Raw genomic sequence first — 144,179 nt, forward strand, 5'->3', positions numbered from 1 at the left:
TGTCTCTGGTTTAGCAGTTAAGAAAAGTCCTCAAGACTAAAAATATAGGAGAAAAAACTTCTGATCTGAGATAGAACAAAGTGTAATACCCCAACATAGAAAACACACAAATGGTGATATTCCTATTTGTAAGAAAAAATCCCTCTACCCAAAAATATATAATGTTTTATGATATTCGGTAATATATTATTCCAGATTCTGCAACAAAAAGGGCTTTCTTTACATTCCCAACCTACATTAGAGGAGATCTGACATTAACCCACTTCTGTATTTATCTAGGACAGGCCTGGATTGAAACTCCCAGATGTCATTTCACAAGTTCCACTCCATTTTATTCCTTATTTCCTTTAAAAAATATAAAATTAGCCGTCTGTACTTATTTCTTAGCACAACTTTTTATTTCCGCAGTTGAGTGGATTTACAGATCTCACACGGTGGAGAAATGTGCAGAATATCTGAACGTTCAGCAGTTAGTATCCTGTAAGTCGATGCAGTGTCTCCAGAATCTAGGTTGTGAGTGACAGATATCATAAATCAATCATTTTAACGTTGGGCTGTTTTCGCTGCTCTAACAAAATGATCCCTACCTCCAGAGCTTTTAGTTCTTGACAGCAGGACAGCTGATTTCCTCTTCTGAAAGATGTCTACCGATAAGTACTAAGATGTCATCATGGGGTTTAAAACGTGTGTAGGTGTGTAGTAATGAGATGACTTCTCCATAGCATTAGAACCCACACCCTAAATCATGATACTCCAGCTGGATCTGGGACAGTTGGGAGCTACCGTGATCCAAATCCAACCATATGAATTCTTGATGGAAAATGAAACGTTTTGTCGTCACCAGTATGTTCCATAGAGATATGGAATTTGTTCTGATGTTTCTGGCAGTGATGTATTCGAGAGCGGCAGCCCTTTGCTGCAGAACTGGGGGACAGATTGCCTTCTTGCCCAGTCAGGCTCCCTGCTGAGCAGCTGCTCGATCTCTGATCTCCCCCATAACCGACCCATTTACATTATGGAGCCCATGTACCGGACCAGCACAGGACTCCATAGGCTCTGTTCAAAGGCACCACCTCACTCAGGTTAGAGGATGGAGAACCTGGAAAGGTCGGCTGAAGGTGCTGCCCTGGGTCAGGCCTAGGATAAACCTGGGGGGGTTTCATGTACTTCACCAGCATATTGAACATTTGTTTTTTAATGCCATTGGCAAATGACCGCATTCTGCAACTCAACAGCACACCATGGCTGGAAACCTAACCTGATCCAGACATGACTATCTCTACTGTGCATGGCTTGTGTGGGAGTTCCGGGTGGCAAAGACGGGCTGTGTTCCCAGAGCCAAGCTTGTACATTTTCTCACCTTTTACATTTTCTGTCCTTATCCGCCATGCCTTCAAGGCAGAAGACCTTGATCTTTCACTGCTCTCTCCTCCACTGGCTTAATCAATAATAAAAGCTTACTCATAGGAAAGCCCAACATAAACACAGATGGTGATAAGTGTGCGGTGAGCTAGGAAAATCCAGATACTTCAAGACATCTTGCTAGAAGTTCAATCTAATACCAATAAATTGATACAATATAATTTTGTTTCCAGTTTAGGTTATGATGTTTTTACACAATTATTGTGGGTTTACGCACTTTCATTCATAAACACAATGTTCTGCTTTGCTGTTGTATCTAAACATTATTCTGACTTTTAGGACTGTAGAACACAGTGCTAGCCTCATACCCACCAAACATTCTAGGCTCTTAGAATGGAGGGGTATTAGTGGAAGAAAGGGGGTAGAGAAGGATTTTGGTCCCTGCTACCAGGCCCAGACTGGCCATCTGGCACATCAGGAAAATGCCAGGTGGGCCTCTGTCCGAAATCCCTCCATACGCACCCGATCAGCTGTCCAAGTGCATGGGTTCTCTCACAACCAGTCGTAGACATTTAAGTCATTAAACAGCCACTGGCCTTAAAGTGCCAGGGCCACCTTGTTATCCCAGCCCTGTCTGACACTACAAAAGGACTACCACTTCCATCTGTCTAGGAAGAATCTGCCCCGTGCTCCCCCTGCGGGATGTCTGGTGCGAAGTATGGCCCACACTGTCCATTTCTAGATGACTCCATGACAGGGTTAGCATGCGATCACTTTCTGTTATCTCTGTGCGACACGGAACAGAAATGTAATCAGATCTAAGCTGCGCTTCCGTACAAGATGATTGAACAGCTGCCGGAGGCCTCTGGTGGCCGAAAGGGCTTCTTAGAAGATGAAGGCGAGAGACATTCAAGAGTGACACGGATTCCTCATTAAATTATATCACTGGAATGTATTTCTTTAAAACTAGTCACATTTTATTGCTGGTGTTAATGATAGACCCCTAATAAATGTTTTTCCTTAAGACCCCTAACAATCTAGAGCAGCCTCCTCCACACAAACTGTATACAAAATAACGTGCGATTTATAAACATATGAAAACAGATCAGTTTCAGCGAAACGTGGAAACACTTGTTCTGGATGCTCTTAATAGCAATATTAAAAATCACAATATTAAATTAGATAAATTAATGTGCTTATTAAAATGCGATAATATTACAGGTCACTCTGCTTTAATACAGGATATACACTGAATATATTCCAGAATTTTTATTACACTCTATGGAACATATTCCAGAATATTTATTACAATCTATAGAATATACTCCAAAATATTTATTTCACTCTATATAATATACTTTAGAATATTTATTACACTTCATGGAATATATTCCAGAATATTTATTACAATCTATAGAACATACTCCAGAATATTTATTACACGTCATGGAATATATTCCAGAACATTTATTGCATTCTATGGAATATAATGCAGTATATTTATTATACTCTATAGAATATATTCCGGAATATGGATTTTTCTGGACCCCCTGTATAGAAATATTTCAAATCACCATATTCAGCTGTGAAAGGGGGATCATGGAGCATTCTGCTGGGACTGGGGTGAATATTTTAAGACTCAGGGGCACTGAGCATAGGAATAAACATATTTAAAAATATTTATTTAGGGGTAATTAATTTCCTTATTGAAATGGGGTAATAAAACGACTCTTTAATGCAGAATATATACGGATTTTAGTCCAGAATATGCATCACTCTATAGAATGTGGATTACATTGTTATTTTATTCCAAAATAATCCGGTACTATGCATTTAATGGTATGCTCTTTAACCCTCTGAGTGACCGGGGGGGGTGTCCATGGTGAGTATAATGATAATAATCTCTTATCGTTTCGGTTTCCGCTGCTACATTTTCTAGCAGTCGGACGTGTGGGGTCGCCCTAACAGCACGGTCCCCGGCTCTCCGGCCCAATAACCCACCTTCTGCAGCGATACCCACAGCGGAATGCTGCAACGGGCATGGTGGTCACTGGAATCCCTTCCACTATCGTGATATCAGTCCCGATCGCGACACTCGAGTTACAAGCAAATACCGTGCCTGCGCTAAACCTCCTCCCGCAAGTCAACAGCATCAGTAACCAAGACAACTGGTGCCCGGAATGTAATTGGACCATTTGGATGAAGGGGTGGGCCTTCTATTGAGGCGGGTACAGGGGCAGACTCGTTCTCCCCAATCGCTTTACGGGCGGAGCGCGGCTGCGCCGTGACGTTTTGGGGCGGAGCTCTCCGTGCTGGCTCCGTGTGCTCGGGAGAGGGCAGTGGGCTCCAGCGCCGCATCATGGACACGGGCTAAGCACGGGCTCGGCGGGGGGATCCAGTCCGCCCTGGGAGTGGGGGGCACCTGAAGCCGCGGACACTCATGACGCTGTGGATTCTATGAGCTGCCGGAAACTTGAGCCGACAGGTAAGTGTGTTTTACCCGGGCTGGGATCGGCGCTTACGCGGAGTTTACCTCACGGGGCACTGGCGCCTCTGCAGCTGCTGGGAACGGGGACTTCAGCCTCCCCCTCGCCTGCCTTAGGCGAAATCATGTAACCCTTGGCTCTCTGACTGCTGCGGACTTACTCCCATAACCCTCAGCCAAACTCCCGGTCTTCTAAGCAAATGCAGTAATCTGCCGTGTCCTTCCAGAATGTGTTCCTTAGCATCATGGGAGTTGTTGTCCCCTGTCTTAGTGGCAGAGGGTTACATGTCCCTGGCTGGCATTGGGACCTCTCCCCTGGCCAGCTTCACACAGGTGACAGGTGATATATTCTTATATATACAGGGTATGGGGTGAATGTATGGCATGGAATGCATGGGCACTGGGTACAGGACCCCGCCGCTCTTAACATGTTCCTACTTTGCCAACTTTTTGTGCCATCTTCTGTTAATTTCTATGGAGACGTCCCGGGCTGCTTAAAAAATCCAGCTGCCATCTGCGAATCCTGCTCTGATCCCGAGCCTCTCTGGACCTGTCCAGCCGTACCGGTGAAGGCGGCCGTCACGCTCAGCCGTGGATGTGCACAATGGGTGTGTGTTTGTGCTCGGGCGCAGGTAGCCGCTTGCCCGCTCCGGCACATCCTAGTCCCTGCGATGAAGGTCACAACTGGCTGCTGTACAATGTGCTTCACTACATATGCTGATTTCCCTTTGGCTGCGAATCCAGATCTCATCTGACGGCTTCTTGCTGCTGAAGATGATGATTGCTTCTGAGAGTCCCCGTCGGCCGTGTCCGTTATATGCTCCCAAACTATGTCCGTGGGCTAGCTGGGTTTTCCACGGTTGGCGAGCGCACAGACGCGTGTGCAAGAAACGAGCGCAGCGCTCCTCACCGCGATGCAGAGGGGAACGTGGCCGTTTCCAGCAGGTGTGCGTCTCAAGGAATTCCAAACATGCCTCGGGAAATATATCCTTCCCGACGGATCCGCCTGCAGACGCTGCGCCCGCGCCATCGCAGCCACGCAGGATCGCATTATTCCTGGCAGTGAGCGGCAGCATCCCGTACGCTGCGTTTTACTCACCGCCTGCCAGCTTAATGGCAACACTTCAAACTAATATCGGCAAATGCACATTAACGACTCTGTAGCTTGTGAAGGTCACGGTCTCCTCTAGCAGCTAAAGAGTTAACAGGTCAGGAAGGCTGCCGTTACCCCAGACACCTCTCCTGTTATTGTTCAATTGATGCTGATTCATTCTTTACAGAGAGATCGTTTGCCAACTTCGCGCGTCGATATTATTGTACGATCCGTGTGTGTGTGCGGGGCTGCGTGTGTGTGTGGGGCTGCGTGTGTGTGTGCGGCGCTGCGTGTGTGTGTGCGGCGCTGCGTGTGTGTGTGCGGCGCTGCGCGTGTGTGTGCGGCGCTGCGCGTGTGTGTGCGGCGCTGCGCGTGTGTGTCTGCGGGGCTGCGGCGCTGCGCGTGTGTGTCTGCGGGGCTGCGGCGCAGTGTGTGTGTCTGCGGGGCTGTGTGTGTGTGTGTCTGCGGCGCTGTGTGTGTGTGTGTGTGTCTGCGGCGCTGTGTGTGTGTGTCTGCGGCGCTGTGTGTGTGTGTGTGTGTGTGGCTGCGGCGCTGTGTGTGTGTGTGTGTGTGTGTCTGCGGCGCTGTGTGTGTGTGTGTGTGTGTGTGTCTGCGGCGCTGTGTGTGTGTCTGCGGCGCTGTGTGTGTGTGTGTGTGTGTGTCTGCGGCGCTGTGTGTGTGTGTGTGTGTGTGGCTGCGGCGCTGTGTGTGTGTGTGTGTCTGCGGGGCTGCGGCGCTGTGTGTGTGTGTGTGTGTGTGGCTGCGGCGCTGTGTGTGTGTGTGTGTCTGCGGGGCTGCGGCGCTGTGTGTGTGTGTGTGTGTGTCTGCGGCGCTGTGTGTGTCTGCGGGGCTGCGGAGCTTTAATGCACCTGTGGATATTTCCTTTGGGCTTTATGGCAGCAGTATATCCCTGTAAAGGCCGGCCAGTATCTGTTGATTTGGCTGTTTGTGGGGAAGCCGCGTCAGGGTGGTATCTGGGCTGTAGACAGTCGCGCACGGTGTGGTGTAACGCTCTGCGGGGAGTAGCGGTGTGGGCGCACAGGCGGAGGACTGTCTGGCGCGGGTAAATGGCCGGCCGCGATGATTAGCATCTGAAACGACACGGTGGCCCAGCAGGACACGGCGACTCCTGCGTCTCCCGGACTTAGCACTTCTGTAGCCGAGGGCAGGTCTGGCCGCTCTCTGCATAATGCTTTGAAAAGGGCAGAAACCAGCCAGATAGAACTTGCGCATTTCTTTTGTTGAATTCGCGGGAATTGCAGACAGAGAGAGAAAAAAAGAAAACATCGGTCACAAAGAATGGGGGAAAAAAGGTGGTTTTAGTGAATGAGGAGGATACGTGCGAGGGATTGGGACTCTGAGGGTTTTTATTGTGCCGGTGAGAGAAGCCGCATTCCCTCTCTAGAAAGGATCGATGGAGACCGTTGGACAAAGTTATTTTGTGCCAGGAGGATCGGGGTTAAAGCCGCTTGCTAGACCTTGGCGTGAAACCCTTTAATAAACTGTTTTATTCTTACTTTATGTGGACCGAATTAATGATATTAAGTTTTTAATGCTAATTGTGGCTGAAATAAGCACATTATACCAAAATATGTTTGCGCGTTTGTTAGGCAGAACTGTTTAATATCTGTACAGAAAAGGCATAGTTAATTTGGTGGGACTGCAGTCCTAGTGGTTTCACATCTATTAATGTATATTTTTTTTAAGCAGTCGCTATCTTTTGTCAGCATTTTATTTGAAAGTGTTGAACATAACGTTTCCATGGTTTACTGTGAGGGTGTTGATAAGTGGAACAGCCCCCCAGCAGGAGTGGTAGAGGCTTATACAGTGAGTTTAACCATGCATGGGACAGGCACATGGCTGTCGTGAATCGTGAAGACGAGCGCTGTTAAGCTGAAAGCCGGAATTCTGCCACATGTTACAGCCATGGGGCGGCCGGCTACAGCTCCCCATCTATCCTGCACTACAAGTGCCACCACTCTCAGCCATTACACTGAAGTCACTGAGCCAATGGCTGGCTGAGCGTTACATGATATACTGATAATTGTCTTTTTCACTGTTATCTTGGTCATTGATTAAGAAGCAGGAGAGCGCGCGTTCCGACATCATAAAGAAGGATGCTGCGGCTTGAAGGCCGCTCGGTTCCGTATGTCCTCTCATGCGCGGTTGGGTGCTGTGAAGCGAGCTGCATGGTATCCGTGCCGCGGGGAAAGACGGCGAAACTCGGCGGGATGCTGCGTGTCGTATGTTTCCGTAAGCCGTGTGTTTCTGTAAGCCGTACTCTGCGCATGTAGCCGAGTTGACCTCTTCTGCCTCTGAGGGAAGCAGCTGGATTGCGCTCCGGGGAGAGCGAAGCCAAGTGGCTGTTGGCTCGGCCGTCGTCTGCCTTCTGATGGTTTATAGTGATTGAATCGTGTAGCCGCCGGCTTACAATGGGCACTCAACACGGCGAGGGGGGCTCGGTCCAATAACCTGTAGAATAATCCTTTTCAGAGGCGGCGTGTGGACCTGCACATTGATTGTCTCTGTGGCATTCGCTTAATTTCTACAGATATTGAGTAGCGGACACATAGACAGTAACGGAGCGATTACATGAACAGGGCGTCACGCGTCGTTAAGAGGGCTCCCAAGTAGGGCATCGTATAGCTTGTGGCCCGTGGCAGAGGGCAGTAGCCCAAACTGTCTGCTGCCACTTCCTGTGGCGGCATCTCCAAATATGCCCATTGTGTCCCAAAAAACCCCCAGAATGTTAAAATCAAGTAACTGTCACAGTTGGGCGCCATTTATGTTGGACTTCATACAGTTAATGTAGCCAGAAATATCAGCAGAATCTGCATCCTCACACTTTTTTTTTTGTCTTTTTGCTTGAATTGCAAGAATATATGTTGTGGTTCATCGCGTAGCAAAGAGCGAAGCGAATGTGATGCGATATAGGGGTTCTGGCCTGAATCTTCTAGTTAAGCTGATTTTGAATATAATTAGTAATATTTATTGTTATTTATTAGTATTTGAGAAGAAAAACATTCAGGCTCTGTAAATATAAATATCACTGATGTATGTGATTGGTGTTTATAGTAATTGTATGGCTGCTGATGACGGATACGTTTGTTTCTCGTTGGGTGTGCGGTTATGTGGCACGTTGTTTCACTTTGTTACTCGGTCCCTTGGTGATTTCATCGGCTATTACCTCGTTCGGGCTCGTTGGTGATGTCATCATACACTGTTTACTAAATAAATCCCGATGGCGAGTTGGGTGTCTCGGTATTGGCACCGGGCAGGCTTTCCAATTAATATAAAGGGGAACATAGATTTTATTTATCCTGTGATGAAACATTTTTTTTTTTCTTTTTTCTTACTTGGGGCGCTTTAGCAATAAGCAATAAACAATAATAGCCGTGCTGGGGAGGAATAACAGGCTGCGGGATGTCGTTTGCCTCTGTAAGCTTCTTCTCTGCACGCCGTGTAGGTTTGCAGAACGTCTAATGGTTATTTAAATAACAGGTGTAAGCGAGAGATGGTCGGTGAAGACTACATAAGAGTAAAAGTGTGCCCTGTAAGGGTTAAAATACAGTCTAGAAAGTCTTTACTAAAAGTGTGCTTTCTTTCAGCCTCTGGAACTCTACCTTCCGTACGCTTTTGCCCCGGTGACTGCTGTTTGCCCTCATTAATGACCTGATGAATAATCCGTGTACCCCCGAGCAGTCACTTTCACGCCTGACGTTCGGCGGCTGTTGACACGGACGGCGCTGTACATTTATCACGCGTTTCACGAATTATCCCCCCGGGCGATTTCTCGCTTAGCGCGCGCTGCATGGTTAGAGCCCGCCGACGGCTTATGGCGCTCGCTGGAAGCTTGCGCCGTTGCATTTGCTCGGATGACGGCGTCCCCGAGGAGCGTATCTCCCGGTAACGTTCATTTACTCGCTGACTGCTTTTCGGCTCACATTTTTATTTTTTTGTCGGCGCGGGCAGCTGGCTGTGAAATAAGATCTGATCCCTGCCACACGGCAAAAAAACCGAGCTAGTGTCTCAGGTTTTTCCCAAACTACGTGTGATAGTGTGTGTGTTTATGTGTAATGGTTGGCGTGTACGTTCCTGCATACGTATTTCTTTGTGTCTTTGTTCGGTGAGATTGGAACATGCTGGAATTGCCAGTCGATGTTAACGTTAGAGGCGGTGAAATTGGCCGTCACCCGTTCTCGACAACCCGGTCAACCGCGCTTCTTAAAGTCTTAATGCTGGCGCCTCTGGTTTTTTGTAGATGGACGTCTGAATTCTTCCTCCCAAGAACCTCTTGTTGGTCTCTCGATTCCGGGTGCATTGTGAACCTTTAACCGGGGGATGACAAAATTGGTTTAGAAATTAGAAGCCGGCCCCGACACATTCAGTCAACAGACCGTGACGTCAACAGCCTGCGCGATAAAACGCTCCAGGCAACGGATCTCCCACAGCTTTTCCCATTCTAATGTAACGGTACATCTTAGTACCAAGCGCTGAGTACATTGTTGGCGCTGTATAAATAAGAGAATTCATGAACTCGCTGCCAAGCTGAAAATTTCAACCGCCTTATCTGTTGTTTGTTTTGCGTTAACGGCGCTGTGTTTTATATTTATTTGTGTTACCCGCGTGTTAACGGGTGGCCCCCGGCAGAAGTGTTTCGCTGGTCCCGTGCAGCGCGTTGATTCGCTGCGTGGCCGTGTGCGTCTCTACATGCCGCAGTAGCGTGTTACTAAGTACCGGTGTCTACGGTATACGCGGGTACCGGCGTCCTTCGCCCGTGACGGGAGCTTTTATCATTGTAAATCTGTTATCTGGCTCTTAAAGTGTGAACCACATTGGATCCCGTTATACAGCGCTACGGAATAGGACGGTGCTTTATAAAATAATTGATTTCCGAATTCTCTCCGTGTCCTATCTGCTCTTCAAATTCTAACATGTGTCTTTAATTTTTTCTCGTGGGTTGGCTCAATCGATGTTTTATTCTGAGCGTGTAATTTATAGGCTGAGTTTAGAAAGTGGTGATTGCCATCTTCCCAGAAGTAACCAAAATACCGCAAAATGACCCCAGCTTTCTTTTGGGATATAAATGCGCGTTCGTGACTTGAGCCGCGGGCTGTGGCTTCTCTCTCTCTCTGTTATAATGCCGTCCGTGGAGCGGGGGATGTGTAATAAAACGTATTCCTCGGTCTCATTTTACGCTCGCTCGCTGCATCCTGTTGCTATGGATATTTGGGAAACGGGTTATTCTGTAGCCTTTCAAGCCATAAGTTGGCTGGAGAAAAGATGCGGCGACCCTTTACTTTCCAGCCTCCGTCGGTATCGCTGGGGGGAAGCAATAACCTGAACGAGCTACCCGACAACGCGTGATTTTATTAAATAAAGTTGTTGTTTTAAAGGGGTACCCCGGGGGTCTCGGGGAGCACGTGTGTATCTTTCAGCGTCTCTCCTATACGTTAAACGCGCTGGAAGGCATCATAACCTTGAAGCCATACTGCAAAGTTCTCAAGGGCACTAAATAACTTTAATTGAAAAGAGCAGGATATTTGGCAAAAATAAGCAGAAACACAGCGCTGTGTGCAAGTAAACACAAAATGCCCCAAGCCGTCGGCTCGAGCCAAGCGCCTGCGACCAGCCTGCTTTAATATTTTGGCGAGTTACCCGGGCCCTTCCCGGGGGAGACGGAGATGATTAGTTTAATCTGCGGAGGCAAATATTTCACGGCGGGATCTGTTTGTGGAGCTGCAGCTTGCCTGCGGCTCGTATTCCTTCCGTGTCTTGCGTTTGATACCCGAAGGATCTCGGCAGGTGAATAAAGCGAGAGGAGTCCTCAGGCCGCCGGGGCCGTTTGTGAAATATGTAAATGGCCGCTCTTTGAGTACTTTGAAGGCTGCAGCTCGGGCGGGAATTCTTCCTCGTAATCTCGCAGCAACCTTGGCATGGGAATTAATCCGAGTGATTGTGAAAGCGGCGCGGCGGCAGATAAACGTCTGGGAAACGGCAGCTGTTTTGTGCAAATATTCCACTCTTCACGGTCGCTCCCGCGAAGCCCCCCAGGACCCACCTTCAGCTATTGGTTTAGTCGTTTCAGCAATGTTTGAATGAACTTCTGGTTCTTCTTAAATAATGTAAAGAATAATTATTATTGTAAAACGTTCGGGAATCTCCCCTGGTAACCCGGAATCCTCGATAACAAATAGTATAAGGATGTTTCATTCATGAACATTAAATTCTTCTTCTTATTGTTTAACATGGCGCCATCGTATTCCACAGTGCTGTACAATGGGATAAAAAGACAAGAAGCCTGCTGATCTGTCGCATCTCTACATTGTGCCGGTCCAAGTACCAGCAAGTGTAAATATGTCACGAAGAAGCTGCAGCTCCAGAGCTGAAGTACAACACCCCCTCCTGGTACCAATAAGTGTCAGAAAATCACCCCCATTGAAATCTGGGGTAGCGATCTGTGCGCATGCTGTCATCAGATCCCCCGAAATGCTCTCCCATGCGGGAGCCGAGGCAGAGGAGATGTTTGGCTGGACGGAGATGTTTCTTTAATTATCCTTTGGGATGTAATTTTATACAAATATTGTGTGTTTTCTTTTTGTATTTTTACTTTTCTTACAGCGTGGATGTTTTAGATGTCAGGAAAGATTAATTCCTCCGCTGCTGCGAACCTCCGACACCATTTATCAGAGGGATATAAAATTCCTAGGCAGATGAATTATCAATCATTAGCGTAGCTTCATAGAGAGTCTCGGACGTCTGCATCATGCATACAATATCAATCCACACCTTATTTACCCTGAATAAGGAATGAGAGATGATGGTGGTGTTATGGAGAGGTTGGGAGAATTCACCGGCATTATGAAGTCTGCTGAATGTATACAGACTATATGATGTTCCCTTAAGGTTTTCATGCGCAGCCAACTCCTATATTCTCCCTCTTTTTATTCTATTAAAAACAGTTTTTTGCAGATAGGATAGAGCGTTAGCGTTGCCCTCTTTTAAGTGGTAATACGCAAAGAGTTTGCACAGGAGAACAGTTCTAATATGGAAGGAAAATTAGTAGTGATGTCACCAGGTGTGATGGGTTTAGGCTAAGGGTGTATGGTGTAAAGGGGATGGTATACATTTAAATATGTAGGGCTAAAGTCTTCAAATGTTATAAAAACTGCTACCCAAAGGGAACATGGTGACGGTGCCCATCTAAATCAGATTAATTTGTTTGATGGATCAGAAATGTCCTTGCATGTGTGATGGGTCGTTGTTATAAATGCTTGCAGGCTTAGATAACAGGAGATAAGCGAAGGTCAGACTGGGTGGGACGGCAGCCTTTATCTGTAGTCTGATTCCATCAATGGTCAAGGGAGTAGCCACCTTGGGGCTATATAGATTTGCATATAGTGCTGCCACTCCTATGGAATGTGTAACTGTCATTAAAAGGAGGTGGCCGGCCACTGATAAGGTCGGATTGGACTCCCTTTAGCTGCCGTTTAACCATTTTAAGTGCACAGATTCTTTTTGCTGTCGCCCTAATATGCTGGCACGTGGGTTGCGTGTTACACATTTTTCGTGCACTAATTCATACCTGATCAGCCTTATACCAGCTAGTCCCAGCCTTACCCATTAGTTGCCTCTTTAACGAAACATTAATGACCAGGAAAGCATGTTTTCTTAACCCTCCTAATCTGTAGTTTGTTTAAGAAACACTCCTGGTAAACTCAAACTCACCCCCGACTGCCTCCTGATGTCATATGTTTGGTGAATGCTTGCATGTATTCCCAGCGCCCTGTGGGGGTAGATGGGGACTCGAGTAGAAGACTCCAGTAGAGTGTCAAATCTATGCTCCCCATGCGCATCTCTTCCATTGCACACGTCTGCTTGCAGAATGCTGTACTGGGAAGAATTGTTCCAGTTCTATCATAGCGCAGCTGCGTCTTGGTTCCTCTGTAATCTCTGCAAATTGCAGTATATTTAATGCAATAGTCTGCAGTCATGTCCTGCCTTGATTATCTTTGGGTGTCACATTGATAAATGAAATGTTATGCATCAGTATAAATGCCCTTAGTTAAAAGCAGCTCCTAATTTTAAGAGTGTCGAGGAAGAATTGTGAATATCCATGCAGCAGATAATACCAAAGACACAGGGATCTGTCCGGCACACTGTGTATCCATAAGGACAGCGGACATACGTTCTTTACCACTCCGAATAGAGACGGACATCGGTGGCTTTTGTTGTACCATCTTTGACAATTTCAAGCTGCTACATGATAAAGCTCTGCAGAAGATGTGATAGATCGGGCATCCCTGATGGTTTATCGTTACTTAGGGATGACTCTCAAAAATATAAAGATAAACCATTTTATCTTTGCTTTCTAAGGGAGAGTCTCTAGATGTTTGTGACACTTTTTAATGGGCTAACCTATTCATAGAGTAAGATGGAGTCCCCTTAGCCGGTAAGGCTTCTGGAGTCTCTTATTCAGATTTAGTACTAATTGTAAAGAGCTAACTGGTCCAGACCCTTCCGGCATGCTGACCATTATTGGTTCTCGTAATATTTATTGGGCAGACACCAAGTATGGCTGATCCCAAAGCAATGGGAAACCATCTCTCCGTACATCAGGAAGGTCCATCTCTAGTGAGCTTCTGCAGCAGGAAGAGCTTAGTTGGCCCTGCGTAATGTATAGTTAGATTTAACATTAAATTATACATTATACAGGGTGAGGTCAACCCTCCTTGCTGGGGTCACTTACCATAGTTGGCCGTTCATAATAAGTAACGAAATGGAGCTAAAACACCGCAACTCTCTCTTCAGCGAATAAACCCCAGTGTCTGATTCCTGCTGGTATGCCAGACACGCCATATTTAATGTGTTCCTGGAGCTCTACACCTGGCTTTTTAAAGATAAACTTGATACAGTTTTCGGAAGTCCACAGTGCTTCAAAAGCCGCGTGATGTCACCGTTTGTCAGGAAGATATATTTTGTACAGTCTCTCCTTTTGATGTGGACCATTTGCTAGTGGTATGTGTTGACGTACAGCATGTGTTTCGTCCAAGTAAATTAGTCGACAAATACTCTACGCAGTCGCCGGCATTTTCCTTCCCGATTTGTAACTCGGTTGAGATTTTCATCTTTTTGCATTTTATGTCGAAATGAGACGCGTTGAGTACTGGATGATGGTTTTCTCCCCGTTTTGTGCGGTAGATCGTGTTTTGGCTGTTGCAATAGTCTAAGGGTTTACCAAAGGCCGGGATGGGTTAAACATGTCAAGAGCCACACACCAAAAACCATGGGGGTGGTTGCTGTACCTCTATACCCACATCAGAACTTTTAATAAAGAAACCCTCATGTTATCAGGAGCACATTGTGTATCAGCTTCTATGTGATACATCTTATGTGCTGTGTATATTATGCCGATTCCAAGCCTAAGACGAGATCCGATCATGGAGTCTTTACATCAGGAAGAACTAGACTAGATGGGCCACTCGCGTTATTGGACGGTCAGGCTCCTCATAGAGCCATGCAACAGGGAGCCCTTTAACAGGGACATCCCAGTTCTCCCCGGTCATCCTTTTAGCTCAGCAGAACTCTGCGCCAAGTCCCAAGAGTCCTCCGTAGGTTACTTTTGGCTGGCGCAGCCTTAAAAAGTAGAGTGCGGAATATGACATCCTAGCCCGATGCAGTAAGGAAGGGGGGGGGGAGCGACTGGTGGCACTGCCTGGGATTACACCGAACGTAAATATGACCCTGAGGTGGATAATGAGACATTCAGTCATCGCTGCCTCTTTCAACCAAACCGTTCTCGTGCCAGTCATCCAGAGGAGATCGGAACTAAGAACGAAATGCAACATTGTGTTAATAAGAAGCAGTAACGATATCTTTGAAATGCATGTCAGGCCATGTTGTCCGCATTCACAATGTATCCATGATTATCAGCACTCGCTACTTGTAGCGGATCATTGACGATCAGCAGTCCGCGCGGGGAGCCATTTATTTGGCTGTGGTCTCGCTCGGGAGTGACGGTTCCTTTCCATGGCGCGGTTTTCCTTTTAGACCATTTTCCTTTGAAACTTTTTGGCCGACGTTTGTTTTCTTAAGTATTTACTTTGCTTCCCATTTCTTCCCCGTGAAGCAAAATGTTTTTCTTTTGCATAATTAAACAAAGTGCGGGAACGACTTTGCGGCCTCTTCATGGTTTGGTTACTTTGTAACTTTCCAGAATTAAATATTTTTTCTGCCCTGTTATCTTTCACAGATATTAAAATCGTACATCCCCATGTTGTTTAAAGTAGCAGAAAGCGACCAGCCTGCTATAGGACTTGTAAAGATTTTATATACAAATATCCGGTTGGCTCGTTGACCTCTCTATAAAACCTATGCATGGCAGGAGGCAGCAGAAATGGGTTAAGATAATAAACACGAGTTAAGTTTGCTGCAATAAGGGAATACATTATATATATATATATATATATATATATATAACGGCTCTGTTTATGTCGGATGCGGGACATAAGCATGAACCCGTTGGGTGAACATAAGTGGTTATCGCCTGTCATCTTATAAATGGGAGCGGGTACGTCACGGGGGCTTTATTTATCACATTTCGTATTACTCCGTAGCAGCCACATTTTGTATGATGCCGCGCACGTTGGGGTTTCTACAGTTATCATGGTTGTTGTGTTTTCATATTGAAAGGGTAAATCTGAAATCCGTCTCCAGGCAGGGAACGCTCAGCCGTGGAAAGAGTGACAATTTCCTCCCGTGCTCCGGTTACTATCAGTAACGTGTTTAAACAGGAAGGCAGACGCACCCTTTAAACAAAGCTGCTTTTTTTTTTTTTTTTTCTCTCCCCTAAACTGTATCTCATCCAAATGAACCACAGCGGCTCGCATGCCATGGAGCTGCAGATCCGTGTTATGTTCCCTCCCCCCCCAATGTTAATGTGTCAAGGTGCCCAAATTTAATAAAACGACACAGTCGCAGTATTATTATTTTTATTCCCTGACAAGGCAATGAGCCCCGTAGACACCAGATGTGACCTTCAGCTTATCCGTTCGCATTGACAAAACCTTTAGTATACATAGATGCTGGAAGTCTCGAATTTGCCAAAGCAGTCCTGACAAGGGTTAGGGTACATTGTCCCACCTGGTTCCTGTTGGGGTACCAAAACTAGGTATCGTGCATGTGAAAAATAGGGGGTCCTTTTTGGAAAACACTTTGTAAATACTTCATGCCCTGTATGGTGTCCTGGGAAGGGAGCCTGAATATTGGTTCCTCAGACCTAATCTCCTGTTATCTCAGGGAATGCTGCTATCAAAAACAGCTTTATGAAAGTAGCCATAGTTATTAACCCCAAAACGACCTGTTTTTATTATTGAATTGAGACTTCCATATTAAATTGTGACCAGTTACATCCCCTATACTCTTGCTTTATGTAAAAATCTGCATGGATTTAAAGGATATTAAAACACCCATTTTCTAAAAAAAAGTTTAATAGATCTCTGCTCAGTAAATTCTCCAGATAATCTAGTTGTTTGTGATGTCACGCATAGCAGAGGGGAGCTATGGTTGTTTGTGATGTCACGCATAGCAGCGGAGACATATGTTGTTGGTGATGTCATGCTTAGCAACGGGGAGATATGGTTGTTGGTGATGTCACGCTAAGCAGCGGGGAGATTCACATCAGACGATAATGAATTTATAGAAATCTGCGCGCTTCTATTGATTTATGACACGTTATTACACAGAACCAGCTAAACCTTTCACAAGATCAAACATTAGCAGAGCTACAGCGAAAACAGTATTTTTAATTTAAATGGTTATTCCCCTAATGGACGCTCGTACAGACACTAACCCAATAAAGCTCTCAATAGACGTTGGGATTTTTCTAATGAAGCATTAAAGGTTGAGAGAATAAAATGATACGGCTTGATATTAAATGTTTCTGCTTTTTCTTGCCCTGGTTCGGTTTGTCCCTGACAGAATAGTCTGATGAAGAGCCAGACGCCGTGTCACTGAGAGCAAATCAAAGAGTCTTCGCTAATAACTAGTTGGAGAGAAATTGTTTATGTCAGCAGGCGAGACTAAGCAGCCGATCGAGCCAGGATTTCAAAGAACTTCGGGCGCTGGGATATTATAGTCTTATCCAGATTCTGCTCCGCACTCGTAATTTACATGCATTTGGAAATATGACCCAAGACATAGGCGTGACGGTTACCCTGCGAGCGAGAAACCAGCGAGGAACGTCTCCTCTGGGCAGAAGAAAGGTGCGGCGCACTTTATCCATACTCCTGTTTAAAGGGACAGTCTAATGCCCCATACACCCCACCAACAAAGAGTGCGTCTTAAGGAGACGGTCTAATGCCCCATACATCCCCACCAATAAAGAGTGCCTATTGAAGTACAAGTACTTATAAATACTGACTTACCTGATGAAGCTTGAGGGCGAATCATGGGGCGAGAAAGTGCCCCTCCAATAAATAGGAGCTCATTTGCAGGGGGTCCTCCTCAAACCCTGTGGAACTCCCCATGTACCTTGCTGACTGTTGGCGTGTGTGCACGGCCGTGACTGCGCAGGAGATCCATTTGGCCAAAGAGTAAGTAGCTGGAGGCAGGGAGGGGAGTAAATGCGTAGAGGGGATTCTCATGAGTGCCTATATGCATTCGCATGGAGAAAACGAAGGAAAATCATTTAAAGGGACCTCTCGCCTATTATATGTATTGAAGAAATGCACACGATGCTCGTAGAGCCCCTTTAAAATGTCTACAAAAGCATAGACATAGCAGTAATGTTGATCCTCGTGGTTTACTTATAAAAGATGTATATAAACTATATTATAAGATTGTATGTTATATCCATTTGATGTTTAATTTAAGGTCCCCCCCACCCCCAAAAAGCACAGCAAAAAAGGATTTGCGTGTAATTAAGGATATGGCCAGGTAATTTCTATTTTAAGCATGAAATCCGGCTGCTTAGCTGTATTTAAAATGGAATTATTGGAACGTTTAATCTATAGTCTATTTAATTAAGGGCTTTCGCTGGGCTTGTTGGGAGTTGAATGTATTTATATTTACAAGCTTTGGAAAAGTATCTGTATCCGAGTCTGTGCAGGGGGATAAAGCTCCTTCCCGTCATAGACAAAGGATATTAAAACACCCATTTTCTAAAAAAATGTTTAATAGATCTCTGCTCAGTAAGTTCTCCAGATAATCATTTTTTTTTTTTGGCGGAAGGCAAGCAAATTCTGTGTCCCTATAGATAAGACCAAATAAGATTTGAGGGTTTTTTTACGGCTGGAAAAACACGAAGAATTTTTCATATGTCCCATTAAATTCTGTATTTCAGTAGTAACTTTTAAAAGCAAAACTGATATTGGGGGGGGGCTACAAAGTAACGCATTGGGATAAAAAACACAAACAGTATGTTAAAGACGACTGAATACATCAATGGCCCATGCGTAGGCAACCAAAACGGCCGAGTACGATTTTTATGAATTTCCCAATATGTATGTAAATGTGTCATGTTTAAAGGTTTTTACTTCTAATGTGATAGACCTCTTGAATCGGTCCCGTGTTCTTAGTGTTCCAGAACATGCATGTTTAGGAATTATTAACCACAAATGCCAACAAAATGAGATAAAAGCTGGGCGCTGGAGAGCCGGAGGAATTTAGGAACAATAACAACATCGCTGGATTTCCTCTAGCGTGAATATGCCAGATAATCCCGGAAAAACCGCAAGCTAGCACTTCGTTTGTTCTGCTTTATAAACGTTAAGCCCGCTCTCTGCTGAGCTCGCTGTGTTTTGCTGGGGCTGCAAGTGCCATTCATTCTAAAATCATACGGGGTCCGGGACACGCTTTGGGCTTCACGAGGGCAGCGCCAAATAGCGGCTCAATTAATGCGCAGACTTCATGAACGTGGTCTAAAAAAAAATATTCCGGGGGACTCGGCCATGATGTGACGCCAAAAGCTGAACTATTTACACTCAATCCAATTATATTGGATCTTGGGATGTACAGTGTCTTATACCTACAGAAACACAAAATACTTTAATATTGTTACTATTGGATATTTTTTCATAGGTATAGATGATACGTTGCGTGTAAATGTTATTAAATTGCTTTTACAGTCCAAACTTCGCATTTGCTTAAATTCCCTTTTCTGGTATAGATTTAGGAATGGAAATAATAACCGTTGCTTATTGCGCATGGTAAACGCCAGCATAGAAGGCAGACATTGCTACCATCAACATTTCCCAACGTTTTATGGGATAGACTAATTTTTGGTTGCATGGAATAAAATGTCACTGCTTTCGGCAAATCTTCATTTATCTACAATATCAAAACTTACATAATAACAAGAAATGGCCCTGATGTTAAAAAGTATACGTTTCTCAGTGATATACGCGGGATCCTTGAAGAAATTTCAGGCAGGTTCTTCCAGACTACGATATTTTGCATTGGAATTAAAATTTCTCGCCGTCGGCTCATGACCTGCCAAAGGCTTTTGGAACAAGTTGTTAATTTATTAGGAACTCCGCAGGGATGGCAAAAAGCTCTGAATCAAGCCCAAAAATATTTTTTTTTTAAATGTTTGTGTTCATTCCTACAAAGGCTTCGGGGTGAAGAGTTTCTGGCGTGTGCCAAACATTTCTCAACTAAATGCAAATTTTATTACGATTTCTGTAATGCTGGTTTTATTTTTTTGTAGAGGTCATACACCGATGCAGGATAGATCCTGTATCGTAGCCATATTTTTTTATTCCTTCCTCCGATATTCTGTGTTTACTACAACCTTTATAGTTCTGGCCGGTAATTTAATTTATAGTTTTTTTGGGGTTTTTTTGTTTTGTTTTTTTTCTTCATCCAAGAAATCCTGTGTTTTACTTCTCTTAAGTTAAATTCTAATGTGATTATCCCACCCCCTAACATTAGCTGTTATATGTACTTAGCGTGTTATTAGGATGTAATATTAAGCCTTGACATCCTTATGTTGTGCCCATTTTTGCATTAGATTAAGTTTTGATTGGCTGTATTATTGTTTAATCGAATAGTCATGTTTAATATCCTATTCTGAATGTTCTATCACATGCGGAACAAGATCGAAAAGCAAATCAGAGTTTCCTTCTAACTATGTTAATATACATCTTAAGAGCGTCCTCTCAGGAAAAGGACTGTGGGGTGCTTTCCATGCCTAAAAAAATAATCTATGAATACATTTAAATAATAAATACCTGTTGAAGCGTCCATTTAACTCAGTCAAACACCTGCTTGGCTGCCATCTACTAAATAATTGAGATACATCCTAAAAGCACATCAGATACACGGATACGCTGCCAGGGCACAATACATTGCATTATTAATTATTCACGCAGAAATGGGAGCAGGAACGCCAATCCTCTTACACCTGTCTGTATAACCGGGGGGCTGGCTTGGGAAATTTAAACCTATTTGCCAATATGTTTCCCGGCATGCATCTGGTCTTCCCGTTTTATTGGTGACTCATTTAGTTGCTTTTAAAGATGTTATTGCAAGATTTAGAACTTGTACAGGAAGCATGGCATTCAGATCAGTGCCCATGGTGCCCAGCACCTAGGAGCAGGTAACTTGAGTACCTTTTACTTGCATCTTCCGAAACAGACATCTCTAAAGGTGGCACAATCCAAGGCAGAGAAAAGAAATCGGCTCAATTGTTTCGATCCTCCGTTTGATGGAGCGCTGAGGCCCATCGCTAAAATACAGGGTCTTTCGGAGTGTTCTTCTGCAAGGTTTCCAAAAATGCAACCTAATAAACCCCTTTTTGGAGGGACTGTCCCAACGTGGGATCCAAACCCCCTCTGTCCCTCCTACAACGCTCAGAATGGGTATGAAAGGATTCTCCAGCCCTAAAAGTCACCATAATGTGTATTTACAATATTTAGGGGTTAAATAATGTAAATACAATCTCATTACACTTCTAACCGCAGCCGCCAAAGCAGATGTCCCTCTTTGGCCGCTGTTATTGATGAGATGGATGAGTTTATTAATCTTATCAAAAAATTATTCCCAATTTTGCTATCTTATTGTTTGTGCCTTTATCGCTTATATGTTGATTGTTTATCATCTTCTAAGCCTGCGATGAAAATAAAATATATCTGAGAAAGTTCTCTCAAGTTCAAAAAGAAGCAATAAACCAGTTTGCAAATTAGCAGCTTTGATGAAAATTGCTTGGAAGAGAACTCTGATATTTCTGTTTTAATTGGATCTATTTGTGGATCAGAAAAAAAAGCTTCTCGTTAACATAATTTACCAATAATTTCAAATATACCATAAGATTTGTACAAACGCTGTTTGCAACGGTGCCCATTTACCTCTGGGCGAAAAGGAGGTAACAAAGATGATGTGACCTCCTAAAGTATTCATGCCTATACCTAAGAACCCCTGGGGATGCTTGGCCAAAGGCCTACCTCCCGATGGGATGGGGCTGGCCATGCTGAATGACTAGAGCTGGTCTTATCTTCCATAACCTGGAAATCAAAGCCTGTGTTGGACCTACTCCCTGAGTTTAGTGACTGCTCCCAGGCATGCACGACTTGCATTAGAATTCATTTATTTGCCTTATAATGTCCATACTATTAATCATTTTCACCTTTCATTAATCAATGTCATCTTAAAATCTTAAATGTTAACTTTCCTGGTGCCCTTGAGTGATTGTGTTGTCTGAGACCTGCCGTTCACTTCTGTAGAAGGCCTGCAAAAAAGTAAACCATAAAAAGGTCTCCAGTCCTTCAAAACCATTTCTAGCGGCATAGTTTTCTTTGTTATAATTCATTGAAGCAAAAAAATCGGATGTTGAGGTCGTGTCTTGGAGATCCTGTCGACTAATGTGGGTCTGTGTGGGGAAGACAGGGCAAGATGTAACATAAATATGTACATAGTGGTTTGTAGGCATGGAGTAACTCCCAGAAAGCACCATGGGATGATAAAGCAGGTTTTTGACCCAGGTCACCAGAGAAAGTTATGTCTGATTTCCTATTAGACAGCTTCTTCTGTATGGGCGAAGACCACTCACCATCGCCGATGCTTGAAGTAGGGCAGCTCATCGTTATTAGTGGTCAAACCCCTGTAAGGGGGGCTCCGTAGAGTAACACAGAAGCTCTTTTACTTCTTACCTTTTTACATGTGATGATAGGGCTGAATAACCACTATACTGCCATGTCGTTGGTCTCGTCTTATATTCAGGAGCTGTATGCCTATCCCATGCATGTTTATACCCCCTCACTGACTTTGTAAAGTGTATAAATGCATTTTCCCCCAGTGTTTGTCGTATAGATGGTTATCCATTAATTTCGACTTCCAGTAAACTCCTCTGCATCTATTCGTCATCCATTTAAATTACGCTTCTAATTTCTAATATCTCCAGTTTAGCAGCAGTGTCACATTTATTATTCCCCGGTGAATATTACCGACAAACGACTTCCTACCATCAGAGAACTTTCCTTCATCAGATTAAAATGTTTGTGACAAGCGTCCCTTAAGACACAGACTCTGAAAATATAGCATATTCTTTTTTACATACGTACTGATTTTATGTATGGAATGAAGAAAGATCAAGGATAACCTTTTAACATCATTCTGCCTGTAACGCTTTATTGAATTTCACCTTCAAGGTAGAAGATACATTTGGCACCAGTTTGAATAAAGACATGGGGGGGGGGGTTATGTTTGTGTGAACGGAGCAAAACCCATTAAGGGACATGATTTTTAACCTTCCCGATGTAACTAAAAGGTGTTCTGCAGCTGACTGTACGGATAACAAAGGCTCATTCATCCTTATGGTTCTGAAAAGAATGTTTGTAGACAGCCGAAGCGAGAATGATGTGTATTTAGTAAAAGGTGGGATTCTAGAGTGGTGACTCTTGATCTCATTTGAGAACTGATCAGGATTAATTAATCTAAAAAAAAATATTTTAACAATTAACTATGTTCCAGCAACAATTTTTGGCCCAATTTCAGATTTACAGACTTTTCTGGATGCGTATAATACTGCATGGATAAGCAAAATCCAGAACCATGCAAAAGCACGACCAGCTGCCCTGTGCGTACCCAAGTGGCTAGAACTACTAATTGTGCTATGCGGAGCCTGGGGGCCAAAAGGCCAATAACACGACCTCTAAAGTGTTCAGAGTCGATGGCCATGCACATTTTTGTATGAGCGACTGCGATTGCTGCCGTTCTGCAGGTTAATACCCAGGAGAGAACGGCATGAAGCTGCAACCCTGAAGGTTGACGGGGTAATTGGGGCATCTCTGGACGTTTTATTTTATGCCTCCTTATGCCATTAATTACAGCAGCGAGTCAGCACGTGTTTTTATTGCATTGAGTTTTTTTCTCATTCATAATCCTAAACATTGGCGTCCGATGTGTATGTATTTACACTGTTTAATGTGTTGTTGTGGTTGTTCTGGAGTTTATTAAAGTGCACTGAATGTGTATTTGCTGGTTACTGCTCCAGACACTTTGTTGGGTTACAAGTTGCCGGATTAGTTTGCCCTACTGGATACAGCATGTTGGCTGACGATCAGGTTCATTCATTTGTTATGCTGTATGGTTTATCCCCGTTCTCTTGGCTTGTCTCTGTTACGGTGTAAAATTCCTTATTTCATGGTTTCCTCGCATAGGAGTGTATTGTAAACGCGACTGATAAGTGGGGTCCTGGGTAAACAAACACAATTTGCTGTTAAAACAAGAATCACAAACGCTCCATCCGGGTATGGTGACGCAAAACGTGTATCGTATTGATGTGATTTTTAATAGGATCAGAATGTCGCTTCACCAGTTTAATGCGTATGATATCAGAGAGCTCCCTTTTTTGTGATGTCGGCCCTCCTCCCCTTCAAATGCATAGAAGTATCCTACTGAATTACCCCATATTGCCCCATCCCCCTGGCTATTTTTCATGGCGTTGATGTGTTCCGCATGCGAAATACTCGCCTCCAGTCAGCTTCAGCGCTGTTTTGGCAAACGCTCAGGGCGAGGGGCCGTTGCCCAGAAGTGCTCCTATCAGTTTCAAGCAGCCAATCAGTGGCAAGTATCTTGGGACTGCGGAGGAGGAGCCTGGCTACAGCGTATTTTCATTATAGGGCTGTTACTAGATGGCAAACTGTCCCTTTAAACGCTAAATTGTGATTGTGGCGGCCGTTAACATCCAAAAGCGATCTATATCCCCTCTATTGTGACATTTTACCTTCTGTACAATATGTTTTATGGAGATTTTGGGTGCAAAAACCCTCAGGGGCCACACCTGACTGGGGAAGAAGGATTTAATTGAAAACTCTGATATAAAGCTAATGTAACCTGCATATTGGCTGGGAGCTGGTATTAGGAGCCCGTGAATTTGGAGCATCCGCTGGTATAAATCACCCGTCGGCACTCGTCAGCCCCATAAACCTCAGCCTCCCGTTCCGAGGATTTCCTGATATTTCAGCGATGGGCCTCAGCGTTCCACGAAATGGAGAATCAAAGCAATTTCCGGCGGCAGCAGCGGATTGCTTTCATTATCGGTGATTTCAGTCGAATAAACACAATTATAGGTGGGATATATAAGAAGATTACATTGAAGTTGCTACCTTGTACGTTCCGTGTACACACATCTCCCAAAGGTCAGCCGTTCCTCATCTCTCCTTCCGATTACTGACTTCCTTCTAGAAATTGTCTTAACCAGTTACCTGCCAGATGGAACCCACAGCCCGAGATACGCAATGTGCCGATCGGCGTGATTACCGGCGGGAAAAATTATTGCTTTTTTACAGTAACCGGAGCTGGGACGTCAAAGTCTGACATCAACACTGAATCACGGTGTTTGCTGAACTATAGCCCTAAATGGTTACAGCAGTGTTCCTAAAGGGCCCCCAAGGGGGAATATATTTTGGATGTGTTCCCATTTGATCCAGAAAATGGATCTGATGGAGTGACGCGACCGCCTTAGAGGTGAGAAGATGGGGCTGCCTCATGGACCTCTCTTCTACAAGTTCCTGTATGAGAGAGGATGAGGTGCCTCCTCGTCTGTGTTTACATCATTATAAACCTTGTGGAGCTCGGTTCCTTAATTTTATAATGTAGATTTACTTTTATATTTCCCTGACCCTCTCCCTGCTGTCCTAAAATCTCTACCCCTTTCTGTACTTTTCCCTTTTTATGCCCCCCCTTCTTTCAAAACCTCTTTTATCCATACCCACCACCTCTCTACCTTCTCTCACCCCGTCTCTCCTGTGATTTCTTCTTCTGCCCTCCCTTGCTCTCTCTCTGAACCCCCGTGCTAGAAATTATTCTGCCTTTCTCTATTCCAAGGCTTTTTAAAATTCATTTTCTTTTACGTCCGCTCGTAACGTTTCTCGTTGCGTTTCCTTTTCTCTGTTTTGAAAGGTGCGGTGAATGCGTCTGATTGGCTCATTGTGAGGAAGGATTGGTTTCCTGCGAAAGATTTCGGAAAGTAATTTGCTTTAATGCTTCCGAGAGCCGCGCAGGCTGGGGAGGATTAATGCGAGTTCACCTGGCTCTAATGCGGATTGGAATTGTCTTATTCACAGCTGGCAGGTGTGTGACACGAGCAGGCGTCTGACTGCTGACGTTGCGCAAGATCCTTTTCCAAGTGAACGATGTAAATTAGCTACTAGATATGTATGTTGTTTTGCTGCTGGTTGATGAGTCTAGCATCCTAGGCAATGGCCTTAATATTCTTTCAGTACCCCCCCCCCTTTAGGGGAAGCTGTAGCTCCAGAGCTGCAGATCAGCATCTCCTCTATGATCTGCCGCTCACACCACGTGGGGTTCTCAGAAGTTGCGGCGGGAGCACTGGGTCTCACTAGCGTCCCGTCTATAGTGAGGCAAATGTTCAGCCGAACACGTATCCTGCATGGCAAATAGCTGGGGGTATTGGGGAAAGAGGCAGATGCGCGTATGGGGGGATTCTGCCAAAACCATCCATGCATCTGCAAAAGGGATGACAAGAAAATGTAACAGGATCACTAGGTTATATGTGTGTATTAATGCGCCTATCCTTGAGTGTCCTTTTAAATCAAGTGTCATTGGAGACAAATATATTCCATGACGGTATATTACGTGCACCCATTGGTTAAAAACGGTGCATATATATATATTATAATATAAAATCCGCTCAGAGGATATCTTGAAGAAGCGGCGGTACTTCCTTGGGATTTAACCAGAGCTTTTCATTAGGAGGAAGAAGAAAAAAAAAAGACGAGAAGAGGCAGGCAGTTATCTCCCGGTAATTATCTACAATTTCCATAGCGGTTCATCTGCAGCGTCTTCATTCTGCATTTTTTATCATTTGTAATTTTCTCTGTAATGTATTCCGGAGCCTTTTTTCCCTGAGCTTTTGACCTTGCAGTAATCATCAAGCCTTTTTTTTGTCAGGGAGGCTCTGCTGCGTTCATTTTACTTTTATCGGCTACTGAGAGAGGTTAAGACGACGCTTCATGTTTAATCAGAATGGAAGCAGCTATTCCGCCCCAGCTCCTGCGCAGACTGCCTCCCGAGGAAAGCCTCCGCGTGACGGCAAACCGATCACAATGAGTCGCCCCGCTTCAGCTCTATACGTCCGGCAGCGTCTTATACAGACACGTATATTGCATGTTTGCATGCAGGACGCTCTCCGTATACAAAGTACCAGAGGGAGATCACGTTAAAGGAGGTGAAATGTTTGAGCGACAGGACAGAATCTAAAACTAGAGGGTCAAAAACTTGGATGTAGTGTATGGAAGTTTTACTTGACAGAGTGGTAGATAAGTGGAACAACCTTCCATCAGAGATGGTAGCGGTTGCATGGGGATAGGCATCCTGAATCTAAGCCAAGACCAAGGACCGAATAGGACTCAAGCTTTTCTCATGGTTAAACGTTTGGGGCCCAATGGCTATTGTCTGCTGTCTCGTTCTGTTTCTGTGTTGACACGGTCATTAGGCCACATTATTGACAGACAAGGTGAATCACGCCATTAGCCACGCTCCGTGGCCCTCCGAATATGGACTCGCGAGGTTTATAGCCGTTTCCCTGTCTCCTGTTTAAAATACGAAGGGATCTGCTTTTGTTTATTGCCTCTGGAGGGGGGGGGGGGTGAGAAGGTTTGAGGCTGAACTTTCCATTGTAAATATTTGAATATATTTTCAAAGATTTGCATTCGAGCGTCTCGCTGCATCCTTTATCAGAAATGTCATTTGTGTGAATCCATAACAAATTCCCAAATAAGCGCGGAACGCGGGATAATGAATTTCTGACCTCTCCTGCCCCACAGCTGTGGATTTCATTTCCAGCCATCAAATATAAACTATTCTCTGTCCGCACCTTTCTTTTTAGAAGCGCACAAATAAGGGTGATTGGAAATGTTTATTCTTTCAGATTGCGGCACGCATGCATTTAGATTTGTGTTTCTGCAGATGCAACATCCGTTCACGCAGCGGCTTAATCGGTCTTTATCCTGAAATCCAACTGTAGCAGAAAGATACAAAAACATTTATTTCTCAATTCACTTTAAGGCTATTTTACAGAGACCGGGAGAAATAATATATTCATCTAAAAATAGCAATCATTAAAAAAAAAATAAGTGAAAACTGACACAACTTTTAACATTTCAATACGTACTGAGTTTTTTTTATTCTGCAGACCTGGTGGCGGGCATTGTTGTCAGTCATGTGATATTCCTTGTTACTTTCCCGGCTCAAACACCACACTGAGCTGTTTCTTTATGGCAATGCTAATGAAGTCCGCTCCATAGACTTCTATTAGTCAGAGTGTCCGTCTGGCTGATTAAGACAGTCAGTCTAACGTTTTGAAATGTAATGTCTGGAGACATCGGGGGTCTTATTTTTTAATTTATATAGCACTAGCAATAAACAGTGTTGCGTACAGTAAATACACTCAAAGGCAATAACAAGACTAGGATTAGGTGATTTAACGCTTAGGTAATCTTGGATTACATTTTATTTACGGAGTGCCGTTAGATTCTATAGCTCTGATACAAAAAGGGAGAATAACATTAAAATTGACAATAACATGAACAGACGGTAGGACCTACCAGGGCATCATGGTCAAAAACATCCCCGAAGCTTGTCAACCATGACACGGACGCTGAATGTTTCACCCTCTGTCGCTTTGGGTGATTTATCATAAAATCATAAAATGGATTATGCCGAAAGATGCGGAGCATGGAGACTGACATTGGGTCTGAGGCTCTTCACGTTATGGCCGAACGTGGACTCTTCCTCTCTGACATTGAATATAACACCTCATGTCTTGCCGAACATGTCCGCTCTTCTCTTCCAAAGATGACGTTTCTATTAATACTATTCTTTGCTCGTTCTGTATTTCTGTATTTGGGTTTGTAACGTGTTTAAGCTCTTCATGTATGTAAAGCTGCCTCACAGACTGGGGATTTTACTGAAAGACCATCTTTTTCATTGATCCAGCAGCAGTACACTGTGTTTTACCTGCAGTGCTGCTTATTGTACAGATAAATTGAGTTTTTTTTAATTTTTTTTCCCTTTTCATTCCCCACACACAGTTCTGTCTATTAGTAGATTAGGTTAGTAGGTTTGATGTCTAAATCAATCAGCATCCATGCTTCCGACGCTAAAGTGAAACACTTTTTTTTTAAAGATTTTAACTGAATAAAAAAAATGCAGGAAATTTAATATTCACCTCCGATACATCGAAAATATGGAAATGGGACGCCTGGCTTGGCCGTCACAATCTGCCTGCGTTCTGCCTCATTCTGTAAACGATGGAGCGCGTTTCCGCGATTGCGAGGCCGTCCATGCATGCTGGAGGACTCTCTCTTTCTAGAAATTGCTGAATTTCCCTTGAATGTGGGATTATTCTGTTTGCTTTAGGACTGTGAGTCTATTTAGCACAGTTTCCCGCATTTGCTTTTCGTATCTTTAACCCACATATTGACGGCAACTATAGGAGCATGTTTCTAAACTAACCTTTTCATGCTACAAAAACCGTACTACAGCCCTTGGGGTTCTCTTCCTTCTCCTCTCCCACCATACAAAACCCCCCGGGACCGGTCAACAACCTAACACTAGAGATAACTGAATGCCGAGGAATAATCATTCATATTCTGGAATGTGGTGGCTACTTTTATGGCGGGGTTGTAGAGTAGTATTGTGTTTTTATTTTAAATATATGATCCCAAAAGCTTTAAAGATGTTAATCATTTGGTAAGACTGGAGAAAACCGTGATGTCCATAGTTCACGAAAGCTTAATGCTGAGGCCCAACCTTTGGTGCCACCTTGGACCCTTCAAAGAACAGTTCTGCCCACTCGCTTTGGGTCCCTGCGGCATTTTGGTGGCTCTCCTTGATGGCGTGAATTTTTTTCACATTGTCTGCTCATCCCCAGGAATCTCTTCTCTCCGTTCCCTGCCGAGCCCTTGACTCACGTTGCTTCCTGGATCTCAGCGGCGTGTAACACCGTGACCTTTTGTCCTTGTACGCTGGGTGGTACAGCTTCATTCAGCCTGAATTAGTTTACAGTTTGGCAAAAGCATCAAAATTCTATCTCCGAGGAATTCCTTCACATCGGCTGCGCTGTTACTCCCAATAAGAGGGAGCTCCTGGTGTTTCTAACTTAGAATGTTTGACAGAACTGCTAGAATCTGCTAAGCCGAATACAAATTTCCGACACCGCACCAGGCCTTGAAGATGTGTATATCTTCCGTTACGTTGATTGCTGAGAGGCCGACACGTGGATTTGTTCAAACTTGCCCCGGTCAGGCCTCTCAGAACTGTTTGCAAAAGAAAGCGAAAATATACATAAGTTATATCACACAATAGGGGGGGGGGGTCATTGTGCCTCACCTCCCCCGATGGGATGCGTTCGGCCGGAGAAATCTCTGCGCACGTCATATACTCACAGTCCACGCGGCACTGGGTTGTGAGACCCCCATGTGAATGAACGGCAATCGCTACCATTGAACTTTAAGCTGCCTGGAATCGTCGGACCGCGGAGGAGGAGGAGGAGGAGGAGAGCTTTTGCTTCTAAGGATCCATATTAAAGTTCTCACAGAGTACGTTAATATGCATCCTTCAGTGGGGGCGTCGGGGACATTAAACTGCCCCTCTAATTGTTTAAACAAAGGAAGCGAACACTAATAGTTTTTACACTAAGGCACTCGTTTCCCTACACAATTAAATGCATGAGATGTAAACAGCCACATGAATAATCTGATACCTAGAATATACGTTAAAATACATTATAATTAGATTTAAAAATAATGTAACCTAATTAATAAATGGGTATAAAAAACATAAAATACATACATAAAGAATACATAGAGCAGGGTTAAAAGGGTTGTAAATACTGAACATTTTTTGAGAAAGTGGGTGGAGTTAATGTAAATATAAACCATTGTTTATTATGAGCTTTACTGTATGGTGGCTCTCTGTATTATGTGTTTTATGTCGTATGGAAATAACGATTGTCCGAGAAGAATAGGATTTGCATTGAAATCGGTAGCTCAGCGAATGCACGTGAGGAGCACGCCAAAGACTGGACACGGAAGAGAGGGGGGGGCCCGCTGACTTTAAACTGTCCCTTTAATCATATATTCTTTTGGGAAGGAACATGTGACATGAAAGCAGGCACTGATAGGCTGTTGAAGTAGTAACAGAAGAGACTACTTAAAAGCTTGCGTTTATGTAGTTAAACCTTTAAAGCAATAAATCGCCGGACATACTAAGGTTTATTTGCTTGACATCTTAGGGAGCGCCATTAATGGAAGAGCAACTGTTCTCATCCGCCATTAAGGGAAAAGTAACTTTTACCAAGCGGAGCTTTTCATTTCCTTATGTTATAGAAAGCTGTGTACATGGAGGGTCCATACTCTCTAAAAGAGCACGGTGTGTAATAAGCCAGTCACAGACGTGTACATGGCATGTAATATGGAGAGAATAGCCTCTACACTCCTCGTTTTGATTGCCAGGGCTAACGAGTAACAGGGAAAGTGTTTGGGCTTGCCCTTCTATAATGATGTGATCAGCTTGCTGGAAAAAGACATTAGTTGGTTCATTAAACTCTTTAACTCTTTGATTCCTGGGGGAGTGTGTGTTTTGCGCACTTTAAGGAAATCTGTTTTCTTGCCCTTGCTGTTCAGAGGTTAAATAATGGGTGGAAAACGGTTATTGCAAAATCCAAAGCCTTTCAGAAAGTGAATCACCGTCCCGGAGCATTGTTAGGAGTCTGTATATTTTCAGGATGTTCCAGGCAAAACCTGAAGGACACATGATCTGGTGTTCAGATTCTAGAATATTTCAGGCTAACACACCACCGAAGCAGATGCCGTGCACATGGAAGCACACATGAGATGTTTGCACGTGTTTGTCTTAGCTCCCTCTGCCAAAGTGCTCTACAGAAGATCGAAAAGGCATTTAATATATAAAGAAGTCCAGCTGCTTCGAGCTGTTAAAAGAGAAAGCGTAACATAAGCTTGAGTATGACTCAACAAGCGCTTCCTCATCCTGTACTCCATGCATATGATGGCCAAGTGTTCCCTCTAAGTGCCGCCTCCCAGCTCCTTTGCAGGAGATCTGTTTGGCTGGATGCCCTGCGAAGTGCTTTCCGGCCTCTGATTGGCTGCTTGATGCCAACAGCGGCACAGGGAGAGATTACGTGTAAACCATGTTGACCGGCATCTCAATTCCCAGTTCATAAGAGCCATGCGAGATCGTTCTTTCCCCTTAAATTATTCCTCTCCTGTATTTAAATTGTAATTTGTTGTTTGGCTCCGTTAGTCTTTGAGGGAGGATGAGATGAATGGAATGACTTCCCAATGAATAAAGCAGGGCACTTTAGTTTGGTGGTTGAAGGCAGGGCACTGGAGCAGCGAGCTGGGATATGAAGTCATATTACGGCACGCTGCCTCAAAACATCGCAAGGTGGCCATGTGGGGGCTGCATATGAGGTCTTTGGTGCAAATACCCAGACCTGGATGTATTTCAGAGCTCTGCGAGACGAACGCGGGAGATCCTCCGATCCCCGTAGCCATCCTATGATCTCTGATCTCCGTAACATCCTATGATCCCCCGCTTCCTGCGTGGCAGGTATGGACTTGGCTGATGTGTCAGCGTTTGCCAAGTAATTCATCTTCCTTGAGGTTAGAGTCTCTTTTGTAATTAACTTCCTTGGAACAATTATACTGATTACAAAAAAAGGCAAGCTATAGTTACTTTAAATAAATTGAGATATTGCAATAGATGTGAAGAAAACAGTCCCGGTTTAGATCTGCCTCCCTGCCAAAAAAAAAAGTCTTATTCCGCTTAATGAATCTGATAGATCACGGCCCCTCTGTGTCTGCTGTTAGATCGCGTCCTGTCGTGGAGATCTCGTCACCTATGTGATGTGACGGCACGCCGGTATCGTCTGGAATGAGGGAGTGGGGTGAGGTATTGGAAAGTTAGGAGCGTGTAAGAGAGGAGGAACGTAGGAGGATCATCCATGTTAGGTCTGCAGAAAGCAAACAGATTCATGGTTCGTTACACCTGCCGTTTAAAACCGTTAAACGCTTAGGATGGAAAAAATGATTGTGAAAATATTCTACGCTTGTTTTTGAAGTGCAGACCCAGGTTTATCTTTTTAAATATGTTCATTTAATGATTCTTCTTTGGCTTTCTGGCAACCGCAGCACGAAAGCTTAGGGATGTATTTTATTTTTTAGTATTTTTGCGGAGATCAGCGAAGCAGACAATGTTTATGACCGTAACTGTCTGAGAGAACCAGGGAACATTTCTGCTTCTACCAGTTGCCATAGTTCAGTGAATAGCCACAGATGGGGTGTCGGAGTGTTTGCTGGTTCTCTAGGTGGGTTTCACCATAAGTCAGTATATACAACGTACCCGCCAACGTTCCAGGTGTTCACAGTGGGGCAACTGGGTCGCGGGGTGTGGAAGATGGCTGAAGGACCATGGTGCTCCACGGAGTCCATAGTGAGATGGCCACATGAGAGCAACCTCACAGACCTCCACTGATATTTGGGTCCCTGGCCGGAGGATCTAACCAACCAGCCCCTGATCCCTACTGTCCTCTTGAGGATGCCCTCTTAGGATCCTGATCCTGTCTCTGTCAGCTAAACGCATTTCTTGCTCACCGTGGCACACATGGGCTCTACACTCCAGCACTAACTCACGTGATGATTCCACGGGGTCCAAGCTTTTTCCTGACAGTGATCGGCCAAAGCAGGCAGCAGAAGGGCCGTACGCTGTATGGGGGCACTTTGCTCTGTAAGCAGAAATGGAAAATACAAAGGAGAGCCACACATTTTATTCCAAACATCTCAACACCCTCCTGTGCCTGCAGCGAGGTGATTGATCTGATATGCCTCGTCCGCATGTTGGCTTCATTAGGCTAATGCTTTTCTTTATCAACACAAAATAATTAATGCATCGTTAATCTGTTGCCTTAGAAACCATCCCTGTTCACTCACTTTATAGTTTGCGCCTGTCTCTCATCTCCCTAGGACTGCCAGGTATTTATCTGTCCGAAACAGCGGTCGAAACCGCTGGGCAATAATCAATCAATGTCACATTCGCTGCCGTATTAATGGAAAGCGTCGGCAGCGGAGAGCTGATTTCCTTGTTTTGTTGGGAGGTTGGAAGATCTTGCAGTGCATGGTGATGACAGAATAAAGAGCCAGCTTTCTATTAAATGGAATCTACAACGTTCTTTAAAATAAAAAGAACCACTTTGCTTTATTTGTGAAAATCTATTGTGTACGTGTATATATGGCTGGCTGGACACATGAATAACACAATGGCTCATCCTTTCACATGAGGAATATTTAATCCCTAACTATATGATTAAGATAACGAAGTCACAGAATATAAACGGGCTTGTGTAAAATTCCATTAATTGCTCTCGTGTTGCTCAGGCCTACGGGGTAATCTCGCATGAAAGTCTCTGGAGCATTAAGAATGATGACCTATGCTATTAACCATAAATGTAGCCATCTGAGTCATTTTTGTGCATTTATAGTGAGATAAGTTGAGGGGAAAGTCCAGTTCGGTGTAAGCTTAAAGGAATTTTTTAATGCCTGAAATAAGTTGCAATAAAATAAGTATATAAATGAAACTTCTAGCGGTTAATGTAGGCTTTTGGGAAAAACTCGCCAATATAGTAAAATTTTTAATGTTCTGGTTATATCTCCCTTCTTATAGGCTCCCCCATCATATGTTCCCTTAATATAAAATGAAAACACAGTGAGCAACACCAAACGCACAGACATATGTGTGTGTATATATATATATGTATACACACACACACACACACACACACACTCTGACACTACAGTATACACACACTACTCTTACCTTGCAGAGATTTGTTGCCTCTCTAGCACCTTAGTGTCAATGTTATGCTCAATAAAATCAGTATGTATGTGTGTGTGTGTGTGTGTATATATATATATATATATATTTGTTTTTGTGGGGTTTTTTTTGTTTTTTTTTTACATTCCTACATGATGACAAACCCAATCTATTACTAATCTGTTTTCTTTATAAAAGTGTTGTGTGGGATGTGTGGTTTCCCCTTGTGGTAACCACTTATTCCTAATTTTAAACCCTGAGCTCATTGTGACTAAATACAACTTTTTTTTTTTTTTTTTTTTTTTTTATGTAACTAGCCTTTTCTGCTTAAGTATGGTGTTTATATATAGATATAACTTTTTTATATAGTTAAATAGCGTCAAGAATTTACATTAAAAGGGAATGGCAAAACTAGAATTGACAAAGACAAACCACTGCGTTAAGAAAGATGGCCTGGTTACAAAGCTTGCAATCTATCATATGGTTTGAGTTCTGAGTGCGTACTTTGTCTGTCCGTGTGTGTGTGTGTGTGTGTGTATATATATATACACACACACTATATGTAATAATTAATGTTTCTGTGCCTTAAAAACAGGCTTTTAATTTATCGCTATGATAGCTCATTTCTGCTGCAATTAACTTGGAGCGGTAGAAGTTTTCTTAGCACTCCAGCGCTCCGTGATCCTTGCTGCTCGTTAGGCTGTCAGCGGGGTTCGGTTCATTACGCTGTCCGTTTGGGGACGTTAAAGCTAGAGGCAGTGGCGCGGTGTCTCCTCATTAATTTCTTATGATGGATCCTTTCCTCCGGCATACACACGAGCCGTTCTATTTATTAGAATCCCGTTACCTGCTTCACGCCAAACCGCCAGCCTCACACATGGAGATCGGGAGCCGCTATTCACAAACGCTTAGGAAGTTCGCTCGTTCCTGGTTAATGAAAACAATATTAGATATGTGCATTAACACTTTGCAGTTTTGTTAGGGTTTAGACTTCCCATTTTTTTTTAAAATAAACTATTAAAGAAAACACTGTCAACCTTTTGTAGTTTTTCAGATTAATCTATCATGGGGGGGGAAAGTTAAATTTTAAAGTATGTTTCTTCCTCATTCATGAAAGATTAGTCGAGTTAGTTTCGGATACGTTTACGTCTTCTCATCTTACAAAGTGTTTACAATGCGGATGTGCAGAGACAGTATATCCATTGACCGTAGCACGGAGAACAGTCCTTCAATGGGGGATCTGTATAGGAAGGACCGTAATAACCTATTAGTACTAATTCCTCCCTACTACACATCGCTGACGGGGGGGGGGGGGGGGTAACTGATCACTGCATTCCAGATGCATAGATTAGTTATTATACATGTGCTCCATGTCTTTAAGGCACGCAACTCTCTCTAATGCGGTCTATGCAGACTGTGTTGACCTGGCACAGTGTAACCGACCCATTGATCAGCGCGACACCGGGGTCCTGATCTCCCAAGAGGGCAATCTGCCCCCCAGTATTGGCAGCAAGGGGACTGGTGATGGCCTGGGTTACGTTACTGTATGTGTATATATACAGTGTATGTATATTATGGTATGTTTTGTGTGTAGTGCCCAGCTTTGTGATGCCTTTTAGTCGGTCACCCTGCTTGTCAAACCCAGAGGTTCCTTCTTCAGATAGAGTAAAGAATTAGCCGAGGCTTTAAAGGTTTGTGTTCCTCAGCTACATGCGTTGGCTGCCGTGGGTCATAGTTGTCTTCTGTAGCCCTGTCTTTCCTTCAATTGCAAATGAGATAAAATATTTGTATTTATTGCTGAATTTAATGTTTTCAACCAACATGGAATAAAAATGGTTCAAAACCAAATCTCGGGTTTCTGATTGTATTATAAACGTATGCAGAGTCAGCATCTGGTCCTTCGCTTTTTAACCCAGTAAAATTTAGGGAGAAAACATGTTTTATGCATAAAATGTAATGGGGTTGTTTAGTGCTGAAGGTTGAGTATCTCGGCTTTGTTTTGTGACGTTGTCTCGTTTCCCATCGCAGGTGCGATGCCGGCTCCGGAGCAAACCCCTCTGATGGAGGACGGCCACCAGAAGGTCGCGCAGGAAGCTCCCCCCAATGCTGGCATGGAGCCCGAAACAACCGCCACCAATATTTTGGCATCCGTAAAGGAACAGGTAAGACTTAGACACTACTTTCAGTTCAGTCATTTTTCTGAAGCTTTCTTTTTTCATGTTTAACTGTAATCAGACACTTGGCTAAATCTGTTTTATGATGTCATACTTCCTACAGTTGTACCTTTCTGTTCTTCTGCTTTGCTTTTAGCTGCTCCTATAATATTAGATTACATTGTTGTGCAATAGAACCCCTGGATCCAATATTGCTTTACAAAGCAATTATTCGTTTAGTAAACACAGGGGTGTGGTTTTTTTTTGTGTGTTTTTTTATAATATGCTGGGTTTTTAACATTAAATGCAACAAATGTCTTTTCTAAAATTTTATTTTGAAACAACATTTCTCCGTCCGTAGCCTTTGGTGCATTCGTGGCGATTAAGATCTCTGGATCAGAGTATTTAATTTCTCCAAACTTTGTTTTAGCATCTGGCGTTTCCCACCCAGAGATTGGTGAATTTATTGCCGTATTTTTGTAGATAAATGGTGGGACAGAATACTCCATTGTACAACTAAATGGGAGCAACATGGCTTTATCACGATGTAGAAGAAGCCAACTTTTCTTGGACTGGTGAAAGGGATCATGGAAAAAACCCGAGAACACGAACAGTGAAAACGGCTGCTTGTTTTGCTTTTAATGCAGTGAAAGGACAAGCTTTGACGCTATTGTCGTAGGTGTCTTATACTAATTATATTTTAGAAGGACACCCCAGCCATTATATGCACCTTAATGCATGCGGAAACTGAGTGTCTTCTCCTGTTTACCAGTGTCCATGCGCGGTATCTTCCCGGACAGTAAACTGGAGACCCTCAACGCGCATTAAACCCCCCCCCGACTTCAGTCAGAGCACTTTGGTGGCTGCTGCAGCGCCTCTTCTCTACAGATTAAGGCGCAGGCTGTGTGGGGGGGGTAAGACTGTCTCTTTAAGACCTTACAGTAAGCAGATGCAAGGACTTTGGCAATCAATGGAAACAGTGATTTCATCTGCTTTGTATCCTGGCTGCGACGCTCCATTCTTGTACAATACCTGGCTTTGGTATGGGGACAAAAATGTTTTCTGGCAACGAGCTCATAAAACTATATAAAGCAGACAAAGAAACAACGAGAAATTATAACCTTTCCAAAGCAACAGCAACGTTTGTATCATCAAAAATAAACAAAAAGAAGCATCGAGTTTTATGTTTAAATGATTTGAGTTTGGGTTTCTGAATCTCTGTTTGATTTGATTGCCTCACGTCTGTTCCACGCACTCCATATAGCAAATCTGTTCATGTATTAGAAACATGCCATTGTATGCCTGCCACGGCAGTGACCATCTTGACATCCTGTTTGCGTGATTTCTATGATTATTCCTCCCCATTCGCTAACTAGACACACGTCTTTGGCGGACCAGCGTAAGGATTTCTGATCCGAGAAACGATATGCTAGCTTAGTCACTATTTGCCGTTGGCAATCTACTCATTGTAGACCAACAAGCACAAGCTATATCTACTGTAATAAACCAATTTGGCTGTGAAGCTGACACTTCCCCTTTATGTCCTCTTACTTTGTTTACCTTTACCACTTCTGCTGTAAGGATATTCTGCCAATCCACCACCCACTCAGTGATTCAGGTCTCAGACCTGCTTGTTCGGGCTGCGTCTGCTCTTCTTAGTGTTTCTCCTTCGTTTAGCCCCTTTATGATTTTGAATGTTTTTCTGTCCCGTCTCTTTTGTGCGGCAGAGACTTGGATGCGGTTTTTGTATTCCGCCTCCCCCGCCATGTTTAATATATGTGTATAATATACTCCTGCCAGCCCGCAGCAGCAGCTGCCCATGACCTAATATTATAATAAGCTTAATGCCGGGGAGACGGGGTAACTCCGCAGGCCTGTGTCACTGACACGCCATTGTGCATTGTTCACAAAGAATGATCTTTCCCTTCCCAATTTGTTTTTAACCAAGAGCATTAAGAAAACAAACTGCAGCTCCTGCCAAGTCGGCTCTCGTACTAAGACAGCCGAGGTCCGCGGCTATTCACGGCTTTCTCCCACACAATGTATTTAGTATAATTGCTATGAAAAGGCCGCCTGTTCTTACCGAGATGCTGTGCGCTAAATGAGGAGTTGGCTGACTTCTGGACGTTATTGTGGGAAAAGTGTCGCTATGTTAGATTGTGGGCTTGTATCTGCGCCGCAGGCCCGCGATGACACAAATTAGAAAAATATTCAGTTTTCCGCGTCTTAAGAATGAACGCAAATAGTCTGGCCGGGTACCCCTGAGCCGTTGGTAGTAGGAGCTGGTGCTGCGAGGCTAGACGTTGCCATAAGTGCTTCTCCGTGAACAGGTTGGGGTTTTCACTGTCCCGCAAATAAAGAAAGAAGAGACATTGTAAAGATGATCCCCTACCATGCATGTTTCGCCTTGGAACGCTTGAGTCTTTAGTGAGAAGACCCTTGACAGCTTTCAGACGTTGCTGCGTGTTCTGTTGAACCAAAGTCTTCCACCAAAACCCTTTTGGACGGGTGCACCTAAGCCGGGACAATACATGGTAACAGAGTTATAATTTACACGCTTGGCAGTCGGATTTCTTTGGCAGACACCCAAGGGGACCTTTAGTGATTTGACCTTTGGTTATGGAATCTCAGCCATCACATTGTTTGCTCAGCTGTCTGTGGTTCTAACACAAGGCTGGGTCATTCTCTCCAAGCAACAAGCAAATGGAGACACATCGATGACTGTCCTGGGGACTTGCTTGTAGAAAATGTATCTGTCATTCAATATCAATAAAACAAAGTTTCAGTTTTCAAGTATAGTTCGTGAAATACGCTTTCAACCTGTTATCGAAATGCTCGGTGGACTTCCGTTCTCGGTACGATCACATGGTGTAACCTCATGGGACTGATTCATTAGCCGATCATCGGGACCTGCAATAATCGTGTCGGACATGTTACTTCGTCATAGGTAACATGAACTAGAACATGTGAAATATGCATGTAGAAAACCGTAATTTGTAAAAAAAAAATAATAATAAATAAATAATAATAATAATAATAAAATAAAAATATTAATTCTTAATCAAATTAATCCAGTTTTCGTGTCTCTTGTATCTCTTTGGGGATAATCTTCATAGACAGAATCGCATGAATCCAGTTAGAATGTTGCCTTTGATTTCCCACTTGCCTACTAGTACCTGATTACATTAATTTTGTCCCTGTATATTGTTCTAGGACTAGGTAATTTCAGCATAGTAACCATTATTAGTCTTTTTTGCCCCAATCGCTCATGAGGAACTAAATAAAGAAGCTGAAAAAATTCTTATTTAAAAAATTAAGCATCTCCAGTGATGTGCGTTTTAAAAATGTGAAAATATTTCTTTATTGGAACACGCAGATTTTTATTTATTTTTTAGTATTTTTTTACTCTCTATTAAAGCGGCTTTCAATTTTCTTCAGCAAAGAAGGAAAGATGTAAGTGCCTAATAATTTGTATGTAAAAAGATTGACTCCTCCAGAATTATTTTATTAAATGTTTGCAACAGCAGAGGAGAGAAACCATATGTTATGCTACGGTCCTGTCATATCATGTAATCTCGAGCAGCAGTGTTTTTGTCAGAAATAATAAAATTTCTATCATTTTCCACCAGCGTTTCCTAGAGCGCTGATAATTATAGCAAGTAGAGTGAAGACTAAGACAGCTAAATGTTTTTTTTGTTCTTGCCTTCTCGCTCAAATACCCATAATGGCCTTTTTAATACTTATTTCAAAATCTGTGTGAGAAGAGTGCTGTGAAAGAGATTGTGAAAAACAGTTTTAATACAGGGGAAAACTTTATTCCGCCCCCATCTTATTTGCGTGGCTACGTGGGCCCTAAACACATCGGCAGAGCACATTTCTAACTTTTTGATGTTCTTTCTCGTGTCGCAGTCCAAATCTGGATTGTTCCTCCAAAATCTGTGGCATTTGTGGGATAGCCTTTGATTTTCTGACGCTTGTAATTTTGAATTATGGTCTGTCCAGGCTCCGGATTTCTTCCACGAGCCCCGTGTCCTGTACGGTTTAATCACAGACCGATGCCACATCCTTTGTGACTTGGCTTCAGATGGACCACGTCTGCGAGACTTATTTCACAACTGTGATTTTGCAACATTTCGCACGGGATATGGCTGCTCTCCAGCTGTTTTTTGAGCATTTGGCATTAATAATCATAGTAAAATATACGTAATGCCCAGCATTCCTCTGATAAACCGGATCTGCCCGTGTCCATAAAATGTTATCGGTAGGCATTAGGTTCCTTTGGCCACCCAGATACAACTTATGGTTCTATGGTGAATTCACAGCACCTATCCCGGATCCCATAACTTTTGTATCTTCCAAAAGACTATCCTCGCGCCCAAAGAACAGTTATGGACGATGCCCACGATCGTTATTTTTAACATTAGTTGCCCGCAGTAGTGGTCATTATAATTGATAAAGTGACCTCCGTAATTGCCCCTAGTTTGTAACTCATGTCCTTAGCACACAGGATCAGATTTTTTTTCCCGATACTTTATGCCATTTTACTTTAAAGTAATGTGCTGTTTCAAAAACAAAGGCCACCCATATGGATCCCACCTGTACCTTTTGATGTTGAAAAGCCCTGGGGAGAAAAAAAAAACTCGACACCTGGCTGACAGTCCCGGGGCACACAGATCAAAAACCCAACATTTTAGACGAACACGTGTGTGAGAGCGAGAGCCCTGGTTTAATAATCGCAAGGTGCCAAGGAGCAGATGGACGCTGGTGCTGCGGCGCTCAACCTGTTTGGTGTCCCAGTCAACCTTTTGTTTTGCATTTTAACATCGAGTTTCCACCAGCTTTACAAATGATTAACGTTATTGTTGCAAAGGTTGGTGTTAAAACACACTGTTTATGACAAAGGATGTCTGTCTGGAATACGTGCTGTTGGCTGCCACTCAGTTATGAGAGTTGGACGCCAGTTGGCTGGAGTGGCCCTATTTAACAATGTGTCTGAGTGTCACTCGGACCGGAGTTTGAGTGGAGCGATATTTCAGCCTCGTTTTGTAGGTACAGTGAACCGGTGAAATAAATGAAGCTGTGTGGAAATCACTTGAGTTAATTATGCATCAGAGCGGAACGATGTCGCGCAAACGCATCTTTTAGAAGCACGAGAGGGTATTCATCTTGTGACTTGGAGGTTTCCTGCAGCTCCTTAGGCCCTCAGATGCCTCTTAAACTACCAAGATTTGATTAAAAAAAGGCAAAGAAAAGAACAACGCGGAAAATGTGTAGCTTAAAAATGATTACATCATAATGCGGCTCTTGAGACCTCTATGAGATTTGACTCCGAGGCGGCTGAAGTGGTCCTCGGCTCTGTCACCGGGTTAACGGCTAATTGCCACATATTCCGCTCATCGCCTGCGCTTTGTAAAGCAATGTTTGGAGTAGCGCCTGGTATCAATATGTTTTAATTAAGCTATATTGATGACTTTAATCTTTTACCTGTCATGGATATACATGCAGACATGGATTAGGGATATGTTTCACTTGCGTTCGGCTCCCTTTTCTTCCCCCATACAGCAAGCTGCATATTCCTCTGCTGGAATAGATGAGTTATACCCCTGCCCCGGTTATGTGGAGCAGGTCGGCAGCACCAGAGGGCAATTTCATGAGCCCATAGATAAAAGAAACAGGTTTCAATCTTTATTTAAAAAAAAATCCTTTAACAGGACCCCTTATAGGACTTGCTTGTTTTTTTTTTTGTTTTTTTTAAATTCGTAATTAAATGCATTCTTCTTCACTTTTCATTAAATTGTTATAAATGTTTATAGCTTTTAATAAATATGCAGCAACATTTAAAGTTATGAAGTTCTGAGACTGTTGCTATGGAAACTGCAGATGCAGACATAAGAGATGCATCCTTCACAAGTCTGCGCTCGGGTGGCGTCTGCGGCATGATTATTGGGGATTCCGTCACGCTATACGGCCATATATTGCTTAGGCCGCCATTACGTCAAAGTACCCCAGGTTCAGCTTACCGAGGAGCTGAATCAGTGGGACCGCTCTGCTTTTTAAAGCCTTCTCTGGACCCCATTATTGAGGCGTCTGTGTGTCAGGAGGGCTCCTCAACCCTAAGACTTGGTCAGAACCTGCAAATCTACATAGGAAAAAAACCACACAAAATAAAAAGCATAGAAGGCATACAAATTCAGATTCCCGGGTTTCTACTAATAGTACGTAAAAGTACGCAAAGTAAAGCAAATAGAAAAAAAATACCTAAGGTGTAAATATCGTGGATTCTGTCACGCTGTCCTTAATCAAATATCTGAGGGGCATTGGAAATGCGTAATTCATATAGCTCTCCATTATGAGGCTTTTTGTTATATTTTGCTATTCTTATTTATTCTATTTCATTTACATAATGATGTTCTGCGTTCGTTAAAATAGATTCCCAGAACAATTTCCCCAAATTCCGATCCCCGCTTGGGCTCTGGGCTATTGGCGAGTATCCGACGATACATCGAGCTACGTTTCCCCCGTGCGTTACTCTTCAGATGTTGTGACATTAGGTTGGACCTTCGAGAAGCTTCTCTAACAAGTCCCCTGTGATTGTGCCAAAGAAACTTGTTTATCATGATTGCTTACAAGATATAAATATGCACAAGCGTTAAATCTTCATGCCAGCGCCTGATTGCTAAACGTACAGAAGAGAACATTTAAAATATTTTTCACAAAAAAGAAATGAAGCCTATATTTAGCTTTAAAAAAAAAAAAAAAAATCGCCAGCAACCTTTACTACCCAGCATTTTAATGAGTTCTGTTCCTCCTGCGCAAAATACATTAATTGACCCAAACGGTTCTTGCATCACATGCAAATTACAAAAATTAATAATAGTGCGTTATTTTCCTCCTCCTAATTCTGATTTCTAATCTCTTCTGCAAACAATCATTCTTTAGACTTCCCAGCAAGAAACCCGGAGGACGTTTGCAGAATAATAGGTGAAGAAAATGTTAACCTCAGCAGAATTCAGTGTTTGAGCGTTCAGGGGGAGTAGGGTTTTGGGGTAGGGGGGCAGCGTAATTGTTGAACTCATTAGTTTGAATTATGAATATTTTTGAGTTCTCTCAGATATTTTTCTCTTAGAAACGGCCTCCCCCGTTCTTCTGTTCATAAAGAATGCGGGAAATGCAGTAAACTTCAGCTAGACGGATGTTCTAGTCGCCCTGAACAAGTGTTTTGCGGCCCCCCCCCCCCCCAGAAACCCAACTTTAAGGAAGGTAACCGCTAACTGTGAACGTGAGAACCTTTCACGAGGGTCAAAGGTATTATTCAGTGTCCTTTTATTTTTAATTATAGTTGGTTATACTATCGGTCAGGATAACAAGAAAAACAAGAACATGGAAAACAAGAACATTTCTTGCTGTAACACAAGGGTTTTCCAATGATCAATTAACCTTTTATACTTAGACCTGGATTAGCAAACACAGTGTGCCATTGGAACACAGGCGTGATGGGAGTGATAAAGGGCCATTGGAACACAGGAGTGATGGGAGTGATAAAGGGCCATTGGAACACAGGAGTGATGGGAGTGATAATGGGCCATTGGAACACAGGAGTAATGGGAGTGATAATGGGCCATTGGAACACTGGAGTGATGGGAGTGATAAAGGGCCATTGGAACACAGGAGTGATGTGGAAAAACTAGACTTAATTACTAAACATCCCGAAAGTACCAAATCCAGATTTCAATCCACAGGACAGAAGAACCGCATTGCATCCCCTCCTATACTCCAGATTCTTATCAGTTCCCATTGCTTCACACCAGCAGGTTCCTGTTAATGGAGGTATCGCTCTGAATGCAGCCCGGCAGTATGTGGGATGAGACCTGGGTGGGTACATGGATTTGTAAATTAAAAACCAGTGCGTAGACTCCCCACATTCTCTCCCACCGGTGTAGCCGCTAGTCCCGGGTACTCTGCACCTGCGCAAATACTGAGAACTGCTGGCTGCTTCCTTAGTGAAATCATTAAAGGGGCAAAATCTGTTTGCCAAGGTAAGGATATTTTTCCTTTTTCGTGATCTCTATAAAATGTCATTTATGGGGATAAAATACTATTACACACAATGTATTGCTTTGTCACAGTCGCTAACATGGACAGATAAGGGGATTCAGGTGGGGAACTCCATGGTAGCTTCGGCAAGTGTACAGGACTCCAATAGCAAATGTAGAAGGTATCCAGCGATTGTAGCAAGTAATATAATGCATGTAAATGTATTTCATGGAACGTGTATGCTTCTTATTTAAATATATATAAATATATATATATATTTTTTTATATATATATCACAGAAACACACCAAGTAACTCGGGTTTTGCCCATCAGTGCTACCCTTACCAATTGTTTTGTAACGCCTGTTCTTAGGACCACTTGGTTCCCACTGTTAGTGATGGGCTGCTAAAGGGTTAATACGTAAAGAGACTGGCGGTCATCTCGTTTAGAAAGTTTCAGGGAAGGCATATACGATTTTAATGGATCAACAAGTTCCTTTTTAAATGACCCGACTGTAACATTTAGTAACGTTTTCACAAGCAGCTGCAGGTTTTGCTCCGGAAGGGAAAGTATTCCTGGACAAGTCTGTGCAGAAGCCGGGGATTCCTGCTGTATGAGCGGTTGGAGCGGCGGCGGTCCGTAATCCGTGTCATGTCCTGTTTACCTACGCATTGCTTTTATTTTCCTGTTTGCGGATCAGACCCAGGAGTAACCGTTTTCATTCTGCCATGACGTGACGTTCAGCGTGTGAAGACTCAGTTTAATCCAATACTTTGTTTAAAAACGTTACGCGAAGCAATAATTCTGGAAAAGGCACTATTGTCTTGTGCCGTGGCTGTGAAGGAGAGTTCAGGGACTTCATGGCTACCTGCGCCTACATGCCTTCATTGGCTTCAGCTTTCTGATAAAGCGTTTAGTGAAGAGACCCCCATTATGTTGTTTCAGAAAAGTTTTGAGTTGCACGTCACAGAAAGCTTTGCCTTAAATGTTATTTTCTCTTTGTAACTAGGAGAGCCCGAATCCCAAAGCATCCAAACCAGCAAATACTGAATTTCGCCTGTCATAAGCTTGGGAAAAGAAATCCGTTTCTATGCGTATTTTCTTTCCGTACCCTGAATTTTTGATGACTATCATTATTATAACTATTATTACTAGTCTCATTATTATAGTACTAACAATAGTAATTATTTTATTTATTACTATTATTATTATTATCTTATTAATTACTATTATTATATGTAGGGTATAAAGCGGTTCTGGGGGATATCCTTGTATCAGCCTAGATCAATCATGAATTGGTCAATACTGGGGTGATTTTGGATACAAAGGGATATGTAAAACCCATAGTGCCGGGTGCCCCGAGGGCTGGAATTTTGAAGTCTTTGGGGGAGAATACGGGCTTCTTCATAGGCACTTTCTACTTCAAATAACGGACGTGCCTAAACTGTATGCACTCCCTTGGGGCATTTACAGTCCTAACAGGGATGAGCGGAGTCCTATGAAATATACATGCGGATAGCTCTGCGTTCCGGCGTTTGCTTTATGGCAGCTGTTCGGATGTCTCCTTCCATTCTTCACATACCTGCCTCGAGCTCCCTGAGGTTTCACAATTTGTTACGTGTGAAATCTAAAGGTTAAGCTGAGATTCCACGTTTCTGGTTTGTATCATTAGAGTAGAAATGTTCTTTTGTAACTGGAGACCGTGAAGAATGTAATATTAAAGTGCTTTATGAATTTACATGAAACAACTTCCTTTATAAAAATCCAATGTATTGATTAGTCTCGGATCTGGTTTTGTTGGTGCCATATAAAAAAGATAATAAAGGGAGGGCTGCTCCTACTTCAGTAATAAAGTAGCAATCACAGTTCCTATAAACATGCTCATATGTAACGTGTTTTTGTTGCAGCTCGGGACATGCACCCGCTAACTTGGGGGGCGAGCTGATTTTTTACCCCCTCGCGTAAATGATAGAATTTGGCAAGCCAGCCATGGGATTCTCATCTATTTTGTTCGTATTTTAGGAGCTGCAGTTCGAACGGCTCACCAGAGAGCTCGAGGTGGAGAGACAAATCGTGGCCAATCAGCTAGAAAGATGCCGGCTCGGAGCGGAGTCGCCGAGCATCGCCAGCGTCAGGTGCGTTAACAGCGGAGTTTGTTCAGCTGCGAAATGGCCAAATCAGTAAAGCGTCCGCTGTGTGGAATAACTTGGAGGGTTTTCAAGCAAATGCAGCCATTTCATCTGAAAGCACTTAAAGGGTTGGGTTTACTTTGTGAAGGTTTGAAAGAGTCGGTCTGTTTGGCACAGTGTCTGGTTCCTCATGTCTTGGCTGAACAGGATTCTTTGTATGATAAGTTCATTGGTGTCTTTAGATGTCATCCAAGTAATTCACAGATCAAACGTGCTTAGCGCTGCGCTCTGTCTGCATAAGGGAGCCCAGAGAGTCTGTTGTGAAAGAGCTCCAGCCTTTGTAGCACGGTGGAAGGATTTAGGGTGAAGAGGATGGGTTCCATCTCTGTAAATGTCCCAGGGCTGGACTCATCAGTCCCAGTTCCAAGTAAGCAAAGCACTTTGACCAATATACCCACACTGGCTTTATGCAAGACTATTTGTGGCACTCCTGCTGTGACCCATGGACAGGCTGAGCCACTGATATTTTTAGCTGAGAACACCAAAAACAGGTGCTTTAAAGTAACCCTCACTCCATGAGGATTCGTCTTGAGGAGGAGGAACCTGGATGGACTACCAGGCTAGCATGACAGCTCCGAAGACAGAATGCCATCGTGCTTCATTCTAAACCCATTCATGGGGTCAATGAAAATGAATGTTCTCTCCTAATAACCGCTTGTGTGAATTCTACCTATGGGTAAGTGAACCGTTACTTAGGGAAGTATAGCAGCCTGCCTCACTGATCCTCCAGAAAAGAAACCGAGGGTTACTGTCCCTTTAAAAGTCTATTGCTTTGTCTTTCGTCATACGCTTTAAATGTTTTCTAACTTCCCGCATGCTTTGGAACATATGATTTATCATGTGGTTTCAGGGTTACGGATAGTTCGTGGTGTAACCGTGTCAGCCGACAGTCGTTGCCCTCAAACAATCGATCGTAGAACTTTAGATTAGCTTTCTTATCCAGCGAATATTCCTCCGTACTCAACATTAAATGGATTAGGTGCCATCCGTATGGCCGCTCTGACAGTATGTGGTTATATGTAGGCAAGGAATTGTTGTGAAAAAACATGAATTATGATATTAAAAGGACAGTCTGCATTTTTTTTTTTAAATATTTGCATTTTTTTTATCAAACTTTCTAAGGTAGGAACGCCCCTTTTTGGCTAGATAAAGTGACGAAAAAAATGGCACATAAGGTGAGCGACAGCGCATTTGATTTTTCACCTGCTTCTAGGGTAACTTTTGCTGGAGCAACGACATGGTAAAAACGGCTATGACCTCACCGCATGTAATGCCTTGATATATTGCATGCACGGTGATGTCACGAGCGGTCGCGTGACATAAAAACTACAGAAACAGCGTTTCCTCCACAGGAGCTTCCCTCGAATTTTGAGGAGGCGCAAAGCTTTTCATCCATCTCTATTAACAGGCAGGTTTCTTCACCCCCTAGGAAGCAGTCTGCATGCTCCCAAGAGCCGCCTGGATGTAGAATAAATATATTTCAATATGTGCAATTTATGAGATAGCAGTCTGATCAGCTATGGGGAGTAAATGTGCAATTTATCATGATTTATTCTGCTCTATCTCAAAATTATTCACTGTCAGTGTAATATATTATTTTTAAAACATGTGCAACAGCGCCCAAAAGCAAGCAGACCTGTTCTAATAATGTTCATTATTTTTGACTTTCTTGAAAGTTTCATATTTTTCTGTGTAAAAATCCGTGCCGCGTGCAGAAGCCGATCAAGCATACAGTAGCCAAAGCCGTAGCTGTATAGTTCTAGAGAAAGCCGTGTCTTTAAGTTATTTTTATATTCTTATTATTATTATTATTATTACGCCGCTGACTAGTGTCTAGAAGGCATTTCTGATTACATCTCCTCATTACCATGCTGATCACAAACCCTCCTGCCACAACTCAATTTCTTCCAGGATGTGTAAAAGCCTGAACCGTAATGGTCCACATCAGCTGGAATTAAAAATGCAAATCGTAATCTCCTGCTGGACGGCCTTTTGCTTAAGGTGTTTGCTTGAGTCACTAACTTTTTATTAAAACAGGATTTCGGCTAACTGAAGCATGCGATTACTACTGTATCAAAGAAGAAGCGTTGGTTCTAAATCTTTGCGGTCTTTAACACGGTGTTGCTTGAACTGAGTTCTGCTGGTAACATCTTGCATATTAAGTTGCCCCGAGGGCCAGCCTTTGGTTTCAACCCCGTTCTTGAAGGCTGTCAAACATTTTCTAGTCTGTCTGATTAGCATGTAAGCCACTAATTAATGCTGCGCGTCACCATATCTGGTAACAGATTTGCCCCGCTTCTCCTGGGTATGGTAGTCCTTTTGGTCTCTGGAACGGTCCTTTTGGTCTTCTCCACTACGTCAGATGCCGCCACTTCAGAGTTCCGCTTTTTGCCCCGTCGGCATGTGACCTTAAAAACCCCACACCACCCCGTCCCTTGCCCTGTCACAGATCTGACCGTTGGGGCAGCATACCTGGAAAGTTCCTGGGTACGTGCCGCGCCATAATCAGCAGCCGCACCTTTCCAAAAGCCTGTTGTCTGTTCCTTGAGGTTTCACCGAATGCACCAATCTATGCTTCCTACCATTTCTCATTATATTTTACAATAAAGGGGGCATTTTCCAGGCAGCATGCCCCACTGGCTGCAATGCAGTTTGAGAAGCCCTACTCTAAGCCAATATATTGAAGGTGCTGTTCCACTCACACATAACACATCTTACTTTCTCTCTCTTTTACATTAAACACCTTTTATTCCCCTGAAGGCTTTGCTCATCTAATAATATAAACTTTTAAGATGCCTTTTTTTGCTTTTTGTGCCAGCAACCTACCAGTTCCTGCTTTTGTGACAATTATGTGTTTTTGCAAACAATACAAACGCAGCAAAATCTTAAAGTTGTTTTTCCTACTAAGAATGATACGTTTAGCTCTAAAAGTTCAGCAGAGTCAGTGGAACAGCACCTTTACCTTTATATTGCGGACATACCTGCGCCACCCTACTAAAGACCTTCAGACCATTAAACTTTGCGCTGGATGCCGAGCAGGTACTATCGGTGGATATCGAGCTGTTTCACTTATTTCATACCAAGATATTCATGTGAAAATGTGTGCATAATGTAATCCCTCGTAGTCTGTCATTTATAATGCACATTGTTACCAATACAGCTAATTAGCACTGCCTTGTGAAAAAAAAGTATAGTCTTCGCAGCATTGGTGCTTCCACGCAATATAATCATGTAAACAGAATTAAAAAGAGAAATACTGCTCATCCGACGTGCTATGGAAACATGCAGCTTGCTAACGAGTATTTTCCTTTTCTCGGTTTAATAACTGAGTTGGGGACGGGCAGGGAACGTGATAGCATCCAGTGATTTATTAGATAAGACTTTAGGGCAAGATGGAAAAGGGGTACCTGTAATTTTGGGCCACAAGCAGCAAATGAATGCCCCAAAATAGGGTGGCCAAGTTCCCAAATGCTTGGCAATAATCAACAGAGCGTTCAGAATCCTTATGCTTTAACACATCCCGCATAAAAGAGTCACTAAACCCTGCTGGAAAGTCCACTTAACCACATAAACCAGCCACTGCTTAATCGTCGTCTGCCTCTGTATTGAGTACTTTTTAACTATATGTATATATACGTTACCCAAAAAACAGTATTCACCATAATTAATTGCCACAGTTTTATAATTGTTCGCTATATCTAGAACATTCGGCCCGCTCATCGCAGGTTAGTTCCACTCCGTTATCCATAATGCAGCAAATTTGAATGTCCGTTCCTGCTTTGCTCCACCGGGCACAAAACAGAGCAATATATCGCGAAATTGATTTAAATTTAACCGGCTTGTATTCTGCTTCTTTTCCGGCAGTTCGGCTTCATTCATTTTTACGGTTTAGAAACGTCAGACTGTGTATCTAGATTATGTATTATACACGATTTGGTTTATCAATGTATGTTTGTACATAATGGAGAGTTAACCCAAAAATACTATTAAATCGTGGTAGACCTGGCTGGGGGGGGGGGGCAAAGTGATCCAAATGAATAGAGGTTTTTCCTGGTAGGGTCATCAGCTGAACAAATCAGACCAGGCACTCGCCAAAAGCAAGTATTTTATTATAAAAATGTTATTGGCACCAATGGAGGCAAAATGGAGGACTGCTCATGGCTTTGTTCCTTGTCTGCTCTCCCATATACCCCGCCTATTTTTATATACCCCGCGTATTTTTATATACCCCCTGCTTGTTTTTTCCCTATTCACTATAAGCCATGTCTGGCCTACATAGCTTTTTTTTTTTTTTCTCTTTAAAAATTGTGGCGGAGTCTGCTGGAACCGAGAATATGGATGCCGGAGCAGAGTTCTGTCTACTGATTTACATACTTGCGCTGTGGTGCCTCACGCTGTTACTTTGTTGCAGATGTAAGTTAGGCTACAACCAACGCAAAATTATTCCGAGACACAAGCTGCATATCGCCATACCTGAGAACTTCCCAGGGTCGGCTGCCCGGAGCTCTACCTCTTCTGAGGGAGTGGGTGGGAAGAAAGGGGAGTTATCCCCAGACGGCTTTAAGCAGGCAGGGAGTTGGAGGGGAAGTGGGCGGGGACTGGGCGTGGCCAAACACTGCTATGCTGCTTGGAGAACAAGGAAACTGACCCAGAGACCCAGGGAAGTTGGGCTTAACCCTGAGACTCCGTGCCAAACCCGGAGAGTTCCCAGGTGTATATCAGTTATGCAAGAAGACGTCGTGCTTAACACATCCCCAACGCAACTCATCAACTAACTCACATTCTAGCGGGAGATAATGCCGCCTTTCTCAGTTCTGCGTGTAAATATGAATTTAACAATTTTAAGCCATTTGCACATTTCAGGAATCAATTTTAGCTCTTCGTATCCACTTTAAATGTATTATGGGCTGAACATCTGTATAATTTCCTTCTGAAAGATACAAAGCTGTCTGCGTAACACGTGGAAATTTCCTTTAACTGCCTTGCTGTATGTGTGATTACGTTGTTTATTCTCAGTCGACCGTGAAAATGCGTGGTTACTATCTAAATTATTTTGTTTTTAATGTTTTCTGTTGTGAATTCTATAATAGAAAACTTTCTCAGCACATCTTGACAGGATACTTTTTTCCTCCTTTACATTTTGATGTTAATGTTGGCAAATAACTTATCTAAGTGTAGTTTTTTTTTTTTTCTTTATTAGGGAAAAATGTACGATTCAACAAAATGGAAAAAATCTGCATGAAAATAATTTCTTTATAAAGGCTCGTCATTACTATGTTGCATGAGTATAATTGGGTTTAATCTTTTAATTAGAATAGGATCAAGGCAAAGGCTCAAATACATCGGAGGAATAAAATTATTCAAAACTGACAATATTTGGGAGATGTGGCACGGCGGGATAAACAGCATGGGAGATATTCCACAAACTAAACTAAAAATGTTTTCATCTTTATTAATTTCATAAAGGCAGAAGGCATTCCTGGAGTCTCCAGGTGAAGTGCTGCTTCCCCAGGTCTTCGGGTCAGTCTCACCTTTCTTTAGACAGTGGAGTGGCATTTGATCACACCCACTTCCTGTCCACTTACCCTCCTACTTCCTGTCCACTTAATATTGCCTGGATAGCCCCATCCCTATGCTTGGCTAGCCATACATGTCTAGTCCTACCCCTTCTCAAAGCCACCAGAAGAGGGAGTGCTCCGTGCAGCCTACTCTGGGAAGTTCGCAGGTTCTAAATGTGGAACAATCACCATGGAAACCAGTGGGATATTTGTTCCAATTACTCCACGTTTCTCTCTATGGGTATAGTATATAAGAGGATCCGATACAATACGCAAATTGAGTTTAGTTTTGCATGCCAGATTTGGCAGTTTCCACTTTGTCATTAATGGATTTTTTAACAGCAAATCATGGTTTTAGGTGGCTGGGTTAATAGTACTTCTTTTGATCGTGGAACCAGTCTGGTCAGTTTATCACACTGCAGTGTTTGCGGGAGGCAATACCAGCATTAAGATTGAGGGAAATACAGAATAAGGAAGGAAAATGTTCTTTTTCCACGCTATAGATTAGCACCGACGATTATTAGGATTACAGTCAGGGACGTTCCATGACTTTACGAATGTGAGACTGTACAGGAGCAAGCGAGGTGCGAAGACTTAATGACTCCAGGACATAACATCACCAGGTAGAAGAAGTGATGTCACTTTGTGGAGGGCATATCTTTTCACCTGTACATTGTGCTAGCCTATTGTCTAGGTGTTGTATGGGTGAAGAGTTTCTCTTTTATTATCTCTATGCTGGGGTAGGGGTAAAAACTCCAAATGTGACTGCCGGGTGTGCTGCACACGTAACCACAATCCTCTCTGCTATGTCACACAATGCCAACCACCAGGAACCTTCATCAGCATCATTCAGGGAAATGTAACTTTTGATGTAAGTGTTTGCTTGCGATTTCTCTAGCTCAGGTGTGCAGTGGTTCTGGCTCCTTGAAACACATACTGTGCTTATCTTCTTTGTACTTATGTCTAGAATACACACAAACCTGACTAATGAGGTGAACGGTTTGCTTGATTACAACAAAATTAATAACTATTGCAAGATCTGTTTTTATTGGGTTTTCCAGAAGGGATAACACTGTTTTGTGGCCAGATGCCCGGGGAAAGAGGAAAGTCACCCGGAGTTCCCGAGAAGCCACGCTTAATATGGAGCCTCCAGGTCAACCCTGGAGAGTGACCAGACATGCATTTGATCAAAGTAAATATACAAAGTAAAGGTTAAACTATAACATGAATAGATTTACAAAAACATCTGGCTTTCTGTAAATCGTTATGACGAACACTTAAAAGTTCCATCTCCAAATCCTGCAGTTTTAATCACTTTCTAGGCATTGCCATATATTGTAATTTATGTTGTCCGGTTACATGGTTCTAATTTATGTATTTTTAACTATTTAATTTTGTTCTCTGAAACAGATGTGTTTTTATCTAGTTTGCTGCCAATAATCTGCAGGAATAACCTAATCCTGGGTCCACAACTCCAGTCCTCAAGGGCCATAAACAGACCACCGTTATTTGGATATCCCGGCTTGATCAAACAGCTCTATTAAAAATGAATTAAGCTACTTGTACAGACGGGATACACAGAATTCCTGGCATGCTAGTGGCCCCCGAGGACTTTTGTGCAGCCCTCATCCCACAGGGGTAAATGTTATCCTGCCTCTGATTGGCTTTCCTGAATACCTATGCTATAATGACTAGATCGTCATATGATTAGGTGGCGCAAGTGACTGAACGTGAAGGAGCTGAGACTAAGCACTTTATATTAACCCTCATAGGGATATCGCTCTGAGCTTGTATGGCTTCCATTTTTTTTTTTTTTACGATAGACGCTGGGATTGTAGACCAGATGTGTTTCACTTGTTCCCTGCTTACAAACTATTATTTCTGTGATCTGCCTCTGGGTTTTGTTGGTCCCCTGGGCACGTACATAGCATGTGTTATCAGGGTTTGCAGCAGAACCTTTAGTAAACAGAAAATGGTTTGATTAAAGCACCATCTGGACCTGCATGTTCTGCCTAAGAATTGTGTTAATGGAAATGTCACGGTGTTAGCATCTTTGTTTCCGTAACGAGGAGGCAGTAATCGGGATTAGGCCACGTTCTGTAGAATTGCTGTAGAATTCCCCGGACAGATTTTTGAGGTTTAGATTTATTTTTATAAAGCTATACTTTTAATACATTTTTTTTTTTTTTTAATGCAGAAGTACCAATAGTAGTTTTTAAGATTTTTGCTTTAAGCCTGAAGCACTAGGTAAGTAATCCCCAAAGAGCTACAGACTGACCATGATGTCTGTATATCCGTGCTGGACACGTGAGTAATTTAATGACTTCCAACCATTTTTATTGAGTTGCCTTTTCAGAGGCTGGGATATCTGAAGGTCCCGGCATGTTGGTAGCCCTCGGGGCCTGGATTTTGGCCCTTTGTGCATAGATCTTAGTTCAGTGATAGAGGTGGGCCTATGATGTCACACATTTTCAAAAAATGATGAGTAAAAGCTACATGATGCCCAGAGAGGAAGAAGAGAATTTCTATCGGCAGTTATGTCACAATACACTTAATGTTTGAGGAAATACTCATCGATTGTGTTGTGGTATCGGCGCACCTGGGAACTCTCCTGGTTTGACCTGGAGTCTCTGGGTGAAGTGCCGGTTCTCAGGGTCTCAGTGACCCCTCTCTTTTTCCATTCAGTGGAAGCAGTGTTTAGCAACATCTACTCCTCACCCACATTCCCTTCTACCCCACAGAGGGCTAACTCTGCCTAAATGTCTAGTTAGCCCCACACCGTGGGCATGAATGAGCAAGTATTACGTCTCCACGCTAGTTTTGCAGTTGACGGGGTTCCTGTGGTCAAAATCATGCAATTACTTGAAGAAAACACTCTACTCGAGGGTGCGAGCAATAACTGCTGGGAGAGGAAAAAGCTCCACACCTTGTTTGCCGACTGGTTACGAAGTGCACCAGGCTTACCGTGATAGGTTAAAGTTACAAGGGTTAAATTTACACAAAAGGCTATGTGTGGGGAGGGGATCCTGGCCGTAAAGCCTTGAGTGCACCTTAAATGACACCGTGTTTCAAGGCTTTAGACATGTTCAGGCGTCCTCATACGTTATAAAGCAATGATTAACTGATTCCTTCCTGTCGTTTATCCAGGATCTTGTAGCAGACAATGTTTGTTTCTTCTCCCAAAAATAGATGTACTTTACTGTCTGTTCATGTAATGTTTACCTTGATCACAGCTCGCTTCAAAATCGCTTATATATGTCTACTGCGTTAGCAAGTTACACTCAGTTCTTAGGAGGCTATAATATACCATTAACCAGACCTGTTTGATAAAGCGCTATCACATGCCGCAACGCTGTACTATGGGAAGACAAGACAACAATTTGAAACCAGATAGCACCATCCTATTCCATGGAGTTGTACAATGAGAAAATCTGCTGTATTAAACCGGATCCTCCAGCATAGTTTTTAATGTTTCTTATTTGCATTTCCTTATTCAAAGGGCTTTAAAAGTCCATGTTTTGGTTAATTGCAAAAAAAACCAAAAACATTTTGCAGTTTGGGCCAATTACAGCGTATGTTACAGAACGCCGTATATTGACCTGCGATGCAGAATTGTACTTTTGATTACAAAACAAGCAACTTGCATCAATCTGTTATCTAATTTTATTTTATAAGTGGGAATTCAGTCAATGCTTAAAAGCTGAACCCGTTGTAAATCCACATGGCGCTGCTTTTTATACTGATATTTAGGATAAAGCACAGCTAAGCGATTTTGCCACATGACAGATGCAAGAGGCAATCTTTTATCGGTAAATTAGGTTGCCTCCCCTCCGTGCCCCCTGCAAGGAAGAAAACACAAGTGGAAATAAAATCAATTTTCTTTTTCCCCTTTCGCTCTTCTCCTCTCGAGCAGAAGTTCATACAAGGAAAGCTTTTCAGCGCATATTACAGTACGATTCAAGCGCTCTTTCTCTGAATCAGTGGCGTCTCCAGGTTTCATATTTAGGGGGGGCACATGGGGGGCCAGGGACCAAAGTAGGGGGGCCAATTATAAAACGGTACATATACACTATATATATATATATATATATATATATATATATATATATATATATATATATATATATATATATATACACACACACACACGTTAGACGTGCATTTTTAACTACATAATATGCACTTATCTCTTTGAAGTAAAGACTGTGATTAAAAGATGATTTCAAAATAACAGCTAAAGTGACAGTTATTTTTCATTATTTAATATTAGCCCCTGCTTCAGCACCGAAGGTTTAGATCAAATAATCAACACATGGAAACAGCACTCCAGGTATTGATCAACTGAATAAGACATGCAAATCCTATATTTGCAGGTAAACATTAATAATGTATGGAAATATAGCCGATACAGATGAACAGAATGACACAAAACCCAGCTTTGCAGATATAAATCAATTGGAAATTACATATAAACTCTGCATTAAAGGTATAGATAAACCCCCCTAAATTACAGGCATAGATCACTGGTCACACACCCCAAAGCCAGCCCTGGTGTCCACACTGCCCATATAGAACCTGACCAGCACCTAAGTTACACATTATGTCAACTTTGTCCCCAAACAGCTGAACGTACGCCGTTTTTGTCCCATAAAGACCTCTCCCTCCCAATCTATCCTATCTACCCCCTCTCCCTCCCAATCTATCCTATCTACCACATCTCCCTCCCTATCTACCACATCTGCCTCTCTATCTACCACATCTGCCTCCCAATCTATCCTATATACCCCCCTCTCCCTCCCAATCTATCCTATGTACCCCCCTCTCCCTCCCAATCTATCCTATCTACCCCCTCTCCCTCCCAATCAATCCTATCTACCCCCTCTCCCTCCCAATCAATCCTAACTATCCCCTCTCCCTCCCAATGTATCCCATCCACCCCCATCTCCCTCCCAATCTACCCCCTCTCCCTCCCAATCTATCCTTATCTACCCCTTCTCACTTCCTATCTACCTCTTCTCTCTAACCCCCTCCTAACTTTCTAACCCCCCCTTTGAAGTTCACTTACCTTGGGCTTGTCCAGCGGTGAGATCGCGAGGTCTCTGTATCCCTGGTTCTGCCGGCTTCACTGCTGGGCGCCGGATATGACGACATATACCGGCGCTCGGCTTGAAATGCCGGCACTGCGAACCAGGAAGAGGCCTCGCGGTCGCGGAGAAGAGTGAGAGGCGCCGAACGGTTGCTGAGAACTTATTCCTCAGCAACCGCTCGGCGCCTCTCACTCTCTCCTCCGGGTCTATTAAAAAAAAAAAAAAAAAAGCCGGCGTTTCAATTGGGGGGGCACACCGGGGGGCACAACATGATGTAGGGGGGGCCATGGCCCCCTCTGGCCCCCCCCTGCCGACGCCACTGCTCTGAATAGAATGATTATGATAACCAAATAGAACGTTATAAGTGGCATAAAACAATAAAAGGCAGTAAAACTACACCTTTATTACTATTTATTTTATATGGCGCCATCATATTCTGTAGCGCTGTATAATGGGTAGACAAGACATAACAAGTAGTGTATAACAGAACAATTTTACTTACAGAAACAGATGAGGAGGGCTATTACTAAATACAAAAAAATATATTCCTCCACGACACAGGAAAAAAAAAGAACAATGGAGCAGTGGTCACGGGTTTCTTTTATTTTTGTCCTGTGTCATGGGGGAATATATTTAAAATTTTTGTATTTAATGATAAAGGTGTTGTGTAGTATTGTGTGCTTGGCGGACCCGCCGCGCTGTTGTGTAGTATTGTGTGCTTGGCGGACCCGCCGCGCTGTTGTGTAGTATTGTGTGCTTGGCGGACCCGCCGCGCTGTTGTGTAGTATTGTATGCTTGGCGGACCCGCCGCGCTGTTGTGTAGTATTGTGTGCTTGGCGGACCCGCCGCGCTGTTGTGTAGTATTGTGTGCTTGGCGGACCCGCCGCGCTGTTGTGTAGTATTGTGTGCTTGGCGGACCCGCCGCGCTGTTGTGTAGTATTGTGTGCTTGGCAGACCCGCTGCGCTGTTGTGTAGTATTGTATTGTGTGCTTGGCTAATGTGTAATCTGCTCGAGGAAGTAACCTAGCCACCGGAATTTTTATAGGCAGATTAGAAATGTTAAACTCCCCCACCCAAAATTTACCAGGCTGCGAGGTTTAATAGCGCCCTGCAATGTTGTTTCAACATCTACAATTCAAGATGTAATCAACCCCCCCTGTCAAAAGATACATTATGAGGCTATTTTATATATATTTTTATTTTACATTTTTTCTACGTTTTATTTTCACTACTCAAAATATAAAACCATGGAGTACAAATATCTTACATTATGTTTTATGTGTATAATTCCTCCCACGTCCCTCTTAAAATTCCTGTAAATTAACTGCAATGCAAAAAGTTGTTTTTTTTCTTTTCATCTTTATTCTGCCACTGACACTTTTTTTTTTTTTTCTTTCCTTTACAGCTCCACTGAAAAGTCATTTCCCTGGAGATCTGCAGGTATGAGCTTTCAAATGCACAATGTCTGGACATGCTTTGGTTTTCTTTTATGATACGGAGTAAAACATCGGGGCTCAGCACGACAATAATGGTTTCTGCAGTACTTTTATGCCTGCGGAATTTAACAACAAAATGAATGGAGAAAAAAAAATCTATTTCATGATCTATAAGAAATCTCCTTAAAGTTATAATTACGGTTTATTAATAGTAACTCTGATCACTGGATTTGTGAGTATTTTAGCTACTATTTGGTGGTATGCGCCCATATATCATTTAGAAGCATACCAAAAAATTTGTATTCAGTCTGATTCCTGGCTGGTGAAATGTTAAAGTGCGGATTTGCTCACAGCAGCGACGGCCTCATTTGATTCACCGTGTGGCTCTATTATTATATAATTATCTGAGAGTATAGTTTTTAAATCTAAAAATTTGGTGCCCTGATATATATAATATATATATATATCTTTTGTAACTTGGCGTCGCATTAAATGATTTATAAAAGTGTCATGGATGCATTTTATAGTTGATGCAATTTCTTCTTTGCATTGTGCTTAGGAGGCTGTTAGCTACGGTATAAGTGAAAAGATAATGTGAATCCTAAGTGCTTAAGCGGTAGATTATATACCGGCAAGCAGGCATGGGGTGTATTGTACTCCCTGGTGTTTTTAAAAGCATCACACAATCATTATATTTGTTTTATACATTTACTGTCGGCTTCGGCAGCGCAGTGCATGGATCTTCCTTTTTGCAGGGACTGGCCATGTAGTGTCACCGCTCTGACAGCCGGACATACTCTGTAACAGTCCTGTAATTCCAGCGGCATTAGTGTAGGTTAAAGTATTAAACGTTACCTAATGTTACCGTATCATTTTCATCGTAAGCCCCGATAATTCTGAGTAGCCTGCCATCTCTTGTGCTGCTGCTGCTTACTGTGTAATAATGTGTTAAGTTAGAATTAATGAGCTTCTTTAGCGGCAGCCTGATCTTTAACCTCAATATAAAACCTGAAGCTGTTCATTTTCTCAGAGAGGTTTTTCATTTTTATTATCATCACGTTAAACGGATTTAACTTCACCGCCACGGCCTTTTGTACACAATGGAAATATATTTCCAATAAGTACTCTGCTGTTAAACTGTCCGTTCATTAGTACAAAGGCCTGGATGATGGTCTCCGGTGGCTTTCCTGTGTTTGCAACATCTAAATGTTTTCAATTAATAAGTGTTAGCTTAACAGCGGGCTTCTTCTCGAAGTTTGTTCTAGGCTAGGGCTCTAATTGTTGCTATTGTAAGCTGTAAGACTACATTTCCCACAATGCCTAGCACCAATGCAGCAATCTTTCTTTTTTTTCCCCCTGAAAAAAACCACGCTGTTCCTGCTTTTCTACCCTAGGTCCAACAGTTAGGGCTAGATTTCCCTTAAGATAGGTTCAGTATGCGCCAAAACCCCCATTTTTATTTTACGGGAACCCTCGATGTGGCTTCATGGTACCTCTGCTCACCTGGCTAGTCTTTTAAGCACGTTCTGCCCATCTTTGCTTATTTTATGGCCATTTAACCTACAAAGCCACTTAAACAGCAATAAAAACAAAACAAAAAACAATGTTGGACTGCAGTATTTTTTCATGCACCTGCAATATAAAGACCAACTATGTAGGCCTGCGCCATGTCCCAGATTACTGCAAGGCGTTACATTGTACAGAATTATTTACCTTCACACACAGACTGTTGTCATGTATGCATATGGTTTATGGGCTAGGTGGCTTTTAATGCTTCATATTAATTGTATCATCTCTATATGTGAATGTTACTCACGTCCGTCACATTGGGCTCATTTAAATGTATGTAATTAGTGTATTTGTGCTGCTATTTCCAGCTCCCTGAGTGCTGATTATTCATATATTGATTGCCAGAATGAAGCTATGAAGTCATTTGATTGCAGTTTTCTCTGCCTGCCAGGTGGAGAGACCGCAGCGTTCTCACAAGACCGCATCTCAATGCCAGGCTTCTTCTTCCTTCTGAGTCTAAAAGTGTATCCAAACACTCGCACTTTCCCTGCTCAGCAAATGCTGCATAGGTGAAATAATAATAGACAGTATCATACAGTATCAAAGTATAGCATGGATACATTTATTAGGGTTATCAACAAGTAGCTCTCCAGCTGGAGCGGAAATATAACTCGAATTATTCCTAGCCACTCGCTGGCACACGTTTTCTGTAGGATGTTGAGCAAGCTCCGTGGGAGTTTGGCTCCCTGCTGCCTGTCCCAGTGCTAAAATCATTGATTTTGGTGCTTGGAGACGCCAGCCATAGACAATGAGACATACATAGCGCTCCTTTATAGAGAGCGATTAATGCTCGGCTGTACTGGCTTTACTTGCGTTACTGCATTTCATTATCCTGCACCTGCATTTTCAGCTGTAATATTGGCATGTATTCCAATACCCTACTGCCTCTTGGCTAGTGTCCATCCTCCGTTATAACCTTCCACATGTAGGTCCAAACCCCTGCCAGACTCTTAGGCAAGTTACAACAGCTGCATTCTCTTTCACTAATGCCTTACCACATACTCATTCATTTACATATGTTTTTTATTCATTTTAAAGAGCTTTAATATTCTGCTAGATAAAGTTGTAATATATTCATGTTTTTCTTTTACGATTGTCCTGGTGTCCTTGCATTAGTTTTATTAGGAAGAAGTCAAGTCTCGTCGTACTGCGTTGCTGTAAAAGATGCATTACCCGGATCTTAGCGTCTTTTTGTATAGAATTGTATGTAATATCTAAAACTCGTCTCTACCCATTGACCTCAATGCAACTTTCCTAAGATGCTTGGGAATAGATCATTCTTATGTTTTAACATATCCAGAAAATAATATAATAACGAAACCAACAAATTCCTTTCAGCGTGGTATTTCAGCATTTAAGTACTTGCAGTTAGCCTATTTTTTTTCTTAGACTCCCACCGTTCTACATTCAGCTCCTGAGCACAGCCGTCTGGTTTTGGCGAAATGCATCGGTTATTGTATTGGATGTTGTCTTTCTCCTGACCTCATCCCGTAGCAGTGCTGGGCACAAATTATTTTAGCAGTTGCAAGTAATATTTATTATCCATTTTGTGTTTCTGTAGACCTTTCTTTAGAAATAATTTTCTTCCCCTGAAGTGCTTCCTGATTTTTTTAGCAGGGTCTCTCCATAAGGTTATTCTACGCAGTCATCAGGACTGTATCAGCAACCCTAACACCTTCATCTGCCTAAAATATTTGCATAGCACTTCAAGCCATCAAGCAGCAGACCTAAAATTAAATCATCCGAATGGGTTCTTGGCATTCCGCAGAATGAGTTCATTTAAAGAAATGATCCAGCGGAGATCGTCGAGCCCCCATCAGTTATATTTTTTGAGCCTTCACAGCTTGCCTGTTTCCAATTTACAATCATTTCAGCAGCAATTCAACTTTCAGAATTTGAGTGATGTTTATAATCATCTTTCTGCATACACACTTCAAAGCATCTTTTGGCCCAACGCATAAGAAGAATTGTTGTAAAACATGCAAATCGTTGTCCTCAATTCACTTTTTTATTTTTTACTTTTCTTGAACATTGCTGATAATGTGTGTTGGATGAATTGTATATTTATCTCTTTCCCAAAGAAAAAAAAAAAACTATTAAATGGTACATGCTTATTTTTCTGTAGCATGGGGGAAGCAGTTGTTGTTTGTACCGTATCACTTCCTGTTGCAGCATCTGCTTGTACAGGAAGTGCTTTTATAAGCAAGAGTGCAGGAAATGTCTTTGTGTATGCTTAAAAAAAAAAAAAAAGAGGGCAGTAAAAAAACAATTGTAATATCAAGCGTATCCGAGTGCCGTGGATTTGACATGTTTTGGTTATGTTGAAGAGAGTATTTATCAGTCTCTGGTGACGTCACTGACGTGATAAAATATAGCTTATTCCACAGATTTGAAATGTTTCTAATAGGTATATCCTCGTTTCTATTGGTTTTAGTTACAGACAGATGATATATTTTATTCACAGATGTGCCAAGTGGAGGTCCAACCAAGCAGAGGCTGTCAGACTCAACAAATCCCAATCACTTCCTCATAAGATCTGAGCCAGAACCAGTTGCCATGTATTCCCCAGAGCAGACGTCGCTTCATGAAAGTGAGGGTCTGTCCTCTGTTTGCTTTCACTTACAACTTTAATAAAAAAAAAAAAAAAAACATTTTGTACGCTTTACTTCCCTCATCATAAAACTAATCTTCTTGTGGCTTTCTTGGGTCTTGTTAGGATCCCTCGGAAACTCGAGGAGTTCAACGCAGATGAATTCGTACTCTGACAGCGGATACCAAGAAGCAAGTAGTTTCCACAATCACACTGTAGGGAAGTCCGAAATAAGACAGCATCATTCCTTCATGGGACCCAATAGTAACCACGTGCTGAGGAGCTCGAGGGCAGAAGGACAAACCTTTGGTCAAGTAGGTTGCCTGTTCTGACCGCTCACTTTACACCTACGTGTAAATAGACCATTGCAGCAAGAGCGTTCTCTTTCTACATGGTCGGCGTAACACATACATGTTTCTATACCTATTGATTTGCCAAGCAAGGTGGACGTTCAGCATAGGTGTTCAGTATAGAACTGGGAACAATGTCTTCGTCTACACAAAATCAAAGACTACTCCTAGTAAAGGGTTCAAACCAAATACCAGGATAAAAGATAATGAGGTTCCATGAGCGTAAAAGCACGGGCATTGATGATTTAAGACACAAATACATGTCAATGTTACAACACTGTAACATGATCAAATACATATTCTACATTCCTTAGTATCTGTTGTGTTAAATCAATCTATTGTGATAAAAATAAAATGCCTAAGTCTTATTTTATGTTCGGGCCCTTAAGATCCCAGCACCACTCCCAGGAAGAGGTGGGACGGAGTCATTTTGTCAGGTTAATGCAGTAGTATATGTGTTATAAAATGCTTGTAAATGCTGTGTTATGACACATCTGTCTTTGACATGTCATAAGTTATAGTTAAGCGCCTATATTTACATGAAAACTTACAAAAAACGATTAGTCTGTCAGGATCGGAGAAAATAGGTTCATCAATCAAAGCAAAAGCCAGTTAGTGGTTTTAAGATACAGCTTGGCAAATGAACCGTGGGTAATGCGTCAAAACAGAATACTAGATGTGTACCCCTTATTGTAATTACTGTTTAATCTGTAGTTTAAATTATTAATGTATAATACATTTTTTAATGCAGCCGCAGAACAGTATGGCAGCTAACCGAGCTGTGAGGCGTGTCAGCTCTGTTCCATCCAGATCCCAGTCACCATCTTATGTCATTGGATCTGGAGTTTCTCCATCTAGAGGATCACTGAGAACTTCTCATGGAAGTGGGTATGGCTCCCCATCTGTTACAGACCCACGGCTGCTTCCCACTTCAACCTCGTACTCTTCTACTACATTGCCTTCTCAGAGAGCAGCTTCTCCGTACACCATGCGCAGGTCTACTTCACCAACATCGGTGAGAAGAATGGGTTCCATAGCTTCTCGACAAAACTCCAACCCAAGCAGCATGACTTCATCTTACCAAACCTTAGGAACCTCCGGCCGTGTTGGCTCACCTCTAAACTTATCTGATGGGCAAAACAGAATTAGTTCTTCCTCGCAACCGCCTATGAGCTCCACCTCTTCTCCAAAGCGGGCTGGCATGACAGCTGTTCCACAACATCTCGGGACATTACAGAGGAACTTGCATGACATTGACCCATACGGTCAGCAACCTTACGATGTTTATGAAAGAATGGTTCCACCCAGGCCTGACAGCCTCACAGGTCAGTACAAGCATACGTTGTTAAGTCAGGTTGTACTTTTGCTAGAATATGGAACAACTAGGTTTATCAGATACCATTGTTATCAATGATTGACCTATACATTTTTGGTAGCAGAGTTCCAGTTGAAAGTTGGTTGCATTCTCTTTATGCAAAGTGATGATTCTTCTTAGGAGAGCCAGCTTGCATGTGGGGGCTTCGAAAAGCAAACATCTGGGACCAATGTGTTTAAATCCATTTGTCCTGTCCACCTGTGCCATTCTTTTCAATCCCGTTGGCCCAACGCGATAAAACTTCCTATTCCGTATCTACAGCTGCTTCTAATCTTCGTTTTAAAAAGCTATTCGGTTGTCGGTTCCTGCGTAGCCATAAAAAAGGAAACTAGTGTATATGATCTGTAGGGATGACTCCTTACAGCGAGGTTTTTAAATAAGAAGGTATGTCTAGTCGAAGCGCTCTATTACCATCATCTTGGCTGGACGCCCACTTCTAGGAAGAGGATCCACATTACTAAATTGTGGATCTGCCCTGTGCCGTGTGTGGGATGTATAAACTCATGGAATGGAATTGTTCAGTTATCCATCCTCCCATACCGCTGGTCGTCAATATATAGAAAGTATACATGTCCTGGAAAATCGTGAATCTGCTTTTATGATCTATCAACGTTTCACTTCACCCATCACTGGATCTCAATTAAATTGTGAAGGATTCAATGGCTACTCAGCTTTATCATAGGAAATTAAACAGGCTATTACACGGGCTCATGTTCTTTTAATAGCTAATTCTGTATTATGACAGACCCTCTGTTATTCTGCCTTGGGGCAAGAATGTACAGTATTTCCAAACTGTAGCACATTATTCTAGAAACAATTATCCGGAAATGCAGATCGGAAAAATTAGGCCAGGTGGGAATGGCAATTATCGACAATAAATTGCTTTATTCCAGCTAGCTATTTTATTTTTCATGTGATTGCTTTTAGATAAATTGGATTCTCTGTTGAGAAAATAGTTTGTTGACTGTAATGACCGGGTGTGTATAGAAAAACAAGTATGTGTCTCTAGCGTGGATCTAAACATAGTAAATACCCACCAAAGCTCTTATGTATGTCCTCTTAGTATAGTTTTATAAAACTCTTAATTCGTCCAGCCAAAAGTACGCAAAGCTTTTAAAATGCAAATGCAAGGCTTTTGTTTGTTGAAAAAAAGTTATTTGGATTTTTTATTAGTAACTAATAAGGAAACTGCTGTTTAAGCAGCTCGCGCTTACACTGTTTTTGCTGCAGTCTGCGCTTTCCTTAATCAATTGACATTAGACGCCTGAGAATAGCATTACTTAATAATTAAAAATCGTTAGTCGCAAGTGACCCCGTTGGGTGTGTCGTGCGATAAGGACTCTGCTGGCTCTGTGTAATGGAAAGTGAAATACCGAGGGACTTTGGGAGTGACCCAGAGCCTCCAAAAGAAGCACTGCTTCCCCAGGCCTCCGGGTCATTTTTTTCATTCTTCAGGCAGGGGTGTGGCATGTGACCACACCCACTCTTGCCCACATTCCCTGCCTCCAAAGCTGCGCTGGGCCTAGCTCCACCCCACTGTGTAACCACTCCCCCACAAGAGGTAAAAGTCTGCCAAGAGAAGTACCCGTGTATGTCAGACACCATTTCATAAATCCATGCGCATTATCTGTGCATTATATGGGGTCAGCTCGCCCCTTCTTGCAGGAAAAGCTCAGTGAGGTTGGCCAATCATAATGCGTAGTGAACTCGGATAAAATGTTACAGTCCCCTGCCAAAGCCCTGATCCGTGATAATACTTTGGAGGTGTTTGAATTTTTTTTTTTTTAAATATAGCAGAAGGCGCGTACTTCTATGTATGATGCATATTTTTTAGAAAAATGCCCTTTGTCTCCTTTTTCTACATTTTCCACTGAATGCCCTCCCTAGGGTGCTGTCTAGGTTGATATCCCTTACTGGATTGAGCCTGTCCTATACTGTTACAGGAAAACAAGCAACTGGGGGATCATAATTTATAATTGTTATTGAATCTCACATGAGCTCGGTGTAAGAAAATCAATATATATAAATATATGCATCTGGCAGGTTCCCTGCACGTATGAGCTGCAACGCCTTCAATCCCTGCTACCCCGCACGGCACACAGGGATTCTTAAAGGAAATAAATGATCTCACTGATGTATTTAATTTTTTTCTGATTTTATTTTTTTAGGCTTGAGGAGCTCGTACGCGAGTCAGCATAGTCAGCTGGGACAGGACCCGCGTTCTGCGGTATCACCTGACCTGCAGATCACCCCCATCTACGAGGGCAGAACGTATTACAGCCCCGTCTACCGCAATGCTAACCACGGAGCGGTTGAGCTACGGCAGGGCTCGCAGACCGCCATTTATCGCACAGGGTCAGGTGGGTATGCTTGTTTTTTGCCTGGGATTTATTTCCTAAGCTGTGCTGTTCACCATACAAGCCATTTAACTAAAAATGTGTCAATATTATCCCCTACGGGCTCAAAATGCATTGTTTTCAATGGGTTTAGGGACCGCCCATTGTCCTTTAAGGGGTTAAAATAATCTGTTATGTTTAGCTTACTGTGCAGCAAATCAAAAGTTATCAATAGGAAAAAGGAACCGCACAGCCAGGCAGTATCAGTGCTGACCATCGAAAGTACCAAGGTGACGTCTGGATGACCTGAGTAGGATAGGTGGGGTACAGTGATGTATTCTGCCCTCGGCCAACTAGCGGAGGGGGGCAGATGGCGCTTTTGGGTGATCAAGCTCCCCGGTGTCGTGTTCGTCAATGGGCCGGTTACAGAGGTTGATCTCCTCAACCAGGCTGCTATGTGGAGAGAAATTTACTTAAATCCAATAAGTTCTCATGGATCTTCTTGAACCACCGATGAAGTATCAGATACTGATTTAAAGTAACTTGGGTCGTCTGCGTGGTTGAAGCACTTAAATCAATATGTAAATTGAAAATTATTATGGGGGAAAAAAGTGACTCTGTTTCTCCCGAAGGCCGAGGTTACATGCAGCCCGATTGTGGAAGTAAATTAATCGCTGCCCTATGAGTTTGTTTAGTTGCCATAAACCTCCGTGCGTGCGCAGCGTCTGACACTTTGATGCCGTGGGGCCGAGCTGTAACACAAGCAATTTGCAATATATAATATATTGAGTGTGAAGATGCCACGCTGCACAAAAGTCTCCTGCACTGGACCTTCCGTATCAAACCATTATCATGGGACCGGTAAATCAACCGGCACTGATTAAACGAGGGCCCCGTGGTAAATGATTTAGAGTAATGGTTTGATGGATGTGAAAGCAACGCGCTCCTGACAAACTGCTCTGTCGTAGGCTCGGGTTTTTAAAGAACCGTTCGGTTCTACGGGGTTCTGCTAAACTCCGGAATGATTGCGGCAAATTCCTGCGCGCAGCTGGGGGAAGGGGGGGGGGTGAATTTGGAAATTAAATACAAAAGTCCTGGCTGTTAATAAATCTCTGGGGTTAAAATCTCTGAAAGCTTTATTAACTTATCAACTTATTATGTTATAAAAATGACAGGAGACAAGTCTAACAGCATTATTCACTAAAGGTTCTTCATTCAGCGGGTATTTACTAACACCTGTTCCAGGCGCTCATACTTTATCAGATCTCTCCAGTGTTTAAAGCTTTAAGAGTTTTGTATTATAATTATTATTTATATTTTTGTCAGATATATATATATATATATATATATATATATATATAATATATACAACCTTTTGAGGTTTCTTATAGCGGGAAAGTCACACTTAGCTTTTTTTCGAAGTAAAATGTGGAGTTCTTGTACAATTGCTTGCATTTGACATGCCCATTAAAAGGTTTATCCGCTCTCGTGTGTGCTGATCCTTGACCGCGGTCTTCTTGCCCACACTATTTAAATGTCTCATATTGGCAACCCCGCCAGTCTCTTCAGTGGTGTCCGAGACGGCCCTTCCATTAACCTGGCTGACCCCATGCAAATCAGCTCCCCTATTAAACATCCATTAGGTGTGATTGCCTGACAGCAGCGACTGTAATTATACTCCTGTGAGCACCCTCTTTATTTCCATCAATGACAAGTTTAATACATTGTATTTATTACATTCCCTGAAATAATTTACAGTTAACACCGTTATAGCTTTAAACATGCTGTCCTACTTCGATAAAATATCTACTGAGCTTCTCTAGTATTTTGAGCAACTAAACCTTAAAGTATCTGTCATTTTGGTTTAATCTGCCTTTGGTCACATAAAATGACTGCGTTTAGGTACAAAAGCGTTAAATCCAGCAGCGTGGGAACAGCACGAGTTCCACGGAGAAAACGAGTTGTAAGAAAAACGTTTTGTTTAACAAAGAAGTTTTGGGAATTACTGCAAACTGCCATTTCTGATTTACACCCCAAAGCTGCAGACTCCCTGCAAAGACACGAAGCATGTAACACGCAAGGGCAAAGATACCGGGACAGAGACACGAAGCATGTAACACGCACATAGAGACCGGGACAGAGACATGGAGCGCGTAACACGCACATAGAGACCGGGACAGAGACATGGAGTGTGTAACACACACATAGATACCGGGACAGAGACATGAAGCGTGTAACACGCACATAGAGACCAGGACAGAGACATGAAGCGTGTAACACGTGCGTAGATACCGGGACAGAGATATGAAGCGTGTAACACGCACATAGAGACCGGGACAGAGACATGAAGCGTGTAGCACTCGCATAGATACCGGGACAGAGACATGAAGCGTGTAGCACTCGCATAGATACCGGGACAGAGACATGAAGCGTGTAACACGCGCATGGATACCGGGACAGAGACATGGAGCGTGTAACACGCGCATAGATACCGGGACAGAGACATGGAGCGTGTAACACGCGCATAGACATCGGGACAGAGACATGGAGCGTGTAACACGCGCATAGACATCGGGACAGAGACATGAAGCGTGTAACACGCGCATAGATACCGGGACAGAGACATGGAGCGTGTAACATGAATGGGCAAACAGATTAGTACAGACATTTTCATGGGAAAGCGGTGTTTTGTAGCCAGCGCAGCACCGGCCCCCTGGAGCGCTCAAAAGAAATCAATAACATTTTTAAAAAAATAAATAAATAAAAGCATGCGATGTTTCTTTTGTAACGCGCTGAACTGCGTGACCCTGCTACCGAAATACACCGCGCCGAACATATCTTCTGTCATAGATTTGTTCTCACTACACGACTCAATCTGGGGACATAATCAATGTGTAATTATTACGCTGCGTTCTAAGCCATTTTTTACGCTTTCAGCATCCACATCCCGCTGATTTTCAGACAATGCTGGATCCTGCAAACACGCCTCGGCCAGTAGCTGCGCTGAACTCCAACTCACAGAACGCTCAGCCGGCAGCAGCACTGCATGGAGTCTCACGACATTCACCATTTCGCCCTTTACCCCCAAAAATCAAATATGCTCCATGATGGCTATCGTGAATACGGTTCCCTTTATTAACTGGTTTCTAATGCAAGACCATTACATTCCGCGCAGCGTTCTGAATCATTCTGTTTAACGTAGAGAAAGGCGTCCGTTCTCATACAGTTACGGGTACAACATGGAGGACATATTGAAAAAGTAAAGTAGATGATAGAGGAGAATAGGAGAGACGTTTCCGAGACAAAACTAATTGAATCAAGCGCTAAAAACCATTAATCGTGTGGGTTATCTTTACTTAATGTTCAACTTTTAAGTCATTTAGACTTATATTTTCCTGCTTGGACATTCACCAAAGGCACACCCAACGCTTTTCTTGTGAATTTACCTATGAATTTTAATCCAACTGTTGGCCCAAATCAGACGTTTTAGCGGATCTTTTAATGCGGTTCTGGTGCCGGAGATTGTATTTGCCACATCATTTTTGTGTTTATCCTTTAAACTCCTACCTGCATCAACTTGTCCATCACATTTTCATTCCATTACATCCCCAAGTGTTGTAATATTGTGAGCAATATTTATTTTTTCTGATTATTATTAATCATTCTCGATCCGAGGAGTCATCAGTGCCATGAAAGGGCCTTGCAGTTTCACGCGTTTAGCATTTAATTAGTTAATATAAAGAATATCAGAATGTTTTCTGGAATTCACCATAGGTGCCCAAATTACTGTTGGCATCCTCGATATTGTTTTATTTTGCTAGGGACTGGTAGCCTCCAAAGAAATAATTCTGTTCTCAACACCGCAGCTACCTACGCAGAGACGTACAGACCGGTCCCATACCGACGCGCAGAACCCAACTACGGCAGAATGCCCCACGCAGCAGCGGCCGATGACGGGGCGACGAGGTCTCCATCCATTGACAGCATCCAGAAGGACCCAAGGCAAGTACTGCATGCAGATAACCCAAAAGAACCATTAAACTGCTGGGTATATGTAGCGTTAACGCTCCCTGTCTGCGGTACAGACCTGGATATCCATTTGAACGCAGTCCGGATCCCGAGTCGTCACAGCCTGGGGACATTTCAGTGTTGGCTGATACACTTTTTCTTTATTACTAAAAGTAACATTTATTTGAAAGAGACGTAAAATCATGACGTATTTGTAGCAAAATGAAAATTTATGGAAACCCATTTCTGGTTCTTTTAGCTGCAGCTTGCTTGTGTGATTTTAGTAGTATTCGTGTTCGTTTGCTCGCTATGATATTAAGGGGTAACCCCCCCTATTGTTGGGCTGCACACCCCTAGGATTGGACCTTGTCAGCACCTGTCTGTGTCAATGGACAGCTAGGCTGCTGAAGAATTCTACTTAGAATTCTATAATTTCTGCCAAAGCGATGGAAATCCGTGCTTGTGCCATGCTATGACATGAAAATCCAAAAGAATTGGCAGAACCTGGCGGGCTGTTAAGGGCAACGCTGGCTGCTTATTAAAAATTCCGGTAAGGCCTGGCTTTTTATTTAATTTTTATAAAAATGTATAAAGGCAGAGCGTCCCCGTGTATCGATTTAGTCATTATGTCTCCTTTAAGCTGTGTTGTGTGGCAGTGCATGGCAGGCCACATGGTTTTCTATGTCTCCATGTAAATTTATGGCCGTATAATCGGAGATATTATTTCAGTTCTATTGAACAGTCAACAAACCATTGCTTAAAGACCAAAATGAGGCCACTAAACTGATTGGATTCCACTTAAAAACCATCCTTTGTGACCTTCCATTAGAATCATTTGCCTATTATAGTCCTTTGTAAAGCGTGCTGGGTTACAAGTGACACAATAATCGTGAGGAAATCGCCTCCAGCAGTCGGATTGTCACCGGACAGCGTCATACAAATTCCCCTTATTTGTTGGAACCGAAGAAAATGTTTCGCCTTCGGCCCCCGGGGCCGCGCATGCTGCAGCCGCTTTAAACACACATTCAAAAGAGCCAGCTGTAATCTGTCAAATTTAACTCCGTACGTTTTAAAAATGTTCCTTTTGATGTAACATCTAAAAAGTTGCCTAAATCCATCGCTTTTGTACATTAAAGGAGTCATTTGCGGCTTGAAGCAGCCACGGTATCTGCTCGTAAGGAACTCGCTGCCGCAAAAGTGTTTAATCTGCGATTAATGGGAATGTGGATTAAATTTACGGAATCCCACTGATACTGAAAATGGGTTTAAAACCAAAATCTTTGAGTTTTCCCATTGTGACGGACGAGGCCTTTACATTATGAAGTTAGAAGACTTTACATTTTTTACTCATTTGCAGATCAATTAAACTTTTTCTGTTTAGGATATAAAATAGTTTTAATGGTTTCACTTGTTATGTTTACCAACCAAGTATAATATGTCTATTAACTGATTGCAATAGAGTATGTTTACCTAGTGTGCAAATCTGTATCTTAAAAATAGCCTTTATATTAAGTTTTCATCTTTTCCCAGGACTTTCAGACTAGGCCCTTTCCTCCTGTACGGGGTGGGTGTATGTGTAATATATATATATATATGCACGCATATGTTCACGCGCACGCATACATTCACATACACGCGCCCGCGCATACATTCACATACACGCGCCCGCGCATACATTCGCACACCTCCCATCATTCCCGGTTTACACAGGATAGTCCAAATTTTTCAGACACTGCCTTGTTGTGTCAAGTAGCTGACCTGCTATCACACTTTTGTGTGATCCTCTGCTCTCCCCGAGGAGCTGTGCAATGAGTGTTGCAGCTCCCACGTCTCTCGGCTTTAAAACGTCATCCGGGGGCTCGTGGGGTAAAGTGACTGAATGGCCATGCCTCTTGCCTCCCTGGACACAGCATGTATATAAACCATGCTGTAATCGTTCATTTAACGCTTTGTCCCCAAAGAGTTCCGTTTTCCCGGAGTGTCCTTCTGGATTTTGAAAAGACTTTTCCACTGTAACCGTTCTCCGTAATGTTTGCTTTCCTGCTGGCATCGCGACCCCTTTTTCGGGGGTTTTATCTCAATCTAAGGTGCTGGGGCGCTCTGGGCCAATTTGTAGAAATGTCTCGGATAAACATAAAACGATTACTTTGAAAAGTTCACTTCTCCAAAATAGTTTTCCAGAAATGACTGACCTTCAAGCAAAGCCGTAGCTGGGGATATATAATCAAAAGGCATCTCGCATACCGTCCGCCTGCGGCCCGGCGTCAGACATTTCTTATTTCTCAGAACTTGTAACTTCCTTCATTATAATACAAATATATATATATATATTAATCAGTTATAACACTAAATTACATTAACCCTTTCTTAATGCTCGTTTTCGGAGCTCAGGAATGTCCAGATCTTAATATGGATCATGTTTGGAAATTTTCTGCAGCTCTAATTTAATTAATTATTTATTTATTTATTATTATTCCAGCCAATTACACCACGTTTCTGAGCGGTCCTCTAAATCTAAAATCCGCCTTTCATGGCTGTTTTTTATGGAACAGGGCGATACACCATGATTAACACATTTGAATTTTATAAATGTCACGACTGAAACTTCTAGAAAGCCAGCCGGCAGAACGTCGTATTTTTCTGCAGGAAGGCAATTTATTTTCGCTGTTTAATATTACGTGATGTCAGAAGTGCCGTATGATTTAATATGCGTCGCCCGGCACCTTGTAACTCATTACCTGCTGAGAAATTACCTCGGCCGCACGCTCTATTCGTCTTTTCAAATTCTGAAACGGTACTTTATTACGGGGAAAGCTCCAGATCTGTATACCATATATTTTATTTGCTTTCATGATATTAGGTTCGTTTAGGAAACCTCTTGACGGCTGGAAAAGCCGGATCCGATTAACCGCGGAGTTGAGCGAGTTACACGTATAAATTCAAATTTGCGTTTCTCTTGATTTAAAATCACCTTTTAGAAGATGCCGCTTACGGAAATGCTACAAAGAGGTTCTGCAGCAGCATTGTTTCACTGTCCCATAAAACCCTATGGTTTTTGAGCGCTTGCCAGCATTGCTGTGAAGTTAAATGGGCTTATTTATTTCTCTCTGCTTTCTAGAGAGTTTGCTTGGCGTGATCCAGAACTGCCGGAGGTCATTCACATGCTGCAGCATCACTTCCCATCTGTGCAGGCCAATGCAGCCGCCTACCTTCAGCACCTCTGCTTCGGAGATCATAAGATCAAGCTCGAGGTAAGCGTATGTTTCTAGTGACTTCTCAACTAACCACCAATCTGCGCTCGCGCCAGGAATTTTCTAGTTTGCCTAGAAAGCTGGGCTGGATCAGATTGATGAGAGTTTTGCAAAAACCAGATGAAATATCTTTGTTTTGCCGATTCCGCTCATACCTTCTAACTTGGTGATTAATAGTAATTATGCCAACCAGATGTTTTAATGTCACTTGGAGTCTATAAATACGAATAACAGCTGTTAGGGTGGGAGCGAAGCAAATTACTTTATTTTCTGCATTTAAGCTCACAAGTACTGATGTATTTTTTTATGGTGTTTGGGCTGAAAGGATTACCGGGTTTTCTGCGGTTTTTTTTTTGGTTTTGTTTTTTTTTTCACGTTTTATTCATGAAGCAAGGAAACAATAGTTTTCCGGCTCCTTCATTCTTAATTCTCCGCAGTTATTATACACGTGAATGGCAGTCATTCATATATGTAGCGAGAGCTGTCGTCATTCTTGTGCTGTGAATGGCTGATGAGGGCGAGGACCCCGCCAGCATTCTCGAAAGGTTATGTCGCAAGCATGGAAACTGTATAGTGGATGCACACGCTTCCTCCATCCCACCTCTGACCTAGGCATATGCGGGTTATTTTTCTACGAATCCACCAGGTGTTGTTGTGGCGGCGTGGCTTTCGTTAGAGAGAGCAGATGTCTGGGTGTGAGAAATATTGCAAAGGGCATGCTTTGTGTGTACAACATTGTATACCTTAGTGTAGCATGACACGTCTTTATTGCTATTAATATTACTACGCTTTGTCACAACTGTACTAGTCTAAAAAATTGAATTGCTACTTTATAATGTTAAGGATAACTGAAAAAAAAATATTGGGCTATTTTATTAACATTTACATCATGAAAAATAATAGAAACAAGCAGTCTGCTCAAAATAATCACCTAAGTAATAATAAGTAAAATGTATAATACCCTAAAACTGAATTATGTATTTTATGCACTACCGGAAATATCAAGCAAGGGTATAAGATGTGGGGTGATGCTCACGAACCCCCCCTGTATTATCCTTGTTTTATGCTATATTTAAATCATGTGATGGCTGAACACCACTTGGGGGTTTAATCCATGAGCGAGTGTTCTCTGGCCATTAGACAGCAGGGGATAGATAATAAATAAATACGAGAGTGGAGGAACTTCACCGTGGGGGCTTCCATTTAATAGGAATCCTGGACCAATGGCCACGGCGTCCGAAATGTAAAGTGTGTTATTGCCTCGCGCCTAATGCTCGTACCGGCAGGGAACACTGTCAGCAGCGCTAAGCGTTTTTATTTTTTCATTCAAGCTGTGATGAGCTTGTCATTTCCTTTAGCACATGTTGTATTTGATTGATAAGCTGATATTGCTTTGAATTTCTCAATTTTTATAACAATCACTTATCAATAAATAGGCTGATGGTAATACTAATAATATGGTTTGCTCTAAGAGGCTTGGGGGAGCCCTTTAAAAGCTGTTAGCTGTAACACCTGCATTTAGATCATCCGATCAACTGCACACTGTCTGATCCAGCATGCAGGAAGTGACATCACATCCATTTCCTGCATGCTGGATCAGGCTGCACGGAGGGAGAGAGACACTGGGAAGCTGCTTGGGGGCTAAAATGGCACAGAGAAGCTGTTTGGGGATAAAGCTGGCACAGAGAAAACTGTTGCTTGGTGAAGTCGGGCCGCTCTATGGTTACGCCTCTAGTCATAAAATGAAAGGCATTTTGATAAAATCTGTAGGGGTGACGTTTATCCTTTCACATTCTGGCTTTTCAGCTTGAGTTTTGTGTTCTCCCTAGGTGTGCCGGCTCGGAGGGATCAAACACCTAGTCGATCTTCTTGATAACAAAGTCCTGGAAGTTCAGAAGAATGCTTGCGGAGCTTTGAGAAATCTAGTCTATGGCAAATCGACCGATGAAAATAAGATTGCCGTGAAGAATGCTGGAGGTATTCCTGCCCTTCTGAGGCTACTGAGAAAGACGAGTGACCAAGAAGTCAGAGAGCTTGTGACGGGTACGTATCCGCGGTACAACGGACGTTTTATATTTAGCAACTCCGTATATAAAAGACTCCCATGTCTGGTTCCCTAACCAGAAAAGAATTACGTCTACCTTAGGGAATCTTTAGTAACTTTATGTAGTTAATGCTAAACGTTCTACTGGACTACAGTTCCATGTGTCCTAATTATTACACCAGCATTCCTGTCCATAGCCTCCTACACAAGAATTTTACTTTATTTTTTGTTTTGTGTTTTTTTTGTTCCATTATGTCGATCATATTTTCCATCCCCTCCAAGTGGTTCTTCTTCAGTCTCATGCAGTATTATAGATTTATGTGAAAATCACAGAGTACATGGCATGGCTTCCAATTAAAATGTTACAAAGGGTCCGCTGCATCATATTTCTGTGAAAGTGGCATCTTTTTCACTATTGTTTTTGGTAATTTGTTCCCTCTGTAATTTTCATCATTACGATTATTTATTTAAAATCATCGCCAAGGCCAAGTACACTGATTATCTAAAGCATTAACGCTCGCTTTCGAGCTGCTATGATATTGGCAAAAAAATAATTGAGTGTCATTTATGAATTTTCCGACCTAATGTTCTTTTCAGCCCGGTTCAAACGAGAGCTGCAGACTTTGCAAGCTAATGATCGATTTAACTCCCGCGGGGACTTGCGTATTCTTTCGTGGGACGGCCACAAGTCACGTTACAAGCATACAAATGATTTGTGTTTCAGCAGTATAATATATGAGCCATTATATGAATACATATCTAGAAAATACCGTATACGTCTCTCAAAGGAGCAGAAATAAAATCTTTTTTTTTTGTAATATTGTGTGGAGTGATGGCATTTTGACTAACTTTGTTTCTGCTATATATATATATATATATATATATATATATATATATGTATATATAATCTCTCTCCATGGAAAAAAAATAGGAGCAATCGCAGGACTTCATATTAAAGTGCAAAAATATTTATTCGTTTAGGTCATAGCGACGTTTCAGTCTCCTACACGGAGCCGTCATCAGGACATACCGTGTGTGTGTGTGTGTATATATATATATGTATATGTATATAATATATACACACACACACACGGCTGTGGGCCAGCCTTTGGCGAAGCGGTATATAGTAGGGGGCGAGACGTTGCTCGTTCCTGCAGCCATAGAAAGACGTTATGTTGCTGTTAATGTATGTATCCAGTGTGGACGGGTTCCCGCCTGCGTCTATCGTGCGTTTGCAGATGTCAGGTTGCCTAGCAACACGTTAGGCTTTCGCTTGCTGATCACAGATAGGTATGCGCCTGCGTTTGTTCAATAATTCGCCTTAAAAATTAAATTAGTCACGGCGGAATAAAATGTGACGGCCGAATCGTAGCCGATGCGCAGGGCTGCCTGATGTAGATGCATGTGCGGTCATTAGGCCATGTTTTCATCCGGTCTGTTTCGCCCGTAACGTGTTATTCCCCGGCAGCATGTGAACACGTGGCACGCTCGCAGTCTCCATGCGCCCCCTTACGCATTTCATCTCTCAGAAACGGGGTATTTGAACTTTTCAGCATTCATTTCAGTGAACGCTGCCCCGCTGGGGGTGATTGGACACCCCGCACGTCATACTGTTCATCATGTATGTTTAGTCCAACCGTATGTAGCATTTATATTCAGAATTTAAAGAAATGAAGTTAAGAGGCTGTCTGATGGCGCTCTTTTGTTTCTCGCTCTCTCATCGTAGCTGATACACAAGTATATTCAGTCCTTTTGGCTCAATAATGTTTCTCCCATTTTGCTGGGAGGCCGTTCCGCTTATCTACCGTCCTCTCCATAAATTAACATTTACCGTGTATGCTCATTAAGTCATCACACGTTACGTCGCAAATTCCACTGGATACAACTGACAACAATGAAGTCCTCGGTAAGACGCATTAAAAGGGATCCGCTTCCTTGTAATTATTACAAGATTACCCTCCGTTTACGCCAACACCGGGGAGAAATAAATCACTGCCGTGTACGCTTCCCGTCATTACCTGCGAGTACAAAATAATTCATCTTCCCGTTTGATTTCTCTTTCCTAACATTACACCGCGAATAATCGGTTGTTAAAGAAGAAAAAACACGCAAAGGAAAATGTTCAGTTCCTTCGCAGGCTTATCTCGAAGCGGCCCTCGCCGGCCCCCCTCGTCTGCGCATCCTACGTATATTTTTAGTATTGAGCCTGTTATCCACTTTGGCCAATTTGGCCCTGAAGACACTTATTTTCTGTAATAACCTGTGAGATAATCCCCCGCTAATCCTCACGAGCGCTTTCCAGCGTAAGGATTCTGACCTCTAATCGGTCGCCGCACGTTAAAGAAAAACGGATCTCCTGTCCAGGATTCGCCGGTGCGATATCAGCCCTGGGAACGGGTTAAAAAGAGCCGATTTCTTCTCAGAGCACCTGTCCTCGGCTCATTCGCTCCTCTTACATTGTATGAGGTGAGGGTGAGAGGCGAGGCCGTCTTCCCGTGATATTTTTTATGAAATCGATGCTTTTAGGTGCAGTAAGATCGCTGTCTGGAAGAACGCGGCGTCAAACATCTCAAATATTTCCCATTATTCTCGCTCTCCTGACTCCTCTTTTTTCCGTGTGCTTCAGAGCGTGCCGTGAATTATCCCATTCTCCACGACAATGGAAACCAAATAAAACGAGCCGGTGACTACAACAAGAGATCCACGGAGAAAGCTTGTAGTTGAAGCGTGTCTGGCGAAGAGCGTTCTAGAAGCTGCAGCTTCAGCTAAACATGAAACGCGGGGTGGCTAATGTTCAGTAGACCTTTCATAGTGCCCACTAACGCTGTCCTCCTTTCCTACCGGAGTGCCCACTCTCCTGGCCACTTAGTAGATGTTGGTTTTCAAGGTGATGAAGCATGGCCCCTCCTGGCTGAGGATTATGAGAGCTGTAGTTCAGTAGTAGCTGGAGACCCATTCTAGATGCTAAGAAGCTCTTCTGAAATCCTGGAGATAAATCAGTTTGTAGATCTGCAATTTCCACGCGTCGCTGAATATGCCGCGTGCGTTAATGTCAGTGTGGCTTCGCTGTTAACGTGACCGCACTCTTTAAACGCCACCGCTGGTGGCCATGTCACTTCTGACCGTCTCATGACAAACATCATCAATAATAATCCATCATCATCATCATCATCATCTATGTTCAAGGTTCTCTCTAAAGGATCTTTTTACCTATTTAAATTCAGTAAACTCTACCTGTAGATAGTAAGCTCCTGTGAGCAGGACTCTCCTTGCCACTTGTTTCTGTAAGTCGAATTATGTTATATGCAATTTGTTATTTATTTGTATTACCCATCATACAGCACTGCGCAATACGATGGCGCTATATAAAACAATAAATAATATGCTAACTTACTGTTTTTTTAACTATAGAATATGAATTATTCTTAGTTTTCAGACACATGGCCTGGAGGAATATTATATAATTAGCTGTATGTTGCAGTACGAGCTTCATCTTAAATGATGGGTTACAATTACAAACACAGCTTTTACTCAAGATATCTTTTACTTTGGAGCCGGAGACGAGATCCCAGAAACCGTCGTAGAAATCTCACCTCCTTTATAAACCGGATTCTAGATCATAGATTCATAAACTTTAGTTAAAGTTTAACTAACGTGTCATTCTTTCTATGAATAGACTTAAAACGGCTCATTCACTCCATTTGATTGAATTGTGTTTTGACTCTTCAATTTGAACCACGTAGCATGAAGAACACTGGAGGTGATTAAATCAGTCTAAATTCCAACATAGAACATCAAATTAAAAGTCAATTAAAAGTTGCCCTGGAAGTGAGCCAGCCGCAGGAAGCGAGCCAACTGCATTGATAACCACGGTAGCGATCGCTGGCGCAACGACTCCCAACAAGCCCCTGCTAGAAACGACTGGAGACGGCGGTTGTCTGATCTGATTATCGAAGTATAACATGACTTAAGGGACATTAAGAACAAACCCCGGAAGGGCGAGATGTCAAGTGAGGATTTTAATAATGTGTCTGTCAAGTCCGGTGATATTCAGCTAAGAAATAAGCAGACTTATTGCGCCGACACAATGCAGCTAAACTTCTCCTACTCTTTGTAAAACTCCTTAAAGTTTATATCATATACGGCTGGGTTTACACACTTAGTCCGTGGGGTTCATCCTCAGAAATATGCATTTATTAGAAGTAAAAAAAAGAAAATAATTGCTCTGTTGCAGCTTTTCAGTGGAGTACAGAGAGAGAAGTGCTGTGCAGATCCACTGAATGTTTCACGATTAGAGATCTTTTATATATTTTTAAATAGTCTGAAGAAAAGCCTAATTACGTTTTTTTTTGCATAGTTGCAGTAAACAGAATCTCCGACTCCTCCGTGCTGCTGCTTAATTGGGAATTTCATACACGATAAACCTTTGTTTGAATAATAAGGATTCTTTACGCAGTTTAGGGAAATAGACGCCGCTGCGTAAATATGTGGTGATAAAAACTTGAAGAGACCACCTTGGCTACTGTAATAATTTCTGATTGGAAAGCGTGCGGCAGGCCCTTCCAACCGCTTGTATTCATTGACTTTTCCCTTCCTCCTGAAGATCATTTAAGCTGCTTTTTTGGGGTCTATTCACTAAAGTAGAGGTTTTTAACTCCTTCTCTTCACTATACACTGTGAAGGTCTGACCCCAATGAGCTTCTGCTGCAGGGAGAGCTTGGCTGGCCCTGTATAAAGCAATAAAGCATAGATGAATCAATGTCTCCTTATGCATTTAATTATGTATTATAGAGTCCCAGTCCGGCCCTTCTTGCTGGAGAAATCTACCAGCTTAAGGAATAGTGACGTGAGAGAGTTGGAACCAAACTGCCCGGCCAGCTCCACCTTTAGTGAATAGACCCTCTCTGTCTCGGTGAAACCCAAGATTCCCTTAAGCCAGATTCAACAGCATCATTAAAATGGAGAACTATATAGAGTATATCTTATAGAAACAAAGCTCCATATGGTGGGGAAGGCAAAGATGGTGGCTAAGGAGAAAAAAAACTATTTTTGTTACTGTTCCTTTAATTCCCACAGGTTTCTTTACTTTGTTACGTTGTATAAATAGCATATGGGGAATAGATGTATATGTCACGTCTGTAGAGTTAATGTGTGGCGCTTCCCATTTTATGCTTTAAAAGAGAATGTTTGGGGTAAAATGTATTTGATGGGCTTAGACGACACAAACAAGCTGCCCCCGACATGACCGAAGGGCCTGGTTGCCTGAGTCCAGCTGTATCTCCTGAAGCGTTCTCGGCAGACCTTGCGGTATGTTGGCTCGGCATCGGCTTAATAGAGCAGAAACTCTCAATATATCTGGCTGCCAACTGAAGCTTGCCGGAGGGCTCAGCCTTAAACGCCACTCCGCTGCCGGGATCTTTTACGGTAAATCCATAAGTAGGCATTAAGCGAAGGCTCTGAGGTAGCCATGGCCCAGGGTTTTGGCTTTCGGCCAGGCACATGGAACTCCCCTAGCGTTGGTGTTTACGGGGGCAGCTAAGCGTATGCGACAACAGCACATATGCCGTGTTCAACGCGATGTGAAATCGCTCTGTCGGATAACGCTCCGTGCCTTGGCTGGGATTTGTGCATATTCATGCGTTCGAGATTCGCAGGGATTCGGGAAAAACGGCGATCAAAATTTACATGTTTATCTAGTCCGGAACCGCAGGGAGCCGCGCTGCCTCTCTGCATAATTGAAGACCAATTTTCCTCTTGACAAGTGTGGTTTCAGCATGAAAAGCAACTGGCAGCTTTCGTGGCGTCGCTCTTTCCACCGTGCCTCTTTATGTAATTAAGCTACCGTTAATTCTACCTGTGGGACAGAAATCATTATTTCCCCTCCATGAAATGCTGTCATTCACAGGAATCGGGAAACTAAGTTAATTTGTTGCAGCGTTGAAGACGTGGCTGCTGTTCTTATCCAGAAAGAGTGATCCAAATGCTCCTAATTATCAATTTTTGATCTGGATTTCTTTTCTTTTTTTGTTTTTTACAGGGGTGCTGTGGAACTTGTCCTCTTGCGACGCTGTGAAGATGACCATAATTCGTGATGCTTTATCTCCTCTCACCAACACTGTGATAATCCCACATTCCGGGCTCAATAATTCTTCTTTCGACGACGATCACAAAATTAAGTTTCAGTCGTCTTTGGTTCTCCGTAACACCACTGGCTGTATGAGGTGAGGCGACCGCGTAACCTTACTAATAAAATTAGTGCTGCCTGTTTGCATCTGAAGACTCAATGAAAATCCATGAGAGGTTCTGTATACAAAGGAATTCTTGTGTACAGTTAGAAAACTGGTTTTATCACCATAGCAACCCATTGAATGGTCTCTGGTGATGACAGCACTTTTGTAACTGTTGTGCCAGAATTGTTTTTGATACATAATAACTCCTACCATGTGGTGGTTCACCCCCAGTGCCACACGCAGTTGAGCGTGAAAGGTGCGGAGAAATGGCTGGACAAGCCAGCCATGGCCCTTTATCAAAATGGGGATTTATGGATTGGAGCAGAATGTCATAAGGAGCCCCTTTAACTGTTTCTGTGCTGGACTGCTCTCCTTTTTAAAGGGACACTGGGCAGATAGTGTTCAGCACACTGGTTGCCAGTGAGTCTGGATCTTGAAGTGTTTGAGATAAAGCAGAAGCAGTAGATTTGGAAACATACACGCTCCCATTCATTGACTTCCAGACACTTTAGAAATGTAAAAAGGAGTCATCTTGATAAAAAAAAAAAACATAACCTTCCCGTCTCCCCTTTTTTGTTTCTTTGGCAGCCATTTTCCGAGTCTCATGTTTATTCCTTTTTCAGAAACCTGAGTTCAGCGGGAGAAGAGGCGCGCAAGCAGATGAGATACTGCGAAGGGCTCGTGGACTCCCTGCTCTTCGTGATTCAAACCTGCGTGAACACATCTGATTTTGACAGCAAGGTATTTTATATTCCTGGATAAAATAGCCCATTTAACACAGCTTGATCTACTACGCTTACTTCCTTACTCCTTGAATCAAATCACGCTCGCTCCTTTATGTCGGCCCGCGTCGCACTGCACATATGCAACACAGATTGTAAAAATAGACAAAGCTTTGATGTGTAGTCTGCTGCCACCATCTGGCAAACAAATAGTTAAACATGCCTTCATGCTGTCATCTCTGCTAAAAAGGAAAGACTTGTCGTGTTCTATGACTCCACAAAGGAGAACCCTCCGGCACTTTAACCGTTAAGAGGGGGTTCATTATAACGTGCGCACGCATACAAACTAATTCCATACGTGCGGAAAAAATGCTCAACACCCCACAAAAATACTCTTACCGGTTACCCTGATCACCTTAGAGGGAATATTTAATTTTCTAGTGCCAATGTCGAGTGCCACCTTGTGCCTGTATTTACACGCCTGGTCTGAGATCACGTGTGTATTCTCCATCTCCCCGAATCTGCCAGGACATACACCAGGCAATGAAATAATGTGGAGGATAATTCTACGGGTCCGTTAGGATAAGTGCCCCCAGCTAAATAACGTTTTGGAAGGGGACCGACTCACTTTAATGGTATAGCGCCCTGGAGTGGGGTATTCTGCTGAACCCGGTGCGGTGGTTTTTACACTGATTTTAGACTCCTCGGGGCTTTCGTAAGAATAATTCCCACTTGCAGCAGAGAGACTTGTAAATGACCGTAATATCCGGACACGATAACATCTCCTCCTTCAGAAGATTGTCTTCTGCTGCAATGGGAAGTGTGGGAGAAACGGCTGGTTCTGAATTCCAAAGAGCGACACCTAATGTTTGCTAAAAGCGTTCTCTCCCGCCTGCCCCAGACCGTGGAGAACTGCGTGTGTACTCTGAGAAACCTGTCCTACCGCCTGGAACTGGAAGTACCTCAAGCGAGAATGCTCGGAATTAATGAAATGGACGATTTCTGTAAGGAGTCCCCCAGCAAAGACTCCGACTCCAGCTGTTGGGGGAAAAAGAAGAAAAAAAAGAAAAAGCCGCCGCAAGAGGACCTGGTGGGTATAATAAGCGCATTGCAATCAAATTCATTAACTTCATCACCCAGACGAGTCAGTTCCGGGAAAACGTCTGTTTAAAACTCCTGTGTGTTGTGTCAGATACATCTTTCCTTTAGTATGTTAGGGGGTTTATTTGCCGCAGTACTCTATCATACGTTCCAGCGTTTCAAATGGTTAGTGATTAGTATTAGAGGTAGCCCAGGGGAAAATCCCAGCCGGTGACCCAGTAATAAAGCAGCTCAAAGTCCACTGCAAGAAAAGAATGCCCGTTGGAGTGATCTAAAGCACATTAACAGAACAGAAATGTATAAAACACGTAAAAGGATGCGGTCGATGAGTACGTTCTTAGCTAAAGGGACGGTTACTCTAGTCTCCCTAGTGGCTGTGTTTGGAATTGCAAGTAAACATGCGATAAGGCTTCACATAGTGGCTCAAAGGTCTTATTTCAGAGCAGCCCTGGTTGCCCATCTGTGAAGCTTTCCCTCTCCCAGTTTGTATCCCTCCATCCGCCCTCGTGTCCGCAGCATGACACTAAATTTGCTTTGGTGCCTAAAATGTGTGTTACACACAATTTAATATGTGACATCTAAGAGTATAATGACATGACATATGGCCATTTTCTCTTCAGCTGTGAGTGTGTTGACGGCTTTGTGTTCTCCATGGATAATTCCCTGCGCTATAATCAGGCATAGGTTTATAGAATATTGCTAATAGAGCTAGTGTATGCAGCCATCGGGTGCTTCTGTAATGCATTAGAATGAATAATATGTATGTAGCCATGGCAGCCAGTATATTATATGTATGTATATGTGACTCTTCTGTTTCAGTGGGACGGGGTCGGCCCGATTCCTGGACTCTCCCAGTCTCCAAAAGGCGTTGAAATGCTCTGGCATCCCTCTGTAGTGAAGCCGTATCTGACTCTTCTAGCCGAGAGCTCCAACCCGGCCACGTTGGAAGGTTCAGCCGGCTCTCTGCAAAACCTCTCAGCTGGCAACTGGAAGGTAAAGGAGCATTTCATTTATTATTCACAGACCCGCATAATGCTGTCTGCTGTTCCATAATGTATGCAGCGGCTCCGGATTACAGGGCACGCCAGCTCCTGGTTAAAGTTGCAATATGATTCTTACGCAGCGGATCCTAGCCTGATGCGACTGTGTATTTTGTCCCCTAGTTTGCGGCGTATATCAGGGGTGCAGTCAGGAAGGAGAAAGGACTCCCTATCTTGGTTGAGCTTCTAAGGATGGATAACGACAGAGTTGTTTCTTCGGTTGCAACTGCATTGAGAAACATGGCATTAGACGTACGCAACAAAGAGTTAATTGGTATGTATTACATATGTTTGGTTTATTGAATATGTGTGTTTGGATGTTACAGGGAAGCCCAATTCTGTAAGGAAAGGCTTTGAAAGCAAACAATGCTTTACATTGAAACACATTCTTCAAAAAGTCCTTCCTGGTTGGGTGTTTTGAGAGTTGTAGTCCTTAAGGACTGTTGGTCACTTTGACTGTTGCTCGTTGGCACGTTCCGTGTGCTGTCATAGTGTCCCTTCCCGCTTTACAGGTAAATATGCAATGAGGGACCTGGTGAACAGACTTCCCGGAGGCAGCACTCCTAGCGTTTTGTCTGATGATACGGTGGCCGCGATCTGCTGCGCTCTGCATGAGGTCACGAGCAAAAACATGGAAAATGCCAAAGCTCTGGCGGACAGTGGAGGGATCGAGAAGCTGGTTAACATCACTAAAGGGAAGGGAGACAGGTAAGTGCTCCGTGAGCATGTCATCTAACGTATCGAGCAGGTATCTGTTCTTTTACTTCTCATGATATAAAGCCCCCCCACAGCCGCCTGTAGGTTTTTATTCTTCATTTCTGGATACTACTCCTCCACGCAGTAATATAGTATCATACAGTGATATTTTTTCATGAATTCATGGCCTGCCTACCTTATTAAACCTCAATGCATTCGGATCCACAGCGGGGTCTAGGAGACAAAGATGTGTTTTAGATTACTTCTGATTAAATCTACATTTCCGTGCCTTTTCTTAAGTTTTGATGCCAGTCATATTATTTTTCTTTTTCGAGTCAGAGAACAGCTTGTGCTCTTTTTGTGCCGTATTAAACGTGATATTTGGCATTTGTAGATCTGTGTGGCCTTCGATCTCATGTTCTATTTAGTACGGTTTATACCCTATAGTGGAAGGTGTTAATTACATTGTCCTAATTATCTTGCTCTCCCTTTTCATTCTGCAGATCATCTTTAAAAGTAGTTAAAGCTGCAGCCCAGGTCCTAAACACCCTATGGCAATATCGTGATCTCCGCAGCATTTATAAGAAGGTAAGAGAAGCGTGATGGACCGAAGGAGTTAACTTATTTTATCAGCTTTACCCTGCGTCCCGCTGTAGGCGCTCATCACCGTGGCTCATACTTCATAGACAAGTAACTTGTTTTTGGGTTATTTTATCAATTTTTATTGAGTTTGACAGGTACCTGTGTGTTATTGATTAGATGCTGCTGTTGCTCGGTTTGTGGTGCCTTTTTGTGGGAAGCCTTGGCTCAGACATACAATGTAAATAAATGGTACTTGTTAATATATAACTATATATATATATATATATATATATATATATATATATATTCAGAATTGAGGAAAGAAAGTAATGCTTTCACAAGCTATTGAACTGTTTTAGGTGTTAATGGGTAGGGGTGCAGCAGGAATTCTGTCCCGCTTCCCCGGGTCACAGATACTTTTCTCTAGAATATGAAGTCTTGATAAGCAAAAGAGCTTCATATTGTTTAACTATACCCAGTATGTCCCTTTAGCTCCTACTTACATAGTGATGACTTCTTTCTTTTTATAGGATGGTTGGAATCAGTCTCATTTTATTACGCCGGCATCAACATTAGAACGCGAACGGTTCAAATCGCATCCATCATTATCCACCACCAATCCGCAGATGTCTCCTATGATGCAGTCAGGTTAGTGGCAGTTTACATTTGTATCAAACTAGGTTTCTCCGCATTGTTAGGGGGTCGTGTTGCGCTATGAACCCAAATGTTATCGATAGCCCCCCATTGGGAGAATGCGAAGTGTCCCGTTTGGTTTCCACTGTGGCAGTTTTTGTAGAGAAGCAGAAGAATCCATCGTTGCCAATCCTCATCATTTAAGTGAATAGAAAAACCAGCCCTATATAGGTAAAATGCCATCTTTAATAAGCGGTTTAGCCGAGCTGCTGATTTTTCTGGCCGCCAGCGGGTTCCATACGGCTCAGTTTTGTATAATTTGATCTGCATCGCAGTCTGCCAGTCGTAACGGGGATTATAACTAAATCGCCACTTTACAAAGAGTATTTAGTCTGTCTCGATTGTTTGGAGCGTTGTTTGGCTGTCTTCAGAATTATTTCAGTCTCTCTCTAGAGGGTTGGCTGTACTCTCGCTTTAGTTGGTGTCCGTCTTCTGCTGCGCATGCGACAAAATAGCAAGATACGCTCCGGAACGGACAAAGCAACAAGCGGCTCCATAAAGGCAGCAGACCGCCTCGGCCATTTTCAGTCTGTCGCAGGAGATAATCCCATTCTTGTGCGTTTCTTGCCCCGGCTGTCATTACAGCCTCTCCAGGCTCTTTCCTCTCATCCACCAAGCGCTTCACAAGAAGAGAGTCTGACGGCGAACAGATCCACAGCTCTTAAGACTTATTTCTAGAACAAACAAGGACTGTCTGACAGTATGCCTTTCTTACCTGGCCATAATTTCTCTGTCCTGGAATTCAAGTGAGCTGTAAATAAACGTAATAGTTTTATGAAAATGATTCTCGTGTTTAGTAGAAGCACATTTACTTAAATACTTTTTATAGTTTTTTTGCGGAAGAAAAGTGTTTTCTTTTGAGTTCTTAGTTTTAAATATTCACGGCTTCGTCGGAGTATAAATGCGGCTGGATCAGTAAGCACGTGTACCCTGATCTTTCCTCCAGTGGGAAGCACATCGTCGTCGCCAGCGTTGTTAGGAATACGAGAGCCTCACTCGGGGTATGAGAGAACGCAGCCCTCTATGCAATATTACAACAGCCAGGCAGACGGCGCCCTCAACAAGGACATGTACAGCGGTGAGTGGCTTCTGATCTCGCCCGGATCACATCCCTGCACCGGCTCGGCCGCCCTTATTACACCGGCTAGGCCGCCCTTATTACACCCCACTCAGTCCTGCCACACGGAAACGCACAGATCCATTTCCTACCAAAACACCTTTATGTCATGATAAATACATCATGCCACTTGATACTTGTAAGAAAAACAGTAATAATGGCTACCCACAGAAAGACCTGTCCTGAAAAAAAGCAAATTGCATATTTTTAATATTTTTTATAATTTTAATGTCTTGCTGAAGTTACATACAGAGCTTGACTTTTAAGTCAGTATTAATATAAATGTGCAAAGATGTCTGAACTTTAAACTTAGGAATTTAAAGACTTTTGCTCTGATACAGCTTGACAGGTGGCAGTTTTTATACATATTTCTTTACATTTTTGTAACAATTATTGTATTGTAATTACTTTGTTTCTTAATATAATTTGTAACATTTTTACAACTACAATTTTAATAAAAGTAGGAACATTCTCGACAACGTACTTTGCCTAGAAATTAGCAGTGCAATGAGTTGTGCGGAGAGCTTACAGTCTAATTTGGTTCCTTTGAGTCAGGCACATTTCACGCCAGCCCAGCTAATGAGGTTTCTGATATGGTTTTACCCTGAACATTGTGGGAATAAAGCAGGGATGGAAGGCAATTCATTGCTCCTCTCGTAAGTAATGAATTGTGACAGTCGTCGGATTACAGTGAATTTGCGCAGCTGTCGGATACGTGTCTCTCCTGCAGCTTTCCCTGCAAAGCTTAGACTTAAGGATTTCATTAAGGAGAAGCAGACCCCTGGGATAGTAAGATGGCGATGCGGTTAGCGGACGGTGTGTGATTCGTTTAAAAGACCTGGTATATTGTCTTATTGAGTTCATAATCGGGGTGAAATATGCATAATCCGCCGGATCGTATACCGACATTGCCCTGGTCTGTTTCCCGGGAATCTATTAAGAACGTCTCATCTAAGGTGATGCTCTCTATGTATAAAGTACAGTCCAGCTGCAGCCATTGGTCTAAATGGGAAGTACGACCAATACCCAATGTCTGTCTATTACCTTAAATTATATTCTTTTGTGCCATTTTTTGCTTTTTTTTAGTAGCATTTCCAGCAGCGAGAGGCAAGGTCCAGGTAGCTGTGTGCATCAGAATTCCACAGGACAGTTTTTCGAGCCTTGAATATAAATTAAAGCTCCGAGGATTAAGATCTGTTGTTTTTTTCAGGTTCCAGCAAACCGTCTCCCATCTACATCAGTTCATATTCATCACCAGCGAGAGATCAGAGCAGGCGGCATCAGGTGAGAAACGCTCTCTTCTAATTTCACCCCTTTGCCACAATGCTTACAGAACATACGCCATGATGAGATACTTCTCTATTTGAGGTGACCAAGCTTTTCAGGCAATCAAACGGTTAAGTATAAGATGTACATGACACGGAGTAATAGTATGTTTCTTTCAGAAAGATGTTAAATTCTGTTCAGAACATGGGATTTATACTTTTAAATAAATTTGTTGATAACTCCTTTGTAAATCGCCAGGTTCGGGAAGCTTTGTGTTGAGCGTAGAAGCGTTGTTGCTGCTTTATGTTGGTAAATGTCATGAGTTTGTTTCTTTACTGTAAATGTCACATGCCTGCCATGCTGCCTTATCCTGCTTAGATATAATCTTAGAAAACAGACTTTAGCCCCTTGGTTCCAGGTAAATAATCACCATTATTATGGTTTTAGTACACAACCCATGTGTTAATAGTGAAAGTGAGTACTGATCAATCAAAGTAAATGCGCCACCTACTGGTCATTAATTGTATGACGATGAGCTGCAGAAACTAGCAGCGTTCAGCATCCCGTTAATAGAAAGGAGGCTATCGTGCGGAGAGCTGTAGGGAGCCGCTGCGACTTTCTTGGAGGACCAGAGAAATGTTTAGCATCTTTTTAATTCCAGTAATATTGTTTCATTTGTTACTAGCCTCACCAGCTGTACTATTGTCACGAAGACGCAAATAGGAAAAACTATGATGCATACCGATTGTATTTGCAGTCTCCACACAGCTACGAGGACCCGTATTTCGATGAACGCGTTCAATACACATCTGCGGCAGATCAGAACGCGCAATATGGACTCAAATCAACTACAAACTATGTAGACTTTTACTCGACTAGAAGACCTTCCTATAGATCGGAGCCGTACCCGGGGTCTCCGGATTCCTGGGTGTGACACGGAACAGATGGACACTCTGCCAATAATCATGCTTGATCTGATTTTTTTTTTTTTTTTCCTTTGAATGGCCTTATTTACATTTTTATTTTATTTTACTTCTGGTTTTGTTATGATGAAGGAAACTGAAAGTGAAAATATAAGAAGGATCATGGAGAGGATCTTTTTTTCTTGCTTTTTGGAAGGGTTATCGGGAAGGAGAGAGAGATTTCGGCGAGGAAGGAGGGTGTTTTTGCTCTGTCTAGATTGTAGGTCTCAATGCTTGTAGCGCTGTAGTTTGGTGATGGTGCAAGCTATGTGAAAAATGGTATGAGTTTGGAGAAGTCGATTTTGGGGAAACTGTTTAAGTCGAATCAAGTCTTGGTCTATTTTTCTTTCCTTTTTTCTTTAATTTTTAATGTGAATAAAGTCTTGTTCCAATAGTTTGTACAGAGGTATTGATGAAACGAATGCTTTGTTTTACCGTTATTACTAAATGTCCCGCTATATGCTGCTCTGCCTTGTAAATTTCTCTCACCGATGTAAATAGGGTTATGCTATAAGAGATTGAAAGTGCCATCAAACTGTACTGCAGTGTCTTTCATTTTTGAATCATTGGAAGAAAAAAACAAAAAACGAAGGTATTTAAAGCTCTATATAAATGCTAACAAAGGATCATCATTTTTAAACATAGTGTAATTCCGGAGCAGAAAATATTCTCCACTTTTCTCCATTCCCTGCCTTTCATGGAATGTTTCACTGCCATTTTCTATGCACACGGAATTCAAAATAAACGTGGAGGATTCATCCACAGAAAGCTGATCCATGGATGTGTTTGTGTTCATTCTGCTTTTATATGCGAGGAAAAGATGACGCAGGAGCTTCTCTTCTATACGAAATACATTAAATTAGTTAATGAAGAAGAAGAGATCAGGTATACAGGAGTAGGTATTAGGGGACTAGACTGTTAAGGGCAATATTTTAATGAATCCAAAATATCGCTGTATAAAGATAACATTTAGCAAAACATATCAACACCTTTTCTTTTAACTAAAAAAATGTTGGAATTGATTCGGCCGATGTTCTCATTAAACGGCAGTGAATTGGGGAGAGTGCACAAGCGATGCTTCGTTAAAGAGTTTCGCACAAATAGCTAATTAACACAAGTTCTTGAAAGTGAAACTTAAAAAAATAAAAAAATAATAATGCTTTTGGTTCAATGTCAAACTTGTAAGAATCGGAATACTCGCGTTCTGCCCAACAAACAAATTCTTTGAGTTTTCAAGTAATCTTATCTGGCCAGCGCCGTCTCCGGTAACACAAAGTGTTTGCCGCGAGTATCTCTGCACCTGAAACGGGATGATGTCTGGTTCTGGAGCGGCCGCAGGGACGGTTGTGCGCACCGATACCACAGAATGGGCAATATCCGGTATCGGGGGGGGGGGTATACAAAATGATTGAGGGGTGAGTAGGAGCTCGAGCTATACAAAGGCATAATAGAAAGTGAGGACGTAGTCCGGTTCACTTTAGTAGCCCTGTTCTTTGTTTACGAATAATTCCCTGGAAGGGGTAGATTCTGTTCCCGTTCGAATGGAGTAGAGCCTTTAGTGCTTTGCATTTCCCACAAGTGTTATAGTCCAAGTACCCCTAAACACCACGTATGTGCCATGCTGTAGAAAAATACGTTGAATGTGCTTTTTGAATGGACATATTCATAAAATGGGCATCGGCGATGGTCTGAGAGCTTCAAGGCAGCAGGTTTGACAATAAATGCAAGATTACAGGGGTCCTTTCACTATGGGGGGGGCTGAATATATAAAATCCAATGTCATTGTGCATTATTATCAGCAAACCCCAGTTTAGCATCTCTTCACTGATTAAACTATACATTATGCAGGGCCAGCTCAGCACATCTTGCAGGGTTATCAGCCGTGGCTGCTGTTGGCTCCCCTCCGATATCAGGATAGTCATAGAAAATGTTGCTGGATAACCCAGGATTGAGGACATAAAGTGAAAACATTAATTACCAGCAAACTACCGTATATGTTCCATCGTGCTTTCTGGCCGTAATATGTTAATAAACCCCACGCCCCACAAGTTGCAGTTTTCATGAAATATGTAACATGATATTTGCCCACATAATGCTGACAAATGTATCACTCTGTACCTGAAACCACATCGCTGTTATACTAAATACATTTACGTTTCTTTTCGAGCCATAATCATTGTTAAAATGGATACAAATATCGTGCGTCGGATCAGCCATAATGGCTTCAAATTACAGGGTCACAGAGTTCGGCTTCCCCGCTATCTGCCGCGTTCACAGGCTTCAATTACATACTGGAATAAAATCTTAAAATGTGTTCCGTTTAGAAAACGCGTCTCTAATTGCCACTTGTTCTCGACAAATGGTCTTGAATTTGAAGAAAAAAAATACGCTCCAGATGTGGAATCTCTACTGGAAGGATGAGCACAAGAAAAGGTTAATTGGTATCTGGCAGCTACAGCTGTTGGGCAACGTTACCTGGCGCATCTTTCTAGAGAATGCAAGATTTATTGCCTTGCGTACAAGTACTTGATCTTTCCAGGTTGCTTCACTCGAGAGGCTTGGCGTGGTAACTGCTCCCAGAGAAAGCCGCAAGACACATCAATGATAAACCTCATTCAGCAAAGTTTCCCGTCTCATCATGGGGCATCGAACGAGGGCAAACACGTAGCTAGGGGCCAAATCAGAATAAGAGATGGGCAAACTCTCTAACGCATGAGGGGCCCAACACTTCAGAGCTGTATCACAGGTGAACTCCCGCTGCTCTGCGACACGTCCATGGTGTTGGTTTTCTTGCCATCTTTAGTATTTTATTATTTTAGCCCATAATCCTCATAGTTTTTGCAGAACATACCAGGAAAGATTTTAAGGAAGACCTTAATTATGTACACCACGGAAAAAGCGAAGGGAGAAAGGGGCATGAAAGGAACATTCAAATATGTCAAAGGTTTAAATAGTGGAATACTGATGGGTAGTGTGCCACAATTCTACTTGACAGATAGAGTATACCTGAAATAGACTTCCAGTGGAGGTAGCAAACACGGCTAAGGAGTTAAATAAAAACCTGGAGTTTGCATAAAGCCATCCTAAATAACATGTAAAAGTAAAAAAGGGCATATTGGATATCATAAATATCCAAATGATATCATTTATAGCTCTAGTTCTTTTTTTGGAAGCCAACCTAGGATGTACTTCCGATAAATTACACCAGGTGGCGCCGCTGTAGCTACCTGTTACCTGTTCTACTTTTCTTTTATCCCCAAATGATTTGTCCTGTACGGTACGGGAAGTGATACATTTCTAAAGCGTATCAAACCGGGGAAGAAATCCACAGAAAAGGACAGCGCCGTGTGGGCTCTCACAGGACTGAGTAGCACACAATATGCCAGCTGGCAAAACCCATTACAAACCACTACCAGAGTGCAGTCACTGTCTGATAAAATAGCCTTTGTTACGTTTTTAAAGTGCATTACATAAGCACATGCCATAGAATCTCACTTCGAATGTACAATGCAATAATTGGAATGATTTAGCTGCTGGGAGGTACAAGGATTTATTTTAGATGTCACGCTGGAATGTCATTTTAATTAATTAAATGGCTAAATTGAATTTCTCCCACTAGTACTTGGCTGCTATCTCCCTTTAAAGACTTCAGTGGCTCCCCTCTTTGCAGGACGGAGAGACCCAGAAGATCCCGTCCTCCTCCTTCTGGCCTGTTGGCAGGAGAGGGAATGAAGTGGGCTCTGTATCCCTCCGGGGACCCATGAAGAAGAAGACTGGGGACTCTGGACTTGTGGAGCACTAAGGCTCTTCCGCAAAGTTTTTTTCACAATGCTTCGTCCCCTCTCAATTAAAGCTCCGCACCTTGGGCTACAAAACCATGTCACCTTTATGAGCTGCAGGTGCCCTTGCTGTGGAACACACCTGGTTGGTGTGCAAATTCCCAGTTGGTCTCTTCATGGGCAGCATTGGGCACATTGCTTCGCACTGGCGGTACAGTTACATACATAAGAGTCTTGTTCTGTGGTTACACCCGGGTGCTCTTTATTGTCTTCCTCCTGTGACCTTGGCTAGTATTTGGGACCCTGTTTCTCGTTATTTGACCCTTAGCTCCCCGATCCCTTGGCTGATACACTGCTGCCTGCCTTGACCTTGGGCTGCCCGGCTTCGGCCCCTGGGAAAGCCCCTCGGTACCTCATTATCGGATCAACTCATCTTTCATATTTTTGGCTTGCATATGCCGGACCCCAATACACCAGAACCACCAAGAGAAGATTCTCTGTAAAAGAAATATGCTGCACCCCAAAGTCCTTTCTTTTCTTGGGATGGTTGTGTGCGGTCCTCGTATTCCTCTCACAAAGTCACTGTTACCTATGGTTATTTTATTCTTCACGGATGTTAAGGTTCTGAATTTTCTGCATCTTTTTTTCAGAGGTTATTCCAATTTTTCTGTCACGGCGTCAGCGTCGTCCTTATACACACAGTGTCTGCTCTTCTTATGCCGCCGGCTTGTAAATATTTTGTATTATAAATAAAAAACACAATAATATTTTTGTACAAAACAGATAATCCAACAAAAATATTGTTGTGATATTTATTTATAATAGAAAATGTTTTCTGTTTTGAATAAGAATCCAACTTCAGCATCGTCCAGTGACTGCAGGGTACTATGCTGAGCTCAGGCCTAACATTCCACAGCTTTTAGACATAGCGTGCGAGGGAGCAGACCTCGGCTTCCGCGCTCCCTGATCACGATGTGCCGGCGATGGATGCCAAGCGCCGGGGTGTGATGTCATATTTCTATGACAAATGTTATTCTGCCCCGGATGACTCTGGTTACGTTACTGTACTTGTGCATGTATGTGTACTGTTGTGTTGAAGTCAGTATGTCTATAAAACATTCTTGGTGCTCAAACACCACACTGAGCAGATTCTTTATGGCAATGAAATGAAATCTTCGATCCAGACTTTCATAAGTCACAGTGTCCAGCTAGAAATATTTGTTAAAAAGAATCGGCGCAATGTGTTGGAAAGTTTCGTTTAGTCTGATGCGAGGAATAAGAACCGGCTGCGGTTCCCCTTTAACTGCACGGAACGGCTCAATGAGGATCTGGCCCCGCCCCTCCACGTGACCTCACTCTGCTATTGTGCCTACAATCAAAACAAGATTCTGGGACCCCCACCAAGGGGGGTCTCAACGGGGAAGTTTATGTAAAATATCCTTCTAATATCACAAAATCCTATGAAAAGCAACAAGGGTCTTCAGCGGCTGTATCTGCGCATGCGTGAATGCAGGAGAGAAAGAATCAGTAGTTGCAGAGTGAGAATTACAAAAAGGTTTCACATCACAAACCCCCTGCAGCCCCCACCCGTTTCCTCTATAAAGCCTGAGTGCAGGAGCAGGGAGTAAACAAGTGTAAGGAGCAAGCAGGGTGCAGAGCAATGGGGGTGAAAGAAGCGCAGGGGTTTCCACTGAAGGGAGGGCACCTTCCCGCAGGTGAGTGGGGTGGCAGGTTAACCCTTGCACAGAACTGGGGGGTATTATGCTGTTGCTGGGTCTCAAGAGTCTTAAAACTTTTACAATTTACCTTTTTGTTTCTGTACCCACTACTTGTATCCTGTTTACCCCCTTTGTACAGCGCTGCAGTGTATGGTGGTGCTATTTAAATCTATAAATAGTGCATTGTTTGGAATAAACACGTATTTCGCCTTCCTGTTAAGTGCGTGTAAGGGGAGGAGGGCTGCACCTCCTTTGTGTAACAATGTTTCCCATGCGCCCTCTTTACTGAACGCACTTGGTACGTTAATATGTAACGGGTTTAATGACATCACTTATTGATATAGCGCCATCATATTCCGTAGTGCTGTCTCCTCTTGATATTTTGCTCTAACATCGTAGGGTTTAAGAATGAATTTCCATCCTGTCCATGGCATTCACTACCTTTTGCCTGTGGCTTTCCTTTATATAAGTTTATAATAGCGCATGCAGTGGCTGTCTCTGCGGACTGCCGAGGGATTTCTCTCCTCCCTCTGATCGCTCGGTACGCGCACTTGGTATGTGCTGTGCTGTACACGGGCCATGCGTGTCCCTCTAGCGGCAAAGTGTGAATATGGTTTGTTTGCGGGGTTATGGAACTTCTTGCTTGGGTTATATGCAAAGATTCTTCTTGCTCCAGCAGACCACGGCTGCCTGAGGGCCACGGTGTGGAACACGCAACGCAACATGTACTGGCTTCCGGTGTCTGATCATCCGTGTTACTAAAACCTGCATGTGCTGTGCTAGACGTGCCCACCGCTGAGGATAAGAGCGGACATGTCTTATTCTGCGCCTCCGGCAGGGCATGTCTTGGCATAAGATTGGTTACTGAACAGGCCTGGGCTTGGAGCCTAAATGTTCCTTCGTGTTTATTAATTGGGACGTCTTCTGTAAAGGTTAATATTTCCGTGTTTTCTGTTGCAGTTAAAGCTGGTGGGATGAGAGTCTCAAAAAAACAAGGAAATGAAGAAAACAGCGCTCCAGAGAAAAACGTTAAGAAACCCATAAGCGAAAAGCCAAGGTAGTGCATAATGTGGCCTTTCTCCTCTCGTCATGTCATAAAATCGCTTGCATGATCGCTTATGGCTATGATGTCATGGAGATCTGCATTGTGGCCAATGGTGAGGCTGCTGGTTGCCTACAGAAGTCTCCATTATGTTTTAGGCCGCTGTTATGGTCCGATTGGCATAGTACTCTGTCGTGGGCTATTAGAATAGAGTGTTTCTTCGCAGTGGAACTTATTGTAAGGGTTCTTGTTTGCTCGTCTGTAATACATGTAGCTCAGCAGATCGCTGTTTCATGACTTTATTTATTTTATTTATTTCAGCTCTTTTATGAACATGTCAAAGCTGCAAGCAATGAATCTCCTGGCAGGAGCCATAGAGAAGGTACATTCTCGTCCATTAAGCGGGTCTGTTTATGTCTCCAATTCCCCCCCCCCGTAACTAAATGCGGTTGCATACATGTCCGCATTTAAGAGAAGGGGAGGAAATGCATAGGTATTTACATGAAATGCAAAAGCATCGTGGTTAATATGGAGAGGTTTTGTGCTGGTACAGAATTCTCTATGGGGTTTTTTTTTGTTTGTTTTTTTATGCCTCGCAGGAGACATGCAGCATAAAGTGCGTGTTATATTCCTCCAGTGCTGGTTCACATGATGGGTCTATAGAGTCTAAGCAGGGATTTATCTGTTGTGTACTGGCACCCGTTTACAGACTTGCACGCTCACACCAACACTCACACTTAGACCCTTGTACATACGCGGCCATGCTAACACACGTACTTATGCTCTCGCTACACCCTCTGGTGTTTGCAAGCTGCCTCTTGCATTGTCTTGCTTTGCGTGATTGGCCCGATGTTGGATGTTTTGGGCTGGATGTGGTGGCACCTGGGGCAGCAACCGCCTCTTGAGTCCTCCACTGGGTCTGAGACCTGCATACTGTATATGTAATAAGAGTGCTTTCCTTCCAGTGCTTGGCAGCTCCCCCAGCTTGGTAACAGAAGGCACACATTATTTAGTGCTTGGCAATCCTTAACTAGGTACATGTGTTTAAGGCTTTCGGAGTCTACCCTACAGTAACCCCGCACGGAACTGCTGCCTCGTCCCTATAGTCAGTGAATTGTCCTGGACTGGGATCTTTGACCTCAGCTGGCCCATTTACAGAATGTGCTGAGTGAGTTTGTAACGCTGTCTTGGACTGGCACGCTAGGTACATGCCAGGAGCCCAATACATGATCCATATGCACACATTTGCCGCAGCTACCACCGGCATATGCCCAGCCGCATGATGCATGCGCATAAAACCATACCACGTGGCATTGAACACCCAACTGTCTAGGACTTTTCTGTGGTGCTATAACTGAAGGGTAACTAATGTTAGCAGCACGTTAGAGTTAGAAACATATATTTTTGTCTTTGTAGCTCAGCTATGAGTTTCCGGCAGAAGCTGCCCACCTGGCTCACCAGAAGCCACGGCCAACATTGGAGAAGATAGTCTTGCCGAAAAGGCTCTACATCATTCATCAGCCGCGTAGATGTTAGATAAAGCAGGTTTTGTTATTTTGTATTATCGGTTCTGCTGCATCTTGTAGGTTTTTTTTTTTTTTGTAAAAGGACCCTTATACATGGTTTTTGTAATATGTAATAAAGCACTTAAAGAACATGAATCTGACTCTTATGACTCTCGTATTGGTCTTTACTTCTCGCTAATGCTTTTTCCCATGTATGGTTCTGTAACAGAAATACCGCTTGACCTGCCAGGCAGCCCTACATTTAAGTGGAAGAAGATGGTAGCTGAATGTCAAGAAAATCTTGACATTCAGCTACCAATAGTCAACTATTTACCAAGCAAGTCGCCTGGAAGAAAATGGTTTTTGCGTCTGGTAAAGTGGTTGTGATGCCATCTCAAGGAATGGCCACTAGAGGGAGCTGACATCACGGGAAACTCAGTATTTATGAATAACACAAAGTTAAAGGGGTTGCATTGGAAGTCCTTAAAAGATGTGCTTAAAAAAACAAAAAAAAAACCTCAAAGGATAAATTCTTTACATTAAAAATAAAAATTGTGCCAGCTCATGTCCACTTAATACACTGCTGGATAATGTTACTGTGTTGGCTTGTCCTGGTGCTGTATAACTTCATAAACAGTCGGATGCAGTCAGTGGCATTGCAGGAGACAAAGTCTCAAAATATGAGAGTGCTGAGAATAACAATGTAATGCCTAGGTATATATCACAGATTACCTGCCTCTGTGGTCATTCCCATGTTTTGGCTTCTTGCAAAAGATAGTCATTCGAAGTAGAACTTTCTCCTGTGATGCTGCTGCCTCCCTTCATCAGACTGCTTCTTTATAAAGGTATAAATGCTGCCAAAAGTTCTAATAAATCTTACGTTCCATAATTGGTAATTTAAGACTTGCAAAGAAATTCTACGTTTTTTTTCTCTGACCGATCAGACTGCGCTGAATACCTGAAGAGAGCTTCTTTTGAAGACTTTCCAAAATAGCCAGTGTGTTTTAAAACATGGGACTTCTGTAAACCCCAATTATAAAAGTTTTAGTGCTTCAGCACAATATCCTGCGCCTTTTCTTTGTGTCTCTTAAATGTGAAAATTAACAAAGGAAAATCCTGATCTTTCTGGTGTAAGACTCAAAGTAACTTTAATAGCGTGCAAGCAAGAGATTTAACAACCTGCAGGATCAGCCCGCAGCTTGTTTTTCAGATCCAAAAGGATTGTTTTCTGACTTAAATCCCCAGTAGGGGGAGCCTCCTTCCTTACGTATAATCCTTCCTTGCTTAACTTTGGACCAACAAAGGAAGAGATATAAACTCACATAAGCATTTGGGACCTCAGAGCTACTTTATCATTACGATGTCTTTGTTTAACTGTCTTAATGGACTGGTTTGACGCATCCCTATCTAAGAAAGCTAGAGCCAAAAATGTTTCCATACATGGACCTCCTATGTTAAAACTCTAGACTCTCACACCCAAACTTATCTTCAGGTACGTGTCATGGTATACAACTCAAATCCTCCACAGCCATGACCCTATCCATGGAACATGGCCATCGTAGATCGGCCATGACCTTCTCCATGCAACACAACAATCATAGGTCCTCCATGACCCTCTTCATGGAACATGACAATCTGTTGCCTTCCAACTGGGTGACTGCTGAAGGTTTTAAAGACTTTTGCTTTTGAATACAAGGGATCTGGGGGGTTGCATTGTAGTTGCGGGGTTTGTTTTTGTTTTTGGTTTTTTGTTTTTTTTGGATCTTGCTACTGTTTTGACTGCATATTTGTTAATTCAATCAACAACTTCTAATGCATGCTCATTACTCTTAGACAAGGTGATCGGATACTCTTGCTTTTCGATATGCCATTGAAATGCTTTTTTTTTTAATTATTGTAAAAATGTAATAAGATATAGCATAAAAATGACCTTTTTTTTTCCCAGGATCAATCCCTATATAGTGCCCCCTGGGGCCGTTACTTCTCAACAAAGTTCAAGAATGTTTGTCAGATGTTACACGTTTCATTCTGCATTTAATTATCCGATTTCTGGCCAGGTCCGGTTGCAATGAAAACAGAAAATGAAGTGTTTCTGCTGGGGAAGAACTGTATTGTAATACGATTTCAGTATTTTGTGGGATTTGATAGCAGGGGTTGGGGTAAGAGACAGTTCTGTTAGTAGGAAGTGTGTTTGCAGTTTTACCTTTCCAGGGCTCTTTGAAATTGTGGCCAAAACAAATTCTTTTATTAGCCCAGCAACAGATTATTATCTTCGTCCAAACAAAAGCCTGTTTCCTCTTGATATCAATGAATGCTGAACTTTTCAAGAAGCGCTCAGAGAAGTTAATGTCATGAGAGCTGAAGAAAAGCTTTTTTTTGTTTGTTTTTGTTGAAAAGGCCAAATTACCTCTATCTTAAAAAAAACAAAAAAAAAACCATATAAAAATTATAACTTTAAATAAATATTTCATTAAAATATTATTTTTTTAAATTTCATTTTAAAGTTATATTTGTTTCCTCTGACATCCAGATAGTAAAGTGAGATTTATATATTTTACTTTAAAAGGAGGATTAACCCCCAGTCCTCACTCTCCTAACCCCCAGCCCTGGAACTTGTGTCATGGAATTATGTTCCAGTGGCTGTATATATGGGAAGATCTATACAGTGACTTTCTAGATGTATATAATTGGGTTCACGCTTTGTTTTGGGGTTATTAATTCAAAAGAAATGTATGTACCCAATTTTAGATGCGACCTTACATTCTTGACAGTTGCGAATATAGCCGTCATGGGTCCTAGTCCTCCGTCAGCTCACATTTTATACTTTTTTTATTTTTTTTATTTTATATACATATTTGCTGATAATGTTTCAAAGGGACCTCCCTCCATCATATGACAGCTTCAATTTTGAGTGTTTATTTTATTTTTATTTTTTTTTGCAAATGCATAGGGGCATTCTGCAGATCCCCATATTGATTTGCCCCACCCCCCATATATTTGTAGTACAGGAGATGTTTGGCCGAACAGTATATGAGAAGATTGAGCTGATTCAGCATTGAATTTATTGTATCGAGTTTACATTACAATATTAAACACAAAGAATAATTGTACAGATTTTTTCAAATTGCTCATTAGGTATCGGATTTTATGTAGACAGTCAACATTGGATGAATGTAAGAAACATTTTTAAAAACTCTTGATTTGCCTGCTTTCTTCCCTCCCAGGATATATATTTTATTCTTCGGCAGCTGCACTTAGATATTATTGGCAAGCTTAAATAGAAACATTTAGGAAGCAGCTTCCAAAGGACTTTTTTTTTTTTTTTTCCTTCTTCTCCCCCTAGACGTACTTTGATCTTCATAGAGTTCAGCTACTCCTTGCTGTTTATGAGAGCAGAGAGTGAGAGCAGTAAACATTGGGAGCTCCCGGACATGCTTTGAGGCGCTGCGGGAAAAGGCATCTGTGGCCCCCACTGAACAGTAATCGGTAAAATATGCATTTAGTCTGCTACAGCTAAAATTATACAGAGGCCAGACAGTCCGAGGCTCGCCAAAATAGGAATACTTAAATAGTACACATGGAGTATGTATCAAGACTCCAAGAGACCAAATGCCTCTAGTGGTGTCTTTCAGTATAGCGATGAGCTAAAATCAGGTTAATTCAGCTCTGCATTTTAATGACCAGTGGACTTTGTTGCATCACAGATTATATTTAAGTCCCCTGGACAGGGGCAGAGGCAACATTACCCCTACAATACAAGCAGGACCCCTCAAGGTGGTTCTTGCTCACAGATAGCAACCAGTTGTAAAGTAATGAAGTTTTACTTTACTGAAAAGGTGGTAGATAAGTGGAACAGTCATTCAGTAGAAGAGGCTAATAGAGTCAGGGGATTTAAACATGCATTGGATAGGCATATGGCTTCTGAATGTAAGACAATAACATCGACTGTTTAAGGTGTGAGTCAAGATCAGGACACAGGAGAGTCCTAAAGTCAAAACACAACAATAAAGTTAAGTAAACAAAGTCATTCTTTATCGGACAGTCATAGATTAAAAAGTGAATTAGTGGTCGGGAATCCAAACTATAAATCACCTTAATGGAAGTATATGGATAAACCCAGTTGTCACTTGCAACCTGGACATTTTTATCCATGTTTAATAGAAATATATATTATATATATAAACTGGACAATTTAAAATGCAATGAACACAACATACAGCCTTTTGTCGTCTTTTGATTATGGTTAAGTTTTCTTTGATGATAATCTTATTCTAACCCTCCCAAAAGGCCAACTCCCCTAGGTGTCAAGGAACTGATTTATTGCCCCGTATGCACTTTACACAGCTGGGGCTACTGGCCTTGTGGCAAAAAAAGGTGAAAAAAATTCCTGGGGAAAAAGTGGTCTTAAAAAATTTAAGCGTCGAATTATCCAATAAATGTGTGTTTTGAAGATCGTGGAGCGGTGGTATGGAGGAGATGACTGTTTTCCTGATACATGGGGTGTTCTGTAAAGGGTAACAATGGGCTTTCTTGTTTGGGGGGCGCTCTTTGGTTTTATATCACAGGGTTCAACAGCCCTAATGTATACAGAAAAAAATAGTTTGTGGGACAAAATGTTAGAAAACAGTGATTTAACTCATTACATTAATAATGATCACAATGTAAGAAAGTTGAATAAAAGCTCTTAAGACACTGGCCCCCGGGTGCCCCACGAGGACTGCAACGGCATATGTTTCACGTCTGAGCTCTGCATACATTTATGTCTCACGCTGACTGATTGTACATAATATTTACACGGATATAAACGAGGGGTGGTTGGGGCGCAGTTAGTTGGTTAGAATAGTTACACAGGCACCCAACGCTAACCCAAAAAACAGGTTTGTTTGGCGTTCAATTAAAGGTGCAGTTCCATGAAAACATTGATTTTACTCTTTATCATCTTAACTATAAACCTTAGTATAGCTGTGATTTTGTTTTTCCTCCAAAGGTTTAATCAAACAAAAATAAGCTTTTTCAGTTTCTATGGTAACAACCTATCCACGCCTCCTTTTAGGCCACATGATGATTAAGTATCCCCAGCAAATATTATGAAAGAAGCAACATTTTACGTGAATAAATAATTTTTTTCTGGGAAGAGTTTGATGGTATAACAATACTAGGAACAATGCCACACGTCTTATCTTTTTCCTTATAATCTTTGTGTTGTAAAATATACACATATTCTGCTTGTGAGCTTCCGGTTCGCATCGTTTTATGGAAACAGTATGATCATTCTTGGTAGATAAGGCCCATGTGCTTGCTCCTCGTGAGACCAATTGGATGTAATTGAGGTTCTTATGTTTGAAATGAGCAGTTTGATCAGTAGAAACCACAGACAGTAAGAACGCTCCTGAAATAGGTTATAAGCTATGCGAAGGACTTCAGCTGTCCTGGTTAAATACTGTACGTTTTGTTACGTGCTTCGATCGTTCTCTGGACCTCTTTGACCAGGGGTGGGTTACAGGGATCTAGAAAAAGGTGAACATTCCCAGCTTTGGTTCAGCCGTCACTGTTGGATAAACTCTTTGGGGAACTTTCAATGCCCGGGTTAGTAAATAGAGATGTCATCACCATTGTTTGGTAAATGTGTGAACGAGACGTCGTCTACCAAATATTTGAGGGTTTCAGTGTGTAAGTCTGTATGGGAAAGGGCACATTGCTTTACAAATCGTGTAAGCCCTCCGAATTATTTTAAAGGGAACCAACAATTTAAATGAACTCAAATGTACTTAAATAAGATATATACCTTTTTACATCTATAAAACATGTTTAGGTGGCCGATGGACCATGCAATGGGGTGTTAGATGCTTCGCGTTAATGTAGAATCAGGTTTGAAGATGGGGGGGTTGTTCACTGTTTAGTGGGTTTTGGGGCAAGTTGAAGTCTTTTAATGATGTATTATTAAGTTTCAGGGGTCTGCAGTAGATTTTGGACTATATGACGCAGTAAAGGGCACACAGCCTTTACTCAGATATTCTTTAAAGCTATGCCGTCATGCTTGTCTTGTAGCAGGGGCTCGCTCTGACATGCCGCTAAGATCACACAAGGTGTTGTCGTAGCTCTGACTCACTGACGGGGAGACTGACCACCTGGAAAAAAGTGCAAAGTGTTACAAAACACACAATGACAAATAAATATCTCCTGCTGATGATCCCACCGAAACTAAAATATGTGACTGAACAGGTCTGTGTGAGAATGAGTCTAATGCCTGTGTGATTATAATGGCCGGGTCATCCAGCCTTGGCTACAGTTCTTCAAGGCAGTGCTGGATTAGCCATTGGGCACATGCCTAGGGGCCCCTGTGCTCCCTGGAAGGAGTTGTCCATATAAATAATCCAGCAGCCCCATACCAGTAGCGGTACTGCGCGAGCAACTGAAGCCAGGAGGCGGCTGCTCAGCAGGGTCCTGTACGGTGACCCTGCAATAGGAAACGGGGCGACCAGCGCAAGAGAGGGTGTGAGGAGAACCATGCCTGAGATTTTAAGAGTTAGTGTGTGTCTCGGGACCCCAAATGGCAATATGTCAACGAATGGAGCAGCGTTATGGTTTCCTTGTTCTTGATGTAACTATGCATGACCTGCGCCATGTCCCGTCATACAGCGCTGCGGAATATGATGATGATGATGCTCAAAATCCAATCATAATCCCATAAATATGGCCGACGTGACTCCAGCAAGCGGCCGCATGCCTGTCATTTATAGGCTGTAGGGGTCTATGCCTCTGGCGGTCCCAGCATCTCACCTGTGTTCTCCCCAAATGTCAATTTTAAATAAAGATGTATTGTTTTCAAAGTGGGGGACTGGAGGGGGGGGTGGCTTTAGAAGGCCAGAGCCTTACAAAAATTGTGAGGGGAATTGGGGGGCAGCCATTTTTATGCATGGGGCCTTGCCCTGGGGATGACAGCTGCCAGCCCACCAGATACTGGATTTTTGCCCCCTGGTTACTGCCCTACCTGCCCCTGTAATCATTCTTTCCCGAACTAACAGTTTGAAGCTTCCCCCTAGTGGCCGCTGGCGATACCGCAGAAGGCGGTGCGTCGCTTCTCCCTGCGCTCCCAGAGCCGCCCGGTGGGACAGAGCAGCCGGAGGAGAGAGAGAGTGGGAGCCGGGGACTTCCTGCGGTGCTCCGGCGGGGAGAGAAGGACACAGAAAGACAGGCGGACGGACGGACACGGGGCAGCTAGAGAGAGTTACAGGAAAGTTGGGGCGGAATCAGAGGAGTTGGGGTATTGCTGGATAGAGAGGAGAGGAAGCCGGCAGCGAGGAGTCTAAAGCGGGGACCTGGAAGTGAAGCCGGGGTATAAAGCCAAAGGAGGAGACTTTAAAAGTGGGTGTCGGGGTATTAGGGGGTCTTTGGCGGTATTAGGGGGTCCAGGAAGACACCAACTGAGGCCAAGTCATTAGATTAACCCCTTCGCTGCCGCCGGGAATGTCACAGCAGTGAGGAAGCCAAGGTGTCCCTTGGGGTGAGGACATGTCCTGACTGAACTCCTGCTAACCCTCCTCGGCACTCTCCCGGTGCCTCTCCCCCAAGTCATCTCTCATTCCCGGGACTTCAGCTCAAGGTAAGGACTACCTCTGTGTGTCTGTCTAATCCAGCTAATGAATGGACTGTAACTCCCACCACCCTCAGCCAGCGTCTGGAGTGCTACCCCCCCCATTATACTAATCAGTGATCAATGTCATCATGGAGAGTGTGTATATAACCTCTTATTATAAATATATACATATATACCCCTTAGGGCAAGCTGTAATATTCTGCCCCCCTGGGACTGTTCTTTCTGTTTTTGCGCCCAGAAGGTCCCAGCTCAGCTGCCTCTTTAAATCAGTAGGGGTTACTACATTGGTGATTCTGCCCCCGGGGTATCTTCCCTGGACATTTCATTGTATTTAATGCTTTTTTTCACGGGAATTATCGGATTCCTGAGATTCCTTGGTGGCAGGTAGTGATCCCCTCTCTGCCGGATAATTGACTTTTTTGTTTCATGTTCTTTCAGTATCTTCATTTTGAGCTTTTTTAGGAAAAAAATAAAGTCTGCACTTGTGTCTGTAATCTGGGACAGATGGGGTGTTGGTTTATAGCAAATAATTGCCCCTTTAGCTGTTTACCACCCAAACACTTTTATTGCTGGCATTTTCTCAATATTTATGTATTTCACAGACGGATTGCGCAAGAGCTTTGGCGCAGGAATGGTTAAACACGCTTGCATTCTTCAGGGTCCGTGTCTCACTCGTGTTCCTTACTATCAAAGGGCTATAAACTCTGACAGCGACCTTTCATGTTGACTTTGGAGACATCTGTTGGGGGGGACGGGTCTGGGGTCCGCCGAGGCCGTGCTGTCATTCTGGACGTTCTCTTGAGGCATTTGCTTTTGGAATATTACTAGCCGCCTTGTCGCTGTATCCATGAGCTTTTCTTCCCACGCGTTGTGGGTGGATGCGTGTTATCACGGTGCCCATGCGTGATCCATTACGTCTGGATTGCGTCCGTGTGCGCTAGTGCGGAATGATGAGCTGGTGGATCACGTTGGGGTTTATTCACTAAGGCAGGATACATTATGAAGGTCTATCCCTGGTGAGCTTTGGCTTGTCAGGCCCTGTATAATGTATAGTTAAATCAGCTAGATTCCTTCAGTCTCCTTACATATTGATGTATACATGAAACAGGGCCAGCTCATGCTGGAGAAACCTGCCAGTGTTGGCCCTTCATAATGAATGGTGGTGGAGCGGGAGAGTCTCATGTCTGTCTCTTTACTTGTTATAGTTATATCCAGTTGTGTTCTTGAGCCGAGCTATCATTGTTTCCAACGTGACGGACAGAACGTTGCCGCGCATGCATGCAGGGACACTGAATGCTCATCCAGGCTCTAGGTCGTCCTGTGATGTTCTTTACCACCTGGGATTTTCTGGTATAAATATTCCGGATTTTGAGACGTCTGACCTTTACTACAGTTATATAGTGTCGGGCGACCTCCGGCACGTTGGTGAACTACAACTCCCATCATGCTGGGAGGAAAATTGACAGTCCTGGTGCCGGCAGGTGCCTTTCCCTGCTTTGGGTTTGTTACGCATGAAAGTGTGTCCGGTGTGTGTTTTGGATGTTGTCTATAAATCGTGATTATTGCAGATAGAAAGATTCACTCTAACTAATCCCAGTCATGTCTGTCGTTCATACAACCCGAGCCAGATCATGCCAAGGCAAGCTATGTGCCCGCATAGACTCTGATGTATGATGTAATGATTGTACGATGTAACTATTGTGTGATGTAACGGGCAGAAGGATGGCCTTCCATACGATAATGTGTAACCCTTTGAAAGGCAGATCGTCGCAGCAATGCTTTCTGTTAATCATTTTTCCTAACGATAAGTGAAAGTCACGTGGATGTCCGGCTGTCCATCTCCCGGCTCTGTCTTACGTCGGGGGCCTGCTACAGCAGCAGCTCATGGTTTGACGGGGCGTGCGCTGGTAACGGCAGGATATATCGATAATTCTCTTGCGTTGTATGTATTGTAATTATAGCGAGGATCGGATGGCATATCACGCCGTTAAAGTGGGTCCGTGACATTTATTTCACACGCTTATCTCACTTGGTTGAGCAGTACCTGGACCGGGCTACACGTATGACGGCGGGATCACACGCTTCCCCCGAGTCCTGCTTTTCGTCTCGGTGAAGCTCTCCAGATCCGTGGTAGTTCGGTGGATTACGTGCAGATTTCTGCCATGGACCATCAGATGTCAACAAGAACATGTAGTGGCGGCTCTGTTTGGAGAACTCCACCGGCAGGAACGTTGTCAGGAGGGAAACATTATTTACAGAGGAGTTTGATTTCCTTTCTTCATAAAGCAAGCAGCCCATAGGGATCTCCCCCAAAGAGACTCTTTCGGAACCAACCATGTGCTCCACGCTATAGAAACCTAGAATTAAGGCAGATAAGACCCTTTTTCCCCCATCTAGTCTGCCATTTGTTCCTGATGTAATGGCTTGGTCTCGTCTTCGAGTCAGGAGCCATATGCCTATCCCATGCATGATTACATTGCCTCGCTGTATTAACCCCTACCACTTGTGCTGTAAGGCTTGTTCCACTTATCTACCACCCTCTCAATAATGTAAACCCTTAACTATGTAATAAATAAATGGGGAGAGCCTGCATGTGCCCCCCTGTATGGCGAGGTAGAGTTATAAGGGGATAGGACATACCAAGCAGTTCTCATAACGCTCAGCCACCCACATCACATGACTGGTTAAGTATTATATAGTTACAGAGATGCCTGTCGCTGACCGTTAACCTTTTCGGTTAGGATCAAGGTTCCTCTGATGATCCCCCCCCCCCCCTCCGCTCTCTCTCTGTCCCATGTGTTTTGCGAGCAACATGTAGTAACAAGGAAAATACCTTTTAATAAACCCAATAACAATAGGTGCTTTTATAATAAACGCGCGGCGCCCTCCAGCCAAATAGGTGTCAGAAAATGTCGGTTTTATCTCTGATAAAATATTCATGGATTCCTAACGCATAAAAGGCACAATGTCTCCAGTGTTCGATTATCGCGTATCAGCCGCAGCAAAACAAGTTGCGCACAGCTGTTGCATTTCTGGTTTTTCGCTCCTTTCATAGATACCCACGGTTTTCCGTTTAACCCCTTCTGACGCGCGGGGGCTGAGAAAAACAAAAAAGCACCAAAAATGAGTGCTAATACTTAAAAACACTTTAAATTATTTTTCTTTACTTATTTCTATTTTATTTATTTATTAACAGAAACCATTACTGAATTCAGAGGGAATACCTTTCGTAATTAGGTGCTCTTACTGGCTACATTTAGAACCCTTTCCAGGCCGTAGGATGTTGCTTCAGGGCCCCAAAACTCTGAGCTCCTTTCATCACAAGCTGCATTTACCATAAGAGTGTAAAGTAATTCCCTAAAACCCAAGTAACGCTAGGTTTGGGCTCAAGGTGATTGAGATCCACCAGTTAGCATCGTTGGAATTCGCCAGTCAGTTACAAAGAAAACTAGTAGAATCTTGCATGAAAGGTGCTGCTCCACTTAGTCCAGATATTAATCGCTCTCCTTCAGATGTAAGCAAACAAACCTTAGCAGATATGCCATTCTATTCTTTCCTCCGAAGGGTTAATCACATAAAACAGACAATTTAAGGTGCCTCTTTTTGTAACATATGACAATTAAATGTTGCTGGCTGAAATCTATGAATTAATATACCGTATTGGCTCGAATATAGGCCGCACTTTTTCCCCCCACTTTAAGTCTTTAAAGTGGGGGTGCGGCCTATATTTGGGGTCTAGCGCCCGACGCCCGGGACATGCAGTTCCGAGCGCCGGGCAGGCAGCAGGGTTAGGATACAGATCCCCCTCAGACAGCCTCCCCTGCCAGCACTTCCCACGGGGGGGGGGGGTGCCGGCACGGGAGATTGTCTAAGCGCATCGTGCAGACGTTCACCGGCAGCGGTGACCGTCCGCACGATGCGTTTTACCTCTGCCCCCAAGACTTACCAGAGCAGACTCCCAGGTGTCTTGCGGGGCCGGCGGGGGACATCTACACAATACGCGTATACAACTTCCGGTGCCGGCACATCCGCTGAGTCCCGGCACCGGAAGTTGTATACGTGTATTGCGTAGATGTCCCCCGCCAGCCCCGCAAGACACCCGGGAGTCTGCTCTGGTAAGTCAGGGAGGGCAGAGTGGCAGCATATCTCGGGGGGGAGGAGGATAGTGGCAGCATATCTCGGGGGGGGGGGGCAGTGGCAGCATATCTCGGGGGGGGACAGAGTGGCAGCATATCTCGGGGGGGACAGAGTGGCAGCATATCTCGGGGGGGACAGAGTGGCAGCATATCTCGGGGGGGGGAGACAGAGTGGCAGCATGTCTGTTAAAAAAAAATTTTCTTTAAAAAAGCACCAAACTTTTAGGGGGCGGCCTGTATCCGAGCCAATACGGTATTATTATTTTTTAAAATTTATATTTTATTTGCTTTAATAACTCCTCTTGGGAGTTTGACAGTGCTGGAGATGCTGTTCTAATCTGTCATTTGATAGGAACAGTACCTTTGAGGCACAGAGTTTCCATTGAGTGCCACTACACGCGCTCACACACACGCACACAAGAATATTTTAGCAATGGGTTGGTAAAATTAATTAGGAACGATGTAGTAATTGCATGCAGGACTTTCATGATGGAATTGCTTTTGTAGACTATGATAATAAAATATGGCGCTCGTGTGGATGGTTGGAGAGCACACATTTTGGCTTACTTCAGAGGAATGCTCAAACCTTGGCTGGCTTGCCCTCAACACGCTTAATGAATTGTATGTTAACATGATCGCTCGGGAGGGAAGCAAAATAAATCAGCCAAGTACTGAAAGCTGTTCCTTCCTATAGGCTGCCAGCAAACAGCAGAGTAACCGAATAATATAAAAAAATATACTAAAGATAATTTATTATTAACTAGTACTTAAATTATATATATTTTTAAAATAGCTTTTATTTCTATCTGTTTGGAGCATCTGAAATTTTTAATTATTTTTGCAGTATATTATTATCTTAAGAAACAAAATACTTTGTTTTATATCTTAATTTGTTAGACATTGTGTCAGTGATGCCAAGTACACCTTTCATCCATACATCTATTTGCACCATTTAGTATATACGGAATTTCTCTGTACCTTTTATGCTTTTTGTTTCTTAAACATCTGAGGCTATATTTTATAAACTAGCAGAACCAACTCTACTGGATCCTTGTCTGGTCTCATCCTATCTCCACCATCCTTCTTCTAAGGCCAACGGAACCATCCGCCTTCTGCTAAAAGGTCCATTAGAAATACCCAATCTGGTTCTCCGTGCCATGTGAATAAGAGGAGTAGACTCAGTGTCATTTTCATAGATTAACTGTCAATGTTAGATTTGCGGGGATGGCCTCCGTGCAGCGGAATTTATCCTATGAATCCGTATTTCTATTTGACAACGAAGAACAAAGTTTCAAGGACAGCCAAACACGCTAGAATTTGTATCTCCGTGGAATGCGAGGTCTCATAATATATATCCTTAATATTAAATAGATGTTACTCACCACCCCAGTGGCTCTCAGGGGGGGTTACATGCTGTGTTCTGCCTGTAATTATTATTATTTATTGCTTTATGTAGCACCATCATATTCCACAGCGCTGTACAATGGAATGATTGTTTCCCATGGTATGTGCCCAGTGCCCACCCAAGTTACATGGAAAATTTTACTTAATGAGTGTGTTTTGTCATTTTAAGTGGTCATCTTTTTTTACAGACATGGAAACTTTTTTAGGCCGTTGTCCAAATTCTTTTGGTTTATGCCGTCCAAAACTCTCTCTTTTTTTGGTTTTGGATATCTGATATGTTTTGCTCGTTTTAACGTCGTTTTTTATTTTGGCAGATTACGGTTTGGTGGGTCCTTTTCCATTTCTTTCTCTAATACGTCAGTCCGGTTGCTTAGCTGTTGTCAGTGGGGGGTTCCTGAGGTCTGCTAGGTGCAATACAGGGTCCCGCGGAGAGCCAAACAAGAAACCTCTCCATCTCATGTAGGGTGCAAATTTCTAATACTGTTAAATTCTCTTCCTAGAAATAATGCTATAAGCATGTAAAATGTTGCTTCTCTCATCATTATTGCTGGGAACAGTTTATTGTCACAAAAGCATGCACTGAAACATTGTTTCCAAAGAAGCTGAAAAAATAAAGTGTGGGGCACTCGGCTGTTTTCATTGAAAACAAGGAAATTTCTATTTGTAACATAATTGCAAAAGGGTTTTCCAACGATCAATTAGCCTTTTAAACTTAAAAAAACAACGTGCCATTGGAACACAGGAGTGATGGGAGTGATAAAGGGCCATTGGAGCACAGGAGTGATGGGAGTGATAAAGGGCCTCTGTACGTCTATGAAGAGATTCCAATAATAATCAGCCATTTCCAGCTACAATAGTCATTTACAACATTAACCCTGTCTGTGCTGGATTTCTGGTCCATTTCATGTTATTTTAATGGGCAAAATTTGCTTTTCTTTCAAAAACATTTCTAAGTGACCCCAAACTTTTGAACAGTAGGGTACATGGAATATCACCAGTAAATATGAAGTGTGAATAAGGAATTCACAGATGGTATTTGAGTTGAGCCGAGCTTGTGTCTAGCTCGAGTTGCCTTCATCGTTAACTAGGAATGAACATTTGAAGGGAGTACGAAGGTGACGCGGTATCGTGTGAGACATCCATTATATGGCTGGAGAAACCGATCCAAACCTTTAAATAATATGTTTATTCTGTCCTAGTCCGTTTTCTTTTGTTCTTTTACAGAACCCGGATGCTTTGTAAATTGTATGGTGTGTGTTCCTCTTGACTTTAATGTTAGGCTTTTGGCAAATCTGTTAAACATCCCCTTAATCTTCCAACAATGTAAAAATAAGACTTTATAGAAGATAACAGAGGGTATTGCGGTTTGGGGTTTAATGCACACAACAGATTAAAGTTATGATTTACCAATTCTTCTTACATAATCCTTTATTCGGCTTGTCTATCCCATAATTAGAGCCCTCATTTGGTGCGTTTGATTCCTGTCCTATGTACAATTTTTGCTCGATTATAAGCTGACACTCCAAATTTTGATATTAATGGAGAAAAAGAAGAAATGTCCTGAATATAAGATGACCCAATTGGAGAAACAAAAATCGCTGTTTTTGCATTTGTTGCTCTCTCGCTCTCACGTAGTGAAAGGGAAGCCTTTTTGGACCTCCTGTTTCTCCACAGATCCATCTGCAATATTCTGGCCTCCTTGGGTATTTCCGGAAGTAGGCAAAGGCCGTTTGCGGAGGCACCTGAAGCTGATATCGGAGAGATGCAGACGAAGAAAGAAGACAGAAGAACAAGAAGAGAAGCTGCGGAAAAGGAGGCTGGGAGACAGAAGTGTTCAGAGAGAGAGAGCATGAGAGCACGAGTGAGTGTGAGTAACAAACCCCAAGGCTTCTGAGGTCTGAATAAAAGTCGACCTTGATTAGAAGGCAAGGTCATTTGTTCAGATAGTTTTCCTTTGTGTGATATGGTGGTATCTGTTGTTTTGTGGCTCTGGGGATCAGTGTGCTCGGTTCATGTAGTAAGTATGTAGTAAGCACCCCCAGGGCCGGCCCAAGACATTGTGCTGCCTGGGGCGAAGTGTGAAATGCTGCCCCCCCCCCCCCGCTTCGGGGAAAAAAATTAAAAAAAAAATTAACTACATAATAAGTACCTATCTCTTTGAAGAAAAGACTTTGATTGAAATATGACTTAAAATTGACAACTGAACTGTGCAATTTCTTTTTATATCAGCCCCTGCTGTTAATATATATATATAAATATTAGCCCCTGCTGTCAATATGTATAAATATTAGATCCTGCTGTCAATATATATATATATACCGTATTTGCTCGATTATAAGACAAGGTTTTTTCAGAGCATTTGCCCCTCGTTTTATAATCTATAGGTCTGACTATGAGACTAAGATCCAGATCCCCGCAGAGCATTTCTGAAGGCAGAGTGGCATATAGGGGGTTAAAAGGCATACTCCTCCACATGGGGCGCAAATACATAATGAGAAAAACAAAGATATAGTAAGTATAGTAAGGAGCAATATGTGGTGTATAGTCCCCTCTATAATGAAATCAGCAATTGTGTTTCACAAACTCCAAAGAACCAATTTAAGTTTCCTTTTTCATAATATATTCAGATTGAAATAGAGTAAATAACACGATACCTTCACTTTCCCTCACACTGATGTCTGGAGTTTTGTCCTTTGACGTGACTAGAAATTCAGGAAGGCGTTTTGTCTCTGGATAAATAAAAATTACAAAGTTCTATTTATCCCTACAGTAAGTAAAGTGCCAGGAAACAGATAACCAAATACACACCAGGACAGGCTCTGACACCTGTCAAGAGCATAAAAAATGCTTTCCACATTGCTGCTTATTGTGTGTATCTGACTGTGCCCCCTGCCAGGCCCCTTTGTGCATTGATTTATTTGATGCCCCCCTTGTGTTTTGATGCCCCCCCTTTTGTACTGGTTAATTATAATGCCCCCTATACCCATGTGTATCACCCCCCCCTTTGTGTATAGATCGTCCTAACCACCCTGTTGTGTCCTCACTCCCCAGCCACCCTCTAGGGGCATGAATATGTCCTTTAAAATTATGTCCTTCCCACCTCTCAGGCTTTAACATTGGCTTTCACGTGTTCTTAATAAAACATTATTAGGGTAGTTTAACATATCCCTAGTGCTTTATTTTTTTTTTTTTATTAGTGCTTTATTTTTTTTGTTCTCCAATTTCTTATTATGTGATCCGTCTCTTGGTAACTGAAATAGCTTCATAAATATATGAGGTTCTTAATCAAATATATCATATATGCAGGAGTTGAATATATTAGATTGGATAATTTCAGACTTGGGGTTTTGCTGTTTTTAAAAAAAATAATAATAAAAAAAACACAAAAAGCCCCAGCAGATTTAAACTTGTTTAGGTCCATGGATAACCTATAACTATTTATGCTAATATTAAGGCATTGTTCATTGTAAGTCAAAATGCAGCTAAAAAGTACTGAAGATATACTTCATTTGGTTGATATGATAAATGAAAGATAATAATAATAATAATTAATATTACAGGATTTGGAAGGTCTGCCTTAGATTAAAGAAAATGTTGTGAGGTCTTTTACACGTCAAGCTCCTCTTATATTTAACTTCAAGAATATTCTGATTTTAACAAAAACAATAAAAAGAGTTCCCCCTTAAAATAAATAGCCTATATTACCTTTCCCACCCAAAAAAGGGCAACACCTGTTTAAAAATAGTGGTTTATTTTTTTTCTTATGAATGTAGATTTATTGCAATGTGTCTTGTGTGGCCTCTTTACGATCATTTACCGTGTGTGCTGTTGTATTTCTGTTCACATTAAGTTTGTCTTACCCCATATCTGACAGCGAAAGTGTGACATTACTGTACTCCCTCACATAGCCTAGATACAACCACATTCTTCAATGACGCTACTTTTTTTAAATACTTACTTTTTCTTCTTCCACCGACGTGCTCTTCAGCCTCTTCTCGCTCGAGATCTTCTCCTTGTCACGCGGTGACGGGCAACTGCTCTGCGTGAGCCTGCCCCCTTGAGCGTCACGGCGCATCAAGGGGGTGGAACGAAGAGCCGAACCGATCGGCAGGCAAGATTTTAAGTAATTAAACGGCGGCGGTTTTACATTTATGTTAAAACCGGCGCCGGTAGCCGCATCGGATGGCAAAACAGCGGCACTTGGGGCGGCAAAGTGCCGCCCCTTCAAAAGTGCCGCCTGGGGCAATTGCCCCAGTCTGCCCCATTATAGGGCCGGCCCTGAGCACCCCTGTTGTGAAACGCATGGTGTTGTCTGCATGTTCGCCGCTTTCCTGTGACTTTGTAATGCTGGGTAATCTTAATCTATTTTTACTGGTGATGTCACTTTTTCTTTCAGGTAAGAATTTGTTGTTCCTATATAATATTTGATAATAGTTGCTAATTAATAAACATTTAGTAACAGTATGACTGCGCTGCTTCCTCGTGAGATTGCTGGGTATACATTTAAATGGACAATTACAGGAAAATGAATCCAAATGAATGTCTAAATCTCATTACTATCTCGTCTTTAAATACATCATGTGGCTGTTATGGAAAAGATTGCATTTTATTAATTCTATTTGTATCAATCATCCCAAACAAAATATCTCAGGATAATAAAATTGTAAGAGGTTATTTCTGTTCATACTCAGTTTTACGTGATTTTTTATCTATAGATTTGATCGCAATTTGGCTTCCACAACGCATAGGTTAAAAAAATGAAGTAAGGGCCTGTCCAGCGCTACGGCTGTTTAATTAGGAAAACTTTGAATTCTCTTTAACCGAGATTTTGATGGACTGTCGGATAATACCGTTTGTTTTGGTCTTTTGGGGGCTGATATCTTTTGGCAGAGGTTGCCGTGGTGTTCAGAATGTAGCGCCAGGAGAATCCTGATATTCCGCTATTAGCTGAAAGCCTCCCGTGCCGCTGCGTAGCATGCCGTCACATTGTGTGATGCCGCGTAAAGTCCGGCACATGGTATTTTGCAGCACTTTGTAAGTCCTGCTTTGGGGTCTGGGAGAGTCTGCCTTCCTTTAACTTTATATACCAGCTGAACAAAGTGAAAATTCTTGCAACTAACTGCCCGGTTTAATCATTAATTATGGTTGCCGTTAATTGAATGATTTAACTATGGCAAGTGTTTCTTTTTTCTTTTTCTTCTCCCAAACAAAAATGTAAATGATTCATTCTTTTCAAATATCCTGAATTATAAATAGGTATTGATGTATTCAACAACTTAATCAAAATCTCAAGTGGAGATTTTCTGCTGACTTAAATGGGAGTTGTAGTCCACACCAGCTGTCTGAAAGATCTTAAATATCCATTTCTGTCGATGTAAAAACCTCAAGTACCTCTGTTGTGTATTTTATATATCATTACAGTATGTTATTTGCGACCCAAATCCTTATAGACATTTATAAAGGACTGATCTTGGTGGGGGGGGGGGCATATACAGGAGTCAGTGTTTTAGGGAAGGAATAAACTCTTTTCCCCGGGTTGTGACATTCCGAAGGGCAAATAGTTGCAGGCATCGGGACAGAGCTGGATCTCACCCGAGTGAGAATGGCAGAGGAAGCTTAGGAATGCCTGCCAGAGAGCTGGTGACAGATCCACATGATGGATTGGCCACTGTCTGGACTCCTCACATTTTATCATATCATTAAAATTCTTTTCTAGGCTTTCTGCCCATCTCTGCCCCTCCAGCTTATCTTTAGAACAACCCTGCCAAAAGTGCTGGTGTTGTCTGGTCCCTTTGATATTCCTTGTCATGTCTGCTAGAGTCATCCGAGCCACTACAACTCAGCACTTTTATTTTGCTAACCGAGTTCGTGGTTGGTGTTACCGGATCTCTGGTGTTAAAATGAGCCTGTTACATGGAGTCTATACAGGGCCAGCTTTGTGGGTCTGCTACATGGGGAGGGAGGTGCGGCATGGTCAAAGTGACTGCGAGGGACCTCTTGAGGTCAATGCAGGAGCACCTGGAATAATGAGGCTATCAAAAGACAGACAAAAATGAAGGGGGTCAAAATGTTGTCTGTCTTGGAGGTGTTGGAGTTCTGTTTATTTGTGTGTTCCTGGGATGGCAGTGAATTAGTATTTATGTGTATAATAGTGAGTGTGTGTGTGTAAGTGTCTACAATTGCCCCATACATATATCATGCACACAGCAAGTGTGTCTTATGAATGTCTCTTGTTTTGTGTGTGTCTGGGTGACTTTTTATGGATCTTGCCTAAGAGGCCTAAATGCAATAATGCAAGAGAACTATCTGCATTGAGAAACATGTTATATCTATATACCATATATATTATATAATATACACACACACACACACACACACACACACACACAGCCATCTACAGATCCAAAAGTGCTCATGTTGACCATTGATGGTGGATTCACTAACATTCAGATTTGGAGGCCAACCAGTAAAAAAGGATAAAATGGTCCAAAACTATAATAATACATCATAACTTAAATATATGGGGCACTGCATCCCATCATGTAGCTTCACGTTACGCGACCTGCCGGCCGGCCACTACTTGGCCAAATGTGTCCTACAGCTAAATCATAGAGAAAGATATTCTCTAAAACAAAGCATCTCCTGTCTCCTAAACATAGTCTTTAACCTCCAAATACTTATAGCCTCTCCAGAAGAACCCTGCATTTACGTTCAGTCCGGATTACCCTCGTACTGTTTTGTTTCTGTTTCTCATCGAGAACCGAATTACCAGCGCTTACTGCGGTCTCTAAAATAGCAGATGGATTAAATAATGTAATCGATGGGAGTTTCTCCAAGTTTGAACTTTGGACATTCCCGTGGAATAAAAAGCACAAAACATGCACGTAAATCAGTCACCTCGCTATGTTGGGATTAAAGCGCTTTACAGATAGTATTACATAAAAGGCATCCACTTATCTAAATAAGAAAGAAATGTAGGAATCTGGTGGGAACGGTTGTCATGGACATTCCGTAATCTTAAATTATATTTTTTGGAAAGCAGTTTCTGTAATGTCTCGGTTATTGGATTATTTTTTAACCTGTTTTTAAGCACTTTAAGACTGTATATGGCATTACGGACACAACATCTGAGGATGATGGGCTTGTGATAAACAATATTGTAGGAATATTCCTTACCCCGTGGCATGTAAGAGGCTGTATATAAGCCGGGCAATTAATAATTTAGTGAGTTGGGCAGATGTCAGAACACGTGTTCCGCTCTCGAATACATTGCATCAGCGTGTAGGTCGCATGTAGTCGCTGGTAGGTGAATAGAATTTAAGTCCAATTCGGTAATGTTAGGTTTTTGGGAATTAAGACAGATTAATGTTAGTGAATGTACTTTCAGGTGTGTCTGCGGTCGTTACAGGAACAGAACATCCAGACATTTCACAGATACTTACGAAGTTGACTGTTCCTCCCGTACAGTTTTAATACCATAGATTGTAACATTTTAAGTACTCGGTGTGAAATAATTACATAACTTATCTAAGACCGTAGGAGAGGACTGCTTGGCTGTAGATGAGTTGATTGAAGCAAGGATGATATGTAGAGGTTGTTGCTCTTGCAGGTGACTTGAATAGAATGCTGGCTGAGAGTGTTAAGAGAAAACGTTGTGTGCTTCTCGTAAAAAGGTGAGTTTTTAGAGAGCTTTTGAAATTTGAGTACAGGAGAGAAGGTCTGACGGAACAAGGGAGGGAATTTCAGAGAGCGGTACAGAAATCCTGAATACATAAGTGTAAAAATGTAAGGATGGTAGAAGAGAGACGCATGTCATGTGGGGAACAGAAAGGATGCACGGCTCTGTAGGTCAGAAGTTTGAATTTGATTCTGGAGGGTATGGAGAGTCAATTGAGTGATTGGCAAAGAGGAGCGGCAGATGGAAAATGAGTCTAGCTGCGGTGTTCGGGATGGATTGGAGCGGTGAAAGGCAGGAGAAGGGGAATTGCTCTTTAAAAAAAAAAAAAACCCTTGCATATATTTATGTCATCACATTTATTTTTAGTGTTAAATTATTTTTAATGGAGGACGTTATGGGCAGAACTACACTTAAGATAAACCCACTTGACCTTAGCAATCCTAAAAATAGTCAGGGTACTTAGTTAACCAAATGAAGAATTTGACCCTGGATGTTCTCATTCTCCTGGAATTCTCTAAAATGAAAAGGAAAATTACCCATAAAATCCCATTTAATTTTGGTTGCTCCAGAGTCTCCAGATGAGAGGCATGTTGCTGTTTCGTGATCAGTAGAAGGAACATCTAAGGAGGCTTTAATCTCCCTCCCTGAACAAGATCACAAAGATAACCCAAATAGACATGCCGTCTTTACCTTGAAATATATAGAAAGTTTTTTTTTTTTGTTTTTAGTTTTTTTTAACTCCCAGAGGAGCCAACAGGGCTTTCTTTTAAGTGGGTGACTGGTTCAGTCTTAAAAGGGGAATAGCCAATTACTGTGACGATACAATGCTCCTCCTGGACAAAAGAGCCAGCAAAAAATGTTAAAATGTTTTATTGGAGTTCCTCTTATTCATGCTCGTAAGTAGCACTCACAGAGGTAATTTTAACGCATTGTAGAATATTTTCATTTTAAGATTAGGATTTTGGCCGTGTTGGAGTCACCAGCTGTGATTGGTTTGCTTTGTGGTACTTTACCCGCGTATTAGTCACTCGCCTCTCAAGAACTTGTGACATTTCTTGTGGTTTCTTCCTCCTAAAGTTTCAGCTTCAGTAATGGGATGAAATAAGTCGATGGGCCTTCCTGGCACATGGGAGAGGTAGGCCCAATGTAAGAGCTCCATCGCACGTTCCAACTAAACAGTTTGATATCTCTGAATAAATCTGAATAAAATAAAAACCCGGCATTTTTTTTTTCCAGATTATACATCTCTGTTATGTAGCTTTAAAGGGGGTAATCATGCCTAGACCTACTAGAGGTAGAAGCTGCAGCTTCCTTCCTCTTTAGTGGTCTGACGATTCTTGTCACTTATAGGCTCCTTGAAGCAACCAATCAGGGGAGCCCCGATCTCTGACACTTTGTTTCTGTGTATGTTTAGAAGCTGCAGTCAGACGCTGTGCCAGCCGGCCCCTTCTTTAATAAACCCATGAATGGATCTGCGGATATGTCAACGTGTGCATCGGAGAATGTGGCTTTTTATAAACCTCTGCTGGTATTATACCGACGTGGAATGTGATGGCGCTATATAAATCAAAAGATAATGTAAATTACAGAACCAGCTCCCAAACCAGGATCAGGCTTGATTCTGTGCATTCTTCAGTAATGGAAACCATTGCTTCCTAAATGTAATTAGCTAATCAAAACCACATGTTCCGCGTCTGTGTTTTTTAGATGATACGCGGTGATTTTTATGGTAGAAGACTACAATTGATTTTGTGTGTTTCGGTAAAGTACAAAGCTTGGAGCTATTTACTGGAACAGGCTGAGAACGTCGTATATTAAGTTAGAATACTTCTAAAGGGCAAAGAACTTTTTTTTTTTTTATTTTCATGTTGGGGCATGCCTGAAATTGGGCACTCGGCTACCATTCATGATTTTCAAAGAACACACTCCTGTTTTTAGAAGCATACAAAAGCCACACGTGATTTGTATGTAAAACATGTATATTCGTATATATTATATACAAAAAAAATAAAATATATATATATATATATATATATATATATATATATTATATGCTGCAGAGTTATGGAGCATGTGTGTGTGAGGCTATTTTGTAAGGAAGAGACGGGATAAAAACTTTAAAAACAATATAAAGCAGAAACTTGTATTATATAAAATATAAGATCTCTGGAGTGCAAGCCTATCAGTTTTAGTTTTGTGAAATCCTTTAAATGTATGCATAGTAAGGAGCGCTGCGGAAATTGTTGGCGCTATATAAGTAAAATATTATTATTATTATTTAGACGGCTCGCTTGTTGCAGAGATCTAAACAAAAAAAGTGTAAATAAAACGACAGCCACAATCTGTGCAACGGAAACGGTTACCGAATTCCCTTTTCTGAAGTACAAAGTGTTCACAAATAGTAGGTTAGCAGTGACATTCCACACAAAGTGCTAATGTTTGAAAGGTCCCAGAACAAACATATAGCTGGACTGGTTCGCTGAGAATAATTTGTTACGGCATATGGTATGGAGAATCTAAACACATACCGTACAGTGAATTAACTGTAATACAGGAGCAGTATTATCAGTGGAGTGTCTTATACTTCCTCTCCTATACATTATGCCACACACTACGGAATGGCTGATACTTCCTCTCCTATACATTATGCCACACACTACGGAATGGCTGATACTTCCTCTCCTATACATTATGCCACACACTACGGAATGGCTGATACTTCCTCTCCTATACATTATGGCACACACTACGGAATGGCTGATACTTCCTCTCCTATACATTATGGCACACACTACGGAATGGCTGATACTTCCTCTCCTATACATTATGCCACACACTTCCTCAATGCTTGTGTTTGTGAAGTTAAGGCCCAGCATGACAGTACAGAGTTATGCAGCATTGCATGACCCTTCAGCATTGAGCTCCGGTCTACCCAGTACAGAAACTGGGTGTCTGGTGCTCATTTACCAATGCTACCTGCGGTACGCTGTACATGGGCAGGGTTTTTATGCCAGGACAGACCCGAACTTGACGAGACAGGCCTGAAATAAATAGGAGTGTCCCAGGAAATTCAGGGCTGTTGGCAACTATTTACTTTGTGACATGTTACTACTGACAGACACATACACTTAATGTGTGTATACCTAAACAGTGATGGTAAGATCATCAAATGTTTTAACCGTGGAACAATCAGCCATGCTCTGTACTATTCTCACCCTCCAGACATCTAATTATTCCTTAATAATTAACGCAGCGCTTCTTCCAGCTTCTTCCCAGTCACGGACAAGGACCAGCCGATGCACAAAGTAAAGCAGGCCCGGCTCAAGTTTATAATCTAGAGAAATCAAAGCAGGAACTTTATTACTTATGAGCAACACATTGCCGCGGACCTCTTGGCATTTCAAGGGTTACAGCAATTAAATCAGTTTAACAAAACTAAGAGGGTGACTAATTAGAAATGTTTAACCAAGAGCTGTATGTAGATGATTACCGCTTGCGTTCAGATGACCCGCCAAAGCCTGGAACTGGTCAACGCCAAAGGAGACGCCCTAAAGGAGGTTTGTTTGATGTGCGATCTTCAGAGAGGGAGTGCGAGTTCTAAAGATCAGAGGTCAACACTTTGTTGTTGTTTTTAATAAAGTGCGTGGCTCTGTTTTTGTCCATGTGCAGTCTTTCCGAACAGAAGCAGTCATTAAATCATGCAAATCATGTTATCCTTTCTGTGGTGGGGAAATTAGAATATGGCAAACTATCCGGCCACTGAAAATAATGATAATTAACGGCCAGAGCAGGCGCTCTATGCAGCTTACCTTTATTCTGGATAATTCAGGGCAAAATAATGTGGAAAACAGAATTTCCCCTTGCAGTCGGGGGACCAGATCATTTCTTTATTTAAAAAATAAACAACTTTTAGTTGTATGTTTGTTGCACCCTGAAAGGGTTAAATGATCACATGATCTAATTGCCAAGTTTCATGCTAGCCGATCGATGCAAAGCAACGCACACAAGCAAACGCATAGTTTAAATCTGCCAATGTTTGCCCTTCCGGCGTGACTCCCACGTTTGTTTGCCAGACTCCAGTCATCGTCCGCATTAATGAGACGGCAATAGAACTAATAGAAGAGCTTCTGGTATTTTTGTTGTCCGAATCTATTTTGTGGTCACTGAATACTCTTTAGATTTCCCCTAACCACACATTAAACTGCAGGCTTTTAGTAGGTTGGATACATTGTTTATTTTTAAAATGTATGAAAAGAAAAATATTAGTTAATGTATGTGCAGCTATAATACAGACCAGTCTCAAAATACATGCCCTCTTAACCTTTTCATTGCTAAAGGGCTTCCCGACACATCAAAACAACACATTGCACGTTCTAAACGCATATCAAATGTGAGCGTTTTTTAGAAGCCAGGATCCCATTTATAGCCCCCGAAAGAGGGGGGGTTATTTTTTTAGATTGCAGAGCGACAAGATTAGCTGAAATAGCCGTCTTGACGCCACTCGCAACCCCAAAAGTTATAGCTTGGCGGCCATGGACTTGAGGGGCAGCCATATGGGGAAAATACCGCTAGTAAATATCCAGACAACTGAAGTGTTATTACAGCAGCTGCTACAGGGAGAGAATTCCTCAGACCCGTCCCTGGTTTCCTTGTCGTTGGCGGGATCGGCTGCTGTAATATGAATCCAAACTCTGTAAATGTTTACCATGTGAACTGGGATTTTCTCGATCATTTGTTTCTCCAATTATAATCCAAAGCCTTTTGTGGCAGCCCCGCTAAAGAAGAATGCGTGTTTAAGTACTCTGTGACCAGCGATGTATTCTGACCCTGGGCGCCAGGTCCAGGGGGGCGCGAGTCCTCCTGCTGCCAAGCCGGGGGCCAGATCACCCTCTTCGGCGATTAGGCCCCCCGAGTAACCCGCTGAGTATTACACTACGGAGGCAGGGCTGATTCGGCACAGCCCCGATAGTGTGCATTATTGCGCCTTTAAGACTCTGAGCTCAGAGATATGACATCATATGCAGGGACTTCATGTCTTAAAGGTACGGCACTCCTTTTAAGGCAGTTTCTGTTGAAATGCAGACAGAAATCTAAATAGACAGGCAGCATACGGTGGTTTCTGCAGAATATTCTTATGCATTTGCAAAAGGGACGCAACATAAATTTAAAGTGACAAATATATCCCTTTAAAGTTATCAAATAATGGCTGGAATGTCCCTTAACACAGAAGAATAAGGTATCGTTCCAGCATTCAGGAAGCAATCACTTCAGACGGGAAAGTAAAACTGATGTATATGGCGGAAGCTCGTCAGCTATATATCCCTCCCAGGACTTAAACGCATGGAAAGAATTGTTGGGTGTCTTTAAAAGTCTTGCCAGAGTCATCAGGCCCGGTGCTGTCTGGCACAGAGTAATTCTTCGTAAAATCTATTTTTAATGCTGTAGAATTAATCTAGAATTGCGCTGGATCTTCGGTATTATACCCGACGCGTTGCTTACTGGTAAACGAGGCTAATTGGTTTCTAACGTGATAAGGCTGATGGGATTACGGTCTGTGGAGTGGGTGTGGGGAACTCGTGTATTTTTAGCTTTATTTATCCTTCCTGATAGAGACCAAACATTTCAGTGCTGTCGTGAAGTTTCTTGTCCTCTATACCACCTAAGTGTCCCTCTTTAGGAGGGGCAGTCCCTCTTATTGTTCCAAGTCCCTGTGGAGAACACTGTGATGCTCACACCCAACAAACTCCACGCTCCTAGAAAAGTGACATCAGTGGAGGAACGATGGTTTTGGGCTAAAGAATGTATTAAAAACAGACCAAACGTAACACCTGCATTTTGATGCAACTTTTAAGGGAAGACCAGCTTCTAATTATATTTTGCGGATGTATTTGGACCCCAGTGTTTGGATAGCAGTCATGTTTGCATATTAATCTGTTTGTATTCATGCTGCAGTCTAATTTAGTCCCAGTCGTATTTTATCAGGGAATTAAGAATTGTGGGCTATAGTCATGTGACACAAATAGAGGCCTTGGCAGGATGACATGTTTGATGTCCTTGAACCAGGAACATTTTGTATTTTTCTGTATTAAAACCTATTGAGATAATAAAATGCCTAAACGATCAGTAGTAGATCCCTTTACCATACGCTGTAATGAATTATTACGTTATCATATACAGTTAACTCTCCAATTAGAGTGTCAGCTCCTCCCAGCTGTTTAATTGGATTATTAATTAAACTATTGTGTATCCCTTCCCTCTCATACCCTTGCTGCTCTCCTTCTCTACGGGTTTAGGGCTCTGCCTCTGAGGTTAGGTGCTGGGGGTGTCCGTGCGGGTTATCACGCTGAGCTCATTCGAGGTTGCACGGGGGATGTTGACGCTTCCTTGCCTCGCCTTAACACCCCTGTTCCTACTGGCGCGTGGGCGGAACGCCCGCCCCCCCCCCTTCTCTGGGTGACGAATGCTGGAGGGTCTACGCACCCCCCTTTTTCATGCGCTCTGTCCTTGCGAGGACGGGGTTTGTAACTATGTGTCCTACTGCTCTGGAGCACCCTGTTCCTGCCGTGCTGTTTTTACCGCTATATTTCCATGCTGTGATCATTTTCCATTGTACTCATGTACTGTCGATGTGATAACTGTATGTGCGCAGTGTCAGCTGTACCTACTCGTTCCTCCCCCCCTCCCCCCGATTCCTTTGATTTTCTGTACCCTTCCCCCTGCCTTTTCCCATAAAACTGAAAAACCTTAATAAACATTGATTTACCCTAAACTATTGTGTAACTTTTATGATCCTCGAGACTCGGTGCTCCGGGGCTTATATTTCAAACGTTATATATTCACCCGGGAAGAACGAGACGTGTTTGTTACGGTCTGTGTGTATAATTATCAGTTTCCTGGGTGCGATCTGTTTGCCGTGCTGCGTAATTAAAGATTGGAGTCAGGAGGCCAAGAGCCGTCTGTATGATATACAGTCAGCAGCACCTACTAAAGTGCTACTTTAATCCATTGTACAGCGCTGCCGAATATGACGGCGCCATATACAATAATAAATAATAATGCATATGATAGCTGTGTGGTCCCTTTACATTTTTTGTGATGTCCCCCTTGTAAATGCAGAATCCCCCAAATGCATTTGTCGCTTTGCTCACAAACCCCTGCTCTTTATCGGTGACAAACCACCTGGGGCCTAGATGTGGTATGTCACCGATAGGAGTATTAATCCATTTGTCTCACAATATAAGTTTAATATTTTGTGTTATCACAACTTGTGTGTTGATTTTTAACTCATGAAACAAAACATATCAGTTGAAATATCCACTTTAGAGGCATTGTGTGACACATTGTCTCCAAGTCCCCAAGTACATAGCGGATGGCCAACCATGAGATGTTTTGAGGTTCCTCCATCCACCTTCTGCAAGGATCTGACTTCCTAATTATTTTTTTCACATTACTCTACAACTATCTTTCTTTTTTGAAGTATTAATTGCTGATGAAGGCGAGGAAGGAGCATTTAACGTTTCTATGTCCCTGGCTTTCTCAACACTTGAGTGTTAACTTTGAGTCATCTTCTGCTTGGATGGAGGATATACGTCCAACACCCTAAAGTCTTATTTATCAACATACTTACTGGGTAATGAACTGCCATGTGCTATTTTGTAGTGCTTGTGTTAAATACGCAGCTTCAGAACTCTTTTTGTTTTGTTAACAGACACAAAATTGAGCAATAGCCCAGACCTTCCCATCTACCGGTATGTCTGGCAGGAAATTCTTACCCCAGAACCAAATATCCTCTGTTTTAACTTTACATACATAACATGCAAACCGTACTCTTTACAGTACGAGTTGTTTTGGTCAAATAAAAGTCTTGTGCTTTTAGTTTAGTGTCTCAAGCAAAATGGTTTAATCCAATCATTAAATCCATTCTATAAATCTCATAAACATGCTTAATATTAATTGCAATATCAATCTGCTCTGGCTAACAATAGGCACATCAGCTACAGTAATAGCTCACAGTGTTTCAGTTCAATACCGAAGAAGTAAGTGGCCCAAAGAGAGAGAGAGAGAATAGAAGATCAAAGTCATTAACATTTCTTTATTAGAGAGATTCTTTTATCCTTTATATTCATGGACAATATCATTCCGAACGCTTTTATAATATATGTATTTACTTTACAATGTTAAATGGAAAGGCTGATCTGTATTTATTGGCGTTTTTGTGTTTCCCTGGGGGAACGGTCCAATTTGTTTAATAGACGAGGCCTCTTTAGTGAGCGGCATTGAAATTGCTTCCAGTCTTTCAGTACCTACTAAATAAAAAAGAAATAACGTAGAGAATGCTGTTTGACTTCTGCAAGGGTCAGTTGAGAGCTTTCTAAATCACTTCATAATTTAAAGTAGATTTATTTATTTTTTGTACAGTCTGAGGCCAGCGTAATTAACAACAGATGATTTCAGATGTCGGAATATTCTTATTTATTTATGAGGCCATCACCCATCAGTAATGTACGGCAATAAGTTATGGTATGTTAAACACATTCATACCCTTGGTCTAAACCTTTGCAGCCTTCACATGATGGATACAAATCCCAAGCATTCATGGGCCAGTAACAGGTCGGAATGCTGGACGTTTCTATCTGATCTGCTGGTTCGCACACCTGTTTGCAAAGGAGAAAAATTCAATGCTGCTTTGTGATTTATTTTTTTTTCCCCCCTCCATCATCTTGCATTCAAAGGTTTAATATGTAGAAAGTTGGTATGATCCAAAAAGCAAAGACTAGATGGGCCCACTGGATCTTCATGGCACTTTATGTATCAATAGTAATTTGTATCAATAGTAATTTAATTATTCAGTTATTCCATGATGAAATAATAAAGTGCCAACGCACGGCTAGCCCCGGCCCCTACGCACGGCTAGCCCCGGCCCCTACGCATGGCTAGCCCCGGCCCCTACGCACGGCTAGCCCCGGCCCCTACGCACGGCTAGCCCCGGCCCCTTTGCGCGGCTAGCCCCGGCCCCTACGCACGGCTAGCTCCACCAACATGTTAATGTTGGCCCTGCTCCTTCCTAAAGCCACTCTCTTTTTGAAGATCTGACTTTAATGTTGCAGAAATCCCACCTTGGTGTCCCCTTCCTGGTTAATTAACCCTTGAATTCTGCAAACCAAGGAACTTTTTGGGCAAAATCAAACAGGGACCTCTGGCCATTTTTTGGGGCCCTGTTGGGCCGACCTGTGTCTATATAATACCCATGTCTTGACTGTACCAATGATTGCTGCTTTGTGTTCCTAAAATAGTAATCTCCAAACACACTGCCAGAATTAGATTGATATAGCCATCGAGGTCTGCGATCCAACCTACTGGAAGCTTTTGAAAAGTAAAGGAAATATCAATCACTTCTTCCAACACATTTCTCGTGGAACAGGCAGCGCAGGGATTAAGATCGTCACACCGTATAAACTTTGGCTAACAACAATTTGAAGGTATTTTGGCTCTTGGCGAGTAATTTGATAATTCCATTGGTGATCTCTCAACACAGTAGTTATTGTCAGGGAAATATGATACGGCTTGAAGAATACTAATTAAATGGGTTTGCAAATTATTGCTGTGTTAACCGTGCCTTAAAAGAAGCCTTTATAATGATCCACGAAAGAATTCAGGAGTTTTCCCCAAGAGGGTAGAGGTTATGGGGAATTCGTTAAATGTGAATTTAATTTTCCTTTTGCAAGCCAAAGTATGGATTTATTTTCATTTTGGTTACATTTTACTTTAACCCTTAATAAGTCAAAACATATTTTCAGGTTTATTGACAAATTTGGACATGTGGCAAAAACAAATAATATTTTAAAATTGTGTGTGTGTGTATATAATATATATTTATAATATTGTATTTATATACAGCTGATCTCTACATGCGTTCACTATTGTAATGGAGATGTCCAGATTTTATTCTTTAATGTTAACCATTTCAATGCAGGAGGGGTGTTGAATGCAGTGCAGGGGTTATATTATTAGTAACTGCTTCTCAGGCAGTGGATCTACACTACAGAGCATTTGGATGCAAGGAGGGCCTGCTCGCTTGGCCCAAAGATTAGTAGCATTTCACCCAAGTGGAGCTAAGCCCCCCATGCGCTCCCCCTGCAGACATCTGCTTAAGCCGTAGAAAAGTAGCAGTGTCCCCTGCCATCTCAGTGGCGGCTGCCTAGTTAGCATATGGTAGGACCGTAAGAGGTTCTGCAGCAGCTCTGCGTTGGCATTACAGTGAACAAGTGATTCCACTTGGCAGCCTAAGCTGTTTAAGTTTCTTCGAACCACGAAGACGACTCCTGGGTTTCCCACTCACAACGCCATCGACACAGCTTCTCATACCTCCGCTCATTGTAACAGAAGATAAATCGCAGAGTCTCACAGTCCAAATATAGACAGGGCAGGCTCAGTGCGATTACCCCCGCCCCATAGTTATTTGCGTTGCGGTCCCTTTAAGGCAGTCATGACAGCGTACAGGATGGATATTACATCATGTAACAGGAAGAATAGCTATAAATCACCGTCCTCCATAAAACACGAGTCGGCATTGTGCTTATAATCTCTGTAAAGCACAAGCGAGAAGTACTGACTTAGATCTGTAAGAGCAGACAGGCGCACACCTTCCTTTTTCTGTAGCTCTAGACAATAGAAAGATGAATGACTACATGAATTATTACACAAATCTCCCTTTTCTTACATCTGGTTTTGCTTTTACTTTACAGGATAGGCTATTCTTTTTTTCTCTTTTGACAAATCCCTGAATTTATACAAATACAACATAATTACTGCTTAACTTTGGGTACAACCTGCACATGGTTACTGTGCGTACAGCCTGTCGATGGCACTTGGGTAGTTTGAATTTTCTGGAATAAAGGTTTTTTTTTTCTTAGCAATTTTTGCATAATTGTAACAGATGGATATGAGAAATGCATTAAAGAGTTAACTAGCTGGGGTTCAGGAAGAGAAAATCTAAAAAAAAGACATCTAAATTCCATTGGGGGGAGTCAATTCTGTCCTGAAAAGAGAAACCGGTTCACCGGAGATGACATTGTTTCTATATGTATTTCTGTAACTTCCTTGAATGCTGCAGACTATTGTGGGCATGTTAAATATCCCCTATATATTGTTTCCTAAATGTTTATTTCTAACTTTAGGCCATTGCAACATGTAACAACAACACTTCCTGAGAATACTTACTGATAGCTGAACACTATTGTAGAGGAAATAATATATATATAATATATATAATTCCTTATATTTCAAGGATTTTTAGTCTCCAGTTTTATATTACAGAGAAGTTGGTTTTCGAGATAAAACCTTTTGTCAAATATTTGCATTATGGTAGGTACTAAATATCATTACTGCAGCTTCTGTGCCACTGTGACAGGAAAGCGCTCCCATTTAAATCAATGGGGATGCTTCTCAAAAATACATAAGGTGGGTCTTGTTACCCCCCCATAAAAGTGCTGGCTGGCGGTAAGGAAATCTCGTGTCAGGAGATGGGTTTCCTGAATGGGAGATAGCTTTTGGGTGGAAGAACTGCATATGGGGGGATTCTGCAAGAACTATGTATTTGCAAGGGGACATCATGAACACAAGGGACCTCTCATGTATCCTATGCTTTAAAGTCTATATGATAGCTGGGGTGTCCCTCTAAATTCTGCAGTCAGTGGAATGTCTCTCTTAAAAGGTTATGTTAAATAAAAAAAGATTTATAATGCATAAAAGAATAAGATATGGATAATAATCTATAGGCAGCTTGGCTTCTTTTAAACGTAACAAAGACAACATTTTCAGAATCCTAAAATACTTTTTCGAAGTCCAATCGACGTAAAACGCAACAAAAAGTATGAATTATATTCTCTTGAGGGACTAACAGATTTCATCGATGAATCAATAATTCCTGTATACGTGATTTTTTTATGTTTTTTTTTTTTTTATGTGGTCTTAAATTAATAAGGCTTTTACTTGTGCACAAAAAAAAACCTCTCGCTCTGAAGATTAGTCCACATGCTTGTGCTTTATTTGACTTTATGAAGACTTGCCGAGAGGAACAGGATATTTAGTTAACAAGCACAGCGCCCCAGGCCTGCTCTAGTTTTTCATTAAAAAGAAAAAGAAAACTATATAAAGGAATTTTTCTGAATATAATCCCTTCCTTCGCTGTCTAATCAGAAAGTTATTTTCAATAATAAAGCATGATTGCAAAGCCTTTGAATAAAAGCTGGATTCTATTACACGCACACGCATACACACATACATATATACATACACACACACACACACACATACATACACGCACGTATGTTTTCAGCTTAATCGCTGGCATCTGATGCATACTCTCTTCAGTCACAAGAAACACATATCCCCACCTACCAGATTTATTAAAGAATCCTAATACTAACCATAATGGTCCATCCGACAATTACTGTACATATAAGATGCAGATGAGCAGTGAGCTCCAGTGTCCAAAGCAGCCCCAGCAACGAAGATTGCATATTCATTTTTACAATTTGCACTCAGTTATTGCAATTCTAACACTTTGTCTTCTTCTTCAGCACCCCTCATATTTCTACAGACTATAGTTTGTAACCCTTTATAACTCGTGTACAATCATAATTTAGTTTTCTTTTCACAATGCTAATTGTTAGCAGCCAAAACACATCAAATTGACCCACATTTTCAATTAAATCGTGCAGCCCATATTAGTTTTTAAACCAAATTTTATTGAAAGATGGAATAATAGCTGCCCATTTTAATTGGAGCTCAGTTACCAAAGCCGGTTGTTCTAAAAGCTACGTCACAAACATTTCCCCTTCAGTTCTCTATAGGAGGAAAGTTAAGTAACTTTGTGAACCATATTTCTTGACCTCATCTGTGTCTTAATCAGAGGGGTACAGCTTATCATAGAGAGTATAGTCGAAAGTTGTGTGGGAATTATCCATCCTCGTAAACCAATAAGCGATCAGAAGCATCAGTCCAGCCAGGATGCCTCCTCCAATGAACCCGATGAGGATACCATTTACCAGAGGCAAGACCCAAGCTGTTGGGCTTCGAGTATAGGGAGGAAGCTGCTCTCTTTCGACAATTAGTTCCCAGTCTTCTTCATCGAAGCTGGTCAAGTCTTTCTCTATGCGTGAAAGTCCTTCTATGTCGTTCTCATGAAGTATAAGTGGTGACTTTAAGTTTTTCGCAGATTCGTGATAACTTTCCACGTACTTCCTGAGCTCCAGAAGCTTGTCCTCATTCATGTTCCTCTCCAGTTCTCTGGCCATATCTGAGCGTCCCACCATAGTCAAAGCAGTTGAGATGTGATCCCAGTAAGCAGTCTCTCCTTGGGTCTCAATCCATTGCTTTAATGCCTCCTTGCACTGTTCTGTAGTCACAATCTCCCTGCGCCTGCGCCTGAGTCCCTTCTCTGGTTCAGACAGGGAATTGATAAGTTTGTTAAGATCTGCCTCAGGTTTCTTGATTCTTTGATAGAAATCTTGGCATTGACGCGGTGTAAGGAGTTGGGAGATGCGCATGATCATGTGAGGCCCTATATCCTCTGACGCTGTGTCTTCGCATGAAGCGTAAAATAGGAAAGATAGCAATAATGCTAGTCTCCAGTAAAGACACATTGCTGATGTTCTTCTGTAAAGTCTTCTCCTCAGAGAAAAGAGGCTTCTCCTTTCAACACTGACTGATCTCAATAACCAGTGTTAAAAAAGCACCAATGTAGACAAAAAACACCAGTATCGCTTTGTGCTTCGCACGTCGTCGCCTGCTCTGTGAGCAATGACTTGTTTATGAATTTCACCCTGTACTCCTCTCATCTGCTCTTTATGACATCACAATGCAGCTGCTGGGTTGCTTTATGACATAACAGACAGGGTCTTGAATAGGCCACGCCCACTGACTGAGGCTGACTGTTTTATTTTACACTAAATATTTCAACTCCATTTTAGTGTTTCCAATTAAATAAATACATTTGCCTGTTTCTAGCGGTGTCGGGGTTTAAATGATCTCACTGTATTAACACCTGCCCTCCTGGTGGGGATAATAGCTTTTATTATCATGTCAGTCAAATAAGAAATGCCATAGTAATGGAGATAAGTGTACAATGACACGTTAATGTAAATTAAGTTTTTTATTCTTATCTTTTATTTATATAGCGCCAACAATTTACGCAGCGCTTAATACAATACATATATTTAAGGGGTCTGACAAGACGATAATTGACAGACTGAGACAAACCGATACATTAGGTGGAGAGAGTTCTGCTGGTTTTTTTAAACACCCAGTTTGTTCATTAATTCATTTTAAACGCACCTTTAAGACATTATGGAAAACATAAGAAATGCTTTAGGGGACAGCATTCCATCATTATACCTCATGTGCAATACCGGTGGGGAGGGGTTCTGCCACTTCGCTGACCCCGTAACGCTTTTAATTGACCCAGCACTTTTTTATGACGGGAGGCAGCAGGGAGCGAATATTCCATAACCGGTTTCTTTTAGAAATTTGCCACCATATGTCACCTAAGCGGCTGACTACACTGCCGTGTACCACCGCAACTCCAGAGGTCTTTTCCCGAGCTTGACAGCTACTTAATAGTAGGTTAAAAGTCAAGCTTATGTAAAGACGGCGGTGAATTGGAGAGCCGTTGGATTGTTGCTGTAGGCAACAGACCATTTACAGCACATTACAACATACAGTATAAATATGGCCCTACTACACCATATATTTAGCCTGGAATTTAGACTAGACCTGGAGAATCTAATTACACATAATATAGCTTTGTGCCAGAAACCCAGCAGAGACCATATATTGCACCAAAACACTACAGTCAAATTACATTAGTTCTGTTACTCTGTGGGGGTCCGCAAAACCCAAGCACAGTTGGCTCCGGAAAGTGAAATGAAAATGTCCATCTAAGTGTATGTTTTACATTTTTAAATTATAGTCTTTAGTTGCCGTTGCCAAAATCGCACACAGTTACACAACATGACTCACAGCGAGGGCAAGTCCTGCTGATGAAGCGGATTGCGAGTTATCTCCGTGTGGATGTTCTGCAGATTGGACCTCGGGAATTATTTTAATTATGGCTCTGCTGTCCCGCGATCCTTTAATTAGCGCACAGAGAAGACCCTTGCCAAGTTCTTTGCTGTTGGAGGGGAAAAAAGAGCAATTTTTTTCCAGACCAAACAGTGCCAGTGACCGTGACAAGTTGGAGAGGTTACAGGGAGGCTGACGCTTTATAACATTCCAACATCTAAACTTTTTAATTAATGTCTGCTAGATCGTCAGTCTGCTGATTTTATGTATTACGTAAGAACTGTCTGGAACTTCTTTTAAGGGGACAGTTATGCTTGGAAAGGTAAAAATGTTATCGGTCTACTTTTTTGGATGGCTGGGGAGAAGAAGACAATTATAAATTATTCAGAACATGTACACATCTGTCAACTCGTGGGGCAGAAATACACGGAAATGTTTTGTTGTCATTCATACTAACAGAGTATGTTGGCTAATGTTTTAATAAATTGTCGGTTCGGTGGTTATTTTTTCTACACATCCTTAATGTAATCCAGAAACAGTAGACTTGAGGGTCCATCCGAGTTTGGGCCAGAGATTGGTTTCAGGGTCTTATTAATTTAGATTGTAGGCAGATTTCTTTATGCTGCTTGGCGGTATTGCTTAAGTTAGTGCCAATGGGGCACATGTGAGGATTAGTGGGCTTATTCTCTGTCCTCCCTGTGTTGTAACAGTAAGAGTTTGATTTACTGCATTCATCGTCTGTACATCAATCAGTAGAACCTTCTACATCCCTGAGCTGCTCACTGGAGAATAAAGTCACTAAGTGCGTAAACAAGTTGTATTGTATATCTAGTAAATTGGCTACTAAACCCCTTACGCTGCGATTAGTGAGTAAAACACACCTATGGTTTATTCACTAAAGTGTAAGCAACTGTCCTGCCAACTCCCATGTAAGTGAATAAGACCCAATATGGCTGCCTGATGATACAGACCTTGTAGAGGATCTCGATATTTGTACGTCCATCTGTCTAGATTAGGAGTAACAATGTTATCGTCGTTAATATGTTTTTAAATGAACATCTCCTCTCAAATGCTATTGCATTGGGTATTTTGTCTGCTTGCACTGATAAAGGATTCCTTGGCCCCGCCAGTGACGGTATAAGTCTTGGGCCAGTGAAAAACCTGTCAAAATGTGTAACTTGTGCTTTTGTCCAGATGAAAGTATCACTAATTGAGGGTCACCTTGTTTGACCTTGAACCCTCCTCCATAAAGCATGTGCATGGTGCAGACGATAATGTAATGGAAGTAAGTGGGATCATTTGATACTTTAGAGTGGACTTTCTTTGTGGCATTTGATGTATTTTCAGACAGTGTGACCGGAACATGGTAACCCGGAGCACACTCGTGAATTGTCCCCAACTCGTCTCATTTCGTTCACTGAGCCATGGCCCCTCACCTGGGCACTTTGGTCTGTGGAATGGGAATGGTTGAATTTTCCACTGAATTGTATCAAAAGAAAGAAAGCAATTTATCAGTTGCTTATGGGAACTGTAGCCAGATGCTGGATAATTATTTAAGGCATTCCATTGTTCCCAGCATTCGTAAACTATTTCAATAATCACTTTTCAAGATCACTTTTGCTCGAAGTACAAAGAAGTATTTGCCGAAGGGCAAGGTGTAAATGTTAATAGTGTGAGAAGAGATATCTGAGAAGAAAGTGTCAAAAGACTCCTGCATTTGCTTTGTTTATGGTTATTGGGTATCAGAGGTGCATAGCACCTTTTAAGAAGCACTCCAGCACAATGTTAAATGCATATTGAAGTCAATTTTGCATGGACGCTGGTGCATTTTTCTGCATGCAAATTGGTGCAGACATTTTTTAGTTATAAGCATTATAAACTGAGACTGCTTTCTAATTTAACTCCTCCCCCTGACGCCTCCACTAAAAGCAGGGGGCATACTGCAATATGCTTCTCGCACATGCTCAGTAGAACACACATTCTAATCAATGGATGCTAAGCTTAGTAGCAGTGGCCAATCACATGTAAGCTATACCAAAACGTATGCTTTGCTATAGGCGACTGGATATGTGCAAGAAGTTTATCTCCTGATGTACTAATGCTTGCTAGTTTCAGTAGAGGCAGCCAGAACGGGACATAAATGAGACCAAAGTCTCGTTTTCTGACACTGACAATGTATTTGTATTTCAACTTTTAAAAGTTTTAAGATCGTTAGAAAATCAGAAAACCAGGCAAGTAATAAACAATATTAAAAAATAATAGTTTTCCACTATAGCATTGACCTTGCATGCGTTTTGTCAACTAGGTTACTAAATACATTTGTTCCCTTTCACATGAATGGAAGAAGAAGAAAGGAGAAAAAAACCATACAAAATTAATTATCGGTTTGGAGAATTTATGGGGTTTTTTCTACGCATTTTTACTAGCAGTGCAGCAGATTGCAGAACTGATTTTTTTTTTTCTGGTTCCTTTTTATGTCACGGAAACAGATATAGTTTATTAGAAAGAACAGGAACATATGTCACAGCCCTCTGGATCCCTCGAGCAATGGAACATTTGATAATATTAAACAGATCAGATTCTCCTTCTATGCGTTTTGATCTCCAGCTTTGTGTTCTTATAGCGTTGGTATAATGCCAAGCGTTTTTATTTCTTCACCAAGCTTCTAAGCAAATGATCCGTGCTGAGCCCCCGAACCCTGATAACATGTGGTATGCAGAGAACGCAGTATATGGTTTTTTTCACCATTTTAATCCTTTTTTTAATGTTTTACAGAGCACTACTCTGATAACGTATTTTTTCTGTAATTCTAAGTTTTAAAGACTCGCTGACTTGAGTAACTCACAGATATGGGATACACTGGTGTTTGGAGGCTTTCTACTTATGACCGATAAGAGCTATTCTGATGGTTTTCCAGTGCATTAGGCATTTATCGTTTTAATCAAAAATGTAAAAAGCTTGAATGCTTTCTTCTTTTTTTTGGCATCTTATACAAAAATGCATTTATTTTTGCCCTTCACGCTCTCTACTCTTATCTTTGCGTGAGAACTACAATCATAGTGTCCAGATTTCTGCATCTGAGCAAAATTACATTTTAGTAAATAGCGGCCTTATGGCACATAGTCCTGTTTAACCTGAAATACGTTAAAGCTGAGATAGCTGTTGTTTTTACAAGACAGTTGGAGTTTCTTAATGTAAGTTGTGTTATTGTTCTGTACCCGTTTCTGGTTTAAATAGAGAGTGTTTAACTGATAATGTCGCTTTATGCTCCCTAAACTTTTCTGAGGCTACTTGCTGCTACATTTTAACAGATAAAGACGCTTTTGTGCGTCTACTTCTTTCATCAAGGACATCTGGAGTTCTCGCTCGGGATGTATCAGAGTTTTTGATGCATTATTAAGGCTAATGAGTGTCTCGTCTCTATGAGTCCTCTACTGGGGACCACACAATGGCAAGACCTCCAGCAACCTCTCCAAGTCGCTGTATGACAATGTTCACAAAATATAAGTGAGAAATGTGGTGATGGATTAGCTTTTGCTAAGTTTTGCTGCCATTAACGTTTGCATTGCGGACCACAGCGGTGATGATTTTTTGCAAACATTCCACTACTATTGTTGTAGGGGAAAGATAAATCCCTTTTGCGTTCCATTTGTATTAACGTGAGATAAAGGGCTCAAACCACTAGTATTTGGCCGATTTAAAATTATAACCAATCACATATACACCCAAACATCAAGCACTTCATTCAATCATGACCCTAGTCCTGAAGGACCTGTAACAGTTTAGTCGACTTTGCCTTTGATGCCCCACTTCTCTGCGCCATTATGTACCATTAAAGGTTCATTGATTGAGCGTTCCAAATCCCAAGAGAACGGCTTCTAGTTTTACTGAATCGACCTTGGTGTCGTTAATGGGCAGGTGACCTCTTCCATCGGCCACAAACTGCATCGGTGTAACATGACATCTGGTTTAATAGTTTCCATAAAACCCGACCTACTAAGAGTAGAATGAATTCCCAAGCCTATTATGGCTTTGCGACTGTTGCGAATATATACAAGTACAATGCTTATAACAAAACCATTTTTTTTTCTCTTCAGGACAAAGAAAGAAAAAATGTTGAAGGCCGTTCTGAAAAAGAGCCGGGAGGGCGGACGACCTGGCAAGAAAGACTCAGGTTTGTAGTATACCAGAGCAGTTATGGTTTTAATTAAAGTAGTTGTTTTTACAGAACATAGTTTATGGAGCATGTAAACGGCAAGAAGAATTCTAGAATGTGTTCTTTTTTTTTTGTAAGCAACATGTTTTTGTCATTTGTTCCAAACGAGTTGAATCCCATTAAAAAAAGTATTGGGTATTTTAAATGACTGCTCAACTTTTTATGATTAACTACACAATAGAGAGAAAGCATAATGTGGGGAATGGTCACCCCGCAGTGCTTGGGCACACACGACCAGATACTGGGATTTAGCTGACATGGTAGCCATCAGAAAATGAATAAGCAGTGTTTCCAAGCTTTGGAGAAATACTGTTAGTTGGCTTCACCATTCTCCGTGCTTCTTGTGTAGTTTAAATTGGTCTCCTAGAACGTTGGAGCCATCAATTTATTGGACATCATAAGCAATCAAAACCATCCCTTTGAGGACTGGAGTGACGTATATTGTTCAATAATGGATTCTGTGTTATTAAATAACCTGCGTGTAGGATAGAAATAAACCTTTCTTTCCGTTCAGTAAACCTGCCGTAGAGACCATTTGGGAAAGGTGTTATTAGGCTACATAAAAAGAGCACGCTTTAAAAAATGATCTCTGGAATAGAAGAGCCTCACACAACCTTGTAGGCTGTTGAGCGAGATGCTATATATAGGCACTAATCGCTCTTCCCCTGTCTAGGACACCGTCTTGTACGCTTTTTCTTTTGGAAATAAAACTCTGCGAGAGCTGAACAGCTGTCAAAAACCATGAAAAGAAGTAATGTAATATTGGCGCAAAACCAAAATAATTTATCAGGTGTGAAAATGGACATCGGCGGTAGGAAGGGTAGCTTTTGGAAAACATCTGTCCAGCAAAAGATCCCCGTATGCTCTCAGTGTGCCTGTGTAATTATTGCATACGAGGCATCAGAAAGATAGCGGAAAACCTTACCCTATGCAACGTTAAACGGTGACACAAAATCAGGCATAGGCACCAATGTTACTCAAGGTGGACGTTTACAATTCGCTGCCCCAAGGCATGTTCTTTTGTGGTAGATTCATGGAGAAAGAGAAGCATTTCTGCACCTCTCTTTCTATGCAAATCTATCTGGATTATTTTGGTCTCCTGGTGCACTTCTGCAAATTTTGACAGCTCTGCCCTTTTGTGGAAGTGCACCAGGAGGCCAGGATCAGGGAGGAGCGGACGAAGAAAGAAGACACAGGGAGAAGCAAACGAAGAAAATAGACAGAAGAACAAGAAGAGGCAAGAGAACAACTTAATGTTTTTAAGTTATTAATCTTCATGTACAAAAATACAACTGCACTTGTCTAGTCGTTTATAAAAGTTTATCCTTCCAGGGCGACAGAAAATCACCTAAGTACCTAATAGTGTGACAAAAAGTATATCAATACCACATTTTATTAACCTTTTACAATTCCACTTTTGGGACAGCATCTGTAACCATCCTTTCAGCTTTGTGTCCTGTTCGGCCCCTTGGTGTAGTATTGTGAGGGTTGATAAAGCAGCAGGGGTTGTGTGAGTCTGTTACAAGCAAAGTTCAGATCTTTTCCTGCAGCCTTTGCAGCCTACAGTAACTTAATATAAAAAAAATTCCTAGAACAAAACTTCCTTTGTTTAATTTGAAGAACGTCTCACTGTTCCTGGCTTGTTCTGTGATGCTTTGCCCAGTTCTCTATGGCTGTAACCAATTATGGCGCAATACCCTCCCCAACTTCTACCGATACGAAACAATTGTACGACACAGGGCCGCATTTATATCGCTGGCTTCAAAGCTCTGTTTCTGAGCCATTCATTGTTGTTTTGGGTTCTTCTTATGTAACTCCTTGAAAATTAATTATTTGGCTGCTACATCGGATTCTATTTGGCTTTAATATCATGTTAAAGTAGCTTGTGATGTTCTAACCCATGTTTCAGATCCAAAACATATTACGCAAGCCAAGGTTATGTATACGGTTTAGACTGAAATTAATACTTTATATATATAGATAGATATATATATATAAATGTTTAATGTATATAGTTTGTGGTAGGGGTTAAAACCGTGAAGGACACTTTTACTATCCTGCGGTATTCGAAAAGCTACAGTAAATTGTTTCAGGTAAATGCAGGCTAAGGGTGTAGTTGCTTAATTATTATTAATGTTTTATTATTATTATTATTATTATCTTTTATTTATATAGCGCCAACAGTTTACGCAGCGCTTAATACAATACATAAATTCAAGGGATATGACAAGACAAGAATTGACAGACTAAGACAAACCGATACATTTGGTGGAGAGAGCCCTGCTCGCAAGCTTACAATTTATATAGCACCTTCCTATTCTACAGCGTTTTACAATGGGGCTTTATAAAGGTCTTATTCCACTAAAAAGCATTATTTTTTACTTTCATACATCCCCTGCTTTTTCAGCAGGAATTATGTGTGAACTCGCCTCTAGTATGTCACATCATTGAATCAGAGAAAGCTGACATGGCACGACATGAGGACAGAGCTTGGTCACACCATAAACTCATGAGTCAGGTAATGACTCATAAACAGACGAAATGACTCGTCAGCCTCGTTAGTGACCGGTGTCTAGCACTTCAAACTTAAAGACAAAGTAGACAAAAACATTTATTACACTTTGTATGGCTTTGTGGGCTTTTTCATGTTACATTACATTTTATCTGGATCTTTGTAGTCTCACCATTTGTACTTTTAATATGGTAATTGGGTGCCAAACATTCCAATGCAGTATGCCACACGTAGTTAATAATTCCAAGTAAGCTCGGTTAAGTAGACATTTAAGGCAAGTGTATAAAACTTAAGGATTCTTGTGTCCCTGTCACCAACCTCCCGGCCGATTGTAGGCTGTTTCACGGACCTTTAACACGTCACGGGACGCAATGGATAGAAATGGTTTCTCTGAAAGAACAGTTTTCATTTCTTTGACTTTTGTGGCTAATCTGGGCCCGCTGCATGTTGACAGAAGACGTATACGTCGCACGTTTCTATCATTCCATCACCAGACTTGGGACTCTCTGGGTTTGGCTCGGGGTCTCTGGTTGAAGCTCCAGTCTCCGGGCCACTTTCCTCTGTCTGAGGCTAGGCACGCCCCTACGTGTGACTAGCCCAACCTATGCATGCCTTACCACGGCTCCACATGTAGCTAGCCCCACCCACACACAAAGCCACTCCCCCAGATGCTGCTACTTAAACTAAGTTCAACTTGGCCAACTTTGAAATTTCTTTTCGATATCGTGTTGTGGTTACATCACAGGACTTCCAGATCTTCTCAGTCTCATTAGTATCAGTTTGGGTTAGCCAACTACGCATGGACAGTTTATTCCAAGACCCAAATCCCATCATTCCCATTGGGAGGAACCCAAACATTTAATAAAAAAACGGAATAGTGTCGGTGATAGGTATCTGTGAAAGGCGTTTGCTTATTGTTTCATGGAACGTGATCCGTTGCCTCTTTGTTCTAAACCATGTGGAACAGTAATTGATGGTCTGTTTCCCGTGTTGCGCTGCTCCTGTGTACCACTTAGATCTCCTTTTCTAGTCAAATTGGTGAATTAAGGTTGAGGTTAGCAAGTACCAGTAATTTAGCTCAGAGTTACATGCACAGCGCCAATACGGTAATAAATATCTACAGGAAAGGGTCTTGTTACCGTGGCCCCGAAGCCATCTGGTATAGAAAAAGGCTTTGATTTATTATTTGAAACTATTCTTCACGTGGCCCTTGTACAAAAGAACGATCAAAGTCCCCACAAGGTTTCTGCTATACCAGCCTCATTAGACATTGTCAAACGTACCTAATAAATTCTACTCGGCATCGCTTTCTCTCATTCACGCTGTGGTTTCTCCTGAACCGTAACTGGGAAGAATGTGATTCTCATAGAGTTTCATGTGTCCCCTGGGGGCACCGTGAACTGACGTTTCCACTTGTGATTAGTGAATAATATTTAAATGTAAAACATCACATACATAGAAGCGACCTTCATTATTAATAACGGTTTGATATTCTCCGAGTGTTTCAGGGAACAAGGTTGTGATTGTTTATACGAGGCTGCCGTTTCCACGTGTCACATTCAATGGTTAAAGTTCCGCTTATGGTTAGTAAAGCATATGGCGGTGATTATGCGTTTATATTATCTTACAAATAGAACACTTTCTTCTGCATACCAACAGACTACCAAAGCCCAGTGGACAATACATGAGCAAGAATACCGGGCTTGTGTGCGTATCTTGTGTTGCCCTCTGTGACTTGGCCAAAGTATGGGGCCATTTGTATGAGGTCCCCATGCTGGACGAGATAAATCTGCTTCTCTTTGGGATTTCTCTATGGTTTTAGGTGAACGTTATTTGCTTTTGAGGCCAGGGCGCCTCCTAAATTCCATCATTTGTAAAACAAACTGGCAAGGAAATGTCACGGCAAGATTAATCACCGCTGAATGTACACACGATATTGTGTTTATTCAAGGCACGCATAATACACGCAGAATGCCATTGTACCCGAGCACCGTTCGGAAATATTGACATTGTTGCTATAGATGTTTGCCAGACTTGTTACTGGGGAAATGGCTTGGTTTCCAGCTCTGGAGCTCTGATAAAATGCCGTGAGATACCTAGGTGGATGGAGACGGAGCTCTGACATTAACATGGAAGAGTCACGATTGGGATAACACAGCGGCGGGAAGGGAGCCAGTGGAATTTGTGAGATGCCATTGGAGGGAATCTATTGGAAACAATCATAGAAAAGCACAAAAAAACAGTGCGCGACACCAAAAAAAAAAAAAAAAAAGGAAAAAAGGGATGTGGGGGGTCTGCGTTTTCCACCTGAGAAGCAGACACTGTGTCGCCTCTAGCGCTGCTTGTCACGCGGGGGATGTTTCAATTGTCTGAATTAAAGGGTATAATGGGGTATAATTACCAATATAAAGCACACGCTTGCAGCCTTTTTTTTTTTAAATCTGATTTACCTGGATGTTGACAGTAAAATTATGTGAGTGGTTTGAGCAGGACCCTTCCAACCTTACGCTTTAGTTATGCAATTTACTACTTGCTCTGTCCTGTTCGCTCATTGTACTGCACTTCGGAATATGATGGCGATATGCCAATCGCTAAATAATAATGCTGGTAGAAATTGTTTTGATTGATCAAATTAAGGATATAACTTGAGTACATTTGTAAAACCAGTCAGGGGGGGCTCGCCAACTATGGCAAGACAAGGATTATGGGAGTTGGGGTTAGTGTAGCTTTTTATGTGATTTTTTATTATTTTTTTTTTTAGGATTTTTTTTGATTTCTCACACTTGGATTATTTCCCTCTGACTTTTGGGAACCAAGCTCTTATAATGAAAATCCATGCCGTGTATAT

The 144,179-nt window shown here is 42.3% G+C and overlaps 4 protein-coding genes across 6 annotated transcripts in view; 3 read left to right on the top strand and 1 right to left on the bottom strand.

Moving 5' to 3' along the window:
• The first annotated feature begins 36,325 nt into the window (after positions 1–36,325).
• LOC149272683 (plakophilin-4-like) lies at positions 36,326–90,653 on the top strand. 3 transcript variants are annotated; one of them, XM_089506813.1, is made up of 21 exons: positions 36,326–36,454; positions 46,502–46,614; positions 58,719–58,753; positions 62,783–62,914; positions 63,035–63,222; positions 64,010–64,583; positions 66,790–66,993; positions 70,791–70,975; positions 74,100–74,228; positions 76,058–76,271; positions 82,310–82,493; positions 83,126–83,243; positions 84,126–84,314; positions 85,145–85,318; positions 85,489–85,639; positions 85,878–86,073; positions 86,565–86,649; positions 87,174–87,291; positions 88,283–88,414; positions 89,664–89,737; positions 90,405–90,653. In XM_089506813.1, exons 1-21 carry the CDS (start codon positions 36,326–36,328, stop codon positions 90,651–90,653), a joined length of 3,573 nt encoding a protein of 1,190 aa, XP_089362939.1. The 3 variants fall into 3 exon arrangements, with proteins under 3 accessions (XP_089362939.1, XP_089362940.1, XP_089362941.1); XM_089506814.1 differs by having other exon boundaries at positions 66,802–66,993; XM_089506815.1 differs by having other exon boundaries at positions 62,783–62,908; positions 66,802–66,993.
• A 5,450-nt stretch (positions 90,654–96,103) lies between these two features.
• Positions 96,104–98,756, top strand: LOC149272684 (death-associated protein-like 1.L). The gene is made up of 4 exons (XM_089506812.1): positions 96,104–96,175; positions 97,139–97,235; positions 97,542–97,602; positions 98,637–98,756. The coding sequence occupies exons 1-4, from the start codon at positions 96,121–96,123 to the stop codon at positions 98,754–98,756; spliced, it is 333 nt and encodes a 110-aa protein (XP_089362938.1). The 5' UTR covers positions 96,104–96,120.
• A 33,689-nt stretch (positions 98,757–132,445) lies between these two features.
• LOC149272685 (transmembrane and death domain protein 1-like) lies at positions 132,446–133,096 on the bottom strand. Its single transcript, XM_089506816.1, has one exon. It carries the CDS (start codon positions 133,094–133,096, stop codon positions 132,446–132,448), a length of 651 nt encoding a protein of 216 aa, XP_089362942.1.
• Positions 133,097–138,716: 5,620 nt separating this feature from the next.
• LOC149272686 (protein TANC1-like) overlaps positions 138,717–144,179 on the top strand; it is a 50,364-nt gene continuing 44,901 nt past the window's right edge. The window contains exon 1 of the mRNA XM_089506817.1: positions 138,717–138,777. Coding sequence (XP_089362943.1) covers positions 138,717–138,777 — 61 coding nt within the window. The remainder of the gene's footprint in view (positions 138,778–144,179) is intronic.

The sequence above is a fragment of the Sceloporus occidentalis genome, unplaced genomic scaffold (genome assembly GCF_023333645.1).
Source record: "Sceloporus occidentalis isolate IW3139 unplaced genomic scaffold, rSceOcc1.0.p SCAF_425, whole genome shotgun sequence".
Lineage (NCBI taxonomy): Eukaryota > Metazoa > Chordata > Lepidosauria > Squamata > Phrynosomatidae > Sceloporus > Sceloporus occidentalis.

Bases quoted from the DNA above. Each gene is read 5' to 3' on its own strand.
- LOC149272684 (XM_089506812.1), top strand. From the start codon at position 96,121: ATGGGGGTGAAAGAAGCGCAGGGGTTTCCACTGAAGGGAGGGCACCTT. The intron at 96,176-97,138 runs GTGAGTGGGGTG...TTTCTGTTGCAG, and splicing joins GGGAGGGCACCTTCCCGCAG to TTAAAGCTGGTGGGATGAGA. The intron at 97,236-97,541 runs GTAGTGCATAAT...TATTTATTTCAG, and splicing joins CCCATAAGCGAAAAGCCAAG to CTCTTTTATGAACATGTCAA.
- LOC149272685 (XM_089506816.1), bottom strand. From the start codon at position 133,096: ATGATCATGCGCATCTCCCAACTCCTTACACCGCGTCAATGCCAAGAT.
- LOC149272683 (XM_089506813.1), top strand. From the start codon at position 36,326: ATGCCGGCTCCGGAGCAAACCCCTCTGATGGAGGACGGCCACCAGAAG. The intron at 36,455-46,501 runs GTAAGACTTAGA...TTCGTATTTTAG, and splicing joins TGGCATCCGTAAAGGAACAG to GAGCTGCAGTTCGAACGGCT. The intron at 82,494-83,125 runs GTGAGGCGACCG...TTCCTTTTTCAG, and splicing joins AACACCACTGGCTGTATGAG to AAACCTGAGTTCAGCGGGAG.